Genomic DNA, 144,179 nt, shown 5'->3' with positions numbered 1-144,179 from the left:
GATAGTATCACCATAAGATTTAAGGTAAGTAGGTCAAAGTTCACAGTTGTCAAATTCTGAAATGTTTAGCATAAATACAGTGACAGTATTACTATAGATCCAAAGATGATCCAATTACATTTTGGGGCTAGTAGCTCAAGACCATTGTCAGTTGACATATGATTATAGACTTTTATTTTCATTGTGATATATCATGAATAATTACATTTTTTAATTTGTTGGTATATAATGATCGACCAGCAGCACAAAGCTGAAAGGGACAATTTACAAAAGTACAGTGATGTATATACATGTACAATAGCATAGTAAATAAATCATTAACATAATGACAATGCAAAAGAATTTTATTGCGTTTGTTTATATACATTAAATGAAAGGATGTACTAGTAGGAGATACAAAAGCGCTGGGGAAGATATATAGCTCATGAAAGGGAGAGTGATAGAGCAAAAGGGGTAAAAAAGAGAGAGGATGAGAGAAATGGGGGGGGGGGGTACAATGAGAGAAAGGAAGAGAGAGAGAGAGCAGGGAATGGAAGAACATAGACAATTAACATATTATTCCTTATTAATAAAACTTCACATTGCCTGAATGAACAACCTATACACATAGTCTACATGTAATACATGTAATGCATGTATTGCATGTAAATCATTTCAGCGAGACAACAATAATCACCATACAAGTACATGCAAGAAGAGAGAAAAGGGGAGGTCAAAAGAAAGGGGGGAAAAGGAGAGAAGTTTAAAGAGAGAGGTAAAGAACTGCAAGTAAAAACATGTATAGCAATAACTGACATACAAAGAAAACCATAGACATACCATATAATCAAGGCATGCAGGCTGAAATAATGACATTGATTTATTGAAAATCTGCAAGAAAATGAAACGGGGGGGGGGCTGAGAGTTACTTTAAGATTCTGGTGGATTTACGATACCTTCCAGTACTACATTTATTCAATTGTCGGAAAACCAGTCATGTTGCGCAACTGTCTCGTGCTTTAGACGGACTTGGGCAAGGGTGTCGATTGTATCCGTGGTTTTTTTTTTTTGCGGGGGGGGGATGATAGATGCCAAAATATTTTCGTCAATGGATCAAAGCAACCAAGAGGTAGAAGCGTGTGGCAGGTTGCACCCCCGATTCCTTCCAAGTTATTAACTTTTTCAAGTCACCCTCAATAAAGATAACATTTCAGAGAATATAAGAGTCAGTGGCGGATCCAGGGGGGGGGGCCGAAACGGCCGCGGCCCCCCTATTGGCGGCGCAAAAGGAAGAAAAAAAAGAGGAAGAAAAAAGAGAAAAAGAGAAAGGAGAAGAGGAGGAAAAGAAAGGAGAAGAGAAAAGAAAGAAGAAGAGAAAAGAAAGGAGAAGAGAAAGGAAAAAAAAGAAGAGATAGGAAAAGAGAATAGAAAAGATGAAGAACAAACACCTTAAAACAAAAAGTTTGGCGTATTATTTAGTTGTCTTTATGTTTGAAGTGTTATGTTTTTATAATGGGACGTTGCAAAAAATGTTGAGTTGCAATCGATTGCAAATAACTCATATTTTGCAACTATATCAAACGAAATCTCTACATTAAAACAAAATGGCGATATATTTTCAATAATTAAGTTTAATGTCAGTATAACTTAAATGTCAATATATTTCTAATCATCCTCGGGGCAATTATTCACTGCACAGCCATTAATTTAAATCGTTTAACATGTCTACATGCATATTCGGAATAGGAGTCTGAATTCTTAGACTGGGCGCGCGAAAATGTACGTACGTACGTACGTCCAGGCCATATTTTGTTAAAAAAACACACAAGTTATTAAGCCAGTTTAGTCAAGTACAGGCGCGTACACAGGGGGGGGGGGGGGGGGGGGGGGGGGTTTTAACCCCCTTTTTTGGTAATTTTCTGTGTGTAAACCCCCATAACCCCCCCTAAAACCCCCCCCTTTATTTTTTTATTTTTTATTTTTTATAAAAAAAAAAATATTCCCATGGCTGACCTAAAAAGGTGACCTTACCCCTCCCCCCCCCCCCCAAGGGAGCAAAATGTCAATTTTTCAAATTTCGAGACCCAACAAAAAAAAAAGAACGCATTTCGCCAGTGGACTGATTTCGCCGTGCTATACGCGGCGATATGCGTCCGACCCAAGACACATATCGCCGAAGACGGACGGTATCGCCAACCAATTTCGGCGTTCTGTGTCTTAGGACACAGAACGTCACCCGGTCACTTTGGCCCCTGACACCGGTGAAACACCGAAGCGCCGTGAGCAACTTGTATGGTGGATATGTGCGCTATATAAATATCAAGTTGTATTATTATTAATATTATGTAATGCTATAGGATATGAATAGCAATTTACTCTTTAGGGACTTTTGAAACATGTAGTTGATTTCACAGTTGATTTCACTTTGTTGTTTTCACTGTTGATTTCACATTGTTGTTTTCACTGTCCGCAGTGCCAACGGCTGTGTATTATTATTACATGGCCCTGGGAAGCGGGGTGCTGGGGGTGCTGCAGCACCCCGGATTTTTACAGGGGGGGGGGGGGGCACAGCATCCCTGCAATTTTTTTTCGTATGATATATTAATGTATATCATTATATGCTTCGTTTACAAAATTGTCACACAGCCGTCAGCCACAAATGAAGATTAGAAAGAAAAAAGTTATATTGTTTCTTTCACAAAATCCTATAAAATGTATCCTCGAAGAGAATTTTTTTTTTAAATTAAAAAAAAAAAAAAAAAAAAAAAAAAAATTGTCCTAATTGGGGACCCCAAAATGACAGACCTCCCCCCCCCCAAATACCGATGGACAAAATTTTCAAATTATTCGACACACACAAACAAAAATGCCCCCCCCCCCCCCCCCCCCCCCCCCCCCCCCCCCCCCCCCCCCCCCCCCCCCCCCCCCCCCCCCCCCCCCCCCCCCCCCCCCCCCCCCCCTCTGCTTATTCAGTGGCTGGCTGAGTCGTTGCGAAAATAATTTCGCAGTATATATATCTCAGCGGCCCTGGTGAAAAAATCGTTCCCAGGGCCCTGTATTATTACTCATATCTGTTCATCGCCTCTACAAGGCTATTTGAATAAACAAAAGCTTTAATTGTTAGGCTTCCTGGAATAAGTTTCAATTGATGTTTAGAAATTTCTGTTTGCACCCAGTAGACCCCGCTGGTTCGAGGACAAAAGAAAATTCTGACTTTTTCAATAACAAGATCGAAAACATGATAATAATTTACTGGGTGAAAAGTCAATAATTTTTTTCACAGCAATAAACATCATAGTCGTGGTTAATTTTGTACGTGGCACTACGTGGCAATGACATATCAGATAGTTTCATTAACACCAGGTTTACAATTTTAAAGAAAATTGAATTTAAATCCTTGACCATGATCTCATTCTTTCTCTCTCACTCTATTTCTCTCTATCTTCTCTTTCTCTTTCTCTCTCTCTCTCTCTCTTTCTTACAATACAATTCAGAAAATGCATGTGCCCTTTTGACCCCCCCCCCCCCTCCCCTCGGAGCTTCGTCACTGACTCTTATTCCGGACCGTAAGTCTTACAATTTAACACGTTTAAATGTACAGGTAACCTTGCACAAGTCGAAACCTCTTGGGCCCACATAAATATATTAGACTAATAAGAGGTAAATAACATATGTTTTGCATTATCTGGTTGAAAAAGTTGTATCAATTTATTCAAGGTTAACTACAAAACAGATGTGTAGTATAAATTAGGAATAGGTTAAAGATGACCCCCCCCCCCCCTCTAAAAATAAAAACAAGTGCCGTATGTAGACAAACCCCCCAAAATGTATAGACTCATTATGAAAAAAAAAGTTAGTGTGGAGCCCCGCACATATGCAGGATCCCAAACTATTTTGTTCATATGCGGTCATGATTATAATTCTTTAGGGTTTGTATATGTTGAGGGCCCACGCTCAAATTTCAAAATTGTTGGGTTCAGAGCTCAATGTGGGGGCCATCTGTATGAGAATCTTGTTTTTAGAAGTCTTACATGACACCGGCCGCTTAAAATCTCGAGCCGCGGATTCAAAGTTAAACGTTAAGAACAGCCCCTGCGGTCATCACTCTTTAGTGAGAAATTTGAAAAAGGGCACAATATTTTGGATGTCTTACGGTAGGGCCGCTTCACAACTCTTTAGATCATTCAAACACTTTGATAATAAAGAGTTCAAATTATTATTATCCAAAGCCCATTTGAACCAATCGAATGTTGCTGACGGACCGAATATAAATGTCAACAAATATTTGTATGAATGGAAACGGTTGTTTATGGACATTGTTAATGCTATTGCCCCGAAAAAACAGTTAAGGGTTCGAATAGAATCTGTTTCCTGGATAAATGCTGATCTCCGTGCATTCTCCCAACTCTTAGTAAAATTTTACAGAAATTGGTTCATCGGCAGCTCTATGATCATCTCGTCTCCAATAATGTGCTTTCCAATACACAATTTGGATTTAGACCCGGTCACTCTACCTCCTCAGCACTTGGTGCTCTAACCGATACTTGGGTACGTGCTATTGACAGTGGCAAAATTATTGGTGCTCTTTTTGTAGATTTAAAACGAGCGTTCGATACAGTTGACTCATCTATCATGTTAGCCAAATTACACAAAATTGGATTAAATAATGATACTTTATTATGGTTTCAATCCTACCTTACAAATAGGAAACAACAAGTCTTAATAAGACAAACTTTGTCAAAGGAACGTTCCTATCTATAGGAGTTCCTCAAGGCTCGATACTGGGCCCCCTTCTATTTTTAATTTATATTGACGATATGGTCAATGTCTTTAGGGAAGGTAAAGTCATAATGTATGCAGATGATACCACTTTGTATGTCACTGGAAATTCGATCCGTGAATTGGAAAATAAATTACAACACGAAATGAATGCAATAGGTACATGGATAAGCAACAACAGGTTGCATTTAATACAGGTAAAACAAAGTTTATGATTATAGGGAGTAAACAAAAACTTAGTACCTGTAGTAATAACAGCATCCACATTACTTACGATGGGGTTGAAATCAATCAATGTGCAAGTTTTAAATGTCTCGGGATAATAATAGATAAACATTTATTATGGCATGAACAAGTTGATTTTGTATGTAAAAAAAATATTTGCCGGTCTCGCGATGTTAAAAAAAATTCGACCTTTTGTAGAAAATGATACTCTAAAATTATTATATAATTATATGCCTCATTCAATCACAGATGGATTACTGCTGTGAGATATGGGGAGATCGTTTTAATATACATGTAGATCGGATTACTAAACTACAAAAGAGGGCAGCCCGGCTGATCCTTCGGTGTAATATTTATAGCCCATCTAAGGAAATGTTCTCAAGTCTGAACTGGATACCTTTCAGATATCGCATAACTTATTTCCGTTATATATTATAGTATTAATGACTGCTTTGAGAGAAATAGTTGTTTTTATACGCTCAAGGGAAGGTTAGAATTGTGCTATTACCCGAGGCGTGCCGAGGGCAATAGCCCAATTGTAACCTTCCCGAGAGCGTATAAAAACAACTATTTCTCGAATATTAAAGCAGTCATTAATACTTTTATATGCCAAAAAAAAAAAAAAATAAATAAATAAATAAAATAAAAAAACTTTTGTCGAAGATGGGATTCGATCTCTTGCGTACAAAAGGTGATGTAAATAAAATCATCGCCTTAAACCGCTCGGCTATCGCGCTCTGTTACAATACATAGCAGTTTTTCTTATATATACATTAACATGGATTGAAAACGGCTTCGCGTGGTGGATGCTTCGCGGCTGCTCCATTAAACAGGCCCTTCTTTTACTTTTGCAATGCATATTGGCACGAATTTAGATCAAGATCTATCATCAGAAACTGATGTTGTATTTTTTGTTCTTGGAAGTTTATTTTCGTCTTCATGTCAACAATGCAAGATAAAATTGTCCGTAAGATCGATCGAGATTCAATTGTATTGAAATTACCGACCAATTCTTCGCACACGTACGGTATCCTCGATCTCTCAGACCATTTTTTAACATGTAAACCTATGGGGTAACCATGGAGACTGAACTATTTTCCCAATAACCATGGTTACTGGGATTATAGAACTGTTTTAACCATGGTTACTGGGAATTTTACAGAAATAGTTGAAGTTTATGAATGCAATTTCGACCAATCAGATGGCTGGATTTCTTAAGTGAGGTATATAATTGTTTATAAATGTTGTCAAGGCCTCTCTCCAGATTACTACTCAAATTATTTCCAAGAGTTAAGTAGAAAACATGATCAAAATACGAGGCAAGCCGCCAGACACGATCTTGTCGTTCCCAAATGCCGTACTGAGAACTGCAAACACTCTTTATATTACTTAAGTCCAAATTTGTGGAATAATTTGCCGGTTATCATACGGGAGTTGCCCTCCTTGGTATCTTTCAAATTTATTCTTAAACAGTATCTCAAGTCATTGGATGTATAAGGGATTCCATGGCACCTAGTTACTCACCAATAGTCTGTTTCATATTTGCTTAAATATCTTTATTTTCTGTTACTCGGTATTGTACTTTAAATATTTGATTATTATATATTGCAAACATTCACCTTGATATATTTCAACGTTTTTACATTCTCTTTTTAAACTATTTACTTGGCATTATTGTGTATGTATTTTGAATGATTTTATTTGAACATATTGTGTTGCATTCCTTTATGTATGTTTTTAGGGGCCCCATGGGAGACCAACTGATGTTGAATGGGCTACCCCGTACGAATAAATAAATAAAATAAATAAATAAACTCTTAATTTTGCCCTTCATTTGGATTCAGCTCATACCAAATCGCTTGTGCTTGTATTTGAACTCATGTTGGTAGTAATCATGGACAGGGGCGGTAATCCTTGGCCCGATAGGGGGACACGTCCCCCAGGAAATTTAGAAAGATAGCTAGAAAGAAATATAGCGGAAAAAACGCACATATTGGGCTTAGGGATTTTCTAGAATGCATAATTTCATCATTCAACATTGCAAAATCTCGCTTGGTCGCTACGCCCCGGCCCTCGCCCGATAACACAAAACTATGACGCTCCCGGCCGTGATTTATCCATGGTTGGTGTAAAAGATTTGTTTCCCCTTTCATTTCTACTTACCTAATTGTGTGCTATCACAATCATGATTGTTTCATTTTCCCTTTAACCCTAATAGGGCCGGGCTATTTTAAGTCTTAGTAGGGCCGGGGGGGCCATTATGGCCCCCCTTAAGATCTCGGCCGCGAAGCGGCCGATCGCCGCGAAAATTTGCACGCATGTCAAGTGAAGTGTAAAGAATAATATGATAATTTCAATTTTTTGAAAAATTCACTCATTTGCATATTTATGGTAATTTATGCAAATAAAGTCATAAAAATCACATTTTTACCCATAAATCATATATTATTCATATTTAAGCATTCTTTTTCACTAGATATATTCATTAGACCATTCTTAATAATAATACGACAACAAATTTGGAAGAGCCAGCTTATTTCTTATGTTATCCCTTGTTTTGATAATTTCTTATGTATTTCATTGTTTTTTTAACTTATGTATTTCATTGTTTTTGTTGTTTTATTTCATCTTTTACTACAATTCAACTATTTTAACTCCCAAAACAACCACCTAAACTTTAATCAAGATCCAATAACCCATGTTTGATCTGTTTTTAGGAAAAATGACTTTGCCATACGTTTTGTACACAAATCACGAAAATGAGCGATTTTCAGGCTGACATGCAAGGACAAAAGGTCACGTGACCTTGTAACCGTAGGTCCGATTTTCAAAAAAAATATTTTAAAAGTTGCGCAAGGCTTGAAAGAAAAAAGTCAGCGAGCGGCGGGGCGCCATCCATATGCGTTCCCGAGCAATCAGAAAAATTGTGGAGGGGGGGGGGCCATAATGGCCCCCCGGCCTTATTAGGGTTAAAGTAGGCGCGTAGCTAGGGGCGGTAGGGGCAGTAAGAGGACATAGGACGAAAAAGGAGCAAAGAAACATTTTTGAAAATTCTGACAAGTCGAGAACAGTACCCCGAATCGTCTTCTTTCTCTAATAATTTAATGAAATGTCAAAACTTCCGCGCATCGCTCGGGAGGGGGGCAACTGAATTCAGACAAGGATTGGGAGTCAAGAATGGTAAAACGAATCATCTTCTTTCTCTAATAATTTAAAATGAAACGTCAAAGCTTCCACGCTTCCACGGGGGAAACTGCATTCAAACAAGGATTAAGAGTCACGAATCGTCTTCTTTCTCTAATAATTTAATGAAATGTCAAAGCTTACGCGCTACGCGCGGGCAGGGGGAAACTGAATTCAGACAAGGATTAAGAGTCGAGAATGGTACAAAGAATCGTCTCCTTTCTCTTATAATTTAATGAAACGTCAAAGCTTCCGCGCTTCGCGCGGGAGTAGGGGGGGGGGGCGGGAACTCAATTAAGAGTAGAGAACGGAACAACGAATCATCTTCTTTCTCTAATAATTAAATGAAACGTTAAGCTTACGTGCAAAGCGCAGGAGGGGGCTGAATTCAATCAAGTAATAAGAGTCGAGAATGGTATTCAACGAATCGTCTTCTTTCTCTGATATTTAATGAAACGTCAAAGCTTCCACGCTTCGCGCGACAGGGGGGTGGGGGAAACTGCATTCAAACATGGATTAGGAGTCACGAATCGTCTCCTTTCTCTAATAATTTAATGAAATGTCAAAGCTTCCACGCTTCGCGCGAGAGGGGGGGGGGGAACTGCCTTCAAACAAGGATTAAGAGTCGAGAATGTTATAACGAATCGTCTTCTTTCTCTAATAATTCAATGAAACGTTAAAGCTTCCGCGCTTCGCGCGGAAGGGGGTAAACTGAAATCAGACAAGGAATACGAGTCCAGAATTGTACAACAAATCGTCTTTTTTTTCTCTGATAATTAATGAAAGGTCAAAGCTTCCGCGCTTCGCGCGTAATGGGGGGTGGGGGCGGGGGCGGGGGCGGGACAGCGAGCTGCCCGAATATGAGTTTTGATATCTTTTCTCGTTTATTTTGGTGATAAATAACACTTTCACATTAATAAGCAACGGTTCATGTAGACAGAAAATTCTTTATTTCCTGGTGATAGAAACATATATTTTATGAAAATTGGTGTCTCCAATCAACATTCATCGTGAAAAACCCATTCCAATATTCTGTGTAAGGAGATCCCCAAAAACATAGTTCTCATTAGTAAATGAAAAAAACATATTGCTTTTGGTTCTTCATTTGACTCTCTTCCTTCTTTAATCAACTGAATCCTCTCTGCGGGAAACTCAATTCAATGAAACAGAATATCACTGATGCAAAATTTGGTTCTCAAAATGACAGAGACTTTCCACTCCTGATCTCATACAAACTGTCTGTTTCAGGGGCGGCCGATCGACTTCCAAAGTGGGAGGGGGGGGGAGGGGGGCACCAAGAAAAAAAAGGCACCTACAAAGGAAATCTCAAAGCGAAAGTATGCATTTTTTTTAGACATTGCTATATACCCTTACATTGTGATTACAATATTTGCTTCACTTTATACACCATACAAGATATTGCTTAAGCATCATGCTTTGCAGTTGGGTGTGATGGTCTGAACATTTATTTGCGAGCGAGCGAAGTGAACGAGGAAATTTTTTTAAGATTTGTGAAGTCGCAGTGCGAAAAATACAAAGAGTAATTGTCAGAGGTGAAAATAAGGCACTTCTTACACCCTCAAAAAGAGGCACTCACCAGGAAAAAAAAAATCAGTCATGAGAATAGGGAATGGGCATTTGTCGTAAGAGGACACTTTTTTCTTTCTTTTTTTGGTCTCGATTTGACATTTTGCTCAAAAAAAAAAAATCCAGAGGGGGGGGGGGGGTTAGGGGGGTTATGGGGGTTTACACACACAAAAATACCAAAGGGGGTGTTTAACCCCCCCCCCCCCCCCCCCTGTGTACGGGCCTGGCGGCTTGGGATCACATGATAACCAATCAGTGACGAGCTCTGGACCAATCACATCTCGATATCCGTCTAAGCTATCTAATGTATGTGAATGCTTAATGTGAGAGTACAGACATTTATAAGGGTTTCCACTTTTTTTCCACAGATTCAGAAGTTTTTATGATTTACAACTTGCACCTACATGACGACCAATCATCATCTTGCTGTCTTGGGAAGTTTCTTAGTCTCCTGTCTCATCTGACAGACCTGAGGATTATGTCATGTTCCCTTCATGATGATTTCTACAAAAAGATTGCTGATCAAGCTTCTTCATCTCAGGTAAAAAAAATAAAAGAAAAAAAGAAAAGAAAAAGCAAAAGATGCAAATATTTGTTTTGTGTCTATTTGGAGAAGTGTACAAACTGAAGGGTTTTCTCTTTTATTCACATTTCTGTCTGCATGACCTGGCGGCGTACACCGTATTTGATTGTATTTTCACAAATTCACACATTGATAGTTGAACGCTTGAATAATCAGTATCTCTACCAAAAACAGAAAGAAGATAGACTCTCTCTCTATAAACAGGATGAACAATTAGTATCATGCTGTGTGGAGAAGCTACTCTGTTTCCGGAATAGAGTAATCCAGCCGTATTTTCAATACCCGATTTTTTTTTTGTGCTCATTATCTGGGCCATATATACATAGGCCTACATTTAATATGGAAAATAAAACTAATCAAAATAATAATGAATGCATTTTCCTTATCATTTTTTTTACTGACCCCCCCCCCCTGCCGCCTTTCCAACTGCAGAATTCTGGATCATCTGCTGTGATATTATACAGATATTGACTGAACTGGCAGGGGGTGTAATATGACATTATTTGGACCGCTAAAGGGAGTTATATTTTCCCCAAGTGGTTATATTTTCCCGAATCGCGCAGCGCTGAGGGAAAATATAACCCCCTTCAGGTCCAAAGAATGTTAGATTCCCCCTGGCATTCAATATATGTTATATTAGATAGCCTTGGTTTGAATCCCTTATTTTTTTAATTAATTTTTTTTTTTTTTTGGGGGGGGGGGGGTCCTTTTTGGGGGCCCGAATTTTTCCCATTTTTTTTTCGAGTACAAATAAAATGTGAGAGAAATAAAAATGCGAAAAAAAAAATTACGGGGAAAAAATATTTCGAGATAATTTGAGAAAAAAACATTCAAGATAATTTGAGAAAAAAACATTCGAGACAATTTGAGAAAAAAACATTCAAGATAATTCGAGAAAAAAAATCCTCCCCAAAAAACAATTATTATAAATAAAATAAAAAAAATATTTTGGGAGAAGAAAAAAAAAAGTGGAGAAAATAGTTTTAAGGGAAAAAAGAATTCGAGAAGAAAAAATATTGAAAAAAAGGCCCTCGTTAATGGTGTTTTTTTTTTTTTTTTCAATGAGATTTTATTTTCTCCATTGCTTTTCACAAACAATAACAAAAATTATAATAACAAACAATAACAAAATCAATACATAAAATAATCTGCATGTTAATATTATTATATAGAAAATGATTTTACATTCACAGCTAAATAATACAAAAGAACTTTTACTATTTACATCAAATAAAGCATGAAACATGCATGCATAAAGAAGGCATGAACATAAAAAGGCATTAAAAAAAAATTTTAAAAAAACCCAACCCCCCCCCCCCCCCCCCCCAAAAAAAAACAAACTATTATATACCTATGTAAATCATGTATACACGGTATAAACATTACATACAATATACTACCCAATAACTAAACTAAACTTTTGAGAACTTGTTTTAAACAAAAGATGGCGCTAGACCACATTTGACAAGTTTTTTTTTCTTTTCTTTCTCTCTCTCCAATGATATTTCATTTTCTCCATTGTTTTTCACAAACAATAACAAAATCAATACATAAAGTAATCTGCATGTTAATATTATTATACAAAATATGATTTTACATTCACATCTAAATAATACAATTGAACTTTTGCAATTTACATCAAATAAAGCGTGAAACATGCATGCATGAAGAAGGCATGAACATAAAAAGACATTTAAGAGGGAAAAAAAAGAAAGAAAAAAAAATACTTACATAAACACATACACACACATGCATAGACACCCACACAAACACCCACTTAAAACATGCCTACATTTTGTGGGAATCTCGACCATTATATCAGCTATGTCCATTTCATTGCTTCTATTCGCCTTCCTTATTTTATTTATTCTGCACGAAGTTATTCTAAATTGTCCCACTTTCTAAAATGATATGTGAGTGTACCTCGGTCCCCAGCTAATTTCTTCTCCTCCTTTCTATTTTCTAATAATCTTTTCTTAATCTCCAAATAAGTTGGTGGTTTTTGTCTATTTTTACTATCTATAAATATCATATATTTTATCAAAATTATGATATGATTTAATAACTGTTCCTTCCCTATGTTAAACTCAACTATCCCTACATGGATACCTTTCCAATTTATATTTGTAATCTCTACTAAATTAAATAAATTCCCACACTCTTCCCAAATTGGTTTTACTTTCTCACAAAAACAAAATAAATACTCGTAAGTTTCTTCATATTTACCACAAAAAGAACATAAATTGCTATTAACCATTTTGAATTTAAATAAATGTAATTTAGTATATATAATATTATAAAGCATTTTAAATTGAATGTGTGTATTTGGTGACATACAGGCCTCAAGAGGGCAACATGCATTGATCAAAAATATATTCATTTCACCAGCTCGTTAATATAACACTGAAAAGTGACCGGCCAGGAAAATATAACAATTTTGATCCTCACAATTGATATCACGTGACGAGCTATGGGCCCAATCACATTTCGGTATCTATCTAAGCTATCTAATATATGTGAATGCTTAATGTGAGAGTACAGACTTTTATAAGGGTTTCCACTTTTTCCCCATTTCATGCTTCATGAATATTATGTATTCCATTCATTTGAATTTCCACAGATTCAGAAGTTTATCATGGACAACTTGCACCTACATGACGACCAATCATCATCTGGCTGTCTGGTGAAGTTTCTCAGTCTCCTTTCTCACCTGACCCAATTGGAGATTCACTCATCTTTCCTTCATGAGGATTTCTACAAAGAGATTGCTGATCAAGCTCCTCTATCTCAGGTAAAAAATGTGATTTTGTTAAAGTTGAAGAAAAACAGAAGATGCCAAATATTTGTGTTCAAAAGTTGTTGTGATAGGAATACAAACTAATTGCTGTAAATATTCTTACTTTTCCATGAGTGTAACATCTTTTCATTTACAAATTGGGTGAAGAAAAACAAACAATAGATGGGCTAGTACTAGTAGTACAAGTGATGCATTCAATTGATCGAATCGGATACGTTTTCTGTAGTATGCCTTACACTTAATTGATGAATTTTTAGTTTTATATGAAAGATTCGAAATTAATTTTCCCCCTATACAATGTGCTACTGCGCCAATAACTGTATTTCTTACTCAATGAAACAACAAATGCAATGCAAAACTTAGGAGATGTGAATTATTTGTTAACATATTATTCTTTTTCGTTGTACTGAGATTCCAGGTAAGAAGTACATATACATGTAGGCCTAAATGCAGGGGCGTCTTCAAAGGGGGGGGGGGGGTGGGGATGCGAACCCCCACCTGTCAGGATATTGTCGGTAAAACTGCGCTGCCGTCGGGAAAAAAAAGAAAAGGGGGAAGAAAAAAAGAGAGGGAAAGGGAAAGAAAAGAAAAAAGAAAAGGAAAAGAAAAGAAAGAAAGAAAAAGAAAGGAAAGAAAGGAAAAGAAAGGAAAGAAAAGAAAAGAAAGAAAGAAAAAAGAAAAAGAGGGAGGAAAGGAAAGAAAGGAAAAGAAAGAAAAGAAAGAAAAGGAATAGAGAAAAGAGAAACAAAAGAAACGGGTGATGAAAGAGAGGAGAGAGAGGGGTGGTAATAGGGAATTTTAGAATTGTCGAACGACAACGTGGATTGCTACGATCGACGTACTTGTAATGCACTGCCTTGAATGGACGTCACACGTATCAGTCCACGCAAATCTAAAAGTCCCTAATAGCCTAAGAGAAGGAGTGGGAGTAAAAGAGAGAGGGGGGTTGTTGGGTGGAGTCGTCTCGTCGAGGGAGCAAGAGAGACACGGGTAAATATGTTGTTTTGTCGGTCGGCCGACAACTTTTTATCCGCTGTGTCGACTTCGAGAGTAACTAAAACTACAATTGTATTTTCACGAAGTTCCACTTTCCTATAATATCAGTTAAAGAAATCAGAGGTTTAAAATTTTCGGGGAAACTAAATTCAAACAAGGATTAAGAGTCAACAACGGTACGACGAATCGTCTTCCTTAATCTATAGTTTGATGAAACGCCAAAAATTCTGCGCTTCGCGCGGGAGGGAAAACTTCATTTAGACGCGTCGAGAACGGTACAAGGAATCGTCTTCTCCCTCTAATAATTGAAGGAAAGCTTCCGCGCTTCGCGCGGGAGGGGAGAGAACTGAATTCAGATAAGGATTAAGAGTCGAGAACAGTACAACGAATCGTTTGCTTTCTCTCTTTAAGGAATCGTTAAAGCTTACGCGCTTCGCGCGGGAGGAGGGAAACTGCATTCAGACAAATTCGGGTTAAGAGTCGAGAACGGCACGACGAATTGTCTGCTTTCTCTAATAATTTAAGTGAACGTCAAAGCTTCCGCGCCTTGCGCTAAAGGGGGAAACTGAATTCAGACAATTAGGGCTAATTATAGCTTACCAACAGTAGTGTGGCTAGGAGGGATTAGACCACACAGCGAAGTCACTGACAGGTGGCTATCTCATCAACTCGGCTCTCAAAAAACATAAGAAATAGAGGATCATGGGGGACCAACAAGCACCGATTGAGGAAGTTTTCTATATAGAGGGAGCAAGTAGCTACAAGTAGGACAGTGGGGCTTTAAGAGTCGAGAATAGTACACTGAATTGTCTGCTTTTTCTCATAATTAAATGTAACGTCAAAGCTTTCGCGCTTTGCACGGTAGGGGAGAAACTGAATTCAGGCAAGGATTAAGAGTCGAGCACGGTTCAACGAATCGTCTACTATCTCTAATAATTTAATGAAACGCCAAAACTTCTGCGCTTCGCGCGGGAGGGGGAGAACTGAATTCAGATAAGGATTAAGAGTCGAGAACAGTACACCGAATTGTCTGCTTTTTCTCATGATTAAATGAAACGTCAAAGCTTTCGCGCTTTGCGCGGTAGGGGAGAAACTGAATTCGGACAAAGATTAACAGTCGAGAACGGTACAGCAAATCGTCTTCTTTTCCTTATAATTTAAGGAAACGTCAGCTAAGCTTCTAAGCTTCGTGCGGGAGGCCTATCACCCCACCCCCTAATGAGCGCGCTCTTTAAGTAAATCGCTTCCTCACTACCGCCCCTCCCTAAAATAAGAATCTAGCTCCACGCCTGCATTAAAATATATAGCTATGATGCTGACTAAGTTGACGAAATAATTCTTATATTTATGGCGTCGAGGAAAATGACCATTTGCGCACATGTACTATAGATAGTCCATAGGAAAAACAATTTAGACTTCGGCCCCGTGTTTATAGGGTTAAATTTTAGATTTTCGGGCATTTAATTTTGTCGGTAATTGGTGGCTAGTTTTGTCGGTAATCGTTGGCCTCTACACCCCCCGGCCCCCCCCCCCCCCCCCCCCCCCCCCCCCCCCCCCACTGAAAAAGGTCTAGCGACGCCCCTGCTTAAATGTCATCAATTTTCCGGATACTTTTCCACGGGCTAGGGCTGGGAATTTCAGGTTTATCTTTAATTCGGGAACCCGCTTAAATTTCAAAAAAATATAGATTAAAAAATTTGACTATTTATAGCAGCAAAATACCTTTAAAAGCATATCTTGGTGAATATTCATATCTCATATGAAATTATTTCTTATCCATGTTTGGTGATATTTAGAACCATTATCATGCCTCTGAAAGTAAAATAACTGGGGCAAAAATCGAAAGAGAACATGCGAGCCGCCATTTTGATTCGTGCAGGATGAATGAATCAGGCAAAAACATTAATGTTTGAATAATAAAACGGCTTTCTAAAAAATATTAATTATTCAAAACAAGATAAATATTTTTCTCCTATTCTAAACACGGCATGCTTCTTTTAAGAAGTAATAATTACCTAGTTACCTAGATTCAATACTAATTGCTGGTGTAAGGCAAATTCGGACTAGCCACGGAAAGAATGTGCAGTACACTTCACCACCATAGCTACTTCGATCTTGTTACTGACGTACATGATTATAATACAAGAAATAGACGATTCAACTTTAACTTACCTGAAAGAGTAGGTAGTATTGGAAATTCGTTTTATTACAATGCCATAAAACATTGGAATTCCCTTCCCAATGGTGTAAAAGAAATAGGAAACTATGATCATTTTAAGAAGAAATTAAAGGAATACCTAATACTTGACAGTCAGAGAAGAGAAGTGAATGACATGTTATATGATTGAAATTTTTATTCTTCTGTCGGTTCATACTTTTTCATGTTGTATATACTTATGTTTTCGTACGTTATAGAAATTCTACAAATTCATCATTATTTTCCTCTTCTTCCTTCTCCTCTTTTTCTTCTTCTCCTTCTTCTTTTTCTTCTTGTACTTAATATCATTTCTATCATCAGTTTAATGTTGTTATTATTATTATTATCTTTAATAAGTAGTTCTTTTAATTTTCTTATCTGTCTGTAAATATTACTATTTTAACTTATTAATTTTTTACATGTCTGTAAGGGACCCCACTGGAAATAAGCTCTCGAGCTTTCGTGGGTTATCCTGTTCAAGCTGACTTTTTTGATCTGTTATTATTGTATATTGTTGTATGTTGGAAGCTTGTCGAATAAAAATCAATCAATCAATCAATCAGCTGCATACCGAAACAACAAATATATGTGATCTTACCAAGAAATCATTCAAAACTACGAGAGCACAATTGGAAAGACAACAACTACTCAAAATTACCATACATAACTTGAACAAAGAAAAGAATAGTTATCCAGAAAAAGCCACAGAAATTGTGATATTTGAGGAGTTACTATTAAAGTACATTGTTATCGGAATATATGGGCCCGCTACGCGGTACGTGCACATAATATATTTTGATCACAAAGGCTAGAATCCACTCTCCTGCCCTCTACGGTAAAACGCAGTATAACAATGGATTCGAGCATAGTGTGCAGCACGCCCCTTTCGAAAAAATATACCCAGTAACTCCTCGAAAATCACTATTTCTGTGGCATTTCCTGGACAACTATTGAATTCTTTTTCCAAGTTATGTATCTGTTTTACAGTAATTTTGAGTAGTTGTCATAGTTTTGTGCCCTCGTAGTTTTGAACGATGTTTTGGTACGATCACAAATATTTGTTTGGTTTTGTTTCTTCAAATTTCATGGGCATAACACTTCTTAGCAATCAGGTAAACACGAACAACAAAAACTACAGCATAATGTGCTAGTAAGCCTGGTGAAGTATTTTCTGAGTTGAATTGGGTGCATTTTCAGTGCCTGAGGATACATTGATAATGACACAATTAGTAAAATCCCTGCTTTCTCCAATATGATTGATATTGATATGATATGCTACTGCCCCAATTACCATTTTTTCTCACCTATCTTCTTGCTCATCAGATATCTTTTTCGACCCCCCCCCCCCTTAAAAATTCTGGATCTTCTGCTGCGATAAAATGAATGCTTATTTAAAAATAATCTGGACTTGAAAACACTCATTTCGCTATTAAAACTGTATCTAACCAAACTAGAATATATAACAATGTGCTTTGGCATAATGCATAGTAAATGGCACATGTCCTTGGCTAAGAATTTAATATATACACATGAATATCGTGCAAAAGACAAATATACTGACAGTAATGAAGTATATTCTCTTCTCAAAACTTACTTAAAATGTTGTCTAAGTCAAACAACATAATCATCAATCTCACACACTCGATAATACTTTCCTATCATTTCTACAAGTGATTACTATGTTCATCAATGACATTATCTCTTCCCACATGACATCTCTTTCCACATGGCATTTCTTATATTTCCACCTATAGTCCACATGTCATATAATATAACAAGTCATTGGCAAAGATCAGTAATATCTCTTTTTACACAGTACTACAAGATATGTAAATAGTGAAGCTAATAGTTTAGAAATACACATATTATGACAAACAAGAGTATAACACAATTTAATAATACAAGATTCTTTCTTACCTTTTAAAGGAAGACAAAAAAGAATAGATGTTGACTGAGATGCGTTGCAAAAACAAAGTGAGGAGCCACTCCTGGTATCCCAGCTGGTGTGTTTAGATTAGTTGTGGGTGAGGCCACTCTCGCAGGAGGGGGTACCTAATCAACTAAGAGGAGGGACTGTGGGGGCTAGAAATATACTTGTGTCATACATAATAAGTCAAAGATACACAAACAAATAGGGGGGGGGTATTCTGTGGAGCTCCACATCAACATGATGAACATCATCAATCATCATCAACATCATCATCAACATCATCATTATTATCATCATCAATCATCATCATCAACATTATTATCATCAACATCATCATCAATCATCATCATCATCATCATCATCATCAACATGATGAACATCATCAACATCATCATCATCATCATCATCATCATCATTATTATCATCATCATCAATCACCATCATCAACAATCATCATTATCATCATCATCAATCTTTATCATCAACATCATCAATATCATCATCAATCATCATCAACATTATTATTATCATCATCATCATCATCAATCATCATCAACATGCAACAATCATCATTTTCATCAATCATCAACATCATCAACTTCAATCATCATCAACATTATTATCATCATCAATATCATCATCAATCATTGTCATCATCATCATCATCATCATCCTCAATCATTATCATCATCATCACCATCATCATCATCATCCTCCTCAATCATCATGATCATCATCAACATCATCACCATCATCATCATCCTCATCCTTATCTTCATCCTCACCTCAATCATCATCATCATCAAAGTCAGCAGCATCGTCATCCACGAAGTATACGCGTCGGAACGCTAACGGGAGTCTCAGAGGGCACCCCGCCTAAACCCTGGCGGCGACAATTACGGGTTGCTCCAAACTGTATGGACGTTTTCCGGGAAACAAAGCGCAATTCATGGTGTTCCTTCATCGTTTCTGCTGCCTGTTTTGTATAATATACACACAACCGAAATTTTTGGAGTAGGCCTAGGCGACATCGAATTAGTCTGCAGGCACAGACCCTAATTTGACACTTTAAAAAAATCATTGTGCCTTGAGAGAAGTCTAGCCCAGAGCAGCTACAGTACTTGGCCTATGGTAGTCTTATAGTGCAGACTCACTTTTACGACTGACCAGGGTTTGTGCTTGCAGACTAACATCGAATCGGGTGTTTTCAGTGTGGTGGGAGCGGCCATGTTTACATCATCATACCATTACATAATCGCCGGATGACGATACGAAACAGCTGATCGAAATCGAGCTGCAACGTGCACTGTATGATGTAGTCTGCTAGCACAGACCCTAATTTGACACTTTATCGAAAAATCATTGTGCCTTGAGAGAAGCATATCCCAGCTACCTACTGGTTGTGCCACTGCCAGAGCTAGAAGCTTCGGGAAGAGCCAAAATCGTAGTCTCTTACCCAGAAGGTGCAGCTTTGTCACCTGCCTCTCCTCGAGACCGGAACCATCTTGTTTCATGTTTCGGCTTGCACCTAAAGAGAGAGGCAATATAAGTAATATTATTCTGCATCAAAGATAAAATATTAATCTCCACGTACTGTTGTTGAACTTTCTTTTTTTACAAGGTGCGCCATCGAATCACAACTTAAACCAGGCGCGTACGCAAGGGGGGGGGGGTTAATGGTAATCGGTGACCTAACAAATGTGACCTTACCCCCCCCCCCCCCCCCCCTCTCACAATGGAACGAAATGTTGATCGGTCAAATTTTCAAATTTCGGGGCCAAAAAAAACAACCTCTGACCCCCCTTGCTTATTCAGCGGCTGGCTGAGGCATTGGGGGAGGGGGGGGGGGGGGCAAAACGCATTTCGCCCCCACCCGAGTAAAATTGAGTAAACAGGAATTAAACTTCCTGAATAATCCGCATGCCCTTATATTTATCAATGGAGGATTTGATAATACATGTAGCGATACGCGCATATCATGGAAATATTGTTAACGAATGGGAAAGCGTGTGTTTTTTTATTTTATTATAGGGGTGAGAACACATGGGCCCATGAACACTGGCGTACTGAAGGGGGTTTGGGTCAGTTGCCCCCCCCCCCCCCCCCAGAAAATTCAAACATGGTTTATTTCTAATTCGATACCAGTGTTTTACAAATGTTGCAGAAATGACATGATTTTCCGGGATTTTTTCTCAATTTCTTTGGTAAAATATCCTATTTAATGCGTTTGAAGGAAAATTACAAATTCCCAGTCAGGCAAACAAATATACTTTTTTTAGAAGCCTTAAAGGTAATACAAAGTTTTGGGAATTTTTGAAAATTGGATGGTGGTGATTCTTTTCAATTTTGATATATTTGGATGCTCCTGTGAATGTTATATAAGCACTAGAAATTTGATTCCCTAAAACACTTCTGCTTTCGAGAAAAATTGAATATAAAAATTTACCGGTGCTCCCGGTAAATTCTGATAAATTTCAATTAACGCCGTACGGCCGTACAATGGTAGCTGCGACCATGAAAAATTCAGAATATGTAGTTGTGGTATATAATTTCCAAACGGGAATAGCTAATCGGTAGATTTTAGTCAAGAAACATATTTGTATAGCTTAATTAATATCTTGACCTTGAGAGGGAGCTATACAACATAAAGAGTTTATTATTTATAATTTCATAACTTTAGAATCGATTTCCACCGCGACAACGATCACTGAGTATTGTAGGGTCGCATATGCTTCCAATATGTTAATTTGAACCAAATTAATGACCCCGTACCAAAACTTTGTATTAACTTTAATGTCAGGGCTTGCAGAACGACGGGGTCGGGGGCTCGAGCCTCCCTCACTTTTTTTGGAAAAAGTATGTTAAAGATAAAAAGAAAGAGAGAGAGAAAGAAGTGAGGTATCAAAATATGCTCAATTAAATCCCTAAAACCCCGAGCTTACGAGGGCTCCGCCCCCAGGACCCAACCAAGGGCCCTAAGGCGGGTCCATGGATGCTCATCTGGCCGTAATTAAATGCCTAAAACCCCTGAGCTTCATGGGGCTCAGACCATTGGACCCCCTCAAATTAGTGACCTGCCGGTTTTACAAATAAGGTATCAAAATATGCTTATTTGACCATAATTAAATCCCTTAAACCTCTGAGCTTCCGGGGCTCCGCCCCCTGGACCCCACCAGGGGCCCTAAGACGGGACCCTAAATGCTCATTTGACCATAATTAAATGCCTGGACCGCACGCCAATTATTGACCTGCCAGTGACACAACATGTAAGGTATTTAAATCTGGTTATCTGACCGTTATTTAATGCCTTAAACCCTTGATCTTCCGAGGCTCCGCCCCTGGACCCCACTCCAATTTATGCTCAACTCGCTTCGCTCACTACAATCTACCTGATCGAAGCTCCTCTTTGAAAGACGTTCTGCAGGGCCTACATGTAACGTGTAAAAATGGTGGTGGTGCAGACCTGCATGTAACATGTAAAAGTGATGGTGGTGCAGATTTTTCTTCTCCCCCCCCCCCCCCCACCCAAAAAAGAAGGTTTTGCTCATTACACCACTGCCCCTGAAAGGTGAGCCCCCTGGAATGTCCCCCCTCTCCATCCCAAACTGCTTCCGGCGCACCATCTCCCAGCTATAGACCAAAAAGCATCATAATTATATCCATAATGTAACCTTTCATAAAAATGCATTTAGTATCAATATATACCTGACATTAGGGAAGTCTAATATAATATATAGGAGGGAGATTTTAGTATCGCCTGTCAATAAAAACATGAGAATCACTTTCCAGTTGAACGAATGTCAATAATTAGGAACCAAGCAGGGAAAACCAAAACCATTCACGGGGCTACTACGATTCCATGCACTGTTGAGCAAGCCCTGAATCATAAACAGACAAAAGAACGACGGGAAATGAAACAATCATTTTACATAAAAGCAGGAGCAAATATTTGCACTGTATTACAAAATTCAGTCCGATATGATTAAGAAGGCGCAGATAATTCATTATGTGTTCTGCTGTACAACAAAGATCTATGCATTGCATGTCCATCGTTATCTATCATTTTGAGTGCCCAAAACAAGCCATTATGGAACTTTACAAACGGATAGCTATCGTCGCGATAATATGCACAGGAGTTTGTTTGGCTGTTGATCCAGGTAAATTATTTTACTGATAATTATTTACACCCTGTTGATGCTCATGCAGACATAATTCATAATTTTGTTTGTTGACCTAAATCAGAACTCAAGTTTGTCTTTCAATGAAACCGATGAACCTATATTTGTTTTTACCTATTCAGTGTTTTTGCAACGGTAATGATTAATGTATTCTAAAAAAAAACAAAAAAAAAAAACTTTTGCCTTTATCTCTCCCACTCTTTTATTCATAGTTAGTACAATTACAGTTTGTTTCAATCTAGATATCAATATGACTACAGTCAGGCGCGTACGCAGGATTTTCCAAGGGGGGGGGGGTTAATATTTATAAATCGGGCCCAAAATTTCGCAACGACTCAGCCATCAGCCAGCCGCTGAATAAGCGGGGGGGGGGGGGGGGGGGGGGGGGTAAGAGTACACTTTTTGTTGTTGTTAGGGTCTCGAAATTTGAAAATTTGACATTTTGCTTCGTTGGGGGGGGGGGGGGGGGTAAGGTCAGCTTTTTTAGGTCAGCCATGGGAATATTTTTATGTTATTTTTTTATTTTTTTTAATTAAAAAAGAAAGAAAAAAATCCAAAGGGGGGGATTTAGGGAAATTAGGAGGGGTTTACATACAGAAAAATACCAAAGGGGGTTTAACCCCCCAACCTCCCCCCTCCCCCCCCCCCCCCTGTGTACGCGCCTGACTGTGCCCCCTCTGCCCCCGGGAGGGCCGCCCCTGGTCTGTTTCTTAAAAACATAATTTAAAACTTACCTTCCAACTACCAAACAACAAACTTCCATTATCTCCTTCTTCACCCAGATATACTTATCATACCAGATACGCTCTAAAATATAAGCACAATATTCCCCTATAAGGCCCTGACCAGAGCACTTATTTTTTCTTCAAAAACTATAACCAGTCTTAGAAGGTGCATTATTATTGGAAGGGTGTTATAAACAAAACTTCGAACACTAACCTTCAAAAATACCTTAACTATCTTATGCCCGTTACGTTTGAATACAATGCATATACATCAGTTTTTCAATAAAACAAAATTAAGTTGTGACGTAATAATCTTTCTCCAAAATATCGAACTGGAGTATTCTGTTGTATTGCTTGTTTACGTACATACGAAGAGCTTATTTTCAAGAGGCAATATATCCATGTGTGTAACTTAAGAAAAAAAATCTCTGTTCTTACCCGATTTTGTTCAGGTGTCTATGGAAAATTGTTACTAAAAGATGCATGCGTTCATAATTTCTCCCGTAATTTAGGTTAATAATTTTGTTCAAGGTAAATTGTATATCATTATTTCCATTTGCTACCAATAGATTTTGCTCCTTTCGGAAAATAGCTCTTCAAATGTTTTACATGTAGAGATACAAATAAACAAAGAAATTGATGAAATCAATAAAACAAAATAGATACCGAGTATGAATCAGGCCGGGAACAAACTGAAAGTTTCGTCTCCTACATGCTGCCATTTGGGCAAAACCGTCTTTCTCTTCAATGATATTGAATATATTTTATTGCTTTACTTGCATTATAAAGAAAAAGACGCATCATCAACCCCACATAGCTTTAAAAATCACTTCAGATTGAACTGGCAAAAAGACCTTTAAGAGTTCTTTATATTGAGGAATTGGTGATAATTTTTTCTTGGCAATAATGCCCAAATTAAAAGAGTTAAACAAATACACGACTGTAATTTTTAGCACGTTTTGAAAAATATTTTAGGAAATATCAGGAAATAAAATGAGTGAAAAAACAAAACAAAACGGAAACAACATAACAACTAGTGAACTATCTTATAAGTCATAGCAAAATGTGTATATTGATGGTCATCTTGCGAGTAATAACCATTAACTACTCACATCGGGCTCTCATCATTCATTTTTCACTTCATTTTTTTTTTATGGTTAATTATTGGGGGGGGGGTGATTGTACAGGCCACCCCCACCTGAAATATGTGGAGATATATACCCCCACCCCCCCCCCCCCGGGATCGACACCCGCATGGACTTGGGAGTGCATGGGCAGAACATGAAGGTGTTTGTGGTGATCAAAGTTCGATTCTGAACTTCTAAAAAGTGAATCCCTTCTCGAAGATGGGGAAGTAAGTTTGGTTATGGCAGATTAAGGGCATTCGTCCCGGCATTCGTATAATCAACATTATATCCTACAATTATTTTGAGTGCCGCCGCTTTTGAACAAATTCCTATTTATTAGTCTCGTTGATAGTAATAGAAGTGTAACAAATAGGGGTAGCATATTCGAGAATGGGTCTTATATAAGTTGTGTAGACAGCCACCAGATCAGCCAAACTTGCCTTTGATATAGCGTGTACAAGCTACGCGATGCTTTAGCAACAATTTCTGCAATGTGTAGATTCCATTTCAGATCATTTTGAATTTGAGATTCTTTATATTATTGAGTCGGGTTGATAAGGTGGAAATCAATACGAAGTGTAGAGTTCCTTAAAAATGATATATAGTCATGAGATTACATTTCCTATAGGCCTACTGAATTTAGGGAAAGGCATATGTCCATTGTCTTGTCTTTCTCGGGTTTGATGATATGAGAAGTTTGAATTTTGTCTGTTAAAAACAACAACATTATTTTTATGCGTTGACAGATTTACAAAATGTTGCCATTTAAGTTGAACTTTCTCCACGGTATTTTAATTTTGGCATTAATCCTGTCTAGGACTTACTCAGTGTGAAAAAGACTATTCGTCTACCTTTCATACTCGCTGTTTTTATATTAAACAAGCTTGATTGTGTTAGATATATAATTTTCTAAGAGGTCAAAGGTGTATCCAGCTTTTTTTAGCGATAGCACAGTGTCGTACTGATAAAGGGACACTAAGCGATAAGCGATAGCCTACAAGGACGCCCTCTGATGAAATAAACAATATAGTGATAAGATGTAACACGGGTTGGATATGTTTTTTGTTTTTTTAGCATAGAAGGAGAGGAACAGGGCGAGGAGAGAGGGCGAAAAGAGAGAAAGAAAAACAAGTGAAAAAGAGAGAGAGAGAGAGAGAAAGAAAGAAAAAAAAGGTAAGTGAAGCAGACTTTTAGTAGTCAGAATCGCTCCCGTGCCCAGTGCCCCTATCCACTTTTTAAATACCCCAGAAGACCCTATTAAATTCAGATGAGTGTCCATTTTCTTTCTAATAATTGCCCCTTTTCCTATCTAATTACTTTTCTCGGCCCATCAAGTGCCCGTTTCCCTTCCAATTAAGTGCCACTCCCCTTCCCCTTAAAAAAAAAAATAGGGTGTGTGCAAATAATGATAAGTTCTCCTCGTTACTTTTGATATAATTGCCCCCATTTTTATCCCTGTTAACGAAATGTAACTAATGAATTGTGCCCATTTGCGAATCATCTAATGTGCCTAGTATCAAAGATTTGGAGCAGGTTTGTACGTGTAAACTCACGACTCTTTTTTCTACCACTACGATGGAAGACAGTGGAGTCTGGAGCGGGGCAGGAGGCACAGTGACAGTGCCCCAAATTTCATAAGAACGAAGTGTGCTCCTTTTAGAAATATAAACATGTTCCTTTTTCAGAGCTATCAAACGTCCCTTCTCTAGGCCAAGGTAATAAATTGCCCTTGTTCAAGAATTAAAATGTTTCGACAATGTAGAGTTTTCAAACTCAAGGAAACTGAATTTACATAACCAAATGATAAAAAATTTAAACAGCTATATATTATGACCAAATGCTGTTATCGCCCCTCATCTACAGTCCCCAGAAACAATAAATTCATCATAGCCTCGCTAACACTTGCCCCTAATTTCAAACAATTGAGAGGAGGTATTATTTCTTTTGAACGTCTTTCTGTTCTGTTTGGGGTCCTGCTAATTTGTTGACCAATAAGGACGTTAATCATTCAAAGTGAATATGTAATATATTCAATATATTTTCAGCCATATCACTTTGCAATCACATGGAGGGACCCTGTTTGCATTGCTCCTATGGACTGTGTCTCAGAGCCTGTCTTTCAAGGTATGCTTCCAGGGGAAGGGGATTCCAGCCCACATAAGTCGTTAAATTTTCATAAAAGATAAGATAAGATAAAAGATAAAGTAATTTGTTTTTCACATCTCTTCCATGCACCTAATATTCATGATACGCTGCTGTCTGGAGCATGTGCAAACATGCAATGTGCATAATGCAGGTCGATATCCTCCACAGATCCCATTTTTGAATGAAATCAAAGCACTTTGTCAATAAATATGTTTCCTTTCCTATATATTTTGTAATTCATCAACAATTTGTTTCTTGGGTCTCAAAAATGAGGGGAAAACACTAAAAACTCTATTAATTAGAACAGAAAGTAATAGTGTAATAGTGACACAAGTTGTATCAAAGTTAGGCCTACCTCATACTAGGTTATTACCCATGAATACAACTTCCAATCATATCCTGTTTCACCGAAAATTTGTATCCATTTTGTTTAAATGAAAAAATTATGAAGAAGAATTTTCATAAATGAAAGATGCAGATATCCGCTCCAACGTCATCCAGCGTGAATGATCCTACCCCCCTCCCCCACCCAACAACACAACACGCCACCGGTATAGAAAAAAACTCTTCCTTGGAGTTGGAGCACGCGAAGCAACCAATCCTCATCATCGCGATCTGTGTCGCTTCATTCGATCAAGAGTATCGCGACAGATTAAGTGCGATGAAGCGTGTGCCCCTAGCCCTTTCATGAATTTGGTACTGCACGTTCGCTCGAATAAAAGCCCAGGTCAGCTGGCGATGCGACGTAGTTTTTGGAACATTACGAGAGCTCACGTCTAGCTTGCTAGCGGGAAAATCAAGAACTTGTTCTTATTTTCGTTTTCAGTATTAAGAGCTGGTATTTGAATTTTTGTGAAATATAATATTCCCATCTACGAACTTTTAGACTGAGAACAATAATGGCGTTATCTGTCTGTCGTCTGTTCACCCGCTCACGGCCAGCTCTCGCGATAAGAAGGGTCCTCTCTCCTCAATCGCAAAAGGCTTCAAGTCAGGTAGGCTTACGGATTATTCGTTTCTCTTTGGATTATATTTAAATCGCAAGACATTCCAGCTTATATCTGTTTCTTTGTTGTTCTTTTATGAAAAACTTTTCACGATAAATTGCGTGGCTTTACTGGCTTTTGCTCCTTTGTAAATAACAAACATATACAACGAAAAGAGAATCTATCCTCATTTCTGTTTCTTTTCTTACTCGAATTTTGTCGAAAAATAGAGGTTTCATAGTTCAGTTCAGTTCATATTAAAAAACACCCGACATAACAATCAGGACGAACAAACATGATCCAAATTGGAGCCAGACGATGTTTCAGCGGAACAACCGTTGATATCAGACTGAAGCTTTCAGTCTTCATAAGATGTTGAATGATTGGGAATCGGTAAAAAATCATACATTGGTCTGTATGTCGTTAAAGGAAAGTGGTTCACTGAAACTATGGCTGTGCTGAATCCTTCTAAGAATCCTATATAGGTGCAAAAGCAATGGTAGTGAAGCTAAATGTATTAAGGCAGTACGTATTTGATCACACAGCTTATAATTCTCTGGTTGAATGAGAAAGACACAGAAATGTTCTAGCTTTTATTTTAGGCACACAGGTTATATTAAGGTAGTGCTGAAAATACAAGTAATCTCTTTCACAGTTGTGGTGTTCAAGCTATTTCACAAGGAATAAGGAGTTTGAATAGGCCTATTTATTTTTTGCACTTCGTCAAATTTTCTTGCTTTCTTGATTTGTGCTGGCACATCATGTCTCCAAATTTAGAATGATTAATTTAATTCATGAATTCATGGAGAAAAATAAAATTATATACCATATTCATGGAAGTGGCCTCTAGACCTGCTGAATTGTGTAGAGATCGTGATCAATTAGTTTGATTTGGAGTTTTGTTATAACAATGTAATCAGCGGCATCTAAATTCAGTCAAGCTTACCAGATTATTCTATTCTTCTAATTCTCCTGATTCAATGACTGCTGGCCTGTCCCAGTTATGCCAAGGCTGTCAGAATTGACGCAACTACTATTCTAAGTAGGCCATGCCTACACGTCTTTGTTGGATGTCAACAAGGAATAAAATAATTTTATCACACACAGTCATCACTTACTGGTGCAAAGTTGTACAAAGTTGTACAAAATTGTAGCAAGATAGAAGTTTACCAATGTAACACTTTAAGAACTCCCTTTTGATGTAAGCTCAATATTTGTTATTTGTGGTAGGATATTTCATTGATTTTATTAAGACTACCTGGTAGATAAAATGGATTTTATTTAACAATTAGCTGATTTTAATTTGAAGAAGATTGTGACATGTTTTCGATATAGATGGTTCTTGAAAGCGCAAGTGAAGAGGAAGTGTTCCAGCGTTTAATGTATAGGAGAAATTATAAAGATATATGTTGTATCAACATATCAGTTTAAGCATTTATATTTGATCTACATTTACATTTTTTCTGCAGCTCACTTATCAATGGTTAATATTGTATTTCAGTTCCCCCCTATTGACATATGATGTATGGCACACAATGAAGTTCAAGTTTATTTCCACCCATAAAAAGATAATGAACAAACCTGTCTTTTACCACTCCAAAGATAAGTTTTTAAATTTGCAATATAATCTTTTGCAATTTCTTGTCTTGTCCTTAGATGTTTAAAATGGTTTTGAGTAATTGCTAAACTCCTAATGTAATTTCAACAACCCATTTGTCTAAAACTCTCATTTGAACTCTTTGGTTTTTTGTTTATATATTTTATATTTTATTTTTAATTTATGCAAAACTATGTTCATTGTAATTGATATGTCTTATTTGTAATTTTTGCATGTTTTTATCTGTGAACTGTATCACAATTCAGCTTCATGGCTGCAAAGATATTTTTCAATAAACCTTGAATTGAATTGAATTGATAACAGTAATATAAACATACATAATTATATAAAAAGAAGTTATTATAAACACATACACATAAATGCATACTTGTGCAAAATACAACATAAACAATAAGCGGGGTAGAATGAATTAGATTTAGCATGGAGGAGCAAGCAAAGTCCTGTCATAGCCTAGCTCTATTTTAAGATAAAATATCATTTTTAATACATTAAAAGGTAAAAGTAAGAAAGAAGAAACAATAGAAAATTGTGAATATTTAATACAAGAGTGATAATCCACAGCTTATGATTAATACATTTATTCAGGAATTTTATATGAATCAAGTGTAGGGCAAGCTTTGATATCAGAGGGAATAGTACGTTTGCCAAAGTTTAGGGCCTTATATAACAAGGAATATATACCTCACTTAAGAAATCCAGCCATCTGATTGGTCGAAATTGCATTCATAAACTTTAACTATTTCTGTAAAATTCCCAGTAACCATGGTTAAAACAGTTCTAAAGTCCCAGTAACCATGGTTACCGGGAAAATAGTTCAGTCTCCATGGTTACCCCATAGGTTTACATGTTAAAAAATGGTTTGAGCGATCGAGGATACCGTACGTGTGCGAAGAATTGGTCGGTATTTTCATACAAGACAAGACAATTCCAAACAAGACAAAAATGGCTCAAGAAACTCTCCCAAGATTTCAACTTATCAAATGCAAGACTCGCTGACAGCAAGAACAACAAAAAGGGTACATGAAATTATCCATAAACATGTTCGTTTAGTTGCTGAAAAAGCATAGATGTAGACTCTAGACGAAAATATATCTAGTTGTCAGGGTGTCTGATCGCGCAACCGATGTTGTGTGTTAAAATTCTTCTCATAGAGTTTGCACGCAATGCAGTCGCTATGCAGTCTACGTGCATTGCGCAACCATGCAAAAAAAGTCAATTTTTTTTTTTTCAATTCAAGATTCAAACCTTTATCTGTTGTGATCCTGAAGGTGATACTCAATAAGTGAGGTGTCATATGAAAGCGCAGGTTCTTCTCCATATTACCCACAGGGCCGGCCCACCCCCCAAATTGTAAAAATATCTTGCTTAGACTAGAATCTAGATCTAGTCTACTCTCAAAGATACACTCATAAAAAAACAACTGTGCAGATAAACTAGAGAAAGGCCAAGGTGGTGTCATTAGTTGACTTTTTTGTTTTCGGCATATACAAGTATTAATGACTGCTTTAATATTCAAGAAATAGTTGTTTTTATACGCTCTCGGGAAGGTTACAATTGGGCTATTGCCCTCGGCATGCCTCGGGCAATAGCACAATTCTAACCTTCCCTTGAGCGTATAAAAACAACTATTTCTCTCAAAGCAGTCATTAATACTATAATATAACTTTGGAAGAAATTGATTACCAATATTGCCAGTTAAACATTGAATAATTTTGTCGCAACCTATAACTTTAATATGTAATTTAGCTCTGGGCCTCTAATTCAGTCATTATTAAGTTGATGAATAGATATAACAATACAGACGTACAAGGTAAAAGAAATGGAATTATTTCGATTTTAAGATATATGCCACTTTGAAATATATGTTGGGTTTCATCCTAAGCAAAAATTTGATATCTGAAATTTTTAAGGCATACAATGCATTCTACATTTTGGTGTAGTAGCATCTAATGACTAGTACTGAACTCATTTCGTGACAAGTTGTACTTTTCATGAAAGAACAAATATAAGTATTATGGGAAATGGAGGTGTGAGTAGAATAACCTTCAGGTGTACTTTAGGGAACTCAAAAGAAGCTCCCTGCCATCATCTTTGTGGTGGACGATTAAAAGATGTGTAATGAACCCAACGTGTGAAGGTCAGGCACGAAGCCCGGATCAGGGCCTTGCTTCACTGGACAAATATAAATGGGCACAAGAGTTTAAGGACACATTCACCAGCACCCTCTAGGAAAAGTCCAATAAACCCCTTTTGTTACAAATTTCCTAATTTGTGACAGCTCTCTAGTATTATTATTACTTCATACATCAGCCTGGGCTGTTATCCCTGGGAACATGATTGAATCCTTTCTTTCATCAACATCTCCACTTTATATTCCTGGAGTTTTAGGCTTACTCCAGAAATGTTGTTTGATAATGGTTGATGAATTGATAAGTGGTTGCCATTGAGAGCTAGGATACAAACCAACTGCCAAACAAACCAGCATTACTGTTTTACCTGTTTGATTGGTATTTGTCCCTGAGGGGAAATATGATGAATGAGAAAGGAAGAAAGAAATGGCCTTCAACGCATGGCATTGTTCATGCTTCACTTTGGTGTGGATTATTGTTTATTTGTTTGCAACCATGCAATTTATAAGGATGCATCTTTTCCAAAAGAATTCCTCGGCTCTGTGTTTCACATAGTTCAGTGGATATTTGGATGTTATTACCTTGTAGTTTATGTCAAGTGCATAGTTTCTTACTTAAAGAGTCACGTACTAAAAAACGCACAATAACAAAATACCTTGTGGTATAATTAATTGTGAAGGCCTTTTTTCTATTCAATCTGCCATTTTGCGAGATAGATACCATTGTCTCTGTAAATTGGGTAATGCACTCTTTTGCCTTCATCCAACCAATATTTGGAACTAACGTCTTCCATCATAAAGGAGCTCAAAAGGTACATTGTCATATTGGTTTACCATGAATATTGCACTTTAGTAGCTCTGTGGTATTCATAATGGTTGTATGATTATTGTCATTTCTATCATATTTGCCTTGAAACAGCCAGTTATACAGCTATTCAGTAAAGTAATTCCTGTAATATTTTTACCAAATACCACTGAAGGTTGTGCCAGAGGCATTAAGTTTTTGGTCCTGCTTTCTCATTATCTTGATACATTTATCTCGATATCTCAAGAACCACTTGATGAACTGCAAAATTAGCAGTGATAGAATGATCACCATACAAAGACGATCTGATCAGATATTGGTGTAAGTAGTTCAAAGGTCAAAGGTCATAGAGGTCAATTTACAAAATAACAGGTTTTAGCTTCATTTATTGCGATATGTTGAGAACCACCTGAGGTATGAACTTCAAAACTTGTGCAAGTATGTATTACCATAAATATAGGAAGACAAGCTGATTACATTTTGGGTATGTAGTTGAAATATCAAAGGAAGTACAGTAAATTTCAATAAATTTCAGGGTTTTAGCCCTGTGACTGTGATATCTCATGAACTGCTTGGTGTAAACATGCATCACCATAGTGAGATGAAAAGATAACACTTTGGGATAAGTAGGTCAAAGGTCAAGTGTCACAGAGGTCAATGAACATGAAATGTTCAGAGTTTAAGACTTTATTCATTGGTCTCTTTGCGAAAAGCAAGAGGCCCTAACTTTATTTTTTAAACTTCACATTTGAAGTAGCAGTGAATTTGTTTTACCAAATTCTATCATTGATCAGCTTGGTCAATTCACTCTTAATAAGTTGGAAACCTTGTAGCCAATATACTTCATCCATTTTCAGTAATATTGATTACAACAGGTTTATTTTTGTTGTTCACTTTGCTCCTTCCTGCTGTAGAATTCCTTGGAAAGATGCTTGGCACGTTTCCAGGGTACCTCATCCAAGCTCTACGAATCTCCTACACCAGAGTCCAAGCCAGTTAGTCGCTTCCCTATACCAGAGCGAGAGACACTGCCAGAGGACATTCAGAGAATCATGAAGGAGGTTGAGAAACAGGTAAGAATACAGGAGGTTCATTGAGCTCAGAGGATTTTTCTGCTGTATAGTGATAAGTCTTTACTATGGATTGTTGTATGTATTACTCTTCCCCTTACCAAAAAGAATATAGTGTCAAACTAAAGGTGACCATTTAATGTTTTGACACCATGTTCATACTTTCACTCTGTGAGACTCAGGGTGACAAACTTGTATTGTGACACACTATCACTCCCCTGTGACCACTGATTAAAGTTTGAAATTGTCATAACGTTGATTTACAGTGAAAATTGGAAACAAAATTATAGTATTTTTGGAATCAGCTCTGATTCATACCTTAAACATCTAGCTCTATAAAGGGAAAGGAAATTTGCTACATGAGATGCATCATACAGTAAATAGGCCACATCATTTCGTCCTCTAAAGTTCAATATATACACACACATGCCCAGCTGACACAATATTGAATAAAAAAAACCCATATATAATGCAAGAGCACAGTATGCAGATAGGGAACAGGGAAGGAGAAACCTTTAAAGGAGAAACTATTAAAACAGAGTAGGGAGCATCAGGAAGACTGAGCAAAAATTGTTAATCCGAAACAAAATTTCACACATGTATATATAAATAATTTCACAGGGTGCAGAATCAGATTCATTTATCCTCATTACCAGGTCCCTTGGAGAGGACCTATTAAGCCGTCGGTCCTCTGGTTGCCTACTAACAAGCATTTACGCTTCCTTAGCAGTCAGTACTTGCTATGTGGTATGTTATGAGTAGTCTCTATAGCAGACTCCAGTTGTTTTGTGACTTGATTAAGGCTTGACCACGGTTATATTAATTTGGGTTACAATATTTTGGGTAAATATCTCTCCAAATTCTTTGATTCAGGGTGTAAAGGTGTTGGACTACAATTATACGAGTTCACACACTGCACCATACCTTAGCTTTCAACTGAGCTTAATTAAACAGTGTCATATGCAGTTTTAAATTTCAGAACAATACTGGCAAATGTTTTTTTTTTCTTCACAACGGACGAACGGTATAGCTTTTAATTGGCTGAAAAAAATGGTTTATGAAATGCACATAATTCACCATGTACCGTGCAAGATGCATTCTGTACTTCATCCAATCCCCAGCATTTCATCCCCCTAACCTTGCTGTTCTATTTTTGTGTAGTCTTTATTCAGATGGTACACAATTTTATTTTGTAACTACAACCAGATGGTGAGTGGTGTGTTGACGGTGAGTGTTATGCTATAGCTGGAGGAAAGTTGTCAACAGATTGGTATAGCTTGCAAGTGATCTAGGCTTTAGCTCAGTGATGTGAGAAACATGTTCTCTAGTCCATACAGTTCAGACCCTGTGCATAGAAAGTGAGTTTTATGGATTGAAGGTGCCTTGGAGCAGCCTCTGTTTGAAAAGAGAGCTTTTTCAAAGAGGTCTTTAAACACAGGCTAGGAAGATAATTTTCACATTCATGTATTAACACTAATACCAACTAAATCTTACACAGGTCTATGAGAAAGCAGTGTTTTTATGTCATCATTGCATATTAGCAGATATGACAAATAGATTAATATTAAAGTTTTGGGAAATTTTGAAAATTGGGTGGATAGTGAATCTTTACAATTTTGATATATTTAGATGCCCCTGTGGATGTTTTATAAACACTACAAGAATTAACCCCTAAAACACTTCTGTTTTCGAGAAAAATTGAATATAAAAATTTACTGGTTCTCCCGGTAAATTTCGATAAATTTCAAATAACGCCTACGGCTGTACAATGGTAGCTGCGACTATGAAAATCTCAGAATATGTAGTTGTGACATATAATTTCCAAACGGGAATAGCTAATTGGTTGATTTTAGTCAAGAAACATTGTTTCATTGCTAAATTGATATCTTGACCTTGAGAGGGAGCTATACAACATAAAGAGTTTATTATTTATAATTTCATAACTTTAAACTCGATTTCAACCGGGACAACAATCAATAAATATTGTAGGAACGCATATGCTGCCAATATGTTAATTTGAACCAAATTCATGACCCCATACCAAAACTTTATAATACCTTTAACAACAAATGTGTTTTATGGATGCATGAGGCCAGCTAGGTCAGAACTCAATTGCTCTAAACCTAATTATAAGTCCAAATATCTGTTATTTGTACAATATACTCCATAATTTGTATTACTGGGTTGTAATTGTAATCTTGTCATGTCTAAAATAGTCCAGAGGCATTTCTCTCTACTTTGTTTTCATTCCCCTTGCATGATAGGGATGGCGGAGCGGAACAATCACCTCAGTGATTGAAAATGACTTGTTATATAAAAACAGATATAACAAAAATATCTGTAGGGCAGAAAGCTTGTTAGTCATTTTTAGATAAGAAATTGCCAGCATTCCTGAAATAGCACCAAAGTCCCATGATAAGTAGGCAGAGTTCAAGCCAAGATGTTGGCTTCTATGTGAGCAGGGGTATATATTTACAGCATCTGTCATCATCCCCTGTATGATACAGTGTATAGTGGTCAAGGACAAGTTCTACCAGCTGTGTGCTAGTCTTGCTTTGTAGTCTCTATTGGCATTGCTTTCAAGTTCATCTTGGAAAGCCATGATATATACCAGACAGGTTATAGATAATAGATATACATTTATAAATATATATATAATTTATAGAGGTCGAGAAAATACACAAAAATACAAGAAATAATATGATTCTCGATCCTTACCCAAATATATTGTTTCCCAAATTTTCTCCCTTTAAATAGAGCTTTGTCAATTAAGGATGTTAATTATTTGACTTTGAAATTTTGTATGCATCAATATATGCGCATCGTATCCCAGTAAAATGTGCTAATAAGGCACAAGGAGAGAAGACACAAAGAATTATGTCTCAGAGAAAAAAGAAGGCAGCAAGAGGTATAAAAATACATCATAAAAAACCAAAGAAAGACACAGAAGGAAAGTATATAGGAGAGAGGACGTGAATAATCACATCAGTAAAGGAGGAAGAAAACATATATGACAGGGCAGAGAGAGAGAGAGAGAGAGAGAGAGAGAGAGACAAAGCCAAGATGTAGAAAAAAGTCAAGAAAGGGAAAATGAGTGGAAAGTGACATTGAGACCATACGGCTGTAAGCATCCTTCTCTGTCTTAGTTTCCCAACATATATCTATGAACAATCTCTAGATTAATATAATAATAATAATAATAACTTTTACTTATATAGCGCTTTTCATAAGACATTTATATCAAAGCGCTTTACAATATTGATACAAGTAAAATTAAACAGAGTAATGACAAGAGAACAAATTTAAAGTGAAATTATGAAACATAAGATAACAAGGTAAGGTAACAATTTAAGAACTATAGGTTGAATATGCATTTTCCATTAGGTAGGTTTTTAATTTTGATCTAAACAAAGTAATATCAGAGATGCAACGAATGGAGGCTGGAAGATTAACGGTGCCCTGATAATCACAAGCGTGCACTACAAGTATACTGATGCCCATTGCTTTCTGAACTTCTCTTCTACACAATCACATCCACCTAGCCTGCAAACCGACCTTGCTGCCTGTACAGTGATGAAGACTTTCAAAAACGATCAAAGGAAATGGCTGGTTTCTTCTGCCAAAGAGGCTATATACCAAGATCAGGTGATCAGACAAGCAGCTAATAAAGTTTCTTCCATAAGTCGACAGCAGGCTTTGCAACCCCAAACTAAGCAGCGATCAGATCGTGTTCCACTAGTTCTTACATACTATCCAGCTACTGCTAAATTTGAATCTGCCATATTGGTCGACAACACTTGTATCCTTCAACAAGATGCATCAACTCTAGAACTCTTCAAGCAAGGCTGCCGCTGGTAGCATACAAGAAAGACCCAAGTTTAAGACATCTCCTTGTCTGTTCAGGTTGACACCAGATGCCCCAGATAATAGATACCGGATTGACACTTCAAAATGCAAGAGGGGCTAGAAGATGTGCCACCTGCATGTGCCCATGTCAGTGATGCTACTCATCTCAATGGGCCTATAAGCTCATATGGTACATTAATGACAAGTTCTCATGCACTACTTCCAACATAATCTATGTGATTATCTATACCGCTTGTTCAAAAATAAAGGTTGGGGTGACCATTGACCTAACACAAATGGACTTTTGATGAATGTGTTAGGTCCATTGGGGTAACTAAGAAGAAAGCAGATCAGAAGACTGAGCATTCAAGATCGATCCATTATACAGTGCGTCCCAGAAAAAACGAAACCAAGAATTATCGATGTTTTATCATAACTTAATCACAATTATAATTAATAAATGACATATAGTTTTAAAGCTTAGATCCTTCTCTTTCATTTGATGCAACTCATATGATGCATATTTCATGCATGAGTGATTAAAAACAATTTGAAGAGAGGGTGCCAAAAAGTCTTTCGAATCATCTGAATTTCAAAGTTTAAATCCCTTTTCTAGAAAGTTTGTTTTCTGCCCTTTCATGTGACACCCAGGCTCAATCAGGAAAAATGAGCCAGGATTAACAAAGTTCTGTGTCTGTTTGTTTAAAGTAGTTCTTGCATTTCCACAAAATTGTTTTCACTGGCTGCCTACCATAGCAACAAACAGAGTTGACAAAAGACTTAAATCCATTTCGTTGACGATATCAGCCATGCATCAAGTCTTTCGTCTTCTTTGTGGGTAGACATTAGGTAAAAAAAGAAGTTGGATTGTTTGAATTTTGCATCATTCATACACAAAATACAAAATATATGAAATAAAATGAAAACATGCATTTTTCCACGAGAGTAGTCAGTACTTTCACAAAATACAATCTAAGGCAATTTACCATAGATTGTTTTTAGAAGAAATACCTGTATAATGTTGATGATCTAAGAGCTCACTGAATGTTTCTGAAAATGTTCTGATCATGTTTTTGCGTTTGATCCTTGTTAATAGTATTCCTTTCAATGTGAACTGAAAGTGCTTTGATTTAGAGACCATCTCCTTACTGACGATCTTCATATCTGCCTGATGCCTGTCACCTGGATAGGCAATGCTCCTGGAGATGAGCTCCCTCACATCCGTCTCTCGATCCTCCCAAGCTACAAAGGTTAGAGATGTGCCATAATATGAACCCATGGTCGTGCCCTTGGCTACTGAAAACAGATTTCTGGATGACCTCCTGTGTAGCATAATCAAAGCTCTTTGACGTCACTGCAGTAAAGCTGGCTAGATTGAGTGAAGGAGAAAGAAATGTTTTTGCTTCTCTACAGAAACTTTGTAAAGGAATGAATGAGTGCTTCCATTTGGTCCTTCATGCTAAAAATAAAGGAGTACTTTTGAAAGTGATTATTTACCGTTGGAGGATTACCCTACTAAAAAGTTCATTTCACCTTATTTGCATCTACCATTCAATTTAGAACATCTGTTATTATATAGGGATGATACTATACCTAGAAGAGACCAATGTTGATGTTGATGCCATGGTGTCGCGAAAGTCAATTTATGCTTTTATACAGCTCACTTCTAAATCCTAAAGCAAGAGTTTGCTCTATCGCAGTCACGTGGGATTCATTTATTTAGACTATCAAAATGATAAGACTATAAAAAGATGATGCCATATGGTGTCCAACTTTCTGATATTTAGTGAGATCTAATTGAAACTTTCATCAGTATGCTTCTCTGATTTTTCTGCTTTCGTTTAGAGTAGTTGTCTTTTTGGGTTGGATTTCCCTTTAAAAATTAGAGTCAAATTACTGTCAAATGTAAAAAGTAAGATTTGTTTGGACCTCTTGGACTATGTTGTGCTCTCTATAAAATGATCACGCATTTGCTAAAATGCTGAAATGTTCTCATATTTAATTTCATGTTTACAAAGTTACCCAGTGTAAGTGTGGTAGGCCTTATGCACAGTTATCTGTTCACGCATAACTGGAAAAGCAAATTGGTAATTACATGATTCACTTTTTGACCACTTGACCCCTGTGGCACTGGCAGTACAAGCTCTCTGCCCCTTGTTCTTATATGTACAGGGTGAGTCAAGAAAAACTTGGCACACATCCCATTGAAAGTATGCAGAGTGCTGGCATCTAGTCTACCATGAAGATGTAAGAGAATTAAGAGTCTACAATCTACATTATCATTTTGAAAAACTGCATTTCATTTCTGCATTATGAAGTAATAGAAAACACAGTACATAAATGTGTATATTTTCTAGGTTATATAGTAAGGGGCAGATCCCCTTCCTCCATATTTATCAACTGCTAATTGAAGATATGATGTTACACTCTGAATAGGATGCATGTTTTTATGATATGGTGTATGTAGTTGATGATCCAGTGCAGCCCTGGTTTCATCTTCCATCCATCATTTCCCATCAGTCATCGGTAAAATGGTCCCAGCTAGATGGAGTGGAGGACAGCTAGGGACTGCATCACCGGCATGGCCGAACTCCTCAATTCATCTGCTGAGGCCACGGATTACCCCCAGTAATCTAGCATCAACAAAATAGATGTGATACATTCTTGGCAAACATCCTGGCTATTTTGATGAGCTTGTTTTTAACCTACAAGATGTTTGTTATGTGTGAGGGTTTTCAGGAAGAGATAGGTCGTAGTCAAGGTTGTATTAAATGAAAAATGTGCTGTATTGTTGTCAATTGTCATTGTATGTTTCTGAAACAGTTCTTAAACAGATGTTGATATGGCAGTGTGCAGTATATAACTGGGAAACAACAAAATGTAGACAGTAAGAAGGAAGAAGAACTTTTGACAATATTGTTTATTACAAATAGATCAGAAAAGCGGGAGATTACCGGTATACACTGGAGAACTTCAAACTAAAAGAAAACTAGACAAGGAATTTGTCACAGAGACGAATTAGGCGATCTGCTGCTTTGATCAAGACACAACATAAACTCAATGGGAGATTTGGTCTTTAAAATAAATTCCACCATCCACTCATATAACACGCCTATGTACAAGCTCATTTAGTAATCAAGGATGTAGAAATAGTAGAAATTAATGAGCCGACTATTGTTTGCTAAAACCCTGTTACCATTAAATTAATTATTTGGTTTTTCAGTGAGTCATTGTTTAGTTGAGAGAACATGATGCGAAGGTAGTGACTTCAATGCTAGATGTAAAATTAAAGATATCGGTAATCTGAAAGTTTGAGTGAAAACGGACCATTATTAATGATAATAATTGGGAAAAACTGCTCTGATCGATTCCTTAATTCTCCCAAGTATATCATTACAATTTCATTATATTTTAGGTGAATGTAAATCGTCTCAAAGCAATGAATTTACTCTATAAACCGTTCCAGACATTTGAATGTTGAAAGATTTTAAAAAGCCTTATGTCTTATTTTCATGGAAAACGGTTGGGGAAAATTAAAAAATGGTTTGGAGAATTTGCTGTTAATCACTGTTAGGGGGGTGTTGCACAGTGACGCCTTCAAAGAAAACCATATATATCTTTGTGGTTTGAGAATTTTTTTCAGGATCTTTTGCATGTCAGAGGGTTAGCACAGTAGAAGGAATATAAAAAGTAACTTTTTTTTTTACAAAAACAACTTTTAACAATATGTTACTTTCAGCCTTTTCACACACAGCTAAAATTCATCGTATCTAGTGATGATTAGAATCATCGTAAAATTTTAAACATGTTTATAGACAAAATTTCCCAGTGTGAACATCGTTTATACGATGTTGGGATAGATACGAAGTCGCGATCCATACGCCCCTAAAAGCAGGCTGCAGATACGAAGTTCGTATCTAGAGAGCTTGACATTTTGTGTGTGAAAGGAAATTCTTGTTTAAACGTGTTTAAACTGGATGGAGCGTGCGCTTTGATTGACATGACATGACCTTCAATGCGCAATGGCACTACTGCGCATTTTACGAGCAGTAGTTAATCACGAAACAATTAACGATTGCACCGAAATTTCTGTGTGTGAAAGGCTCGTGATTAGTTTAAACACGTTCGAAACACGTTTATACTAGTCATGTTTATAGAATTTTAGCTGTGTGTGAAAAGGCTGTTTGTCACTTTAAATCTTTGTGGTTTGAGAATTTTTTCAGGAATTTTTGCATGTTAGAGGGTAAGTATAGTAAAAGGAATATAATAAGTAACATTTCATACAAAAATTACAGTTTTTTCATCAATCTTTAACAATGTTACCGAGTCACTTTAAAGATGTATTAACTACAGAAGCTTAATGTCACAGAGCTTTCATATCATATTATACAGGTCATTACTTTATAACCAGCACAATGTCTTTCGTGATAGTTTATTCTGAAGAGCTTTTGAAATTTTGTAATGCAATTTTCAAAACATCCCTAGCATTTCACTTGTCAATCAAAAAGCTCAAAGGAATTTTGGAGATCTAATGCCACAGATGACAATCACCAAAGATTTATGACTATACGATGGATAGCAAAAATAAACATTGGCTAAACAGTGTAGCTGCTGAAGTAAAGGTTTTCAGGAGAGCTTCACCCTCAATCCATCTGGGAAACCTATTGCATAAAAAATTGAATGTGGAGTATTCGTATTTGTCAATCTGATTGGTAACTGAGTGAAGAGTAATACATTGATTTCATAATGATAGCCATGGTGAGGTAAAACCAGGTGTGCATGGCTAGGTGATGTTGATATTGGTTGCCGAGGTCACCTGGAATGACATCTGGGAGCAACATCACTAGTAGCCTGTTCAGACACATAAAAACATTTATCCTGAAACTTGATAAAGAAACCTTGATATTAAAGAATCATCGTATAGCAAACAGGGGGTTCAGATGCAAAAAAAATTATCCAAAAACTCTACTGTGCTTTTCTTTTTTGGTATACTGCTCATCTGCCTTCACTTGAGCAAGCGCTAATTTGGGTGAATTTGTACATCATTTCTAAGTATCAAGTTTCTGAGTTTGTTTTTTCTATTGCGGAGGAGTCCATGCAAATAACCATTGAATCCTAGCTATCACTCCCCCAAACATCATGGAGGCAATTAACTTCTAATACTGTTTTCACACTGGCAATATTTTGCTTAACCCCGTACTATAGGTGGGGTTAAGGGGGGTTCTTAGCCCCACCTATAGTACGGGGTTAAGCCTATTCCACTTTCTGTTCAGACTGGTTTTTACCAAAGTGGGCTAAAGTTGGCTAACCCCACCTATACTACGGGGTTAACTAACCCTGCAAAATAGCAGGGCTAACTCCGCAATTGTGGTGCTAACTCCTGCTAACCCCGCAATTGCGGTGCTAAGCAAATGAATGAGAACAGAAACGACAAATAGTCCGGTACTATGCAATGGAGCGTATCGCAGCTGGCCAGATGCGAAGTATGTCCAATCATAACATACACGATATCCGGGGTTAACGAAATGCAGTGAGAACAGCGGGTGTTTTCTTATTCCGGAATAGGCGCTAGTACGGGACTAAAAACAGCGTGTGTGAAAAGCCCAAAAAATAGTCCGGGGTTAAGGATAGTACGGGGCTAAGCAAAGTACGGGGTTAAGCAAAACCAGTGCGAAAAGAGTATAGGTCTCCTTTCGCGCATGCTCACGTTAAACCCATTCAGTTATACTGTTCTATGGTCGCTATACATTCAGACACAAAATAGATCATGATTCTTTATCAAGTTTTAGTTCAAAATGATTCCCAAAGCCCCGTTTCATTATACAACGTTTTGTTATTCAACGTTTTATTATACATTGTTTTTGTTAGTAAGCATGTTGAAACACACAAAATCGTTTTATAGCTACCGGTATATCATTTTGGAATAACATATTTGTTTGTGTTTGAACGCAGAGAAAGATGCAGTTACCAGGTGTACAGGAAAGGAGGGGGATAACTAGTTATTTGTCACACTGTTTAAGAATAAGTTGAATGTTTTTGATCACATGAGTCAAGGTTTCTGTGTCAATCATGGGTGGGAAATATGACTTACATGGTTAGTCTCTCACTCCAGCCATTCAATTTTCATTCCTATGTCTATTAAGGACAACAGGATCATGTCCTGTCCCTCGTTACAACCCTCAGATAACTTTTCAGAAGGCCCATGAGGAGAGAGACAGAGTGGAGAAAGATTTTGCTCCATGTACATGCCAAAATAAATGCAAAACTAAGAAAATAAAATATTGAACAAAAATACATATAACATTTATAACACACATATCTATGGGGGTGTTGTAAATCATTTTTTAAATGTAAACAAAATGAGTGAGATAAAAAGCGTTTCAAAATGCAGTGTTTTAAATGTGCCAACCCGTTCTTTATGTATGCAAATATTGATTAGTGTAAACTTTTAGTCAACATTTAGTCACACTGCAACAGTCATGAAAAATAATGAACAATATTATATGCTGGTTTTGTTAAAATATTCTGAAGTCATACTGTGTAGCTGATTATACTTGGTAACTGATAGGGCCCTGTTGATGATGTCTTGTTATTGTTGTCATAGCATCTCTGATGTATATAAGATGATCGTTAGACATTGATCAGAGTTGTCAGAAACAGATAGGAGAGAGAGAGAGAGAGATGGAATATTCTGTAACAATTCCTCTCTATTTTAAAAACAAAGACACATCAGAACAACTGGGCATCATGTATTGACAGTTTTTCTTTGCTCCAATCATTACAAATGGGCCAATTTCAGAAATAGACGAATAACTTTGGGTATTACATGGCAACTTTATTCAGGCACGTAGCCAGGGGGGCGGTGGGGGCGGTCGCCCCCCCCCCCAAAAAAAAAAGAGAGAAAAAAAAGAAGAAAGGAAGAGGACGTAGGAAGAAAAAGGATTAAGAGTGGAGAACGGTACAACGAATTGTCTTCTAATAATTTAATGAAACGTCAAAGCTTCCGTGCTTCGCATGGGAGGGGGGGGGAACTGAATTCAGATGAGGATTAAGAGTCTAGAGCGGTACAATGAATCGTCTTCTTTCTCTAATAATTTATGAAACGTCACTGCTTCCGCGCTTCGCGCGGGAGTGGGGGAAACTGAATTCAGACAAGGATTAAAAGTAGTTTGAGAATGGTACAACGAATCGTCTTCTTTCATTAATAATCTAATGAAACGTCAGAGCTTCCGCGCTATGCGCGGTGGAAGGGGAACTCATTTCAAAGAAGGATTAAGAGTCGAGAACGGTCCAACGAATCGTCTTCTTTCTCTAATAATGCAATGAAACGTCAAAGCTTTAGCGCTTTGAGCGGGAGGGGGGAAACTCCCCCTCCCTGCACCCACCCCCCTAGGGAGCGTGCTATGCGCGCTCTGTAAGTGATTCTTACGCCTTGCGTGCTCACTACCGCCCCCCTAAAATGAAATCCTGGCTACGCGCTTGACTTTATTCCATGATTAAAGCATTCAGTGGTTGCTCTAGTGGTTTATATCTCCCTCAGAGACATCTATCAATCATTTGCTCATCTGAACTATTGAGAACAGGAGTTTTGAATACTGTGTTCTTCACTTGGATTGCAAAAAGCATTTTTAAAAAGATGATATTGTGTCATAAAACAGAAACCGAGTGGGGAGGTATCTTGTCTAACCATTCAGCAATTCTGCTAGTTCCCACTATATACAAACATATACCCATTTGAACTATTGGACATAGAACAGAAAATCGTGACTGCCTTTGTTTATTAGCAGTTTCGTTTACAAATCAGCTATAATATTGTTTCATAGAACAGAAACACACAAAAAACATCTTGCTGGACTTTTCCCCTCTTTACGTTTGATCAGTGAGATTATTGGACATTGAACTGAGAATCGTGACAGCAGTGACATCCTTTTTTCTGATCTTTCTTTTACAAGTTTTTCTCTGGTCCTGTGCCAGGGGTCAAAGTCAGTTTCTAATGGTTGATAACATGACTCCCACTGTCCTTGGCATATTTTTCCTCACAGGAGCTCTACGTTTTATTCTCCTTCTCTTCTCTGCTCGTATGAACTGTAATATTATTTGCTTTATTGTCATATAGAATTCAGGAAATGATGTCAATGCCATATGAGGTCATTTTTATCATATTTATAGTGATTATGATTATTGCATTGTTTTTTACACACAAACTGTGGTTCTGTAGTTGTTTCTATAGATAATTTTGTTGTTGTTGTTGAAAATAGTGTTTAGGAAAATAATGCCAAGACCATTTGAACAACGATTGAAATTATTTCATTCAATCTTTGTATAACCATATCTTTCATATTAAATAGAATCTTTGCTTCCCTTCTCTTTTCTGAAAGAAGTTAAAGAACATTGGAAATAATGTCAAAGCCATTCTATTCTATTCTTGTTGACAGTTTTCCAAGGCATATAAAGTGCATTCCAGAAGCTTTGAGACTTCTTAAAGAGATATGTTTATTTATTGTTTTGAAGTACAAAAACCCTAGCTAATATCCAGAGTAGGTAAACAACAACTGCTCAGCCAAATATCAATAACAGATGCTATGGTGTATGCGTCCAAGAGCAAGGTTATATACTTCTGAATAATTGATGTAGGTATACTATCTGATGGAGTTACCTCCTGTGTGAGGCAGGTAAATTATACTCTTTAGTTCACACATATTGTCTGCTGGGAGCCTGAACAACATTCTATCCTATAAACATACTTTTTAAACTTGTCAAAATAACATGGTTGAAAAGAAGTCCAAAAGAGATGGCAAGCGTGGTTGTATCTTCTGTTTGGAGCCAAAAGTGTGTTAACCCATGTCCTTCGGATTCTGAACAGACAATATGATTATTAATAATGCTATAGAATTTCTCTATTTTTGCGGTGATGTCTATGATTTTAGTGTTTGATAATTTTAGTCTTTTTGAAAAATGTAAACATTTATTTTTTCTGTACATGGTTCTAAATGTTCATGATTGTTTTTACTTTTAGAGATGGTCTTTCTTACATTCTAAGTCAGATAATAAATAATTTCAACTCATTTAATGACCATTTCAAAATGTGAAGAATTAGGCCTTCATTCAACATTCTGCTAGTGCCCCATTGTCTCTCATCAGACTACATGTTTTTTAAAAATATATTCAACCAAGCAGTGACTTTGTGAAGAAATACCTAAGATTCAAATATAGGGCAAGTACGGAGGGGGTGGGGCAGATGGATATTCATAAACTTTATGGGTATGAGGAAGTATGACTCGGCAATCTCCTGGTTATTGTACCCTGCTAATCAATTCTTCTTCATCTGCGTGCGAACTCTATAGAGATTATTGCTGAAAATCAAATCAGGTATCTATTGCCCTCGAGCGATGCAATTTGGATATTCCAATTCAACCACAAGGCTACTCATTTTCTATTGCAGACAATAAATGTTGGCCCTAACCTCCTTTCAGGCTCAGACAATATTTTATTTAAAGTTTGATCATACCGGTATGTTCATCCACTTTATATGCTGCTTTAATTCATATCGTCATGACATTTTAAGGGGAAATCCAGTCTGATATTAAGTTGGTTGTAATAGAAGCAGATGAAATAGAGAATCAAGTTGTGATTGATCAAACACAAATTTGCAAATCTGTGAAATATCTATTCCTTCATTAATTACAAAGGAAATGAGAAAGGACCCTGAGAAATATGTTTGACAGTTGGCAATTTGTTGCAAACTTAGAAAATTCATGACTTCCATGGTTTTTTATAAGATTTTGCTCAAACTTTCACTAGTCATTTTAACATTTTTGTGCTGCTTTTTATTAATACCAACTAAATATCGAGTGGATTTCCCTATTAGTAGGGAGTGAGTGAGGATTTGGGAATTATATTATCCATGTATGAATCAATTATTTTAAGGCTTTTAACCGCCAATAAATCTTTTCAATTGCAATATTCAAAATCTTAACAAGTGACAGCAATTGTCTGTTTTTTGACAGAGGTATGAAAACCTGTTGTGAGAAAGCAATGATTTGTAAGTACCTTTCCAAAGTTCTTTTTAAATTCATATTTTTCTCATTGAGCATTCTAGCAGTGGTGATTTTCTTTTCATTGCACCAGTTAATCAGATGTACATATGGAGGGATAGGTCTACGATATTGCACCTTGAGTTTTGAAGGAGACTATTGAGTGTCCTTGAAATAAATCAATATCTCAAAGAGATTTGTCAGTTTTGTTGAATTTTTTAGCCTGCCATCTAGGGGGGATTAACAAACAAAAAGTCCATTACAGTCTGATTTCATAAGTCGGTTGCGAGTTGTGACCATTATATTCCCTTATCAAAAAGATTCTTTTGCAATTCCATCGACAAGATATAGGATGATGAAGCATTCTGCTACCACGTTCCAGATGATAGCATTGTGGATTAGGAAGACAATCCCATGCTCCAGAGCAACCAAATACATGAAGAAGATCCTACAAAGAAAGACTCACACACACAATCAAAAGAAAATTGTCTGTTCATATCATGTCTTTATTTTCATCAGAGAACTTTTATTTTGTCTCATCAAAAGTAATTTTGAGATTTTTGTTATTAGAAAATGAAAATGATTGTTAATTTGTTTTGCTTCAGTTGTGATGGTGGGTATTTTGCCTATGAAAGAGCATTGAAAGGAAAAGGATTGTGATGAATAAAACATGAAAAAGAAGGTAGAAGACGAAACGGGGGGGGGGGGGGGGGGGGTGGGGGTAATAGATAGTGATGAATGATAAAAAGAGAGGAAGGAAATGAAGATATTAAAGGAAAAAATAACAAACATTAAATAAGAAAGAAGGAGAAATGAAAAAGAATGAAGATCAAGAAAATGAAATAAAAAAAAAAGACAGAAAACACTGCACATGGTTGATCATTTAGAAAAAGAGCATTTAGAAAGAGTTATTATGCTATATTAGTATAAGGGACTTTTTACACAACAAAATAAATGTGATGATTAGCATTGTCAAAGCATCTATTCACATGGAGTCGTGTGGAATGAGTAACAGAGTAGCGTGGAAATGATTGGCAGTACGTGCAGCACATACTTTTTATGAAACCCATGAATATGTGGTTTATTCATACTTTTATTCATGTAACTTTATAGGCTGACCAAGAGGTAACTTTTTGTTTAATGTTAGTGAACTTGGTTTATTGCTTATTAAATAAGAGTATTAAGTTCAGGCATTACATTGTTTCATTTCCATAATCAATTAAACTCTTGTTAGAACAGGTAGGTTTCAATGGGACTGAAAGTTATTGTAGATAATCATCTCCCCCCCCCCCTTAATTTGTTTTTTAAACTCTGTGATCTCTGTGCACTGCTGTGAGGTGTTACCTTGGAAAGGGATTATAAAGTTATTATAATATTTTGTAACGAGTTTCCAATGAAAAGCCAACGCACAGTAGAACACATAAAAATGAAAAGCCATCAGGATAAGAAAAGAAAGAAATATAAAGAGAGAGAGAGAGAGAGAGAGCGAAAGGGGAAGGGAGGGAGGGAGGGAGGGAGGGAAGGCGGGAGGGATACATATATTTACCATGTTTACTGAAGGGATTAAGGGAGGGAGGGAGGGAGGGAGGGAGGGAGGGAGGGAGGGAGGGAGGGAGGGAGGGAGGGAGGGAGGGCGGGCGGGAGGGATACATATATTTACCATGTTTACTGAAGGGATTAAGGGAGGGAGGGAGGGAGGGAGGGAGGGATGGATACATATATTTACCATGTTTACTGATGCCATCCATCTCCTTTATCCGGATATGTCACTGCAAGAGGGGTATGCAAATGTAGGTATAGAGCAGGCCTTCTCAACTGGCGGCGCTTGCGGTCAGTCGGAGTGGCGCGCGACTGTTGCAACAACAAAACAAAAAACAGAAAAAAAGAGAATATATATTTTAGAATTAAATACTCAGCTAAATCAAGAAGTTGCAGTCGAATATGAGCCCTTTCTTCCTGTTTTATTAACAAACAGGAAGAAAGGGGGAATTTATCGTTTTTTACCATTTTATACGAATCTAAAAGGTCTGAACAAGAATTAGCTTACGATGAGATATTTCAACATTGCCAATATCTTGAAACATGTCGTTTTTGTTTGTTTAATTTCACTTTATTTTGACATTTCCCGTGTTTATTGCACACAAAAAAACTTCATATAAATATACCTCCAGTGTAATTGTACTCAGGAATTTTACTAATTTTTTCACATCAATATGAAATTATGATTGATTATATTGTGGAATGAAATGGTGCTAAAAATGCCCCATTTGGGCCTTTAGAAAGCCCTAAATCTACCAGCTTCAGGGGGCTCAGCCCCCTGCTACCCCTGTTAGGGCTTTGCCCCTGGACCCCACCCATTTTCGGCTCGGTCACTACGCTCCCTCGCAGCACAGTCGACCTTACAGGGTGGCACTTCAACTACAAATTCTTTTCGTTTTGGCACTTCTAATAAACTAGTTGAGAAGGCCTGGTATAGAGGGTCAAAGATCAAATGATATGTTCAAATCAATTGTTGATTGTTATTAACAGGGCACGTAGGATAAATACATGTACCTGATTTGTAATTTGATCCAATAGATGGCTGAAACATTTTTGCGCAAACCAATTTTTGTGTTATTATTTTTATTCATTCGAGCGATTAGACCACCGCCCATAATGCAGACGTCGTGAAATTATATTTTGGATGATATAGTGTATACTTGTTTTATACGCACTGTAGAGCTGAGAAAAAGTAAAGAGGTAGAGAGAGAGAGAGAGAGAGAGAGAGAGTGAGTGAGTGAAAGAGCTAATTAGAGAAAGGGGTGAGGGAGAAAGAGAGAGAGAGGGGGTCAGGGGAAGAGAGAGAGAGGGGAAGATAGATAGAGAGAGAGAGAGAGAGAGAGAGAGAGAGAGAGAGAGAGAGAGAGATGCTGGGGAGAAAGAGAGATGGGGGAGAGACAGAGAGACAGATAGAGAGAAAGAAACAACAAGAATGAGAGAATAGAAATTTAATAGTTCAGTTCATACTGTAATTACTCTGAAAGAGTTCAAATACATTGCAATAGATTGAAAAATATTTTGGGTTTTTCATTATATTACAGCTTGAGCTTGCATTTGAAATATGACCCAATGAAATAAGAGATTTTGAACTCTAATTCATGAATTCTTTAGAATATGTATTTGAAAGTGCCAATGTCATGCTCAGTTAATTTTTCAAGAAAAGGTCAGCCTTTATGCCCTTTATCAATGCAGTAATCTAAATTTAGTATCAAACACAGCAAATTATTTTTTGTATGTAAATGAGTTTATACATTCCCTAATTAAGCAGTTAATCATTCTAGCCTTAATGGCTAGTACTGATACAAATTGTTCATTGAAGAGATACAGACATAATGGAGGTCAATTATCAAGTTCTATTTTAGTTTTCATTTTCATTTGTCTTGAAATGAGTTAATTCAGGTTCATAAATTGGTGTCGGGTAATGGAGGGCAGCGCTCTTTACAAAAGGAGAAATAATGATGGAGGTTTAAATTATATGTTAATGACTGTATGTTATCTCATACTATTTAAAGGGCAAGTCCACTCCAAAAATAACTTACTTCAATAGAAGCAGAAAAATCGAGAAACCAATCAAAAAAAAGTTTGAGCAAAATCGGAAAACAAATAACTAAGTGATTACAAGACAAATTGGCAACTCACTCATGAGTCTGTGACGTCATTGCCTCACTATCCACAAATTATTGTCAAAGGAATATTAGCATCATAAGTAAGAAAGAAACCTTGATTTTGATCTTGAGGGGGGTTGTGTATGGAGATCTTTTGGGAAGTCTTCTGTCCTCATATAGTTTCTTTATCTTGAGATTTTGCCAAGGCTTTAGTGGAAGTAGCTGTGTGATTAATATCCTGCAGATGACAGCTTGGCCAGGACACTTGCAAATCTGTATTAAAAAATAACAGCCACTGCTCAATCCGAGACAAAAGGAAGTTGCAACAATGCACCGTGGGCGTGACTTGAGGGGTGGGAAATCAGAATTTGATCGCCTGTCAAGCTGATTGATGTCAGACTCTTATAAATTGTTAACATATCTCTTTTACCCATCATAACCAAGCACTTTATAGGTTTTGATAGAGGTAATTCTTGAAATGAAATTGATTTGATTTATCTTGGAGGGTAAATACAAGTATGCATGGTTTTGTTTCATTTGACTTTAACCCCCAAATACATGCACATAATATGCTTTTGACCTTCATGTACTCTGTATTTAGGAAGTAGAAAGTTAATGCATAGCAAACAGTTGAGCCTATTCCACATTTACTGTTTGATGCCATATCCTTCAAGATTGATAACACTACACAACACAGTGGATTCAGTTATAATGTCACTTTGATTTCATTGTGATTGGCAGTGTCTCTATGGCCATCCTGTGAATAATTCATTTTATAGAATGAGTTTTGATATACATGTTTAGGCTACCAAGGTCTTTTGCAGATCAAATGCATACATAACAAGAAATGGTCAAGTTCAGAGAGAATTTTAAAATCCATCCCTCGCATTCCAGATCAATCTGCTCAGTATTTGCCATTGCTGTTTTTAGAATTGTAGTTGTGATTCAGTTTGCTTGAAATCTGTTTCATCGCTGTGTCATCCAGTATGAACACAAGATACTAAAGATGACTTCTGATGTATATATTCTTGAGTGTATATAGTTGCCTATGCTTCTTGCATGTTTTAGTGTTAAGCACACCAAGGACATTCACATTTTTGATTGATTATTTATAAAATTGTAGCATACAATGTAAGTATACAGCAAAGTGTACTGATCTGAAAACAGTCTGACATGTTATGTTAAATTTAATAAAGGGTAACGAAATATGAGTTTCAGGACAGACTTCATGATTTAATTTGCAAATCTATTTTACAATGGCCTTTACCATTTCTGAATCCCTGGAGAGCTTTACACATGGCCCTAGTTTACAGTGAGAGTTGCGGTTTGAATTATTTTTGATGATTTTTTAAAATCCCATCCTTCTCCCTTCAACTCAAATTTCCTCTCAAAACACCAGATGTATGAATGTGAATCATTATACAATGATGCATCAACATGATTTAGTTAATTCCAATGGTGGGCTGCTGTTTGGTGAATCTCTCTCTCTTTCTCTCTATCTCTGTCTTTGTCTGTGTCTGCCTGCCTGTCTGTCTTTTTCTGTCTGTCTGTCTCTCTTTCTGTATGTTGCTCTGTCTGTCTGTCTCTCCTTCCCTTTCTTTCTTTCGCAGTCTCTCTCTCCTCAAGTCCCTTTCTTTCTTTCTTTCTCATTCTCTCTCTCCTTCCCACTCTTTCTCTGTCTCATCCTCTCAACCTTATTATGTCAATCTTAGTTGTTTCTTTAACTCTTTTGACAGCTTTTTTATATAGCTTATCCGGGTTACCTAAACATTGCACTAAAAGATATATTTTTTTCAACCGTAAGAAATATGTAGAAAATTGCAGGGAAAATATATAAGTCATTGACATGGTTATTTCAGGAGAAGAAAATTAAATAAGTTACATTATAATACCCATGTCCTTAACTGACAAGAGGAAGGGTCACAAATACAGAAACAAATTGTTATTGATATATTTTAGTATGATATTCACCTACTTATGTTATTGCTTCATTTTCTTCTTAAAATTGCTATATATTGTAGTCTGTTCTTTCTCTCATTTTTCGTTTATGTGTTTTGTTTTATACATAGTATGTGAATATATAAATAACAAGTAATTTCCTCTGTCTGCTATTTTTCTGTTGCCTATTGTCTCACTTCTATGCTACATTGACATTACTCGATTTCACATACTGATTCTCACATATATCTTTCCACTTATTATCTTAGCTCTAATGGAATGACTTGTTTGTAAGTTGAAGAAATTATTTTATACTTTACTTTCATTTTTCATGTCATTTTAAGTGAGAGGAAAAAAGAAAGAAATTAGATTCTATTTAGAACATGAAAGATTTAATTTATCAATTACTTGTATCTTCCTGTTTTTCACAGAGTGGCTTCCTTCCCAACATCTTCAAGATAATGTCATATGACCCTACCTCGTTTAAGTACTTCTTTGGCTACTACGACCACCTTATATCGGACCGAGGCAATCTGACGAAGGAGGACAAATCATTTATCAGCCTGGCCGTCAGTACAGAAAACAAGTGTATCTACTGCACAGTTTCTCATAGAATGGTCTTTAGGCTCAACACCAATGATCCAGTACTAACTGATCAGGTTTGTCTCTCATTTTTTTTTCTTTTCTTTCCACTCTTTAACTGTGAAATTAGGTTTCAGTCATTAAAAAAAGAAGTAATATTTAATGATAGAGTTAGCTGGTTACATACATCTGAGATTAAATTCTGCAGTAAATGTCCATATTCTGAAATCCTTAGAACAATTGTGTTATCTTCATGAGACCAATGATATGGATCAGACTTGATTTAACACTTTTGTTATTTTCCGGTTCTACATTTCATGCCAGATATTTAAGTACAACCGTATTGTAACAACTTGTTATTTGATATTAGTACTAAAGAACCTCAAACCCCAACAAACCAAAATGATAGTAAATCTCATTATATATATATATATATATATATATTATTGTGTAAATTTGTAGTCTATTGCATATTTTAAAAAGATTGCTACAAGATGGCAATCCACAGATTTGAACCAACATGATCTATTTTTAAATTTTCATTTTGATACTGCCAGATGACGGTGAATTGGGAAACAGCTGACGTGACTGACAGACAGAGAGCCATTCTAGAAATGGCCATGGCAGTCACCAAGAACGAACCAATCACAGATGAACATTTTACTAACCTGGAGCGGCACGGTCTTGACCAACGTGATGCCTTTGACATTGGCCATTATGCTGCTTTCTTTGCTCTGGCCAACAGGCTCGCTATCTTCACTAAACTAAGACCAAATGATGAGTTCTCAGGTGAATACAAATGTTCTCTTTCATGTAATTTCATTGAAATTTCTTAACCCCCAAAAAACAGTTCTGTTTACAACCCATCTTTAAGTAGAACGAACCTTGATTATGATAACAGTGTTGCGGGTAGTACAAAACCCTTTTATACTCATCCCTTCTCTCCTCTCATATGGGGATAGGCAGAGTTAAATCACTAAAAACACATTTCTTCAATTTTAGGGGACAAGTCCTCCAATTATGTTTTGTAAATGGTAATCAGATCTTCTTAATCTAAAGTTAGCATTTAATAGTTGTACTCTTATTGTTGCAACTGCAAATTCCTTTGAACATTTCATCATGCTATTATTTAGCTTGTCTCTCTTCTTTTCACCTATGCCCTGCTACATATATGTAGTTTGATACTCACTAGTGAGCTTAAAGACACAGGAGTGCTCTCTACAGTACAGGAGATATATCTATCTGTAATGAGGTACCAGAATAATCCTCACAGGAATCCAGGACCAAATTGCACCCGTCTTTTATCAATATTTTCCTTTCTCTATCATTTTTCTGAAATAGTTATACTAAATGCACATATATGCCTGTACATTTCAGCATTACAGACAATTTTTCTGTTTTGTTTGTGCCTCTATCCTACAGAATAGTAATGTGTAACCCAAGACTCAGCAGTGATCACTAAGGAACAGGAGATACATATCTGTAACGTGATACCAGACCAGGTACTCTTAGGAATCCAGGACCAAATTGCCTTCTGGGCTCCATGTCTTACAACGGGGCTGCAACAAGATATCCAAGCTACATGTACTGCCATATGATGTTGAATACGGTGTTAAAGAGGTTGATAGACTCCTGATTGCCTATATTAGCCATAATATACAATCTGTTGAAATGAGAATTTCTTGTAGGAGGGGGGATAAAATAACTAAGCTAGATGTAATGTGTTAGCTGCTGAATGCTCTGTTTTAACTCAGAATTACAAACTGCCTTCTGAAATGAATGATTTATTAAAAGAAAGGATATATACATAGTTTAACAATATAAATTGCCATTATTGATTGTACCTTACAAGAAGTATGAAATTTGGTAGTCAATAGAAAAGTACAACAGCTCTGTAAATCAAATAGTATTCTTTAAATACCCTCACGGTAGATAAAGTCAGTTCATTCATACAAATGACCTTGGTTAGTTACATAATAATTATCTTCAGATATGACTGTAAAACCACAAGACCTCAGGTTCTATTTTATGGCTTCTTAAATTTCCTTGTTCGTTTTAAACCAATTTTTGTCTTAATGAACATAAAATTTAGGTTGATAACGGTGGATAATGGTTGATAAAATTCAACAGATTGAAAGTAAACCGTTGCCATTATATTTCTTACTCTATTCTGAATTCCTGGTAAGTGATTATTTGGATGCAATGTTGTGTGAAAACTAAAATTTGGTACCATTTGACTTGAGCTTGACCCTTATGCAATCTCCACAACCCCCTTAACATTAGATTAAAATTGTATATAGGAATGCATAAAGGAATGTATTGTGGCAGAGGGAAGCCCTGTTGAATAATCATTCTAAACAGGCAGAAAAATTATACTGTAGGGGGAGGAGACATAAATTTGGAGTGTGTATGCATCTGTTTAGTTGTTATTGAATGGAGAAATGTTTAATATAAGGCACAGTATTGTACAAATATTGCATACCATACAGTTCTCTACAACTTAGTATATGAACCAACAGAATCTGAATTTGGGGGAGAATATATAACTTTTTGGTTAAAGGGATAGTTGAGTTCGGTTTTCAGACCGCAAATGCCTTCAAAGTACATGGTTATTGCTCTTATTCTTATCTATGACATTTCTAGTGCCCTTTTAGGACCTAAAATTGCTATGAAGGTAATTTTAGACCCCAAAATGTGTGAAATTTAGCCAATACGAACATACCAATTCAGCTCCACTTTGAAAAAATACAGTGACCGTTAATTAATTAATTAATTAAAAAATAACAATACATGGGCCGGCTGGTTGTGTGTAATATAACCAACACGAAAAAGAACTAATACCCAACTTGAGTCAATAATACAGATTTTGTTGTTGTTGTAAGAGAATGATATATTTATTAATTTGAATATCCATTGGAATAAAGCAGTGTAGAAATATATTAAAAACTCATTATACAGATAGCTATTTTTCACAAGTTTTGTAGATACAGTGTGATCTCGATCTTTCTATCTTTTAAACTTAGATATATACCATTTCCATTCAAAATGCGAAAGCGCCCATAATATTATAAAAAATTGATTCAAAAAAACTTTCTATGGTGGTTTTTGTTTAAAAAGGTTTGTAAAGGAAAAAAAGCAGTGACTTGTGGGAAAGGATGTAATGCTGCAGGGAGAGGAATTCACATGGAAGGCTGCTGCAAAACTTCAAGTTAACAAAAAAGAAGAACTGAAATAGATACTTTATCAAATGTGAAGTTGCTGCACCTAGGTGAAATATATGCAATTTCTTGTTCTCTTATTATACCATGTATTGTCATTGAGTAATATTGTGCTCTACTAGATTATTTTGAAAAGAAGCCAGAAAAACAACTGAATTAAAAGAGTAAATTTAATTCCTTCCTGTATATAGTACTATATAATTTTATATATCTAGTCATGTTTTATGTGATGACTGACAGAATGTAATATGTGGGTAAAATAGGGAGTATTATAATCAATGTACATAGTACTTTTGAATGAAAACATGTGTCTTTTACAAGTTTCATAATCAAGTTGTATTCATGTGTGGGTACCTACTCAGGTTAATATATTTTGAAATTATTTTCAGGATGACATTAATATATAACTCTTTTATTATATGTAGAATGCATTGGTTTTTGTGTGTATGCTGCTTGTAATTATTGATTATTTGCAAAAGATTATTTTGGTATCAGGGAAAGAATGGAATAATTGCTGTTGGATTGCAGATATTATTATTGCATATTTTATAACTGCAAAGTAGATTAAGGTTTGAAAATGTTCCGTTTCTCTTTTGTATGAATTCATTTTATTGTTTGTGTGACAAAGTATATTCATGAAATACTGCTGCTTGTAATTCTGGTATATTGAATTAAGGAGCACTATGTCAACCCACCTAAACAGAATAGCTAGATGCTTCTGTTTTCTTCAATATGCTAACTTGTAGTTGTAATTTTTGTCTGAGGTTATTAAAGAAGATGTAAAATAGTTGTTTTGCCATTTGTAAATTGCAATAATTTTACACAGTAAAAAATAATCCAGCATAAGCAATACAAAGACTGATTTACCTTCATGAAAACATACAAGTAATGAAAGAATCTTCAACAAACAGAGCATTTGACTTTTTGTAACTTTATTATTTCAAACCTGAATATATTTCTCATTTACAGAATGTGTGTTGTCAACAGCAAAATAACATTATTTGTGTAAAACTTCTACAGAGAATTTAAGGCAAAAATTCAATAGGCATTTGAAGAAACAATAATCAGTTGCTGGCACTCTACATAAAAACATCATTTACAACAATCCATATTTACATAAGTACAGGAAGAAATAGAATTTTTTTGCCTGAATGACCACTGCTAAATTGACCAGCAATTTAAATAGTACAATTCAAAATCATTTGGAGATGCTATTGTATGTATTCATTGGTAAGAAATGCTGCACATTATGTCATATCTGAAATATATATATGTAACGTTAGGCTGGATTAATACAATGTTATAACTCAAATTAGTGTCTCTATTGGTTCATAAACAGAGTTATTTTTCAAAACATGTACCACCGATTCTTTATTGTATTTACCATGCTATATTTTTACAAGACTCTTTGTCTGTTTATGTTTTCATATCATAGTTTGATGTGAACTGTGATTTTTTAGTATTGTATAACATGTATTACTCTTAAGCCTGAAAATAGAGTTTAGTACTGCTTTGTAATTTGAATTCTTACATTAACAGCCTAGAAATTAATATGAAAGTTTGATTGTGTATTACATGATAATAATTGTATGGATTTGAATCGTAAACATGAGAACAATTTCACTCAACTGTAGCATTTAAAAGATTGGTCCAAAGTTTTAAACTATTTCTAGTTACATTTGGAATTCATATGACATTACAAACAATCCTTGGCATGTGTCAGTTCTAGTATGATATTCTTCTGCACAAAAATAAAAGATTAGAAAGTTTACAGAACTCAGCTTCCTCTTAAATCTTTTGTAAAAATTTCTGGACATTTATCACATGGACTATCCTCACAATTTTTCTGCCCCCCTCTGCCATTATTTTCAAATATTGTATATAAAACCCTCATGTAAAATTAGTTCCTAAAGCACAACATGTGACATACAGTACAGAATGCTTGTACCATGGGTGAATATTGTGGAATGGCAAAACCAATATACTCCTTTTAAAGAAATCTAGGAGAAGTAAATTGAAGTTGTAAAACATACTAATTTTGAATGTCTGCTTAAAAAAATGTACTACCATTTAGTGAAAGATATAGTCATGTTTACAATACAACTTATAGTTTCCTTCAAGAGATTAATGTAGCATTTTGAGTATGTAAAATAAAGCAAATTTAGGTACTCTTTTTATTGATGGAAAATCATGGAATGTTTCAATGAATACCTTTTATCATGCATCATTTTGTGTGTTTTTAGTGCTGTGTACATGAAGTCAGGTATGAATATTTGGGACAGCAGTAAGAAATGAAAACAAAACTTAACATAAATTACAATAATTCAGGAAAATAGAACATTTCTAAAATGATGTATGCAATGTATGCAATATTTGGATGTACAAATAAAGTGCTGAACTATAGCTGAAATTTCATTTAAAATGCATACAAATTATCAGTGGAAAACATATAAACTTTATTAGTCAGCAAAACAAATACAAAAATATCATTATTTTATATTTTGTTAATTCATCATGAGCTCAATAAATGAAAGAGGAATGCATTGACCAGTTCCACATCCAAAATTGCAGATATTCTATGCAAATTATGATTTAAGTTTTATTTTTTATTTTATCACTTTGACAGGTCAAGATACAGAACCGAGATATAATACTGACTTCTTTGCACTTATTTGCATATATATCTGCCCCTCAGACAACATGTATAGAGAGCCAACATTCAAATGAAGTTGAATATGCATATTACATGAAGTGTGCCCAGAAAACTCATAAAATTAGAATTGTTAAAAACAATCTTGACACCCTGTATGATGGTCTTAGTTTGTTCTTAGATTAGATGTGCACCAAATTAAATTACAATTTTGGAATAGTGTGTTGTTTTAATCAATATCTCTTAAAGACCGTCATTACTACTGGGCCTGAAGGGATTAGACCACACAGCGAGGTCACTGACAGGGGGCTATCTCATTAACTCAGCTCTCAACTAACATAAGAAAAAGAGGATCATGGGGGATCAACAGGCACTGATTGGGGAAGTTTTCTATATAGAGGGAGCAAGTAGCTACAAGTAGGACAGAGGGGCTTTAATTACCACATCCTAATAATTAAAGCTTATAAATATATAAAGGATATTTCAAAAAATAAAAAGTTACATATTGAATGAAATAAGATTGGCCTATCATTTGAAGACAGGAAATTATAGGGAAAAGATTATCAAATATGTTATAACATAGGCAGTAGCAGGAGTAGCATTATATTTGCATGAATTGTCTCAATCTCACAACCTTTTAAAACTTCCAATGCATCGTTTTCCATGAAAATAAGTGGATTATCAGTTAACCTTCTTTGACACAAACTAGCACTGAAAATGTCAAATATCAAGAAAAGTTTGTCTCTTACATAATTGTTACGAGTAAAACAATTTTTCAAAAATCATAGGTTGTGGCCAGCAGTACATATTGCCTATACAACACAATTTCATGTTGTAGTTGAAGCATATTAGATTGTCCCATGGAAATCTAGAGATTTTGTATGAAGTAATCTGACTCTTAGTCAACATGAATTTAGAGGTTGGAGGGGCCATGTACATAATTTTGTCTTTGTTTTAACTTGAAAGGCTGTGCTCTTTCCATATTAACAATTTTAGCAATCATCCACATTAAAAAAAGTTTAGTATGTGACAATCTGCACTGCAGTTGTCAAGTATTTAGTCAGAAGTACAGGGAGAGGAAGAGTGTTATTATTAGGGAATATAAAGGGTGCCTGTGAAGAATGGAATGAAAAGATAATGGAGACAGAGAGGGCTTTAAGAAGAAGAAGACAACATCATTAAGACATGTTGAGCGATTGAGAGATACAGAGGGAAGATAGAGAGAAGGAGAGAAGAGGAACACATTAAACAAAAATCATAAAACAATTCTGTGAATCTCTTGTACAAGTTCTCACAACTTCTGGACCTTGTTCAGCAAGTTCACAAAACATTGAACAAATACATTTCTTCTCCCAAAAGTCAGCAACCAGCCAACATACGACACATCTTTTGACCCCTGAAAGATGTTTGCATATGCTGTTAGGAGGTAAAGTTCTTTAAAATTATCACACAGCTTCGGGTCGAAGAATGATCCATCTTGGAGGCCGGCTGACTCTGTGGAAGGCTGACATTAAGACATAGCACTACTGCTTCCTGGTGATCAAGCAGATTGTTGAAGTGTCTGTAGATGTTCACCATAGTTGGACTGTCCATGACTACACACAGGAAGAGATCTGGACGCATCACCATAAGTATGACCGAATCGGTAACGGATTTCTGTCAAAGAAAAGAAAATCGTAAGTATTTAATGTATCACCCAGTAGAATGCAATTTTTTTCTTAAAATAATTGATTCCAATTTATTTTTGTGTTAGTTATTTGATATTTACATAATCATTACTATGTATCGATTTGCATAATGATGATAATGATGATGACAATGATGATAATGACAATGATACTACCACCACTGCTACTATTACTTTTTGTTATCACATACTTTATTAAGTTTATTTATTGAATATAATAACAGAAAGCATTTAAAATTAAATACATATAGTAATACAAGGCGTAAAAATGATAAATATCAACATGTACATTTAAAAAAGAACAGGATGAACATGTAATGGAAAAATACAGTGAACATGTCGTGGAATAGCTACATAAGTATGGGCACTTGGTACATTGGTTTGTTTATGCTGTTCTACAATATTGTACAAGTAGCATAAAGAGTGACTACAGGATGCAGTTGTTTGAGTTGGTGTGGGGAACCTAAGAAGCAATCATCCTAGAATCCTCTGTAGGAATACTTACGTGGAAGGTATCCTGTGTACTTGGGTACCATGCCAATATCTTTGTAGAGTCTCCTCTGCATCAAGGTACTCTTATCATCTTTTGTCAGCTGCAAACTGGCCTTACCAGCAAATTTAGGGACAGTAGTCCTAAAATGAAGAAAAAAAACATGATGTCAAGGATATGAAATAAATGTAGTTTGAGATGAGAATATTTGCACTGACAGCCTAGGGAAAAGCCCTTGTGACGCATTTTAGCCTAAATCCTCAATTTTCAATTTAATTTATTGAATAAAACTGAGAAAATTTAAGCTTTTCGTTTGGATACTTAAGATAATATAGCTAAAATTCCTCTAAGATTAATGATAAATTTTTGACACTAAACTAAATAATAAAAAAAAACTTCACTTAAAATCTATCTCAGTAAAAGGTACTGCAGTGAAGGCACATCAAAATTGTCTTTACACAGCAAACTGATGTTCTATGAGTGAAAGTCAATCTATTCATATGAGAAACAAATTCTACAGCGAGCTACTTTTAGAAAATTTCTACCAGGTTGTTGCCATAGCAACTACAATGTTCTGGCATAGAAAATATTACAATTTTAAGCATGAAATGGATACATGTATTTTTAATGTTTTTCTCATTAGAAATTTATGTTAACTACTGAAATTATACAAGTTACCATTGCAACAGCCATATTCTAGCATAACCATGACCTTGGATGACTGAGATTTTGATGGAAATGAAAAGGGTAGCTCAAATAGACAGATTTAGTCATTTACATGATATTTCTTTGCTGTACAACTAAAATTTCCATTTTTTTTCTTCTTCTAAAAAATGTATGACTTGGGAGGAAAGAGGACCTATGATAATATGCTTCCATAATATATTTTGACTACTGCCCCCAAGGGAGAAGGCACGTAGAAGAAAAGTTAAGATGTTTTTGTACACAACAAACAGGAGAGATATCTGTTATACTTCACAATCTACTTTAATACCAAACTGTCAATTTGAGATTCGCATAGACAAATTGATCTCATATTCCAAACATTCATAACTTTCTTATTATCTAGCTGTTTGATTTATTCAAACTTTCGTCATTCTGTTTTTATCGTATTTTTCTGCTTTCATACAGAAAAACTAATTCCAGGGGTTGGGTTGCCCTTTAAGTACACTATGAAAATGTGACAAGGTGTCATGTAATAATATTAGAAAGTTTGAAAATTTTACAATTACAGTGCATCCTGATGATTGACATGAACAGAACAAGATACAGTTATTACAAGCAAAGAAAGAGTCAAACTGAAGTGTACTTACTTTGGAACATACCCCGGCTTGGAGATGATTGCATGCCTGTCTGTCTCATCGTAGAATACATTGAGTGATTTGTCACACATCTCATTATACCTTGCTCCTAGACCTAGCTCAGTCACACCTTGTCTTGGTATAAAGCCTTTGTAACCTGGAATGGGAGCTTCCCTCGATTCTCTCTTGTCGTCTATTTATATAATTAAACACAGAAATAACACAAAATGTGACGAAATGAGAATATGATTCATGGAAATATCAACCTGGGTGAAAGCATGAATAACAATTTGGCACCCATCTTCAAGAAATTTCTGTTGGTAAAATCAGTGATGTACAGTAGATTACAAGAATGATTACATCCATGATGATACGGGTAACTATTTTAAACTGTTGAAAATATTTTGAAGCATTATATGCATTCATGCATGTTCTTGGATTCTAAGTGAGTGTTTTGTTTCTATTTCTTGACTAATTTGGCACATTATATTATTGTTAATATTATTATACTGTATTATCATATTAACACAGTGGGGTAATATTTCTATTTCCATGATATGATAGTAAGTGAAATAGCATAAAAGTAATTTGGAGTACATACATGTAGCCAGATTTTATGAAGCATTGGCTTTGAACTCACAAGAGTTCTTTGTTATAAAATGGTATGGAGCAAAATGAAACAAGACAATATAAAATTCTTACCTAATAAAACCTTTCCAGGGTTTTGATCTCGGTAGAAGTTTAGAGCCTTAATGACCACCTTCTCATCCCTCTTGGGTTGGAGAGGTCTTGACTGGACCACTGTCTGTTTCAGGGTCTTGATCTTGGTGTCGTGTTCTTTGGTAGTGTGGAGGAAATCATCAATACAGACATCACAGTCCTCCTTGTAGGTATTTCCAAACTTGAAAGGCATCCTGGGGATGTAGCCTGTCAAAGCGTGGAGAGAGGTAATAAATATGTAAATATATCTTTTTCCTCATACCCTTTTCTTTCACAATATTTTCTCCATTCCTATTCCATTTTTGTCTCGCCTGCGTAGCAAAAAGCGAGATATAGGCGCCGCTTTTCCAGTGACGGCGACGGCAGCGTCAACATCAAAAACTTAACCTAAGGTTTAGTTTTTAAATTTTTAATATAATTTTGAAATTATAAGTTCTCATTCAATGAAACTTGGACTAAAGGGTCATCAAGTATTCCCAATTGTGTGAGCAGAATTTCAGGTCACAAAATCAAGGTCAAAAGACTTAGACTATGTTGCGGCATCATTATCGAAAACTTAACCTCAGGTTAAGTTTTTGAATTTTTAATATAATTTTGAAAGTACATGTATAAGTTCTTATTCAATGAAAAAAAATTGACTAAAGGGTTATCAAGTATTCCCAATCATGTGAGTAGAATTTCAGGTCACTAAATTAAGGTCAAAGGTCATTTCAGGTCAACATACTTAGACTCTTTTGTGGCATCAACATCAAGATTTTGAAATTTAAGCATAATTTCAAAAGTGTTTGTTCAAATTCCATGAAACTTGTACACAAGGGTTATCAAGTATCACAAATCTTATGACGCAAATTCCAGGTCACAAAGTCAAGGTCAAAGGTCATTTTAGGTCAGTATGTGAGGATTTAAAAAAAAAAAAAAAAATTTGTTATTTTTTTATGTTCCGTTAAAGTTATTAATCTTGGTACAAATTATAGTACATAATTCTTCCAATGACCTTGGTCAATATTCACTTCAAAATGCTGATTATATTTAGAGGATTTCATTGGGGGGGGGGGGGGGGCCTGCTAATGGGCCACCCTGCCTATGAATAACGTCCCAACCTCAATTTTTCATCATATTGAATTGCGTAATGCAGGCGAGACCGCCGAGAGCATTTCCCTTGTTCTTTCTCTTTGTCTCTTTAGCATTTTCGCTTATAAATCTCTTATTTTTTCATTCTTCCCCTCTTTTCCATTGTAAATAATAATAATAATATTAATAATAATGATAATAACAATATTAATGATAATAATATTAATAATAATAATAATTTCGGTAGTAATAATAATAAAAATGATGATAATAATAATACAAATAATAATAACAATAATGTTAATAATAATAATGATAATACTACTACTACTAATAATAATAATACTAATACTACTACTACTACTGATAACAACAATAAATGTAATACTATCAACAATATTTATAAGAACAACAACACGATCATTATTAATAAAGACAATAATAATAATAATAACAATATTTTCTAGGAGGCCGGCAGAACGTGATCTCTTTTGGCTGAACATAAAAGGAGTAAAATCTAACATTTCTCTGAGGTTATCGCATCACAAATGGGCATGTCTTAGTAAAATAAATCCTTGCGATAAGGCCAAATAACAAAACTAACTGGACTTTAAAAAAAAAGGAGGAGGCAGGGCATTACTATTTACTATTTTGCAATTTGTTATAGCTAGCCAAGCCTACCAGTATTTATTCACAGATATTGTGCTATGTGAGTATACTGATGCAATGTTTGACAAAAACAAACGATTTGTATCACTTAAGGCTTTTTTTTGGGGGGGGGGGCTGTTTTTCTTCTGAATAGTAAATAGTAAAAAAAGGTGGCGGGCGGGGATGAGAAAAACTTAATTTTTGTTATTTGGCCTAATGATTCTCAGAATACTGATATAAGAAAGATTTTAAGGGTACTTTATATCACTGAGATAATTTGAATCTCAGAATACCACTCCAGGGGGGGTGTTTCACAAAGATTCTAAGTCGAACTTAACTCTAAGTTGGACTTAAATATTATGGATAGCCATTTGTAGCCTTATAATGAAATATATTCAAAAGCAAAATTTCAAGTATTTTAGACTTTTCATAAATTCCACATCAAGAACATGACATGTTCCATGATAATAGAAAATATGAATGATTTGAATCACCATTTTATGCCTTTTAAAATAACTTTTACAAAATATTTTCATAGATGCAAATGGCTTTCCATAAATGTTAAGTCCAACTTAGTGTTAAGTTCTACTTAGGAACTTTGTGAAACACCCCCCCTGGTCTTTATATAAAGATGGTTGTTATACCTGTGTAGCCTGGCACCATCTTCTCTGTGAGTTTGTTGTCTCCGTTAGATCTTGGTAACTGTATAGGCCTTCTCTCCCCACTTAGCGTGGTGGCAGCAGTCAGCCCAGTCCCAACATGTTTGCTGGAGGCATCAAAGTAGTTGTTTGGCCATGATGATATAATGGGATGACGGTTTGCACGTCTCTGGACACAAACAACAAAAGAAAATTTGATCATTTAGGGAATAGAATATCAACTGGAGTTTTGTCATTTTTTTTACCATTTCAATTTTTCAGAGACTTTTTTGTCTAAGTCATGACCTACTATGTGGTAACTTTTTTCCTTGTCAATTTGTCTTCTTCTTCAGAATCATCCCCATCCCCCCCTCCCCAACTTTTCGCTTTCACAAAACATGATCTGCCTGCTATGGATGGCATAAATATGGGCACCTACATTGTAATCATCTATAGTTCAAATAATGATGGATATATCTGTTTCCAGAGTGATATTAAACATCAAATACCAAATAGAAATTAACTAAACATGAAGAAAAGAATGAAACATGAATTCAAATAATTTTATATTTCTCTCACATTCTCCAGTCTGTTGGTTGCATTTCCATATGTATCTCCAACATGGTACTTGTACTGCTCGATGTATCCGCAGTAGCTGTAAAGGCAACAAGATTAAAGAAATTAATATAATATATATATTCCATTAAGTTGTATTGTAGTTGTTGAAATTGCAGAGATAGTGCTCAATTGGGAGGGGCTACCCCACTTTTTCAAGTACCCCTAAAATCTCCCTTTCTACTTTGAAAAATTGCCCCCGTGTACTCCTAATAAATGACTCTTTTTTTCTTCTTAATAAGCAATCATATCCCCCATCTTATAAGTGCCCCTTTTCACTTCTGATACGTGACCATATTTAAATCTTATGAGAGACCTTTTTTACTTTGAAGAGTGCCCATGTTACCCATTCCTTTCTAATAAGTGCTTCTTGCCCTTCTTTTAAAGGTAAATGAAATCCAATAATCTTTAGCTGATAGCCTTAATAGAGCTTATGAGCCAGTTAAAAAAATCTTAAAGTTAGTCTCATTTGATTATTTAGCAAGTAAAGCAATTTTGCAGCTTCCTTGCTCACTATTCTCCCAGTGGAGCTGCCATTATACATTATGTCAGAGTAGTACAGCTTGTGTGTTACCCAGGCGCGTAGCCAGAGTTCGACGTTTGGGGGCACATACATGTAATCGATAGAGGTAAAAAAAAAGGGGTCTAAAAAGTTAAACCGATCTTGGAAATTTTAGGGGGGCACGTGCCCCCCCCCCCCCCCCCCCCCCCCCCCCCCGTGGCTACGCGCCTGCACCTGGTGATACCCACTGACCTGTATTTCATTAAAATGCAGAATTTGATGTGAAATGCATGTTTAACATGCTACTTTGTCACAATGCCACCTCACTAATCTTACAGTTTTTGCATTGCTCACAAATAGATCTTCAGACCATCATCAATGTATGATGCTAAAGAAGTACATGTATCTTGAGTGTAAAAACTCCAAAATTGTGAAAAAAGGGCCTTCCTTAAAAAAAAATGACCCTTAAAAATGGGAAGGGTTTCAAGGCTTGAGCAGCACACCCCCATCCAAACTAAATCTGAGTACCCCCCTCCCCCGGGGTGAGGTTGCCCCTTGTAGCTAGGTGCTCTTGTTTTCCAGAAGTATCATTTTTGTTATTGGTGCCCGGCCTCCCCCCACTTTGAAAGTTGCTTTACAGCCCCTGCTAAAATGTGATGAATGAATGTAAACATAAACATGAACATGTTTTTGAAGGAAAAAGAGTAAATACATACAGATCAATATCCATGTCTTACATTTTTACTACAATAATTTATTGGGGTCACAACTGCAATTCTGGAGTTCCAACACATAATACTTTTATACTTGGGCAAACCGTTTTGTTTTGCTGTTGATAAATGCAGCATGAAATTTTCAGACAAACATTATCATGATTATAACACAATCTATTCACAATCACAGTGAAATATCCCATAACGAATAGTTATATATATGTATAACGTCACTAAAACATAAATACACTTTAGAACATGTTGTTACTCATAATCAGTATATAATTAATATTGTTATTGCATCATGTCAGTTAGCACAATGGAACATACAATGTATGACATACTCATTAATATCTCCAAATGAGAATATACATGTTCATGTACTAAGCTTATCTGTACCGCATATAGCTACTTGACAAGACACTAGTATAATTTTCTTACCCGGGTACTTGTGTGCCTTCTTTGAGTTCTGCAAAGTCTCTCCTACGATTTATATTCCACGTCGTGGAGTTTGACATAGTTGTGTTCATCATATTGACAAGATTTCCAGTAGGTACACCTTCAAGAAAACAAAATATCTATAATTTAAGCGATTTTAATATAGTAATAATAGAGCGAAATCGGCGTCCGCTACCAAAACATTCTATCTCTGACTATGTATACGCGTGGCGTGTGTACGGGACAGGCGTTGCTATCCACAGGCTTGTTGCTAGCTGATTATGCCGTTGTCAAGCCCCCTTTGACCAGCCAGGGGTCCTCTGTGTTCACTTTACATCTATTCAATCAGCGGGGTGTACGCTGTACGCTGCGCAAGAGCGAATCTTCTCAGACTGACTTTACCGGGATCGCTCCATGCTCATATGGTATACAAGTCGTCGCTTTCAAACACCGAACAAACCATTACCAGTGCATTCATTGTACATCAATTCATTCAGGTGAGGCATTGTACACATACCGACCGGGCCGTCTCATCTGTTGAAGGTAGTGGAACAGGTAATTCGCGATATTAATTCTACAGGATCTGACCAAAGAGATATTACAACCACTGAGTTAACTACGCTGATACAAGAGGTGAGAATTATTAAAAGAATACCATACGTGTGAAGGCCGACATGACGAGTGAGAAATAACGTGTATTATTATTATGCCAAAATTACTTTCAGTAGTTTCAAATATACACGGTAGACACTGCACAGTACTTTCAGTTTCAGATTGATTTTAGTAAAGCTAAAGCATAAACCTAATCAGGTCTGTCTTCAACATTAATATTTTACATTTGTATCTGTGTATATTAATATGATTTTTAGGTAAGCCTACCAATAATTCTTTTTTTACATTTATGAACTGAGTATAATCCATATATTATCAATCTTACACATGCTGTATCTGTGCATCCAAATTAATACCTTGAATACCTTGAATACCAAAACCGTCTTCACTCCAGCTATGTTTTTTTATGATATGTAAATACTATATTTAATAGTATTATCATCATTATTATCATTATCATATATTGTTATTATTATTATAACTATTATTATCATTATGATTCTTGATATTGTAATTGTTTTTGTTATGTTATTAGGCCTAATATTATTATTACTACTATTATCATTTTTCAATATCTAATATCATTATTATTTTTTAATATTGTCATCATAATTATCATTATTGTATTAATTTCTTCTCATCAATATTGTCATCAATATTTTCATCCTTTATTTTTATTCTTCACTTTTCCTTCAAAAAAATACTTATTTTAATTTAGTTTTCATTCTTTTACCTCTTGTTGTTTCATCTTGTTTTTTCTATTACTTCATCTTCCACTTCTTTATGTCCTCCTTTTATGTTCTTGTTCCTTCTTTTTTTTTTTTGTTGTTTTTACTCATCATCATCATCATCATCATCACCTCCTCCTCCTCCTCCTTCTTCTTCTTCTTCTCCTCCTCCTCCTTCTTCTTCTTCTTCTCCTCCTCCTCCTCCTCCTCCTCCTCCTCCTCCTTCTTCTTCTTCCTCTTCTTCCTCTTCTTCTTCTTGTTCTTCTTGTTCTTCTTGTTCTTCTTCTTGTTCTTCTTGTTCTTCTATATGATCATCATTATCTTCTTTTTCTTCTTCTTCATTATCATCATCATCTTTTTCTTCTTCTTCTCCTTCTTTTCTTCATCTTTTTTTCCATTTTGAAGTCATATTAAAGACTTTATAAAAGAAGCATTCATTTTCTTGTTTTGGGTCATGAAATTTCTAGGCTTTAGAAATCTTGGATTTTTGCACTAAAGATTTTGAAAATCTTTGTTAGTCTTATTCCAAATATTTAACTTATATACACGTATAGTTATTTGATGCATGCATTTTTTTGAATACGATATATATTCCTCCCAGTTTTTAAATCAATATGAATTGATAAATTATCAAGCCCCTCTATTGAGTTTTAGTTTTATTAACAATAAGAACAAGTAAAACATAATGTATCAATCGTGATCACATAAAATAAAAAAATATAACTCAAGATAAATAACATTATACATAAACATTATTTTACATATAGTGAAAGAAAAGAGTATCAGCGTGTCCACACACAAAATTTGTTATCCCGAAACTCTATAACGAAACGTTGTATAAAGAATCATCGTATAAATTCCAGGGCGTCCACACACACGAGAAAGTTATCCCGAAACTCTATAACGAAACATCGTATAGGTGCCCAGTTTGCTACTGTCTTTGGTGAGCGCCAAAAAATACCCAGGTCCCAATTTCGCTTTTCTCCATTTTTTATAGATATACCTGCAAAGTGATCTTGCAAAGTGAGTTTAATTATAATAACATATTTTTTTTATTCTGTTTTATATCAAGTTTATTTCTTGAAATCACTCTCTGATACATGTCTCTGTTGCGGTGGGTCCCCGCCCAGTTATACTAGTTACGTCCACAGTCAAAACTTTCTGTGATTAGCATGATTAAGCGTGATTCTTTATTGAGTTCTAGTTCGAAACGATGCCCAAACCCACGTTTCGTTATACGACGTATCGTTAGTAAGCGTCCACACATGCAATTTCATCGTATAACTTTCCCGAAACAGTATAACTATCCCGCAACGATATAACTAATCATCCCTAATCACGGAAAGTGTTGTGTCTGGACATGGGGTATGTGTACATTTTTGTTGTTAAATGGGGTACCAGAAGTTAGCACAAGTGCTAGTCGAGTCTGGGTATATATACCGGTATGTAACATAAACTAATCTATATAGTGAAAGTAAACAAGGAATAGAATAGTCATTTAGAAATATTCCTTACTGAATATATACATGTAACTGTATTTCCTTGTAATCTATTTACAGCTGAAAATTACCTCTGAAGGGAAGGCTGAAGGCTGGTAAAAAGCACAGTAATATTAGCAACCTTTGCATTCTGTATTTTCTGAGTTGGACAATTTGGACTTAAGCAGCATCTTATTCGATAGTGATGCATTGAGAAGGAGGAAAGGATGGGAGCAAGGAAAACAAAGCTTGCAACTGATGATAATGATGGAAACCGGAAGCAGGTTGATGATAATAGTCAGGACAGCTTCCAACTGTACTCACTGGTAAACTTGAAAGGAGGAGGGGAACTTGTTGAACTCACCAGGGAGGGTATTAAGACAAAGGACTGGAAACCACTAGAGGACAAACTCAGAAGTGAATCGGTAAGCATCTTGTGCAATTATGTTATTATTATTTTTGTGGAGTGCTATCAGCTACACAAATGTGCCTTATGGGTTTTATGGCATGCAAGTACATGTACTTGTCTAGGGTTATAGTCCGCAGTTTCTATGTGCAGTAAGTCAAAAGTCACTTGCACCCAATTTTATAGGAATACATTAGTGGGTGTACAAATCTAGCTCACAGCAAATTGGATGTAGGCCATATAGCCAGTAGATCAAGCTAGTAGATCAATACTAATGATTCTTACACTTACATATATCTTCAAGATACATGTACACTGTCTGTATGTATAATTGTTACTCAGTTGACTGTTATAAACTATATTAAATGTTAAAGGTAAATACCAGTTCTGGTCATGCAATTGGATTGTGAAAGAAACGTTGTGGAATCGATCAAAAAAGGTTGATCATCTAGCATATACATGTAAGCATTGGTGTGTACTGCAAGATTCTGGAATCATCAAAATTATAAGAATTTTGGCCCAGTCTTGGTAAAGTTACAAGCACTGTATACAGAAAGATGAATATGAGACTATGCAACTCGTGGGCGATATATCTGTCCGGAAATATATAATAATTTTCCAAATATATCAATTAGTAGGCGGTTTGTATCAAAATTTGTATCATTACGTATTAGTCAAAACATATTCTCTCACATGATTGGTAATAAGACCTTCCATTTCATTTTTTGAGAGGGGGGTGGGGGGGGGGGGGGAGGGGCGTTTCCAAAACTGGTCTATACCTTTAATTTTTGCTTGCAGTGGCCATTCGATACAAAAAATGCTCACATTTTTTTCTATTTTCAAGGACTATCTTTATCATATAGTTTACTTTTGTTATTGAAAATATTCTTGATAGCTGTTGTTATTAATCGTCACAACAAAATTGTGGGTAATGTTGTGCATACTTTGATGAAAGCTACCCAAATAATTTTCACCAGGATAGCATGCAGTATTCATGGTAGTTAAAAGATAACCAGTATTTTCATGAAGAAAGCTAAGGTGTATTTCCTACCGAGTGTTAGCTGAAATTATATTTGGTTCTAGTGTAACTTCTAGATCAGTTTAAGTAACTATAAAGCAAAGATCAGTAGATTTTATTTGTAATATTATACTTTGGCTTTTCGATTCATCATTTGACTACCATGTGATTGTCATAAACATCGTTGTCTTAATTATGGCGCTGTACTGCTGTGTGTCTAGTTTTGTGACTACAAAATGTAGACAGTTTTTAATGGAAGTTGGCTTGAAGTATTAGACTAGTACTTCATTTGCCTATCATGTTCGGTCATCTGACATGGCCTACCCAATCATGGACCAATAAACCAATCAAGTCTGAGGTTTAAAGAGGAAGTACAGCCTGATAGTAAGTTGGTTTTGATAAAAGCAGAAAACAACAAAAACAAATAAGTGAAAGTTAGAGCAATATCCGATAAACACAAATTACATGTACTAGCAACACTGAGACGCAATTAGCGAGTATCTCTCTCCAATTTGCTCTGTACAAAACATTTCATAAACTTTCATTTTCTTAGTTATTGATGATGGAATAGATTTGTTTCATACAGGGGTTGTATAAAAGCATATATTTGTAATTATTATATTTATGGTGATTGAAAGATTGAACATTTTCTTAACAGAAAAAAAAAAAAATTATAAACAGAGCAAAAATCAACAAATGGGAGGGCAGTGGGCACCTATCAAGAGTGTTATTTGTATGTCACAGAGTTGCAAATTTGCGTTTGATTGATCTTATCTTTGAACATTCATAACTTTTTTATATATTTTTAATCGATTTTCGCTCAAACATTCACTGAGTTATTTTGTCTTCATTTTTTCAATTTCTATTAAAGAGACTTGGTAACATTGTTCAGATGAGAGATAGTGGTGCTAAGGTAGTGACTTCAATGCTAGATGTACAATTAAAGATAATCTGAAAATTTGAGTGAAAACGGACTGTTATTCATGGTACAAATTGGGAAAAACTGATCTGATCGATTCCTTAATTCTCCCAACTATATTATTTCAATTTAATTACATTTTAGGTGAATGGAAATCTCACAAACCAATAAAATGGCTCTACATTCCATTCCAGACATTTAAGTGTTCACAGATTTTTTATAGCCAGTTTTATGTCTTTTTTTCATGGAAAAACAGTTTGGAAAATTCAAAAATGGTTGGGAGAATTTACTGTTAATCAGTGTTAGAGGGTGTCGTACATCGATGCCTTCAAAGAAAACCATGTATATCTTTGTGGTTTCAGAATTTGTTCAATATTTTTTGCATGTCAGAGGGTTAGTACAGTAGAAGGAATATAGTAAGTAACATTTAATATAAATACTAAGCAATTTTTTCATCAACCTTCAACAATGTTACCAAGTCACTTTAAAACCATTTTAATATCAGGGCGGACTTCCCCTTTAAGGACCTTCTCCTAATTGAGAAGCTCTTTATCAGATCATGTAAACAAAGCCAGTCAAGCAGGGGACTGTATACAGTTGTATAAAGTGCTTTGACCCTGATACCCTGACCTATAGTTGTAGATGGACTTCCAGGGCTATGGTACTTAACAGGTGCATATCTTCTGTTTAGAACCAGAAGGATGTAAAATCAAAAGAGATAACTCCCTTTGGTTTCTAGCATAAAATGTAATGATAGGTTGTAGATAGGGTAAATTTAGTTCTTCCGTTGACATTCATTTGTAGTTTATAAAGGAAATGTCACAAGTTGATAGATATAACTCAAATACTGTTGACAAAAAATAGGCACTCTTTAATTGTAACTAATTTTTTTATATCACCTTTATTGTGCGAAAGCAAATGGAAATTTATTTTCTTGCAAGGTAGACTACACATAAGGACATCATGTAGATACATACATGTAGATATAAACATGTACCAGGGTAGAGAGTGGCAACTGTTTACAAAAAGGCTTGTCAAGGGAAAAGCAAGAACAAAAATGAACTATAAGCAACCCTTCTATCAAATGTTTGGACTTTACGTACCGGTAATCACATTTCTCCATCTTACCACCAATATTTCTATATTTGATTACCGTTAAGTTTCTTTTACTACTAAATATATTGACTGGTTTGTATCATGTAATAACGTCTAGCTAACACCCACTGCTTCTTTAACACAGCTAGCATGCACTGCATGTGGAGCCTAAGAAATTGGTCTCCTGTGAAAGCCTGTCATTGCTTTAATATACAGGCGCAGCATCCTATTTAACTAATTGCTTTTAAACCCAATCTAGCATCAAACTGGAAAGGTATATGCCAAATTATTAACACACCAATTTACATGTACTAGTAGATTATCCATGCTCTATAGAAGTCATGCTCCATTAATCATACATGATGTAGGATGAATTGAGAAACATGTTCAGAAAAAACATAATTGGTGGATATATTTTAATACAACCACTGCATGTAATTAATATGTTTCTATCAAAGTATTTAACCACAGTGATACCAATGTAGGATTCTTACAATTTTGGGCTATTTTCTGTACATTTGTATAGTATATCCTAAAAAACTAAAAAACATATTTTTAGGCTAAGCATTTGGAACAAAAGATAGATGAAAAATATATTCAGTTTTGAAGATAGTAAAAGAACAAAAACAAATATTTTCTGTGCTGCTTTTTATCACTATTTTTTTTCTAGATTTATATTTTTTTATTTCATTTTGACTATAGGGGAGAAACTCGAATGGTAGAGTAATACCAAACACCAAGCTGGACATAGCTGCACAAAATGGCGCCACAGCTTAACAACTACAAATAAATGACGCTCTGTTAAAGTATAGGACATATATTCAGGTTAAGAGATTTCTACACAAACACTTAGATGGCTAGAATATCTTCATCTCGAAACTGACTCTTGTCATGCATGTGTGTGATTTCTAGTCCCACTCTGAGCAGTAAAAAATGCATTCATAAATGATTGTCGCTGCATAGTGTGTAAGCGTGTCCCTCTTCCATTCTCGATGCAAGCTCGGGTTCAGGGTGAAAACACTCTGTTCCTCAAACAGAACGGGGTAACTGTGGGCCAGTGTGAAGGAGAGTCACAACCTATGCATGTTGTTAATATGCTACACTTCTCGCAAAGAGTATAAATCTAGGTGGAATTTTACTTTTAACTAGGTGTTCAGTGTGCCTACATAATATACAACTGGTAATCTACATACAGATCTTTTTGATAGGCTGCATATCCTTTTGAAGATAAACAGTAGAAGAAGAAAGAAGAAAAAAAAAATTGGTCAACAGAAAGTAATCTAGGATAAAATTTGTATGGAATAGAATATTAAACCCTGAGCTGCCAAAATTATGTCCACTCTTTCACTTAGAAATACCAAATATGTGTACATGCACAGCACTCATCCACTGTAGCTTTGCCAAAACCTTGTAAACTCTCATTGGTAGCATGATAGTACGTACAGTAATGGATGCACTAAATTGCTGATTGTATTGTGCAGATCAGAGTGTGTTGCACACATAACTGATTTTATTATTCTATAGTCCATTTTCGGTTCTTGTTTTAGCTCTTCATTTGATACACGAGTGATATAGGCAGTTTGGGAGAGATTGTAGATTTACCTTACTTTCTATTTTGTAGTGTAGAGCTATATTTGAACAGGACATTGTTCTGTAGAATATGTATGAAATCTATTGATATTCATGTACCTCCTTTTATTTACAAGCTCTGTTATTTGCATATTTATTAGTTACAGTTGTCGTACAGTGTACATAGAAATCCATGTAGATATATGCAAATAAACCCTCGGGTTGCAAGCATGCAATATCCCACCGCTGCCACCATGTGTGTAATTGGGTTTTTACAGACGTGTGTCAATCAGAAATGATTATTTACGTCTGGGGACCGACTTTTAACGTCACCATCCGAAAGATGTGACTCAGTTTCGAACCTGCGTCCTCGACTGAATCAGTTAGTAACTTCCACTGTTAGCTGGATTACAGGCGCACGCCTCAACACCACAACGCCACAACGCACGCCGCTGCCACCAGTTTGTAGCGTGGCCTATACGGCTAAGGCATGGCGAAGGCACGGCAATTCCCCACATGCAAGCATGGAGTGAAGATGTGTGTGTTTGTTGTTCTCTGTAAGTTAGAGACCCGCCTTGCCTTCACCATGCCTTAGCCGTATAGGCCACCCTACAGTAGTTTTGCTGGCACTGAGCTTATAAGGGTTAATATATATTATTGACTGTACATTCTATCATTCTTCTATTACAGGTGAAGAGATTCCTGTACAATCATGGACAAGGCAAAGATATCTCAATCAAGGAACTGGTTAACCGTAGGAACCAGAGCAGAACGGAGAAGGTTGAAATCATTGGAGCAGCGTCAAGGCAGCACAGTGCCAACACCATCAGTCCTGTGAAAGCTGGTAAGATGCAGCCTGCATGCATGTAATTATGTTAAAAAAAGATATTAAAAGGGCAAATGATAATCAACCTTAATCTACAGTGTAATAATGTTATTGCAGTAAATTTAAAATTGTTTGGAAATGTATACATACCTGTAACAGGATAACTGGCAATATATGTTAATGGAACTAGCCATCGTAATGTTCAACTAATGCCTAGGTCACATATAAACCGGATCCCGTATGATTTCCCCTACACGGCGGCTTACCATGGATTTAGAGACCGTACGGGAACCTTCCGATTTTCATTTCTACGGCATGTGGGGTCACATATTCTGTGGCGCCCGGTGAAAATTGGTGACGGCAGGGTGCCGACCGAGTGCGGCCGGTAAGCTAATGGGCTCCGTCCGATGAGCAGGTACACCCATGGCTCCGAGAAGGTGCTCTGCCAGGGCCCGGAGGGGTCCTCAAGGCGCCCAGCTGGGTGCCGGGCAGTGCACTGAACTATGTATCCTCTGGCATCCGCACCTCCTGTATTTAAAGCTGCGTTGTACATTTTGAGATGCGTCCGTGAGGGACACGCACAGGCAATATTCATTTCAAATGGCCCCCGGACGGCAGACGCCTGTTGTTGTGCATATCACCCGGGGCTCTTGCGGGGCCCGTGAGGGAGCCGTAAGGCACACATCAGAACCCTTGAGCACTGCAAGGCGCCCATAAAAGTATTTCATGAGAATTGACCAAAAAAAAATTGTAAAGGGCCTTTCCGGGCACCGTCCGGAGCCCGCACGGGGCCCTTAAGGTGCCCTATGGGCCCTTTACGGGCTTTCTAATTCTATGGCCTAACGGTCAGATAAAAGTGCCAGGAGAATTGGGAACAGCCAACTCAGCACCAGGCTTGGCGCCCGTACGGCTTAAAAAACTGTCCCGGCGTCCGTACGAACTTTACGGCAGCCGGCGGGTAACTGGCCGAAAATACTAAAAATGTCTGTTTTTACTCGCCGTACGGGCCCCGGGGTGTATATGTGAAAGCCCCATAAGTAGGCCTATCGAAGTGCAGATAATGAACTGGAAAATATATTTTTTTGTATTATGATGATGATTATTTCAAATTGGATAATTTGTAAATATTCCTGTTTGTCATGTTTTAATACCCGGGCATATATTTTTTTCTCAAATCCATTCTCTATTAATATCACAGAAATACAGGTGTTATATTGTTTAAAACCATGGGTCTTTGCTGTCGTATATGCAAATTCTTTGACAGCCCAAATCATTTTATCATCTGATTCATTCTGTGTATAATATGTTTAAACATTGTTTCTCTTTCACTGCTGGGCCTGCTGCACATGGGCTGTACCAATCGGCAATTGCTACGCTACAAACGAATAAAATGTGAAAAACGCACTTAAATAGATAGTACAGGTTCTGAGGGTAATTTGCTGCCAAATTGTTAAAGGAGTTTCTGTTAACAAATGAGTCGTGATCCTTGCAAATATAAAGCACAGCTTAGTTTGGCTATAAAGAAGCCCCACCAATTATAAGAACATTTTATTATCTTGCCTGGAAATTTCACTATTTTGCAGGCGCAATACGGAAAGTTTGCTGGGACCTAGACCAGCGAGGAGCTGTTGGAGAGACCATCCTCCATCTCTGTTTCCTTAATGCTACTGAGCTTCATAGTGAGCTTGCTAAGAGAATCATCAAAGAATATCCTCTCCTTGTTAATGACATCTTTCACACAGACCTCTACCAAGGTAATACTTGTTATTTCCCTTATATTACGGGCCACCTATATTACAGGTCTTGCATTGGTTGCCTATCCGATCACGAATTGAGTTTAAAGGCATCGTTTAACAATGTTTAATCTAAGATGCTTGGCCCTACGTGCTACTAGTGTCTGCGGTATGGTGTAATATTGAAGCCCTAAAAAAAAATGTGCTTCAAAATGATCAAGAAGTGCCTCAAAAAAGTAAAAATCTTGGAGTGACCGGTTTTACCATACATGTACTCGTTTCCCCAATAGACTGTAGTGTTATGAAATCGTTTGGCAAACGCAAAATTTGGTTTCGATTTCCAATCATAAATTTGTTGATAATCAGACAGGCGATCGGCTTGTAAAAGTCATGGAGTTCCTGACTGACCTAAAGGTTTATAATTATCATTGCAGCATGAGCTAAATCCAGGATTTTGTTTCAGATTCTGAGACAAAGTTACCGGATCCCTTTAAGATCTTGTTACTTGTGTATCAGTGTTTTCGTGAAATAGCTCCAACAAATCTCTCAGACCTCCTTGCAAAATACCGGTCAGTGAGAAGTCTGAGGTCAGCACAGAAGAACTTGTATGTAGTACCTCACATTTCAACTATCCTATGCATTAACCTGTGGAGAGGCCAGTACCCCTGCATTTCATAATCAGATATACCCAGATGAAAGCACTGATTGTCATAGTAATACACGTACTTTACCCCTCCCTGGTAAATAATTATGCTTCAAGATTAAATACAGGTGATAGGATTGATTGACAGTGAACTTAGTGCAAACATGTAGGCCTCTGTATGAAGATAACTGAGTTGTTATTTAAATTGAAATGCTTTCTTGTGATAGGTGAGAGCTGTCTTCACTTTGCCATCGTCAATGAAGACTTTACCATGGTCAAGTTCCTGGTTGAGAATGGTGCCAACATTGATGAGAGGGCTTGTGGCACTTTCTTTCTGCCTGATGATCAAAAGAACACCAGGAAGGACACCTATGACCATGAAGTTATTGTCGTGGATAACAAAACAAACTATCATGGGTATGAATTATACAACAGGATTTTTGCAATGTACCATGTATAACATCTTAATTCAGTATTACTTGTATTATAGAATTTACACTCACTGATACAACAGGCCCTATGTTTTATTGTATCTGATAAGCCAATACAGTCTACCTTACACAAATCAAATCTTTTTTGACTCATAGAAATACATAATATTTAGATTATTTCAAAAGTCAAATCTTGATTTACTGTAGGGACAGTAAGCAAAGACAAAAGAAGAAAACAGGCACAATTTGAACTATATATTGACTTCACCATTCATCAATTACTATTTGGTGATTGGCTATTTGCTCATGTTAAAAAATGTTTTATGTATGAAATCATGCACACAACATTTTTTAACATATTGATCTGTCCACAAAAATGGAAATTAGCCTGTATGAACTGTGCGAAGTAGACCTAGAGGGAGGGAGACCTAGAGGGAAACTCAGAATCAACTGGGAAGAGAATGTCAAGAACTGGAGTGGACTAAAACTGGAAGAGTACGCCAGAATGGCAGATGATAGAGTGAAATGGAGAGATGTTGCAATCAACCTCCGAACCGGGAGAAGATACTCAGATAGATAGATAGATAGAACTGTGCGACTTTTAATATTTTTGGGCCGCAGGTATCTGCTGTCTCTTATTAACTTTAAATAAAAATATCCCAACATTACCAACACACTAGCTGTTACCTAATTCTTCTCTCCTGTTGATTCCCTAGACACACCTATTTTGGTGAGTATCCTCTGAGCTTTGCAGCATGTTTGGAGCAAGAAGACATCTTACGTTACCTTTGGAGCAAGGGAGCTGATGTGAATGCACAGGACTGCAATGGAAACACTATCCTTCATATGACAATACTTCACAAGAAGAGGGTAAAACAAAGAGCCAAAAAAAGAACATCATTCATTACCACTTCCATTTTTGTGGGACTTGTCTTCCTTTCAATGTCTTTTTACATTCAGTATATAGTTCTGTGTACATTGTGTAAATATACACACTTGGATGTTCTCCCGCATTTCATTTACATGTAATAGTCTCAGATGATTTATAGATTGATAAATAGGTCTAAATACCGGTAGATTGATTGTTGATTGGTCAACTTATCAGTCATATATATTTACATGCATTCCTATTTGTACATACAGACAAAACAAGAATATCTCTACTTTCATAGGGGGATAAAATGCTAGATAATTTGTTAAAGAAAGTCTAGTCGAATATGAGGAGGCCGTTATATAAGCCAAAGACCTCATCTCAAACATCTACGTTATTTCACCTCCACTTTCATACAAATGTAGTTTTCATCTGACAAAGGAGACAATTAAATATTAGGTGAAATAAAGAATCGCACATTGAAGAACTTGTGTTTTTATGAAAGAAATGAACCGCAATGAAAATAAAGATCACTAATTCTACTCCTGTCAGCTTTTTTGGTCTAAAATTGGTTGCTTTATCTTTATAAATTGAGGCTTTGAAAGGCTAAAATCAGGTTTAATATATATATTGTATATAAGTTGCAAAATTTGAACAGTACGTTGCATCACCAAACATTCTATGGAATCTGCTGAAACGGCTGACTCTTACTGAGATCTCTGGTGGGTCACACAAGTGGTTCACTGCATATATCTTGGAGTAATTAAATGAGTTCAAATCAGGCAGTACAATAGAACAGTAGGTATAAAATTATGATTAAAAAAAAACAAACAATTACTTGTATATTGAGATGCAAAGCTTGTCACTTCAATGTGATGATATGATAAATCCTTAATTTAAGGTTATCCCCATTAAGGTACATGTATCCTTGATATTACTATTTCACTATTCCAATGATATATATGCACCTATCATCATGCTTGCCTTTATTTACAGGCTCAGTTCACCCAGGCCTTTGAGCTAGGGGCAAGTTGCAGCATCACCAATTACCAGGGGTACACTCCTCTCTGTTTGGCAGCAGAGCTGGCAGATATTGAATTCTTTGAGAGCATCATTCATCTAGAGCGCCAAGTTTCATGGAAATATGGTGATGTAACTTGCGCCCTCTATCCTCTCTACAACCTGGACAGTATCGGAGTTGATGGGAGCGTCAATGAGAAGTCAGCTCTATTCACTATCGTCAATCAGGTAGAATCATCTAATAACATGCTTTTATATCATGCTTTAACCCTAAAAAGGCGGGACTATTTGAGGTCTTGATACGGCCGGGGGGGGGGGGGCATTATGGCTCACCCCTAAGATCTCGGCCTTGAAACGGCTGATTGCCGCGAAAAATTTGCACGCATGTCAAGTGAAGTGAATAGAATACAGGGAGTCCTGTACCAAAAATGGTGCTTTTATCCGGCAAGTAACGATAATTTCATAAGCCACCTGACTATAATAACATGCTTTTATATCATGCTTTAACCCTAAAAAGGCCGGGCTATTTGAGGTCTTGGGAGGGGGGCATTATGGCTCCCCCCTAAGATCTCGGCCGTGAAACGGGTGATTGCCGCGAAAATTTGCAGGCATGTTAAGCGAAGTTTATAGAATACTATGGTAATTTAATTTTTTGAAAAATTCACTTATTTGCATATTTATGGTAATTTATGCAAATAAGGTAATAACATTCACCTTTTTACCCATAAATCAAATATTCTTTATATTTCAGCATTCTTTTTCTCAACATGTATTCGTTAGACCATTTGAAACAATAATAAGACACAAAATTTGGAAGAGTTAGGTTATTCCTTATGTTATCTATTGTTTTGATAATTTCTTATGTATTTCATTGTTTTTTCAACTTTTGTATTTTATTGTTTTGTTCTTCTTTTTTTCCTTCTAACTACTATTCAACTGTTTTGACTCCCAAAATAAACATCTAAACTTTAAACAAGATCCAATAACCAATGTTTTTTCTCTTTTTAGGAAAAATGACATTTCCATATGTTTTGTACACAAATCAAAATGAGCGATTTTCGGGCTGACATGCAAAGACTAAAGGTCATGTGACTTTGTAACTATAACCCCCGATGCGCAAGACTCAAAAGAAAAAAGTCAGCGAGCAGCGGGGCGCCATCCGGCATCCATATGCGTTCCCAAACAATCAGAAAAATTGCGGAGGGGGGGGGGGGCCATAACGGCCCCCTGGCCATATGAGGGTTAAGTAAGTTGAAATCAAACTACACCCCATTTTCTACATTTGCTGTAGAACTCAAGTGGTCGATCTAGCGGATATGTCACTTAACTGTGTGGATTAGATATGGTTTGTGCCCCATTAAGTATTGCATTCTCACGTACATCAAGAGATGCAGGCAAGACAACGTTTAGCGATTGTCTTGTTTTCATATTGAAATGGCGAGCAGGCTTTCTCCATTTTATCCTTTAATAAAGGCCTTGCAAATTTCATCAATTAGCAAATTATTTGAACAAGTGTCTATAACCCCTTCAAAAATAGAACCCCATAGAAATATTCACTTACCATCATTACACTTTAAAATTGTGAAAGACTCGTAAGTATGCACATATCAATGAAATGAAATCATTCCATGTCTCTCATTCCTAGTCGGACATTGATCATCTGGGCTTAATGAAGGGTCTGATGACTAAACTGCTTCACGAAAAATGGAAGACATTTGGACGGTTTCAATTCTACCTGCGCATGGGGCTCTTTATATTCTACTTGATACTGCTGACAACAGCATTCTATCTGCGCCCTGGAAAGGTATGTGTAATTTGGGAATGTCTATAACAAGAACACTTTCAGTTATGTATGCTTGTGTTGTTTATGAGTATTTAGAGATGAGGAAGTTAGCTTTATAGCTGTCCAAATCATATTTGTTTTAATATTAATATATTAATAATTATCATCAGTAACAAATGAGTAAGACAGTTCATGTACATGAAGTTGTACTAGAAATATAGAGAAAAAAAAAGCTTAGGTCATGTCTCTGGAGGGTCTGTTTTCTTTAGAGGACCTATTATAATATGATATACATAATATATTTTCAGTATATTCAGATATTTTTTTATACAACAAACTGGAGAAATATCCAAGTCTACATCACAATCCAGTGACCAAACAGCCGATTTGAGATAGACTTGGTGATCTCATATTAAAAAGAATTGATTTGATTTGATTTGATTTGATTTATAACTTTCTTATTATTGGTCTGATTTATTTCAAACTTTCACCATTCCGTTTGTCTTACTTTTGTGTGCTAATAACGTACCATACAAATGAACTCATTACATGGGTTTGATTGCCCTTCATTCCTCAAACTTGGTGCATCATCATCATAGTGAGATGAAGTGATTAGATTATGGGATAAGGACAAAGGTCAAGGTCATAGAATATGTGTGTATCAGCAAGTAAACATTAAAGATATGGGGACAAATGTGTAGTTAAAAGTTATAAGGTGATATTAAACTCCCAATCTTCCCTCCTCCCCCCAAATAAAAAGGAAAAAAAGAATGATTGATAGAAAGATGAAAAATATGATAAAAGATGAAAATTACATTCCTGTTCAAGAAATGGGAAATTGGTGTGATGAGTTTGAGAATGTATGTATAAACCAAGCTATACCTTTCATTGTATTATGCCAGGACCGTAATGCTAGAGATATCAATGTCACTGATTCGTTTGGAAACACTACGGTTGTGCATAAGTGGAATAGGTGTTATCTGCTCTATTCAGACACAACCCAAGACAAGGTAAGTCTTAAAGATCATACTTACATACAATCTGACATCAGAAGAAGATTCCATTTATCATGCATGTGATAAACCAATAAAATATATCCTACATGATGCACCAATGCATTCATATTAAAAAGACAATACCTACGTGCTATAATGATAATAATAATATGGATATTCATATAGCGCTGGTATCTGCCAGGCTCATGACGCTGTATATATTTTATTACCCTGGTTGTAGCCAAGCTGCTAAAGAAAGAACCACTCAAGCATATCAGGTACCCATTAATTTACACCTGGGTGGAGAGTAGCAAATGTAGATTAACGTCTTGCCCAAGGACATTACTTATTAGTGCCACGGCGGGACTCGAGCCCGTACCTTGTGATCTGCAGTCGGGCGACTTATCCACTAGACTACAACACCTCTACAAGATGTTGTTATCACCCCTCATCTCCCCCAAAACAATAGATTTCTCATAGCCTAGCTCCCTAATAATATGCCCCTAATTTATAGCGACTGAGAGCAATCTTTCTCAAATTTCCTCGAAAACCCCATCAAAATCGGTAATTTCATGTAATGAGAACTATTTGGTCGCAATGTGACCTCAAAAATCTTTAAATTTTTGCTGGCTCGCTTTGCTAATGTTGGGACATCGAACCATTCACATACAGATTGAAATATTTGTTGGTGATTGGTGTCACTCTAATTTGCAGTTGAGGGAGCAGAAATGTGATATCATGACTATAACCTATCCCTTTATAAAATGTAATTATTTTTTAGACGTATGAAATAATAATTGTAATCATTGAAGCTTAGTAGAAACATGTACTACATTTGAGCGAGAAGGAAGTATACAGACTCAACTGTCTGATTTATTTATCTTTCAGTGTCGTCTAGCATTTGAGTGCATGACTGTCTTTGGAGCTATCATGTTCCTTTACTTTGCAGCTAGAGAGCTCCATCATCTTAAAAAGCTCTATTGGAATGTACTGGTGAGGTTCTCTTATTTTTATTCTCACGTAGTAACAAGCAAGAATTCTTTAGAGTCCTTTTCCTTGCCCAGATGTACAAGTATAAACAGATGAAGGAGTATTTTATTTTCTCAATATTTCCTCAAACTTTTGAAAGAGTAAAATAATTAACATTCAGTTCTTTCATCATACATCAAAATTTGAATCACTCAAAGGCTATGGTGAGAGTGATTATTTCTGTAATAATACCACAGTTTTTCAATAAATGAGATAGTATGGAATACAATAATGCCAGTTATCTGCAAAGTAAAATGTATTCTTGTAAAACTGTCCTCTGTAGGGATATTGTTGATTGAAAAGTAAATAAAGTTGAATTACCAAGAGATCTGCTATTTAATCAAAATCACAGAAATCTGTTATGATTATTGTGCCTAATATCCTTATACATTTACATTTTTTTCTTCACCATTACATATAATTATGGTAGGCCTATTCTATTGATTCTATCACATATGTAGGATTAAAAGATAAGAGGAGTCTCAGAGATATTGAGTACATCGCTTGATCACAGAATTTACTATGTAATTGTTAAAATAACCTGGCTTGTAAATTCTTCCTTTTTCATGAGGAATTCATGTTGCTTCATTTATAATTATTATTATTGATGGATTGTTTTTTTTTTACAGCGTAATGCCCCAGCCAAGGCCATGTTCCTCTTATCTTGCTTCTTTGTGATCCTGGCATGCTTTGGGCGGATTCCTCCCTGTGCTCCCTACTATGAAGATGTTCTTATCATCCTGTGTGTGCTTACAGCATGCCCTTACTTCCTCTTCTTCTTGAGGTATGTGTCTAAACTCTCAAAGTGAGACCAGATTTACGCTTCACAGCAACTCTTTACATCGGGCCGATGGCCCATTGGTCTATTGAAACAACCCTTAAAGAGAAAGTCCTGCCCATTTGAAAGTTTACTTGAATAAATAGAGAAAAATAAAAATCATCAAAATCGGACGAAAAATAAGAAAGGTATGGAATTTTAAAGTTTTTCATAAATTTCATGAAACAGTGATATGGATCATATAGACTGTATGCAAATTAGCGATTTGATGATGTCATCCCCCTACTTCTATCCATTTTATACATACATTTTACCAAAATTTCACTTTTCTGCTCTGGGAATATAAAACATGGATTAAATCCTCACTGAATATGTGCAAAATCACCATTACTGTAACTTATTGTAATAGGAAGGATAAAATGTATACAGGTGTGTATATAAAAAATAATAAAAAAATAGAAATTTCATAAACAAAATGTATGGGGAAAAGTGAGGAGATGACATCATCAACTTGCTAATCTGTACACAACCTATGTATCAATGTTTCGCTAAAGGATGCTAAATGTTAAATTTTTGTATTTTTCATCCGATTTTCATGAAAATTTTACTGTTTATGAAAAATAATTGTTCTCTTTTTAAAAATTAAACTTGCACATGTGTAAGAATTGCCCTTTAAGAAATAGGATCAGTCAGATGTGTGAAAACTAACTCTGAAAACTCTAACTTTCACCACAATAGGATATACATACAGACTGTAGAGAAATTCTCATTCAATTTCAAGAGAGAAAGAGAGATCAGATCATAAAGATACCATTTTATCAAGTATGTTTGGTTTTAAAGTAAACTGGAAGAGTTGAATTTGCCCATAATGAATGAAAGTATAAATTGCAATCTTCTGTCTTTTGCCTTCCTGTCAGGGACTGAAACTTGTATATAATGATGCAATGTGGTGCAAAACAAAAAGAAAGAAAAGGAAGGATGCCTTATGAATTTCCATTTGGAAATAGAGTTCACTATTTGTGATCAACAGTTGTTCATCAAGGTTTTCACGATGCTTATGTTTCCTGTTGTAGTTATTAGACATGCACTTCGATAGGATGGGCTATAGTCTTATAATGGAGACCGAGGCCGAGACTGAGGCATAATCTTCCAAGCTGAAGACCTTGTTAGGTGCCTTGAGCATCTCTTGGAGTGGATATGTGCGCATTATAAATGTTGTTGTTATTATTATTATTATTATTAAGACAAACCCTTGAGACTGAAACCTCTGAAATACCAGACTGACACTTCAATTATTTTTTTTACAACAGAGTATATGCCCTTGTAGGTCCATTCATCTTCATGATCTACAAGATGATTCAAGGAGATCTGCTTAAGTTTCTTCTTCTCTATCTCATCTTCTTCATTGGTTTCTCACAAGGTAAGTTCCGAAAATTGTTATCTGTCCTTTTTCCCCCTCATATCTAGGCAATGTTGTTTGATCATGGCCATTTTTGTCATCTCTTGAAGTTATATTGATGTTAAGTTTATTCAAACATCTTAGAAGAGTAATTTTGCTTGTCATGAGATTATCATTGCATGTATTCAAAGAGTGTCTTATTGTCTTTTGGTATACATTGCTTCGTTTAATAAAATATGACATAAAATGTGGCATAATTTTTTACAAATAATTATTCAAAAAATATGTTGTTGGAAACTGCTGCCCAGAATGATTTGGATCGATTTTGATTTTGTAATTGTCAATGATAAACGGTACTTGAAAGCTATCTCTTTATCTTTTTGTTTATAGCAATGCACATTGTATTTCTATCCTCTGTGGGTGCTGAAACTAATTTCATCGACTCTGCAGTCAACATGTTTGTCATGTCTCTAGGAGAGTTTGGAGACGTGTATGAAAAGTTTGATGAAACTCGGTACCCGCACATGGCAAAGGTAGGCTAAAAGCCCTATTTACCTCTTTAACAAGTAATTTAGATCTGATTGCTGATTATAATGATTTATACAACACCTACGTGGATCCTTGTCATTTGATTCGAGGATTGTTGGTCACATGATATTCAATAGATGTTCTATTGCACGGGCATGCACTTTTGGTTATATTCGCTGTGCATTTTTGGTTATATGCAGACTGCGTACCTCTCTGCCGTGCGCGTATCCCTGCGTGTATCTGACGCAAAGGCAATCTGAATGTTATCGAGAAGGATTGACTCCAACTTTAATTTATCTTTAATATAAGGAGTAAAGCATAGTTTGTTGATTAACATTCTATTAGATCTTCTTTGATGTACCGTAGTATAAAACAAATAATGAATGTTTTTCATTCGTTCAATATAGTGCGAATGTTTACATTCGTTGAAAGATTAACGTTAATTCTATTCAACTTGGCTGACGCCTCGTTGAATAGAATGTTCGCACTATTGAACTCATAACCATTCATTATTTGTATAATATTGCTACAATTTATATTTTGCTCATACCCTTTTCAGGGATGCTCAAGGCGCCTTCAAAGTAGTTATTAGTATCATGGCTTTAACCCAGCTGCCATAAGGCACTAAAATCATTAAAAGCATCAAGAAATTACTTTCTACCAGGTACCCATACGAAACCTAGATGGAGAGTGGAAAATGTATACCTTCATTATATCAATTGTTTAGTAAAGTAAAAATGGTTACTTTTCAGGTGTTTCATTACTCAGGGATGCTTGTTTTGTTTTCAGACTCTACGGTAGATATCTGTAGTATTTCCTACACAATGCGCGCCTGGTATACTTTGCAGGCATTGCTCAGCATTTTCATTGAAATACATTTCTTTGCTTAATTGTGACGTCTCTGCTACGTATTCAAACTTAACACCAATATATTTGTAATGTTACCTAGGCTTTGCACCTAGTAATTTTACAGGTGCTTCTCAACATTTTTAGTAAAGCACATTTTCTTTACTTAATTGCTCAAACTTTTCACCAAGATATTCCTCTGAGCTTGTAAAGCGTTTCCAAGGTAAAATGCCTGGTTACTTACTTGTATTAAAGGTAAAGACCAGTTATGGTCATGCGATTGCATTGTGAAAGAAACGTTGTGGAATCGATCAGAAAAGGTTGATCATCTAGCATCTAGCATCTGCAAGGTTCTGGAATCATCAAAATGATAAGAAATTTGGCCCATTCTTCGTAAAGTTACAAGCACTATACACAGAAAGATGTATATGGGACTACCCTATATCTCTCACAGACCATGAGAGAAACAAATTTACCAAATATATGAATTAGTAGGCGGTTTCCCTGCAAATTTTTTATCATCATGTATTAGTCAAGACATATTCTTTCACATGATTGGTAATGAGAGCTTCCATTTCATTTTTTGAAATTGGGGCGTTTCCAATACTGGTCTTTACCTTTAACACTATTTGTGCGTTGCCTTAGAAAAGCTAAAATTATTGTTCATGATATTTGTCATCATAAATTGATAAAAACTTGAAGCATGAAACTTGTCTTCTTCATCATTGATATATATATATATATATATATATGAAAATGTCTCTATTACATCACATTAATTTTACAATTCAAACAAATTACACAAATCTAACAAAGAAATGATGATTTCTCTGTGTCTCTCATTATCCAGTTCTTGTTCTTTGTGTACATGGTGCTTGTGACACTGCTTCTGGTTAACATGCTGATTGCCATGATGGGGAACACATTCAGTACCATAGCTAATGCAGACTATGAGTGGCAGAGACAGGTAATTGCCTAACTATGAAGCTTGTGTTATTATCTAGAGGTAAATGAGGGAAAATAAAGAGGGAAAAAACAAAACAAAAACAACAACACAGTAGTATAGTTCGAGTCAAGAAAAGGATGGTAAACAGAGTCCAATTGCGGTGAGATTTTCATAACTATGTTCATTTTGCCTCAAATCAATATCAAATTAGTTTACCGGTAGGCCTACTTTAATTCTTAAATGGAAATCATGGTGAAGGAATCTGTTCTTCTTTTTCTAAATATATCTTAGAAATTTGACAGTTTTAGAAGCTTGAATTTTAGATCTGTTTTGCAAAAGTATCCAGGATGTGGTAGGATATATCAATGATCTTATTGTGTAGACACCAATACTACCACAATTGTTATTTCTTAGTAAACTTTCATTAAAGAAACTCTTTCCTGTTGCCCTTTTCAAATTATTTCTTTCATTGCTGTTTTGTTCTTAGTTTAGTAAATATATTTCCTTCTATTAAACTTGTTAAGATATTTATTTCTTTGTCTTTAGTGGGCGAAAGTGGTCCTGGTTCTGGAGCAATCCTTATCCCCTGAAGTGCGGCATAGCATGCAACTTATGTACTCTCAACCTGTATGGGAAGGCCTTCCTGGCAGAGCCATGGTACAGCAAACAGAGAGAGAGGTAAGGTCATCAACAGAGGTCAGGCTCAATCAATGTAGTCATGAAGGTCACGCAGTCATAATATATAAATTGATCTTCAATATATGTATTTTGAAGACATGATGTACTCTTAATCTGCATTGTTACATAAAAACTGTAAATCTTGAATCCTTCTTTTTATAAGAAATGTTTAAAAAGTGTTTTGTCAATAGTCCACAACCTTTGGCTTTTCCCTCATTTTAAAATTCTAATTACATCCATTTTCATAGAGGAGACAATTTTTCAGTTTTAAAGGTCATACTCAAAGTTTTGGCACTACTTTTTTTGTCATTCTTAATTAGACCCATGATGACAGAGAAGTGCAGAAGTCCCGTCAGCGCAACAGCCGTAACACCAAGATGAAGTACATTGATGGGGAATGGGTGCCACCTCCTATGAATGACCGTCCCCGTGACAGTGTCTTAGGGGCACATCAGCAGGGTGACTCAAAACCTCCCATGACCCTTGTTGTACCAGAAACAAAGATCATTCCGCCGGATGGGGACTATGTGTGATTATGTATTCCACCATTACCATCAATGTATGTTGTGTTGATAAACCACTATTGAAAGAAACTTTACATTCAAGCTACAGTCAAACCAGTCTTCATGGCCGCCTGTCTACATTCTCGGGCTCTTTTTCTTTATCCCTTGGATGGCTTTTATGGACATGTTTGACAGTATTGAAGAGGCAAGTTTGCAGATAATATAGTACTTTCATCATATACATCTTATAAAGCCTGTGCCTGAGTAGGCACATCACAGGCATATCACGGTAACTGGAATATTCACATACTTCAATGTTTGAAGATTGTCTTCTATATTAGGTTGAAAGGCATGTGATATTGGTTTTTCCCCTTATCATTGAAAATGGGATGATTATAAATTCAATTTTTCAACGCTCCAATGTTAGATATTAGGTCATTTTTTTAGAAGTAGTTAAATGTCATTAGACAAGTAGACCTACTGCTATATGGGTTAATATGCTCGTAGCAATAGACCTGATGATGTAATCAAGTACATTTTAGATAAATAAACTCATTATTAACTTGTGTGAATCCCATTATTCTCTTTATGTTCCATGGCAAGTAATATGTAACCTATGTACTGTACATAATATTTATTGAGTATATCATATTAATCATAAAACAGTTGGACACTCAGAAGTAAAAGTTTATGCTTTATAGCAAGTATTTACTATTTACTAGTGATTATATTTATTGATTATATTATACTAAGCATATAATAGTTTGAGACTCAGAAGTTAACAGTGTCAATTAAGCACTGTGAGAAATCTGGGTGTATGGCACAATTCTTGTTTAAACATAGGGAGCCACATATCCAACACGTGTTAATCTGTTTTTTGTTGTTGTATATGTTATACAATCTTCCCCACATGTATAGATACCAGAAAAAACACTTACAGCCTTGTCCATGCATGTATAATTAGTAAGCTTGATTAGACTTATTCTTTACATGTAAACATGCATGTAAATTTGAAATCCACTTGCATCAAAGTGTAATCTGACACATGCTTGGGTGACATGTGCTCAATTCAAATCTTTATTTCATCAAAGACATTGGGTTTAGGGTTCGGTGTGATTGTAATTTGGTTGGAATTTAGGGAATTTTCTAATAGAAATTGACTGTCGAAGCATTTGTCACTGGAGCAACGGTAATAGAACTATCATTAGCCCTCTTTTTACAATCAATTTTTTTTCGCATTCTCGATGTGATTCTGTTACTTATTTTTTAGGAATTCATCTAAGCTCATTATACAGCATGGTCGACATGTTTTATGTTTAGTTTTATCGCACCTTGCTGCATATGCTGCTGCATGTTTATGAAATTCATGTTATTGTCGCAATGGCATTAGAAAATTGTACAAGTTACATGTACCAACTGCCAATGAAGCGGATGACATAATAATTACCTGGAAGAATATGCATTTGCATACAGCTCAATGATCAACAAAGCAACATTTAAAAAAAATATTACAGTATCTCCAGCCTTACATAAATGTAGTTAAAGGTTGCTATCATCAGTCAAGGTACTAGTAGCATGTTTGTAATTTATATTGTAGAATGATTAAGCAGGTGTTGATGAATTATCTTCAGTACTTTCATTGAAGCTATATTTAGTGCTTTGCATGTATTTTTTTTTACTTGTTAGAGGTTTGTACATTTGTGTGGACCAAACTTTTATGCCAATAACCTTTATTATGAAACATGAAACTATATTTGTATGACATTCTGCCCAAATTATCATAGTTAAGCGAGAGATTCAGAGCTAGGAAATAAATCATTAGATACATTTTTAAAGATTTTTTTCATTTGTTTTTGGAAACATCATCCCAAAGGATAAGTGTTGGTATACTGAAAGATGACCTTTATTCATGCCTATTGATCTACGATATTCCATCTGAAAATGTACAAGGAATATATTAAAGAGTATATTTTTGGCATGATGTATCATATTTTAGCATGACATAGGCGCTGCCTTTCTATAACGTGACACACCAGGCGAACTTGTACATGTATCAAACACAAGCTGTAGTTATAGAGACATTTTAATTCATTAACAAAACCTATCATTTTCAATGAGGGAAAATCATAGCAGAGGCGGTAAAAATAATATTTGGAAAAAAATAAATAATAGGAACAAAGTTACTATACAGTGCGTCCCAGAAAAAACGAAACCGAGAACTATCGATGTTTTATCATAACTTAATCACAATTATAATTAATAAATGAAACAAATTGGGAAAGCTTAGATCCTCCTCTTTCATTCGATGCATTTCACATGATGCATATTTCACGCATGAGTGATTAAAAGCAATTTGAAGAGAGGAAACCAAAAAGTCATTTGGCGGACGGTATCTGAATTTTAAAGGGTAAATCACATTTCTAGAAAGTTCAATTTCTACCCTTTCATATGACACCTGTTATTCCTGTTATTCCTGGTTCATTTTTCCTGATGGAGGTGTCATATGAAAGGGCAGAAATTGAACTTTCTAGAAATGTGATTTTCCCTTTAAAGACCGTCACCACTACTGGGCAAGAAGGGATTAGACCACACAGCGAGCCAGCGAGGTCGATGTGACAGGTGGTTATCTCATTAACTCAGCTCTCATTTAACATAAGAAAAAGAGGATAATGGGGGACCAACAGGCACCGATTGGGGAATTTTCTATATAGAGGGAGCAAGTAGCTACAAGTATGGCAGTGTGCCTTTAAAATTCAGATACTGCCCGCCAAATGACTTTTTGGTTTCCTCTCTTCAAATTGCTTTTAATCACTCATGCGTGAAATATGCACCATAGGAGTTGCATCAAATGAAAGAGGAGGATGTAAGCTTTCCAAATATGTGTCATTTATTAATTTTAAGTGTGATTAAGTTATGATAAAACATTGATAGTTCTCGGTTTCGTTTTTTCTGGGACGCACTGTACAATCTATTAAAATATAGCAGTTCAAAAATCTTTTTAATTCATGTGAAACTGTCATCCCAAGAAAGCAACAACTTAATCATGCAATTTGCGTTCTGACAATTGTACAAAAGATAAGAGCAGGCCAATGAAATATTTCATCACTGAACCCATGTGAGAAGGAAGTATCCATAAATTTGAATACATTTACTTGATAACCGACTTTGTTTAGTACGTCACGTTGTCAAGAAAATGGAGATGCACATGTCGAGCGGAGAAACTCTCCATTGCCCTAAGAATATTTTGCTTCAGACATTTCTCATAACTTTGCTGGAGAATATTGTAAATTAATAGGCAGAATGCAATAAATCTCAGAATAACTAAAGTACTTTTTTGGGGTTAGGTTTCATTGTAGGTAATCTGATTATGCAAATGTCCTATGGTAATCAGAAAACTGTTGGAGCAATGTTTTAGGCAAGCTACGTATTGTTGGATTTAATGCAAGTTCCAGTTATTGTTCCGTGATATGGTTTTTTTTTTGCTTCTAATTTGCAGAAATGGTTATCAAGATTGAATAATAGTGTGGCAGAATATATGGACTAGCTCCCAAGTGAAGGAAAATGTTCATATTTTATAATAATGATAATAATGAGATTTATACAGTGTCAAATATGATTGAAATCAAATGCTCAAGGCGCTCTTGTGCAAAAAACACAAAAAATCACATTAAACCATCTGCATTATAAACAAAGTAACAGGAGTCGTTAAGATAGAACATGAAATTATAGAGAACATTTGATTATATGCTGAATCAAACAGATATGTTAAAAGATTATTTTGTTACTGATCTGACCTTCATTCATTATTGTTCTCATCAATCTAAATTTGAAAGAGATTATATGGCAAACTTTTAGCAATAAATCATTCTACATTGTTGAAGAGATGTAAATTTTTTATTTATAAAATATGAATTGCATATTGGTTGAGCTTGTGCACTGCATTGTTAAAACTAATATTTGTTGATTATATTTCAAATATTCTTTGGCTATAACTTGATGATTATGCATTGTAAGCTGACAAAAGTGCAATATAATTATGCAAACATGTATTCATGATATTTTAGCTTGTAAAATGATAAATATGTAAACTACATTCGGTGTCTTTATTATATATTTTGCATTGAACTGTGTAAGTGATGTACTTTCACAGAAATCTCAGGATATAATTTAACTTTTCTCTTTTGTCTTTCATTTCATGTGCTGAAATGTATATTAATAATGCATATACCTTTTTGTTTTCAAATGAGCTACCGGTAAATATTTTGAAATTATGAATTGGGATTCCTTCATGTATGTCAATAGTCACAAGGTGGAGACATGGATATATACTAGACAATGATGCAGTTACAATTTCACATATCTTCTTGATATTAATGCTATATGTACAGTCACTTTGTTATTATCACTTTAAACAAATGCTGGAGCAAATGCTGGATATAACTCAATTTGGAGTAAAAAGGAGGGAGATAGAATCCAAACATGAGGGTATCATCAAGCATAAAAGCATTCATGTTCATCAAATTTATTAAATTATATTACATGTAATTGCAATATATCAAATCATGAAATATATGATTAACGTCTGCTCAAATTCACATAGTATTTACAGTCAAACCTGTCTCAGTGACATCCTGTCTATAAAGGCCAGCTGTCTAGTGGCCATGCAGTTTGTCTCTCCTGATCGAGAGAGGAATGTGTGTTGTAGAACCTGTCTAGAAAGACCAACTGTCTACAGGGGCCACTTAATAGTCAGGTTTGACTGTAATTGCAAAATCTATAAAGTATTTAATAAAAGTGTCATTCCCTAATTCAATGAATTCAATTCTTTTTGCTGTGATTATCCTCACAGTGGAAATAAGTTGCTGAATGAAAGAGGCTTTGAGTATTAAACCAGGGAGGTGAGACAAATCACTTCCCTGAGTAAACCAAATGCCATAAGTGAGTGTGTTGTGTATGTGTGGGTGCGTGTGTGTGTGTACAAAAAATACTTCTGTTAGGTTCTACTTTTACATGTACATGTAAGTCCATTTTGTGAGTCCTCTGTTGTCTGCATCGATTATTATCATAACATACAATTTCTGTACTGCTTAATGTCAATACAAGAAATTCTCCAAAAAACACATCAGTGCATGTCGTGCCCAAGGCTTCGCTCATTTTTGGCTTTCATCAAGTTGGGACATAAACTTCCGGTTGTGGTTCTGCTTTGTATAGTTTGGCTTTCCGATCTGTAATGTGAACAAAAATTGACCTACTGAGGATGGGAAATACACTTGAAAACTGATAATTCAACTGAAAATGATAGTACCAAAAAAAAATGAAGTACTTTCTTAACAAATAGAAAGGTTCCCTGAAACAGGAAAAGAAAACTTGAGTTTGAGTAACACTTCGGGCTAAACTACTATCATAGGAGCGATGACCTAGCTCGACGTGATGGAGCCCTGCATGTAAACCGCATGTAGAATGTCATAAAGAAGAATTGGAATGCCAAATTTAAACGGGGCATAACAAGTTATAAGGAGGAAATCTCGGCCGTTTCATGGTGTGAAGGAATGTAGGTATCAGCTTGGATGGCCGTTAGCCCGAGTCCATAATCATATTTTTTCCCCAACTTTCAATTTGCCAAAATTAGTATAGGTGTTCCAACTTTGTGGGCTGAAATATTACATTGGACACATACTACTCCATGAGAAATATAAGTTATGCGCGAATGCGCGATAGGGAGAAGTAGGATCTCTAAAGTATACTTTTTTCTTCATTTCATGTGTCCCCCCCCCCCCCCCACCTGTGACTGAATGATTGTGAATGCATGAATTTTTTATTGAGAATACTGAACATGGCAGCCCGTTGGCTGAATTACTTTCAGTTTACAATAAAAACAAATAATTTTAGGTACAAATCGATTTCGGAATAATTGCCAGTTATGTAACAACAAAACTATACATGTGTGTGTACCTGTCACCTACAAAAATAATTTCAATACAGTTAGAAAAGCTTTACTCTATATATATATATATATATATATATATATATATATATATCTATCACATTCCGAAACTTCCTGTCTGGGTACGTCTTATTGTTTCAGATTGACCTGCAATATTTTTAGCTTTAAAAAGGTGTAGGTCATTAATATTAGTTAAATGTCATCTGATACATGTAGAATCAAAAGCCTTCAAATTTGAAAACGCATTTTCACCATATTTAATACTGTACTGTGCGGATAAACCACCTTATAGCCAATTTGTGCCCTAACTTCAATGAGAGTACAAAGCAAAATTTCAGCTTTAAAATAGTGTAGCTCATTATTTAATTTAAAATACCAAACAATGATTTCAAAAGCCTTCAAATTTAAAACTCTTTCCGCCATATTTTTACGCGCATTGTGCCGATAAACCCCCGAATTGCCGGTTTAATTGAGCTTCAAATTTAGTCTAAAACAATAAAACCAAAACAAGAAGTTTCGGTATGTGACATATAATATGAGAGTACAGAGCAAAATTTCAGCTTTAAAATGATGTAGGTCCTTATGTCCACTGGCGTACTGGTGGGGGTGCTTGGGGGGGCTTCAGCCCCCCCAAATAAAATTGAACCACGACTTTTTTTCACAAGTGATGTATATGTTCGTGATATCACATGATTTTCAACAAAATGCTAGTTTTTTCCATTAATTCTTGCAAACTGACCCATTCCCCAAAAAAGCCAGGAAGAGCTTATGTTTTTATTGTCACTAAGGGCCTTATAGTGGCCACCAACAGTAACACTGGTAAAAAAAATCCTTTCCAGAAGCTTTGTGCAAAGCACTGCCGGGAGGCGTCTTATTTTTTCGTACCACGGCGAGCCCGGATTCCTGTTTTAGCATGAATATTCATTAGGCAGGGCCGGGGAAAGTCTCGATTCTCTTGAATATTCATGTATGATCGAGGCATGCGCAGCATCGAATATCGTGTGTAACAAGTACGCTGAATCAATGGCAGGCCTATAATATGACATAGAAAAGCAATGTCATGGTCATTTAGATAATACAGTCATAAATGCTGTGTTGAATTACTAGTAAATGCCAAAATGTCAGTACCGGTAGACAAGATATATAGCATATATTTCAAGTAAGAGTCTTGATAGGCAATTTGTGAGTAGCCTAGGCTTACTTTTCTGAGATTAATGGGAGTCTAGTTCTTTTCATGAATTGGTAAATAATCAGTTCTAGGTTTGCTTTTTAAATATTACAAGCAGAGGTTGCATTATGGTATTGAATATGTGATACAGTATTATAAACTGTATAAAATAGATAACAAGAATAGGCCTACATACAGACATTTATCAAAAATAAAATACTTGTGTATTGCACTTAAATTATTTCTATGATCTATGCTCACTTAACTGCATAAGGAAGAAAAGGAAGAAAGAAAAATGGGATTAGAAAGAAGAATAACAAAGTTAAAAAGTAAAATATATATAAATAATAAATGAATGGAAGAAATAAAGAATACGGAATAGATACCAAGGAAGAAAGAAATAAATTGCAAGAAAATTGAAATGAAAAGAAGACAAAAGAAAAAGGGAAAGGAGCAAGATAATATCGATACCATATCTTCAATCTTGTTTTCTTTTATCTTGCCTCTTGTTTTTGTTTAGGCCTAGCTACCATTTTTTCCTTTCCTTTCTCTTTTTCTCTTAAAAGTTCTCTTTGGTTTCTTTCTAAAATAATGAGGGAAGGGGGGGGGGGGGTGGGGGACTCGATGATAATTCATCATTTGAAGGTTTACAATGTGAAGTCCACGAGTTATATGCACCCACTGAAGAAAATCCATGTACAGGGTTGCTGCAGGAACCCCAGCACCCACAGATCCCACGCATGATGAGACAAACTCGAGAGAAAACTACACATTCTTTCACATACATTGAAGAAAAAAAAGAAGAAAAAAAAATCCAAGATCGGTTGAACTCTTTTTGACCCCTCCCCAGGACGTCGATCAATTACATGTATATGCCCCCCCCCCAAACTCTGGCTACGGCCCTGGCGGTAATTAACCACTATTCAAATCTGACAGGTGCCCCTTTTTCTTCAACAAATGCCCCTTTAACTTCATAATAAGTGCCACTGTTCCATTTTCATAAGTGCCCCTTGTGATATCTGATAAAAGCCCTTTCATTTTTTTTAACTTTGACACGCGTCCCCTTAAACTTTCTAACAAGTGCCCTTTTACCTTTTGATATGTGCCCCTTTCCCTGTTTAATAGGAGCCCCAACCCCAACCCTTTCTCATAAATGCCCCTTTGACACATGCCCCCTTTTCCTTTTTTTATAATTCCCCTTTTCTCTCTTTCTCTGTCTTTCAAAAACTATCTTCTGCAAGGTTCGTTCTCTTGACTGAGCAACCTGTTGCAATTCCTTTCTGTCTCACTTTCAGTCGTACTTGTTGCCACTCATTTGCATTCACTCGTTATCAACTACCATCAACCATTCCATATTCACTCCATTACTGTCCACATTTCAATTTCATTCTCTTCACTCTCCCTTTTTGCAGCCTTTCCAGGAGCTTTGCTAGAAGTAGAACATTTTTAATGTAGAGGCCAGAGAAACCGGAAAGTATGTTAATCATTTTATTCAAATACCTAACTTGAAAAAAAGGAAAGTGAAACATTGTTTAATTACAATATATTGACATAATTTTGTTAAAGAAAAAATTTGAATTTAACACTGGAAATTTGTAATTGGTTTGCCAGCCCCCCCCCCCCTCCAAAAAAAAAAACACACTCAAAACACAACAGTGGTACCAGGGTTTTTGTTAGGAGGCCCATGTACTGTATAATTTTTATTATTAAGAATAGTTTTCTCTTTTTTATTAATTTGACATTGGCATACCGTAAATTTCACCAGGAACCCCCCCCCCCTCCCGACACTGCCATTACTTCTACCAACAGTAATGCTATAATTCAAAATTTCACTTTCTAAATCCTTCTAATATAAACATATAATCATATTTGTACAGAGGATAAGATAAGAGGATAGCAAGCCCCCCCCCCCCACTCCCTGTTTTCTTTAGTTGGGAAGCATCGAAACATGATTCTATGAAAGCTACCAGTTTGGATACGAAAGGCAATGAGGATTAGCAGTTTCCATATTTAATGCATTTAGAGTGTTGTCTTTCAAACCTTCTTACATACAATACTTGAAGTAGCAATAATTTCATAATCTACAAAACTTCCCATACAGAAGTCCATAGAGGTAAATGAATTTTAACATGTATAATTATAATCAAAATATCATTGATTAATTCAATCTTTGATATAGACTGATAGACCTTTATCAATCAAATTTTAAAGAGAATCTTTCTGCCCAGTCCTCAGTTTCATCCTATAAGATGGTAGTTGACATTGTTAGAATTTTAATGTTTATTCGTTGAGGATTAGTTATCTTTAATTATTTGAAAGTCGACAAGATGATAAACTTCATTAGCTTTATTGAATGTAGTATTCTACAAACATATAATACAAATAACAAATAAATATCATGTAAATATTCCAGTTTAAACCCATCTCTATTGTCCTCTTTCATTATATGAGGGTGGCATCTTTAAGACGTAGTCTCGTGTAGATACCTTCTGCATCCATCACTAAAGTTGTAGCCTAGTTTTCAGAAAAAAATATAACCCAAGTCTGTTGAATGGAAAAATGAAATAAGATATAACAAAATCAACAATGACTAATAACATACACCCTGATACCTGCTCAGAAAAAGGAAGGACTGAAATTCACTTGGGGTTCTAGTGGGCAAACCTAAACTATTTTTTGTACAAGACTAGTTTAAATACTGACCGCATCTTAAATTATTACTGATGATCCCATTAAGACGATAGGCCTGCTGGAGCTCGGATCAGACAAGGTATGAAATAAGTAATACAATGTAATACAACTCGTGCTCATACCGGTAATTGAATAATACTCGGTTAAGTATGGGACATAAAATGACCAAACAACTTTGACCAGCGAATGTACTGGAAATAATGCTACTGAAACATACGTAATGTAGACTTATATTTTATCTATATTGACATTTAATTTTTAATCTAAATTACAATTGTGATATTAAGTCAATTATTCTTTTACAAGTCAACTGACAATGAAAAATATCTGTTTCAGATCTATAATTTTCTCCATGACATTTGTTCCACAAAAATTTATTGGGGGTACCTTCATGTATATTAGCACACTTGCTCGTATGAAGTGTAGTAGGCCCGCATCTCTAGATAGGATCCCGTCAACATCTGTTCTTTGTTCCTCTCCTGAGTTTGCAAACCAGAATGCCTTCATCATCCACTGTAGAGAGGCATCATCCTACATGAGAGAAAACAAAGTAGGTACATGTACTTCAATTAAAAACTGATACTGATGGATACATATCAACCATAATACATCCTATAAACAGACTTTTATCAATCTTATTTTGTGTTCTTCTTCATCTTCATTGCTCAAGAAGTGAAAGTACCCCTTACAAAAAAAAAAATGAGGGGTCCTGTGTATACCCTACATGTAGTGCTTACAATGTGCATTTGATATGGCTCTTCTAAACACAGGACCTCCTGTAAATAAGGACAAATTTTCCTTTGTAAACATAGAAAGAAAAGACATCAATATTTGTATACTAGGTGCAGAACTAGAATAAAATATACCCTCCACTATATATGCTTGCAATGTCAACTTAGTTCCATTTCCTTTTGAGTGAATTAATAGGTGGTCGTTTAATATGTGTGTGCTAAATAACCTGATAACTGTACCTGCATGGGACTTTCTGCTTCATCTTGCAAATATAAGAGATGTTGTAATGTCCTCCTTCCAGCTCTTCAGTTTCAATCTTTTGGAACAAAAAGAAGAAGAAAATCAATACGACAATCAAGGCATCCCTTTTTTTTGTCATGGTTGGCCTTAATTTTAATATGGTGTGGAAATCAACATTCCTATTTAATGAACCACAGTACAAAGTAAAACTAAATGGAAGATTTAACTTGTGCATCAAACAGTGGTTTCTATGGCCTATGAACACGAAGCAGTACTAAGTAGAATTAGTTTATTATAACAAGAAGAGGTGGACTACATACCATATAAGCAGAGGCGGCGCTCCGAGAGGGGGGGGGGGGGGCAGAGTGCCCTCCCATTTGGTCAAGTACCCTAAAAGTGTCCCTGTTTTCATAGGAAAAGTGCCCCTTTTTACATAGGAAAGTGCCCCTTTTACTCTGACAAGTGCCCCTATTAAGTTTTTAAAGTGCCCCTTCCCCTTTTAATAACTACCCCTTTTAACTTGGATAAGCGCACCTTATACCTTCACATGTGCTCCCTTTCATTTTTAATAAGTGCCCCTTTTTCTTATAAGTGCCCCCATTTAAAAATAGGCCCTTTCCCTTCTCATAAATGCCCCTTTTCATCTGTGAAAATAGTTCCTTTTCATTCTCTTAAGTGCCCCTTTTCATCTCTTGTAAATGACCCTATTCACTTCTGAGAGATACTTGTTTTAATTTGACAAGCACCCCTTCCCCTCCTAGTCAGTACTCTTTTCATCTCTTATAAATGCCCCTTTTATTTTGACATGTCCTCCTTTTCCTTCCTATATAATGCCTTTTTTCCTTATAAGCACCCTTACCCCTTATCATAATTACCGGTACCACTTTTCGTCTTTGATAAGTGCCCCGTTTATTTAAACATGTGCCACTTTTTCTTTTTAATAAGAGCCACTTCCCCTTCTCATTACCCTTTTAACAATGATATGTACCCTATTTCCTTTCTTGTAAAGAACCTATCCCTTTTTCATAAATGCCCCTTTTCACTGCTTATAAATGCCCCCTATCAAAATCTGATGGGTGCCTCTTTTCCGTCGACAAATGCCCATGTTCTTATCATCCCTGGTGCATGCCTCTTTGTTTAGGTGTAAGAAGTGCCCCATTTTCACCTCTGATAATTAGCCTTTGTACTTTGACACATGCTTCTTTTCTTTTCTGATAAGTGTCTTAACCCTTTCGATAAGTGTCCCCTTTTCCTCTCATCATTAAACGTGTCCCTAATTTCAAGCGACTAAAAGCAATTTCCCACAAAGCTCGCTCGCTACGCTTGCCCATCGTTATAGATGTTATAATTATGTAACTTATCACAGATCTATTCAGTCTTCCGTTATGAGATTGTGCTTATATAACCCCATCAGGATTGGGTTTTCCTCTTTATAAGATGTAATTTTTCGCACTGCAAGCCAAAAACTGCAAAGTATGATACTTAAGCAATATCTTAAATGCTGTATTAAGAGAAACAAATATTGAAATCATCCCTGATAATGTAATCACAAAATAGGGGTATATACCAATGTCAAAAAAATGGTATATTTTCCCTCTGAAGGTGCCCTTTTTTCAAGAAAGTGCCCTTTTTGTTGGTGCCCCCCCCCCCCACTTTGGAAGTTGCTCCGCCCAAAGGCTCCACCGCCTCTGCGTATAAGTAAACATAATTGTCGACTACCCTAGGGTTCTTCTCTTATACAACGTCCAACAAAAAATAGATTTATCAAATGAACTGCACACTTTGGAGAAGAAAAAATCTTTAATATAGGTCTAGATCTAGAAAAGTTATGACAACTTGACAAGCACACTGGACACACACAACATCTGAACATTAAATAAATGAATCCTAGGTCTAGTTTGTTTGTTTTTGAATATTTTTATTAATAAGTTCCAGGTTTACGTCTAAATGAAATATGGTTTGGAGCCGTTTGATTATCCATGGTCACAAACAATTTTGGTCTAAAAGTTGACACGCACCAATGATGCAACTGAGCGAACGGATAGCACTTAGTCTTAGTAATACTAGTATAGCCAATAGAGTCGACATCTACTAAAGATATAAACAAGAATTAACCCTCTTGGATTATTAAAGAAATCATACTTCATAGATTATTTTAAGGTGTAACATTAAATCTAGATTTAAATTCAATGGATGATTGGTGAATTATATTCACGATGACGATCAAATTTGGAATAAAACCTGATCAGAAAGTTTTATCTTGATGCAGATCCCGATGCAGATGAGCACCGAAATTCCCCAACGTGGGCCTGCCGGAACCCCGGGGCTCTAAAGGGTGACATGAAGGCAAAGCGCAGTCAAACTACTTCACGACGATGAAAATCAAAGTGCAATTTCAAGAGAAATATTTTCCTAGCCTTTTCCTCACAAATCTGTTGAGAACAGTCTCAAAATGTAAAGAAATTACAGTAGATCACGAATTACAGCTTTTTCAAATTAATGACTAAATTCTCTTAATCTACTGATATTTCAATCAATTACTCACCCATATGCATTCTCCGTGAACTAAATCTTCTCACTTTGTGCGAGTATAGCGCGCGTCGTGCATGATCCCACCTCGATATGAATATTTAAGAGAATCGAGACTTTCCCCGACCCTGCCTAATGAATATTCATGATAAAACAGGAATCCGGCCTCGCCGTGGTACGAAAAAATAAGACGCTGCCGGGAGATAACATGCTACCTACCACTCGGGCTGAGCGTGCACAGATTTGCGAACGAGCGTTCCATACTTACATCATGTAACACTGCACATATAGTGGGGGAAATTGAATTCAGACAAGATTACGAATCGTCTTCCGCGCTTTGCACGGGAGGGGGGGGGGGGGGGGGGGGGGGGAATTGAATTCAGACTAGGATTAAGAGTCGAGAACGGTTTTGATGAAACGCGAAAATGATTTCAGACAAGGATTAAGAGTAATAATTAAATAAAACGACAAAGCTTCCGCGCTTCGCGTGGGAGGGGGACAACTGAATTCAGACAAATACACGATAAAATGAATCGTCTTCTTTCTCTATAAATTTAATGAAACGTGATAGCTTCCGCGCTTCGCGCAGGATGGGCGAAAATGAATTCAGACAAGGGTTAAGAGTAATAATTTATTGAAAGACAAAGTTTCCGCATTTCGCGCGGGAGGGGGACTGATTTCAGACAAGGATTAAGAGTCGAGACCGGTACAACGGATCGTCTTCTTGCTCTAATAATTAAATGAAACGTGAAAGCTTCAGTGCTTCGCGCGGGATAGACGAAAATGAATTCAGACAAGGATTAAGAGTAATAATTTATTGAAACGTCAAAGCTTATGCGCTTCGCGCGGGAGGGGGGGGGGACTGAATTCAGACAAGGATTAAGAGTCGGGGTTGGAACAATGAATCGTCTTCTTTCTCTAATTATTAAATGAAACGTCATAGCTTCCACGCTTTGCGCAGGAGGGGCGAACCATGAATTAAGAGTCAAGAACGGTACAACGGATCGTCTTCCATCTCTAATAATATAATGAAGTGTCAAAGCTTCCGCGCTTCGCGCGGGAGGGGGGGGGGGGAACTGAAAAAATTAATTAGTTCCTGGCCCCGGGTTTATGGGGTTAAAATTGTAGGCATTTGGACATTGGCATTTTTATATTTGTTGGTAATTGGTGGCTCGTTTTGTCGGTAATCGGTGGCCTCTACACCCTTCCCCCCTCCCCCACTGAAAAAGATCTAGCCGCGCCCCCGATAACGACACAGTTTATACACTCGAGATAATTTTTGCAAGTACTACAGTCAAGTACCGGCATCAAAGCATAATCTATACAACGTCTCACGACGTGTCAGATCACTTTTCTCTAACTTCTAACGAATCCCCTCCCGCGCAAAGCGCGGAAGCTTTGCCGTTTCATTAAATTATTAAAGAAAGAAGACGATTCGTTGTACCGGTCTCTACTCTTAATCTTGTCTGAATTCAAGAAGGCCTCTTTTTTTCCAGGAAGTGCCGGTGGACATTAATGCGCCAAATGTGGTTCTCAAATTGCAAAAGATCCCTACTCTTGGAAGGGGTAGGAGAAAGCAATTTTACGTCATATTATATTACTCCAGGAAGCAGGGGCGTCGCCAAGGGGGGGGGGGGGGTGAGGGGGTGCGACACCCCCCCCCCACCTGTCAGGATATTGTCGGTAAAATTGCGCTGCCGTCGGAAAAAAGAGAAAAGGGGGAGGGTAAAAAAGAGAGGGGAAAAAAAGAGAGGGAAAAAAGAGAGGGAAAGGGGAAAGAAAAGAAGAAAAAAAAGAAAAGAGAAGAAAGAAAGAGAAAAAAGAAGAAAAAAGAGTGAAAGGGAAACAAACGAAACGGGAGATGAAAGAGAGGAGAGAGAAGGGAGGTAAGAGTCTGAGAGAGGAGGAGCGGGAGTAAAAGAGAGAAGGGAGTTGTTGGGTGGAGTCGTCTCGTCGAGGGAGCAAGAAAGAAACGGGTAAATATGTTGCTGTGTTGGGTCAGCTGTGTCGGTATTCTTGATCGATCCTCGTGTACTATATCAATGCAGAAGTTTGAAGTCGGTGAGATGTATATTGTCGGTCGGCCGACAAGTTTTTTTCCCTACGAACTGTGTCTTCTTATCCGCTGTGACGACTTCGAGAGTGACTACAACTACAATACTTGTTTTTTCTCGAAGTTTCACTTTTCTATAATATCAGCTAAAGAAATCAGAGGTTTAAAATTTTCGGGAAAACTAATTTCAAACAAGGTTTAAGAGTCAACAACGGTACGACGAACCGTCTTCCTTTCTATATATTGTGATGAAACGCCAAAATTCCGTGCTTCGCGCGGAAGGGAAACTTCATTTAGTCGAGTCGAGAACGGTACAACGAATCGTCTTCTTTCTCTAATAATTTAAGGAAACGTCAAAGCTTCCGCGCTTCGCGCAAGAGGGAAAACTGAGTTCAGACAAAATTAATAGGGCTTATTTAGAGTCAAAAACGGTACAACGAATCGTGTTCTTTCTCTAATGATATGAGGAAACGTCAAAGCTCTCGCACTTTGCGCGAGAGGGGGGAAACTGAATACAGAAGAATAGGGCTTATTAAGAGTCGAAAACGGTACGACGAATCGTCTTCTTTCTCTAATAATTTTAATGAAACGTCAAAACTTCCGCGCTTCGCGCGGGAGGGGGAAGCTTCATTTAGATAAGGATTAAGAGTCGAGAACAGTACACCGAATCGTCTGCTTTTTCTCATAATTTAATGAAACGTGAAAGAGGGGGGTGGGGGATGGGAGGGGGGGGGGGAACTTCATTCAGCCAAGGATTACTAGTCGAAAACGGTACAATTAATCGTCTTCTTTTCCTTATAATTAAAGGAAACGTCTAAGCTTCCGCGATTCGCGCAGGAGGCCCATCACCCACACCCCCTAATGAGCGCGCTTTTAAGTGATTCTCTTGCTCACTACCGCCCCTCCCTAAAATAAGATCCTAGCTCCGCGCCTGCATTAAAATATATAGCTATGATGCTGACTAAATTGAAGAAATAATACGTATATTTATGTCTTCGAGGAAAATGACCATTTCGCGCATATGCAAGTACTATAGATAGTCCATATGAATTTTTTTTTTAGCTTCGGCCCCGGGTTTATAGGGTTATTTGTAGATATTGAACATTTAATTTTGTCGGTAATTGGTGGCTAATTTTGTCGGTAATCGGTGGCCTCTACACCCCCCCCCCCCCACTAAAAAAGGAATGCCAGGAATTGCCTGAAAATACGTCTAATTTGGTTTTAAAATTGCAAACGCTTCTTACTCTGGGAGGGGGCCTGAACCCCCTCCCAGACCCACCCCCTGCTTGGTCACTCCACTCCCTCGCCGTTAAAGCCTCGTTCTGTCGCTTCATCGTTTTACATTTCAACCCTTGCCATTTTGTGCCCCCCCCCCCCCCGTAAGAAATTCCTGGATCCGCCACTGATGCCCATACCCCTTGAGCTTAGGGGCTCCGCCCTCGGACCCCCGCCGGGCTTTGCCACTAGACCCAATTTCGAGAAACGTTCAGCAGGGACTGCATGTTAGAGTGGGGGTGATTTGGATTTTTTTTGTCAGCCCCCCCAAACGTTTTTGCTCATTACGCCACTGCTTATGTCCTTATGTCATGTGATAATTTAAAAAAAAAACATACACATTAAGATAGTCGCCGTCACCCGAGACGTGCAAAATTGTCCTTTTCCTTTTAGATTGAACGATTTGAAGACACTACAACCCTTTATACAACAAACCTTTTGGATATAGAATACAAAGCAAGCTGGGAAAACGTATAGAAACGATAACCTACTCCCCATTTCCACCATGGTTATTCTACCCTCCGGCAGTGTCAACGGAATTAAGTACTCGAATAAAGAAAACAGATCATCCTACACAACAAAAACAAAGCAGCCTGGAAATCATACATACTAAATGGGCGACTCAATTACATATATACACCGATGGATCAAAAGTACCTGAAAGAGGGACCTCTGCAGCTGCTTTTTACGCCCCTTACTATTCTGTACATCGGAGCAAAAGGTTAGCAAATTTCACCTCTTCGTACAGGGCTGAATTGGCTGCCATCATTCTTGCTCTCAGATGGGTAGATGAATTAGACATTTATGTGGGGGTTGTTATTTTTAGTGATTCACTGAGTGCACTTATTGCATTACAACAACAGAAGGACGAATCTTTTATTCTGGAAATTCTCACCATGACTACTCACTTAAAGAATAAAGGAGTTGATATATATGTAGAGTGGATACCTGGACATTGTGGAATAAAAGGGAACGAGATGGCGGATTTCCACGCAAAGGCCGCATTAGTAAAGAAAATAGAAGTCAATAATAACCTAAATATGTCAGAAATGAAAAGCTTAATTACTACAAGTTCCAAACTCCTTTGGCAAGAAAGGTGGAACAAAACCAACTCGTATTTGAAAACATATCAAAAAGATGTTAATAAACCATATATATGCTCATTAGAGAGACAACATTCAACAATAATACATCGACTCCGCTTTGGAGTCCTTGGACTTAACCAGGATCTCCTCAGATTGGGAATTCATGCTACTGGTTTCTGTAATAGATGCCCCAGTGAAATAGAGACTGTAAAACATTTTTTAGTACATTGCCCTAACTATATTATAGAAAGGGCTATGTTTCTAACAGAAATTAACGAATCCCAACCTGAAAAAATTATGGAATACTTAAAAAAGAGTGAGTCCAGTATACAAAAAGCTATTGTACGGTTCTTTCTCAGAACGAAACGGTTCCCTATCAGGAAGTAATACCTCCCTTGATGAACAGTAAAATATAATACAATATTATAAATATGCTAAATTACACTCAGTACATTAAAAATATAATAACATAATGTAATAAGAAAATAAAAAAAAGAACAGTAAAACATAATACAATATTATAAATATGTTAAACTACACTCAGTACATTAAAAATATAATAACATAATGTAATAAGAAAATAAAATAAGAATAGTAAAACATTATACAATATTATAATATGCTAAATTACACTCAGTACATTAAAAATATAATAACAATCATAATGTAATAAGAAAATAAAATAAGAACAGTAAAACATAATACGATATTATAAATATGTTAAATTACACTCAGTACATTAAAAATATAATAACATAATGTATTAAGAAAATAAAATAAGAAAAAGTAACAACAAGGAAAAAAGGTATGATAAGATTACTGAATATAGAAGCTTGTGTAGGTGCTATCTTATATACATATTTATGTATGGTGTGTATGTGATATAACAAATAATCTGCACGTACTGTTAAGAAACACTAACAAAGCCCATGAATGTTTTGCTTACGATATTATTTTACGATACTATCTTAAAAGATAGATAAATATAAAACGAAATAAATGTATTTTTAAAAAAATCCAAAATTGAGAGATATAACACGTGCCGTAAAGTAATTTGGCGACAATAGTCAAATCACTGACTAATCGCCAATAACTCAAAACACAACAACAACAACAACAACAACATTGGTTTCTGGCCTACTCCTTATTGGTCGCAGTCATCATCTCTATGGCAGGCATTTATAGAGATATGGTCGCAGGCTTGTTACATATTAGTCGCTAGGTTCATGGGAGCGCGCAGGTTTTGACTTACGTTTTAGCGATTTACCCTCAGCACTAGCTGGTTGATGATTTTCCTGGGAGACTAAAGAACTTGAAAAGGTATGAACATTTCATGTTTTAGAGAAAGAAAACTATATTTGGATGAGATATGAAAGTGTATAGATCTAAGGTTACACACTTTATAAGGATAGACCTAATGTTACTGTATTCTAGGCCTAATAAATACAAGAACATAAACTAGATCTCTAGGAATGATTGTAAACATCTGATTGTGCACCCAGACTCCAAAGACGTAACTCCAGGAAGCTCCGACGCCTACGCCGAAGGCGTCTTTGGCGTCGGTGTCGGACTCGTCGGAGTTTCCTGGAGCTGGAGTTACCATAGACCGAATTTTCCGTCTCTTTCGTTCGTTAGCCTCTTATTGGGGTAGGGTCGGCTCTCTCTTTAGAGACGGAAACCGTCTATACACATTCCCTTGATAACGCCACGGCCATTTCAGGTCGTAGCGTTTTGCCCCCAAAATCCCCCAAAATGTCATTTTACCTCGTGCATGTTATAGACTATAGACTCTATTGTAAATTAGGCCTAGGCTATAATAAATCAGTTCCACTTACCAACTTTACTAAAATAATCAGTTTAATAGTCCCTTTTTTAGGAATTTATGGGTCAAAAATCGAAATCCATGTTGAAAAAGATTATCAAAATGGATTTCGATTTTTGACCCATAAATTCCTAAAAAGGGACTAGGTCTAGACCTCTAGGTCTAGATTCTATTAAACTGATTATTTTAGTAAAGACTAAAGTTGGTAGACTCTAAGTGGAACTGATTTATTATAGCCTAGGCCTAATTTACAATATAACATGCACGAGGTAAAATGACATTTTGGGGGATTTTTGGGGGCAAAACGCTACGACCTGAAATGGCCGTGGCGTTATCAAGGGAATGTGTAGACCTATAGACGGTTTCCGTCTCTAAAGAGAGAGCCGGCCGACCCTACCCCAATAAGAGGCTAACGAACGAAAGAGACGGAAAATTCGGTCTAGAGTTACCAGAGACGGTGCTGGATCTGCATATAGATCTAGCCTAGACCTATCTCGACCGGTGGTCGGTCCTAGACAGAAAATTTGGGCCGAAAATTTATGTCTCTTTCGTTCGTTAGCCTCTAGCCTAGTCTTAAGACTTAAAGTGACTGAAAGAGTCTTAGGCCTAGACTCTAGGCCTATCTGGGTAGGGTTAGCTGCACTCGAATAATATAGGATCTAGATCTAGACCGAAATTTCTGTCTCTTTCATTTGTTATGCTTGCTAGATCTGTTTACACTAGACCCTAGATGTTCCTGGTGGCCACGGCAGCCCCGTTTGCCTGAAACGTAGTGCGCATTAACTAACAGCAGGCCTAGACCGAAAGCTTCAGTCTCTATACCGTCGGTTGTTCCACTGAGACTACGTCTGGCTCCACTAGACCTCCGGTTATAGAGACAGAACGATCGCCTATGCCAGCCTATGTTGAAGATATCACGGCTAGATTTTAGCCGTTAGGCCCCTCCCACAAACATGAACAAACTTGCCACGGCCGTATTGTTATGCCCCCAAAATCCCCCAAAATGTCATTTTACCTCGTGCATATCCAATTTTACATTAGGCCTAGGCTATAATACATCGGTTCCACTTACTAACTTGATTGAAATAATCCGTTTAATGGTCCCTTTTAAGGAAATTATGGGTCAAAATCGACATCCATGTTGAAAATCTTGCAAGCCGTGTTAAACTCTCGCTGCCGTCAATCTCATCCCTTCTAGTCTACGCCGAAGGCAAAAATGATTATGAAGGAAAAACTGTGATAACGCCATTACGAACATGTAGATGGCGCACAGTTTTTCCTTCATAATCATTTTGCCTTTGGCGTAGACTAGAAGGGATGAGATTGACGGCAGCGAGAGTTTAACACGGCTTGCAAGATTTTCAACATGGATGTCGATTTTGACCCATAATTTCCTTAAAAGGGACCATTAAACGGATTATTTCAATCAAGTTAGTAAGTGGAACCGATGTATTATAGCCTAGGCCTAATGTAAAATTGGATATGCACGAGGTAAAATGACATTTTGGGGGATTTTGGGGGCATAACAATACGGCCGTGGCAAGTTTGTTCATGTTTGTGGGAGGGGCCTAACGGCTAAAATCTAGCCGTGATATCTTCAACATAGGCTGGCATAGGCGATCGTTCAGTCTCTATAACCGAAGGTCTAGTGGAGCCAGACGTAGTCTCAGTGGAACAACCGACGGTATAGAGACTGAAGCTTTCGGTCTACAGCAGGCCTAACAGTTTAAAATGAGGGTGCAAGAATTTCAACAATTTAATTTTGACGATGAAAGCAAATCCGGCGCTAGACAGAAATAACCGTCTGATTTGGTCATTTCTTTTAAAAAACTGACCTTTGTTGACAACCCAGGGATCTCGTACCGTGGGGGTGGCTAGAGCCACCGATGTACATCTTTTCGTTCAAAACATTTTCTCCCCGATTTTCTTTATTTAGATCTTATTTTCTGATTTCTAAATCAGATGTAAATTAGGTCGGTATATATACCTCCTAATTACAGTTTTCAAAATTTGCTAACCTATTATAGAATGTGAAATTTACGGACTTACTTATTATGAGTTATCCATACCGATGGTGGGTTGCCGGCGGGCGCGCGCCTGTGTGAAGTTATCTACCGTAATGAGGATCTGAGACATTACGGTAGATAACTTTACACAGGCGCACGGCCGCCCGCAACCCACCATTGGATGCACTTGTATTGTGCAGCGGTTTGCCGTGAAACCTGTGAAAAAGTGTATACTAATATAAACGTTTATCCGAAAAATACTCCAAAAGTAACAAGAAAATTGACACGCGAACAGGTAATAAACATAACGACTTTTAACTCATGATCTTTATTTGGACATTTAATGAATATTTACTTTATTTTGAGTACCGTTATGTTTTAGTATGGTATCTTCACGCCGGAGTTACTTGTCAAATTTTGGATAGGCTTCTGAACAAGTGCCGAAAATCCTTTAAAAGATCATTCCAACACAGCATACAGTCAAGCTGGTAATTGGCACAAATAGGTGCATTACTATCCCGGCTGTGTAAGTTTTGGGTTATTATGATGCATTGCGTTTTAAAACACTTGCACTAAAGGACTAGTTTTGTACCACAAACACACCATATGCATGTAAAGTTCATAAGGTTGGTATTTTCAGTTTGAATGCAAAGCAATTGAAATTATATTATTATTTCCATAGTGATTGTATGCATACCTGCCAACCACCCCGATTTAGGCGGAGTTCCTCCGCTTTTTACATACCAACTCCGAATTCCGAGTGCATGCCTCAAAACTCCGATTTTTTTTTAATAATTTTTTTTTTTTTTTTTTTTTTTTTTTTTTTTTTTAGAGTGTAATGCACTTGGAGAGTATATAACTATTATGTTTGTATTTTGAAATGTAAAGCGCCTTGAGCATGTTCATGTAAAGGCGCTCAATAAATACCAATATGTATGTATGTATTTATGTATAAGACTAAAGCATAACACAGCACTGATAACCAGATCACGCCGACATCCGCGCTCGCGCTCATAGAAGATGTACACAGCGCAGCCCGAACGTGATCGTTAGTTCCGCAGTCACCCCCTGTGTACCCCCCCCCCCAATCTACGGGCTACTACCCCAATCCTTCGGTGGTTCGTGACCTCGTAGTCCATCCAGAAAAATTTACTCCTAATTTCTCTTGTCTCAGGTTGGCAGGTATGTGTATGGTATGAAACAAAATGAAATATGGTATGTCCTCGATTTTGATATCTTGTTTTCATTACTTATAATTTTACTTGACACAGATATAGCAGCCATGGCAAAAAATACCACCTTGTTGCTTCAGAAGTTACGTGGCTTTATGCAAAGCTCTCAGTATGGCGGTCCAATACAAGCCTATATCATTCCGTCATGTGATTCTCATCAAGTGAGTTCATGTTAGGTAGATATCGTACAAGCCTATCTCATTCCATAATGTTATTCCCATCAGTTGAATTCCATGTCAGGCTGATCTCATACCAGCTTATACATTCCATTATGATATTCACATGAGGTAATGTAGATCTCGTATAAGCCTGAATGTTTCCATCATGTTAGAGAGCTCACATACTGTGGTAGAAATACCGGTAATGCTAATGTCATTGATGTATTAATGATAATAAGAATAACTAAAATATATTACAGTACCACTGTCAGCAATTATGTTATCTTGCTTCCTATCACTTTACACATCACAACATATACCACATTGATATTATACCTTTGAATAAACTGTACATTTTGAGGTTTTTGAGCTATCACCTTTTAGAGGGGTTAATAAAGTTGAAATATTAACTGTTGTGTGCTTTGTGAACTCCATTTACCAACAATGTTGAGATAGTAGTTCATGTTTATTTGTTATTTGTTATTCTTCTTCAGAATGAGTACATAGCCGAGTGTGACTGCAGGCGGCCATTTATAACCGGCTTCACTGGATCCAGCGGTAAGAATGTAATGTCCTGGTGTATTTTTTTTTAAATATTTGGGACACTTAAATCAATGAAGTTTAAATTATTCATTTTTACACCTCTATATGTTTGGAAAGCTAAAGCAAATAATAGTGATGCTCTGTTTATATTTTTCAGTACTCATGGAGTTTAGCTGGTATAGCATGGTATACTTATTTTGTTTACTGTATACCTCACTTGTGTTGTCCTTTTTAAAAAAGACACTATGCATTATAAACTGAGTTTGCTAGTTATGTTGAGATTTATACTGTGTATTTAACATTTTGAATGTTTTTCTTTTGATATCAAATTGTGAGTTGTAATACATATGGAAGTTTAAGTGCTATATATATATATATATATTTTTTTCCCCCTCTATTTTTTTACCATAGGAATGTTGCTTTCTTTTCAGTGAAAGAGTTGTAGTTATTTCAAAATTAAGTTTTTATAGAAATATTTAATTAATTTTCAATTAATAATCCTCTATAGAATGCATTGCTATATTTAGAATTAAAATCTCAAAATTTGCTTGATAAATGTTTGGAGGAACATTACCATACATGTTCAGATCTTGACATCTTTAGGACAAGGAATAAAGAATATTGAGCTTACGGAAAATCAAGCTCAATAAATATTTAGTTCAGGCGGAAATGGCGGAATAGCTAGGGCAAGAAATATTTAGTTTAAGAAATACTGAGTGCAAGCAATATATAGCTCAATATAATGAATTCATTGATTAGACAGCCTGTGTATCAATACAGTTTTGTATTAAGACTATAGAATATACCTTGTGTTCATTCTAACATTTAATTTCCTTCTACTGTAGGCACCGCTATTGTGACAGAAATGAAAGCAGCAATGTGGACTGATGGAAGATATTTCCTCCAGGCGGCCAAACAAATGGATCAAAACTGGACACTCATGAAAATGGGTAATGCTGAAATCATCTTTATTATTTGTAATTAATGATTAGCTATTAAATCTCTTGAGTCTGGACTGACTCTACTCATGTAATCGTCTTGCGATCTGCGGCCTGATGCATAGTTGTGACTGAAATACACCGTCAACAAATCAGACAAAAAAAGAAGAAATATCAGACTTTGATACAGCATGCCATCATAATTGTTTGCCAATCAAGACACATTTTAGCTTTGCCAAGAAAATATTCTACCTTTTTGCTTTCAACCATGGATAGTATTGTGAAGGCAATAAGGAAACAATATGTGATTGCCGATTTGCCATTTTCCTATATGCATGTATATGGAAGGCTTAGCACCTGTTTAGCTAGGTAGGATCTTTAAATGGCTTTAACTAAAAATTATACCATGACAGAATGACGAGCAGTATTTTGTTTTGCTGTTGACTGCATTTAATCTGTTGGTGGTTCTGCCATTGTGTTAAAAAAGTGGAGTTGGAAAAAGAAATGAGCAGTGTACATGTTTTGAATACTCCCTTGTGATACCAGGGCCGTGTCTTATTAAGAGTTTATATTAATCTCAACATCTTTGCCATTGAAATCAATCACAACGATGTACATAAGAGATATGGTACTGCAAACCTGTGAGTTATCAAGCGCATCTCTTTTTAAGACGGGGCCCAGTTAACAAGGGTACTAATAACTTTCCAAGACCCTCAGACCATATTCTTTCTACAAATGTCATGATGGTTTTTGTACCTCTCCTTTACAGGTATGCCCAAGACCCCAACTCAGGAAGAATGGCTGACAGAGGTAAGTACTTACATTAAATGAAAACACCTATACCCAAGTGACTCTTTTCTGCTTTGGTTCACTAGTAGAACTTGCAATAGACCAGTCTAGTTTACTCTTATCACTTGTTCAGTATGAGGTGTCATGCCTTCATATTGGGATTTAAGCAATTTTAATTTGTTCTTGAGTTTTTTTTGGTGGCATGTAGGTATCCTTTTTATAGTTTCAAATTGTTTGCATGGAGCTTAAAGTAGATATTCATTGATTTTAAAAACTAACTTTATTTTCATTATTGCAAAGTTGAAACTTTGCTTCGACAAGTTTATCAAAATTCAATGCTTGGAAACATTCAAAGTAATGATTATTATAAATTACAAAACACTTAAAGGTGAAATTCAAAGAAGATCACAAATATGTCAACTAATGTAACACTAGAAACTGGTAAGCTAACAGATGGCGATCGTACAAGTTTTAGGTCAACTACATATCGGGTGATTTATAAAAATACAAATACAACCACCTCCATAGCAGCTGAGATATACGAGAGATTCGCCGGAAAAAATAACGATGTTTTAATGACGTCATTATATGGACCAACACTGCCCAAGCAGACGACATCCCATAGAGAATGAACATAATTGCAAAGCTATTATTTCTCAATTTATAATGAGTTTAGTGTATATAAATGTAATGGCACGTCAAACCATTCAAAAGGGGATATGACCCGATTCTGATAACTAAAATCTTTTGCTTGTAAATACACAGGATAGGGGTTAATTAACAATCAAAGAAACCAGATTTTCAAATTGAAAAGCCCCCGGAATGATATTAAGGACGGCATTTGTTCCCTCTTGAAACGCCGAACATACCCCGGTGTGTGCAGCTGAATATACAATGGCGTCTTATTTTGTTTACAAGCGACAAATTCCTTTATTTTTGTATCGCTGCATTTGTCATCGAAATAAAACCATGCGCGGGGTTTAGAGTGAGGCAATAGATTATACATTTAGCCTGACAATAGTGAAGTAAGAGAAAGAACTCAGGAGAAGATGAAAACACAGGCACTGAAAATGTGTGAGATGTCGTGGGACATCGTCTGCTTGTGCAAGTCATGTCCATACTGTGATCTCACACATCTCAGCAGCGTTCGGAGAGCTCTTCAGGTGCTATGCCGGGGCTGTATATAAGCGTTTTGTAATTTATAATAATCATTACTTCGAATGTTTCCAAGCATCGAATTTTGATAACCTTGTCGAATCAAAGTTTCAGCTTTGCAATAGTGATAATAAAGTTAATTTTTAAAATCAATGAATATCTACTTTAAATACAGCCCCGGCATAGCACCTGAAGAGGTCTCCGAACGCTGCTGAGATGTGTGAGATCACAGTATGGACATGATTTGCACAAGCAGACGATGTCCCATGACATCTCACACATTTTCAGTGCCTGTGTTTTAATCTTCTCTTAAGTTCTTTCTCTTACTTCACTACCGTCAGGCTAAATGTATAGTCTATTGCCTCACTCTAAACCCCATGCAATGAATTTATTTTGATGACAAATGCAGCGATACAAAAATAAAGGAATCTGTCGCTTGTAAACAAAATAAGACGCCATTGTATATTCAGCTGGACACACCGCGGTATGTTCGGCGTTTCAAGAGGGAACAAATGCCGTCCTTAATATCATTCCGGGGGGTTTTCAATTTGAAAGTCTGGTTTCTTTGATTGTAAATTAACCCCTATCCTGTGTATTTACAAGCAAAAGATTAATTTTAGTTATCAGAATCGGGTCATATCCCCTTTTGAATGGTTTGACATGCCATTACATTTATATACACTAAACTCATTATAATTTGACAAATAATAGTTTTGCAATTATGTTCATTCTTTATGGGATGTCGTCTGCTTGGTCAGTATTGGTCCATATAGTGACGTCATTAAAACATTGTTATTTTTCCGGCGAATCTCTCGTATATCCTAGCTGCTATGGAGGTGGTTGTATTTGTATTTTTTATAAATCACCCGATATGTAGTTGACCTAAAACTTGTACGATGGCCATCTGTTAGCTTACCAGTTTCTAGTGATACATTAGTTGACATAATTGTGATTTTCTTTGAATTTCACCTTTAAGCATTGTGTGTTTTTTGTGATAGTATAATGAACAGGAATTTTAGAATAGTTTTGTTGAAAATGTTCTAGTGTGTATTTTCTGTTAGATACATGATAGATAATACATATTAAGCAGACAGGGATTTTTGTCTCGCCTGCATGGCAAAAGCGAGACAAAGGCGCCGCTTTTCCGGTGATGGCGGCAGGGTCAACATCAAAAACTAAACCTAAGGTTAAAGGTAATACAAAGTTTTGGGAGATTTTGAAAATTGGCTGGATAAAGATTCTTTACAATCTTGTAATATTTGGATGCCCCTGTGGATGTATTATAAGCACTAAAAAAAAAATTGAAAAAATTTACCGGTGCTCCCGGTAAATTTCTATAATTTTCAAATCGCGCCTATGGCCATAAAATGATAGCTGCAACAATGAAAATCTCAGAATGTGTAGTTCTGGGGGTTGATTCACTAACTGGGAACGATATCATTCCTATAAAGAGCAATTTGGGGGATTGATTTCAATCCCAGCTTAAAACGATTCTACCTGACTGGTTCACTAAATCGCTTTTAGGCTGGGATCAATCCCAGCGTGAATAATCATGTTCGCGATCAATCCAGCCAATCATCAGGCTCAAATTTTGGTCACTGGGCATCAATCAATCGCGAGATTGACGATAATTAGCTAGCTAGCTATCGTTACTTAACATTTGTTAATGACGTTCATTTCTATGTTGATTTTTTTTCTAAAATTAGAAAACTGAGTTAAATTTCGCATAAGACTGAAACAAAATCATTCATGCCGTTTTCATGTAGCAGTGTGAGGATGAACACGGTTTTATGTGGGTATAGTTTGTCTATCTTTCTACGCTTGTTTCCAGTAAAATGCCGGATTTAACGTACGTAATGTACGTAAGTTAGACCTAGGTCTATAGGCCTACAATCCCCAGTTTGACAGAAAGTGTTGCTAATGATGTAATGAGTAGCATAATGGTTACACACAAAAGGCAATGCTAAGAGCAATACGGATCACTCTCAGCCTTAATAGCGATTTTACTCCTAGTATTAATCCCAAATGCCTTAGTGGACCAGTCCTTAAAAGCGATATTGCTCTTAGGAGTGATATTGAGCCTAAGAGCAATATAATCTCATTTATGATCGATTTTAGCTGTTAGTTAATCACCCCCCTGATATATAATTTCCAAACGAGAATAGCCAATCGGTCAATTTTACTCAAGAAACATTATTTTTATAGCTAAATTAATATCTTGACCTTGAGAGGGAGCTATACAACTAAAAGAGTTTATTATTTACAATTTCATCACTGTAGACTCGATTTCAACTGCGACAACGATCACTGAATATTGTAGGATCGAATATATGTTTCCAATACGTTCATTTGAACCAAATTCATGACCCCAACCAAAAACTTTGTAATACCTTTAAGTTTTTTAATTTTTAATATAATTTTGAAAGTACATGTAAGTTCTTTTTCAATGAAACTTGGACAAGTATCCCCAATCATATGAGTAGAATTTCAGGTCATAATGTCAAGGTCAAAGGTCATTTCGGGTCAACAAACTTAGACTACTGTATGTTGTGGCATCAACATCAAAACTAACCAAAGGTTAAGATTTTGAATTTTTATCATAATTTGGAAAGTATACATTTCTGTTCCATGAAACTTGAACACAGGGGTTATCAAGTATCACCAATCATGTGATTAGTCTTTTAGGTGACAAAGTCAAGGTCGAATGTCATTTCAGTTCTGCAAACTTACTCTTTGTTGCGGCATCAACACCAAGATTTTGATTTTTTTTTTTGTTAGCATAATTTCAAAAGAGCAAATTCCATGAAACTTGTACCCAAGGGTTATCAAGTATCACAAATCATATGGCACAACTTTCAGGTCACAAAGTCAAGGTCAAAGGTCATTTTAGGTCAGTAGATTTGGATTAGGTTTTCACAACTTAGTATGACAATTAATAAATCAATTTTTGTTATTTGTATCATATTTCATGAAAGTTATCAATCTTGGTACAAATTATAGTAAATAATTCTTCTGATGATTCTTACCGGTAGTCAATATTCACTTCAAAATTATGATTATTTTTTGAGGATGTCATATTTGGGGGCCTGTTAATGGGCCACCCTGCCTAGTATTCACTTCAAAATTATGATTATTTTTTGAGGATTTCATATTTGGGGGCCTGTTAATGGGCCACCCTGCCTATAAATAATGTCCCAACCTCAATTTTTCATCATATCGAATAGCGTAATGCAGGTGAGACCGCCAAGAGTGTTTCCCTTGTTTTTAAATGAAAATGTTACCTAGTGATATTAACAAAGTTAGCATTGCACTCATTCTAACTGATAAATTAAATTAAATGTTTTGAGTGCCATCATGATCCTGACTATAATTTTTAAGCAATGGACCCTTTTGATGATGTATTCAATAATGCAGTATAAAGCAATTCTTTCCAAAGTGAAAAGCTTCTTTTAGCTTAAAATTGACATATGTTGATAAATATTACATTCAGGAAAATCTGTGCTAGAAATCATATTTTGGGGAAATGAAGGGGACAATTTCTTTTGCTTTGGAGTTGCATTAATCACACATCGGTAGGTATCAACAAAACAATTCTGCTTTAGAATTGGAATTATATTGAAATAATTACATGTACATGTAGGTATTGTAAGGTTTTAAGTTTACTGATTCAAATGGTTACTTGTTTATGCTTTCCACTCTGTTATGCTTCAGTGCACTCCTGATCTGACCTACATTCATTATCTGATGTATGTTAAGCTCTTGGCTTCTATTGTTCTGTCCCTATTTATTCATCCTCATTCAACATTACCTGCCATAGCACTACAAACAGACATACATACACACACACACACACACACTCTTTCTATCTCTTGGCTGGACACATGGCACTCTATCTTTCCTTAGGCTTTCTATTGGTTACTTCATGTACAACCTTGTGATTGGCTGTTATTGTCTATGGACTGCATGTCAGCCATTTTGGCAGCCATTTTAAAGATGTAGTAAATATAGCAGTGCAGCTCAAGTCATGTCAGACTAGTTTTGTCTTGTGTGAGTCTTACAACTTGTGGCAGCAGTGGTTTTTCTGCACTCAACTGTAATTGCAGCCTTCCTTCATGTAGAAATTCATGCAGATTTTACAAGTGGTAAGTTGCAGAACTGTGAATGTAAATGTTTGAGAGCATGAAATCATCCTTCTCACTGATTAACCTCCCTTCATTTTTACCTGAGGCAGTTAGCGTCGGTGTGAGTTCACCCTCCTTCATTTATTACTAAAGTTTTTGAGCCTTGATTCCTTCCTACATCAATAATTTTGTGAATTTCTGCATTCATCAGTGAGTGAGATTGTGTAACCTTCTTCATACTGAAGCTGTATTTTTGTGAATTCTGGCATTCATCCTCATCGGTGAGGGAGGTTTTTTTCACCCTTCATACAGAACTTTTTCTTTTCTTTCAGCAACTTATCACAGTCAGATTGCATGTATAGTCTCCCTTTGGCAACCAAACATTACTGCATTCTGCCGTATAAACCTGTATATTCTACATAGTTTTGGTGAGGCAACATAACCAGTTGCACCTCATTCCTTTATAGCTACTCAACAAAGATATTTGAACTGTCGAGTTTGCATTTTCTTTCATCTGCACTCAGAGTGACCCCTCCCCCTTCATTCACAAGTTTTGCTGTATTGATACCCTATTGCTGATCATCAGGACGTGGCCATGATGGTAGAAACATGGGACGTCGCAGTTCTCCATCACCAACCTGTGACTACCGGAGGTACGGATCTCCAGATCAATATGCAAGACACAGATCTCCAGATCAATATGCAAGACAGATCTCCAGATCAATATGCAAGACACAGATCTCCAGATCAATATGCAAGACACAGATCTCCAGATCAATATGCAAGACACGGATCTCCAGATCAATATGCAAGACACAGATCTCCAGATCGATATGCAAGGCGCAGATCTCCAAGCCCTAATCGGAACTACACACACCAATCTAGGACTTCGCCCTCTAGAAGGCCGTATTAATCATCTAGCAGCCAAAATCAGCAGCTTCATCCCTTCATTACAGGTTATCAAGTTGACTCCATAGACAGGCTCCCTATCGTCAAGTTCGCTTCAAAGACCAGCAGCCGGGAAATTCTGGTAGTTGAGGAAGAAGACCGTTTATCCAAATAACATCTATTTCGCCAACGAAATCACCCTACATCCCTATCGTTGTCTCGAATGTCTATGTATTGGCACTTGTAGATAGTGGATCATTCATATTTCTGTTAAATTGTAGGTGAACGGCACGCCCAGTCAGATGCTCTTTTTTATTGTATGTATGTAGGTTAGGGCTTATTGTAGTTAATTTTTGGCTGGGAGATGGTGACCTGTGAATGATGAGCCTACAGGGCCTGCCCCTTAAATTGTAGATGAACGGCATGTTTAGTCAGATGCTCTTTTTTATTGTATGTACAGTGTATGTAGGTTAGGGCTTATTCATGTTAATACCTAGTTGGGAGATTGTGGCTTGTGAATGAAGAGCCAACCAGGCCCAGACAACCGTTTTATTTCTTAATTTTTAAATGTTTGTACCTGTATGTAAATAAGGGCTTATTGTAGTTAATTTTTGGCTGGGAGATGGTGACCTGTGAATGATGAGACTAACTAACTGGCCTGCCCCTTAAATTGTAGGTGAACGGCACGCCCAGTCAAATGCTCTTTTTTTATTATTTGTATGAATGTATTTAGGTTAGGGCCTACATGTATTGTAGTTAATTTTTGGCTGGGAGATGGTGACCTGTGAATGATGAGCCTACCGGGCCTGCCCCTTAAATTGTAGGTGAACGGCACACCCAGTTAGATGCTCTTTTTTTATTGTTTGTATGTAGTTTAGGGCTTATTTTAGTTAATTTTTGGCTGGGAGATGGTGACCTGTGAATGACGAGCCTACCGGGCCTGCCCCTTAAATTGTAGGTGAACGGCACGTCCAGTCAGATGCTCTTTTTATTGTATGTATGTAGGTTAGGGCTTATTTTAGTTAATTTTTGGCTGGGAGATGGTGACCTGTGAATGATGAGCCTACCGGGCCTGCCCCTTAAATTGTAGGTGAACGGCACACCCAGTCAGATGCTCTTTTTTATTGTATGTATGTAGTTTAGGGCTTATTTTAGTTAATTTTTGGCTGGGAGATGGTGACCTGTGAATGACGAGCCTACCGGGCCTGCCCCTTACATTGTAGGTGAACGGCACGCCCAGTCAAATGCTCTTTTTTTTTATAGTATGTATGAATGTATTTAGGTTAGGGCCTATTGTAGTTAATTTTTGGCTGGGAGATGGTGACCTGTGAATGATGAGCCTACCGGGCCTGCCCCTTAAATTGTAGGTGAACGGCACGTCCAGTCAAATGCTCCTTTTTTTATAGTATGTATGAATGTATTTAGGTTAGGGCCTATTGTAGTTAATTTTTGGCTGTGAGATGGTGACCTATAATTATGATGAGCCTACCGGGCCGTGCCCCTTAAACTGTAGGTGAACGGCATGTTTAGTCAGATGCTCTTTTTTATTGTATGTACAGTGTATGTAGGTAAGGGCTTATTCATGTTAATACCAAGTTGGGAGATTGTGGCTTGTGAACGAAGAGCCAACCAGGCCCAGACAACCATTTTATTTCTTAATTTTTAAATGTTTGTACCTGTATGTAAATAAGGGCTTATTGTAGTTAATGTTTGGCTGGGAGATGGTGACCTGTGAATGATGAGCCTACCCGGCCTGCCCCTTAAATTGTAGGTGAACGGCACGTCCAGTCAGATGCTCTTTTTTATTGTATGTATGTAGGTTAGGGCTTATTTTAGTTAATTTTTGGCTGGGAGATGGTGACCTGTGAATGATGAGACTAACGGGCCTGCCCCTTAAGTTGTAGGTGAATGGCACGCCCAGTCAAATGCTCTTTTTTTATAGTATGTATGAATGTATTTAAGTTAGGACCTACATGTACATGTATTGTAGTTAATTTTTGGCTGGGAGATGGTGACCTGTGAATGATGAGCCTACCGGGCCTGCCCCTTAAATTGTAGGTGAGCGGCACACCCAGTTAGATGCTCTTTTTTTATTGTATGTATGTAGTTTAGGGCTTACTTTAGTTAATTTTTGGCTGGGAGATGGTGACCTGTGAATGATGAGCCTACCGGGCCTGCCCCTTACATTGTAGGTGAACGGCACGCCCAGTCAAATGCTCTTTTTTTTTATAGTATGTATGAATGTATTTAGGTTAGGGCCTATTGTAGTTAATTTTTGGCTGTGAGATGGTAACCTGTAATTATGATGAGCCTACCGGGCCGGGCCCCTTAAACCGTAGGTGAACGGCATGTTTAGTCAAATGCTCTTTTTTATTGTATGTATGTAGTTTAGGGCTTATTTTAGTTAATCTTGGCTGGGAGATGGTGACCTGTGAATGATGAGTCTACCGGGCCTGCCCCTTAAATTGTAGGTGAACGGCACGCCCAGTCAAATGCTCTTTTTTATTGTATGTATGAATGTATTTAGGTTAGGGCCTACATGTACATGTATTGTAGTTAATTTTTGGCTGGGAGATGGTGACCTGTGAATGATGAGCCTACCGGGCCTGCCCCTTAAATTGTAGGTGAACGGCACCCAGTTAGATGCTCTTTTTTTATTGTATGTATGTAGGTTAGGGCTTATTGTAGTTAATTTTTGGCTGGGAGATGGTGACCTGTGAATGATGAGCCTACCGGGCCTGCCCCTTAAATTGTAGGTGAACGGCACGCCCAGTCAAATGCTCTTTTTTATAGTATGTATGAATGTATTTAGGTTAGGGCTAGCCTATAATCTAGGCGGAGTGCCGAGCTTTTTTCTTTGCTGCTAGACTAACCCTAAGCAGAACGTCTGATACGACGAGACTACGAACTGTGAGTCGCGAAGCGGCTCACCGCCTATAATCACTGGTCTAGCTTTAGTCGTTGTTTTTTTTATTATCGACCATGAATCATGAGGTTTTTTCGTACGAAAAACTGCAACGGATTCATGGTCGATAATAAAAAAACAACGACTAAAGCTAGACCAGTGATTATAGGCGGTGCGCGGCTCACGGTTCGTAGTCTCGCCGTATCAGACGTTCTGCTTAGGGTTAGTCTAGCAGCAAAGCAAAAAGCTCGGCACTCCGCCTAGATTATAGGCTAGGTTAGGGCCTACATGTACATGTATTGCAGTTAATTTTTGGCTGGGAGATGGTGACCTGTGAGTAGGGACTTTTAGATTTGCACGTCAACAGCTTTGACTGCAACGTGTGAAGTCATTTTAAGGCACTGCGCATGCGTTACGTCGTCTCAGTCGGCGATCGAGAATGCGTCAACCTTCATTTCCCTAAATCTAGTACATACATACATACATATTGATATTTATAAAGCGCCTTTACACGCTCAAGGTACTAGTATGCCGCGTGTGCATAGAATATACAGTTCCTCAGGTAGACAAAGGAACATCCTTTCACTGCTATTATGTAAAAAAAGGGAGAACAGGTGTCACATGCATATTCACCTGTTCTACACATTTTTACATAATAGCAGTGAAGGGATGTTCTTTTGTTGAGGGTAGAATGAGGAACTGTATATTTTGTCCTCTTTCTTTGTCCGTGATGTTCACAGTGTTACTTCCTGCATGCATGTATATCGTCGAGTGCAATCTAAAAGATTTCTTATTGTAGTCAACATGGGCAGTTAAGTACGTTGGCACGCATGATCAGTCGGCGTTCGTCGTGTTCTAGTCCACTCAATCTAAAAGTCCCTAATGATGAGCCTACCGGGCCTGCCCCTTAAATTGTAGGTGAACGGCACACCCAGTTAGATGCTCTTTTTTATAGTATGTATGAATGTATTTAGGTTAGGGCCTACATGTACATGTATTGTAGTTAATTTTTGGCTGGGAGATAGTGACCTGTGAATGATGAGCCTACCGGGCCTGCCCCTTAAATTGTAGGTGAACGGCACACCCAGTTAGATGCTCTTTTTTTATTGTATGTATGTAGTTTAGGGCTTATTTTAGTTAATTTTTGGCTGGGAGATGATGACCTGTGAATGATGAGCCTACCGGGCCTGCCCCTTAAATTGTAGGTGAACGGCACACCCAGTTAGATGCTCTTTTTTTATTGTATGTATGTAGTTTAGGGCTTATTTTAGTTAATTTTTGGCTAGGAGATGGTGACCTGTGAATGATGAGCCTACCGGGCCTGCCCCTTAAATTGTAGGCACGCCCAGTCAAATGCTCTTTTTTTTTATAGTATGTATGAATGTATTTAGGTTAGGGCCTATTGTAGTTAATTTTTGGCTGTGAGATGGTGACCTGTAATTATGATGAGCCTACCCGGCTGTGCCCCTTAAACCGTAGGTGAACGGCATGTTTAGTCAGATGCTCTTTTTTATTGTATGTACAGTGTATGTAGGTTAGGGCTTATTCATGTTAATACCTAGTTGGGAGATTGTGGCTTGTGAATGAAGAGCCAACCAGGCCCAGACAACCGTTTTATTTCTTAATTTTTAAATGTTTGTACCTGTATGTAAATAAGGGCTTATTGTAGTTAATGTTTGGCTGGGAGATGGTGACCTGTGAATGATGAGCCTACCCGGCCTGCCCCTTAAATTGTAGGTGAACGGCACGTCCAGTCAGATGCTCTTTTTTATTGTATGTATGTAGGTTAGGGCTTATTTTAGTTAGTTAAATGCTCTTTTTTATAGTATGTATGAATGTATTTAGGTTAGGGCCTACATGTACATGTATTGTAGTTAATTTTTGGCTGGGAGATGGTGACCTGTGAATGAGAGCCTACCGGGCCTGCCCCTTAAATTGTCGGTGAACGGCACACCCAGTTAGATGCTCTTTTTTATAGTATGTATGAATGTATTTAGGTTAGGGCCTACATGTACATGTATTGTAGTTAATTTTTGGCTGGGAGATGGTGACCTGTGAATGATGAGCCTACCGGGCCTGCCCCTTAAATTGTAGGTGAACGGCACGCCCAGTTAGATGCTCTCTTTTTATTGTATGTATGTAGTTTAGGGCTTATTTTATTGTAGGTGAATGGCACGCCCAGTCAAATGCTCTTTTTTATTGTATGTATGTAGGTTAGGGCTTATTTTAGTTAGTTTTTGGCTAGGAAATGGTGACCTGTGAATGATGAGCCTACCGGGCCTGCCCCTTAAATTGTAGGTGAACGGCACGCCCAGTCAAATGCTCTTTTTTATTGTATGTATGAATGTATTTAGGTTAGGGCCTACATGTACATGTATTGTAGTTAATTTTTGGCTGGGAGATGGTGACCTGTGAATGATGAGCCTACCGGGCCTGCCCCTTAAATTGTCGGTGAACGGCACACCCAGTCAGATGCTCTTTTTTATAGTATGTATGAATGTATTTAGGTTAGGGCCTTTTGTAGTTAATTTTTGGCTAGGAGATGGTGACCTGTGAATGATGAGCCTACCGGGCCTGCCCTTTAAATTGTAGGTGAACGGCACGCCCAGTCAAATGCTCTTTTTTATTGTATGTATGAATGTATTTAGGTTAGGGCCTACATGTACATGTATTGTAGTTAATTTTTGGCTGGGAGATGGTGACCTGTGAATGATGAGCCTACCGGGCCTGCCCCTTAAATTGTAGGTGAACGGCACACCCAGTTAGATGCTCTTTTTTTATTGTATGTATGTAGTTTAGGGCTTATTTTATTGTAGGTGAATGGCACGCCCAGTCAAATGCTCTTTTTTATTGTATGTATGTAGGTTAGGGCTTATTTTAGTTAGTTTTTGGCTAGGAAATGGTGACCTGTGAATGATGAGCCTACCGGGCCTGCCCCTTAAATTGTAGGTGAACGGCACGCCCAGTCAAATGCTCTTTTTTATTGTATGTATGAATGTATTTAGGTTAGGGCCTACATGTACATGTATTGTAGTTAATTTTTGGCTGGGAGATGGTGACCTGTGAATGATGAGCCTACCGGGCCTGCCCCTTAAATTGTAGGTGAACGGCACGTCCAGTCAAATGCTCCTTTTTTTATAGTATGTATGAATGTATTTAGGTTAGGGCCTATTGTAGTTAATTTTTGGCTGTGAGATGGTGACCTATAATTATGATGAGCCTACCGGGCCGTGCCCCTTAAACTGTAGGTGAACGGCATGTTTAGTCAGATGCTCTTTTTTATTGTATGTACAGTGTATGTAGGTAAGGGCTTATTCATGTTAATACCAAGTTGGGAGATTGTGGCTTGTGAACGAAGAGCCAACCAGGCCCAGACAACCATTTTATTTCTTAATTTTTAAATGTTTGTACCTGTATGTAAATAAGGGCTTATTGTAGTTAATGTTTGGCTGGGAGATGGTGACCTGTGAATGATGAGCCTACCCGGCCTGCCCCTTAAATTGTAGGTGAACGGCACGTCCAGTCAGATGCTCTTTTTTATTGTATGTATGTAGGTTAGGGCTTATTTTAGTTAATTTTTGGCTGGGAGATGGTGACCTGTGAATGATGAGACTAACGGGCCTGCCCCTTAAGTTGTAGGTGAATGGCACGCCCAGTCAAATGCTCTTTTTTTATAGTATGTATGAATGTATTTAAGTTAGGACCTACATGTACATGTATTGTAGTTAATTTTTGGCTGGGAGATGGTGACCTGTGAATGATGAGCCTACCGGGCCTGCCCCTTAAATTGTAGGTGAGCGGCACACCCAGTTAGATGCTCTTTTTTTATTGTATGTATGTAGTTTAGGGCTTACTTTAGTTAATTTTTGGCTGGGAGATGGTGACCTGTGAATGATGAGCCTACCGGGCCTGCCCCTTACATTGTAGGTGAACGGCACGCCCAGTCAAATGCTCTTTTTTTTTATAGTATGTATGAATGTATTTAGGTTAGGGCCTATTGTAGTTAATTTTTGGCTGTGAGATGGTAACCTGTAATTATGATGAGCCTACCGGGCCGGGCCCCTTAAACCGTAGGTGAACGGCATGTTTAGTCAAATGCTCTTTTTATTGTATGTATGTAGTTTAGGGCTTATTTTAGTTAATCTTGGCTGGGAGATGGTGACCTGTGAATGATGAGTCTACCGGGCCTGCCCCTTAAATTGTAGGTGAACGGCACGCCCAGTCAAATGCTCTTTTTTATTGTATGTATGAATGTATTTAGGTTAGGGCCTACATGTACATGTATTGTAGTTAATTTTTGGCTGGGAGATGGTGACCTGTGAATGATGAGCCTACCGGGCCTGCCCCTTAAATTGTCGGTGAACGGCACACCCAGTCAGATGCTCTTTTTTATAGTATGTATGAATGTATTTAGGTTAGGGCCTTTTGTAGTTAATTTTTGGCTAGGAGATGGTGACCTGTGAATGATGAGCCTACCGGGCCTGCCCTTTAAATTGTAGGTGAACGGCACGCCCAGTCAAATGCTCTTTTTTATTGTATGTATGAATGTATTTAGGTTAGGGCCTACATGTACATGTATTGTAGTTAATTTTTGGCTGGGAGATGGTGACCTGTGAATGATGAGCCTACCGGGCCTGCCCCTTAAATTGTAGGTGAACGGCACGCCCAGTCAAATGCTCTTTTTTATAGTATGTATGAATGTATTTAGGTTAGGGCTAGCCTATAATCTAGGCGGAGTGCCGAGCTTTTTTCTTTGCTGCTAGACTAACCCTAAGCAGAACGTCTGATACGACGAGACTACGAACTGTGAGTCGCGAAGCGGCTCACCGCCTATAATCACTGGTCTAGCTTTAGTCGTTGTTTTTTTTATTATCGACCATGAATCATGAGGTTTTTTCGTACGAAAAACTGCAACGGATTCATGGTCGATAATAAAAAAACAACGACTAAAGCTAGACCAGTGATTATAGGCGGTGCGCGGCTCACGGTTCGTAGTCTCGCCGTATCAGACGTTCTGCTTAGGGTTAGTCTAGCAGCAAAGCAAAAAGCTCGGCACTCCGCCTAGATTATAGGCTAGGTTAGGGCCTACATGTACATGTATTGCAGTTAATTTTTGGCTGGGAGATGGTGACCTGTGAGTAGGGACTTTTAGATTTGCACGTCAACAGCTTTGACTGCAACGTGTGAAGTCATTTTAAGGCACTGCGCATGCGTTACGTCGTCTCAGTCGGCGATCGAGAATGCGTCAACCTTCATTTCCCTAAATCTAGTACATACATACATACATATTGATATTTATAAAGCGCCTTTACACGCTCAAGGTACTAGTATGCCGCGTGTGCATAGAATATACAGTTCCTCAGGTAGACAAAGGAACATCCTTTCACTGCTATTATGTAAAAAAAGGGAGAACAGGTGTCACATGCATATTCACCTGTTCTACACATTTTTACATAATAGCAGTGAAGGGATGTTCTTTTGTTGAGGGTAGAATGAGGAACTGTATATTTTGTCCTCTTTCTTTGTCCGTGATGTTCACAGTGTTACTTCCTGCATGCATGTATATCGTCGAGTGCAATCTAAAAGATTTCTTATTGTAGTCAACATGGGCAGTTAAGTACGTTGGCACGCATGATCAGTCGGCGTTCGTCGTGTTCTAGTCCACTCAATCTAAAAGTCCCTAATGATGAGCCTACCGGGCCTGCCCCTTAAATTGTAGGTGAACGGCACACCCAGTTAGATGCTCTTTTTTATAGTATGTATGAATGTATTTAGGTTAGGGCCTACATGTACATGTATTGTAGTTAATTTTTGGCTGGGAGATAGTGACCTGTGAATGATGAGCCTACCGGGCCTGCCCCTTAAATTGTAGGTGAACGGCACACCCAGTTAGATGCTCTTTTTTTATTGTATGTATGTAGTTTAGGGCTTATTTTAGTTAATTTTTGGCTGGGAGATGATGACCTGTGAATGATGAGCCTACCGGGCCTGCCCCTTAAATTGTAGGTGAACGGCACACCCAGTTAAATGCTCTTTTTTTATTGTATGTATGTAGTTTAGGGCTTATTTTAGTTAATTTTTGGCTAGGAGATGGTGACCTGTGAATGATGAGCCTACCGGGCCTGCCCCTTAAATTGTAGGCACGCCCAGTCAAATGCTCTTTTTTTTTATAGTATGTATGAATGTATTTAGGTTAGGGCGTATTGTAGTTAATTTTTGGCTGTGAGATGGTGACCTGTAATTATGATGAGCCTACCCGGCTGTGCCCCTTAAACCGTAGGTGAACGGCATGTTTAGTCAGATGCTCTTTTTTATTGTATGTACAGTGTATGTAGGTTAGGGCTTATTCATGTTAATACCTAGTTGGGAGATTGTGGCTTGTGAATGAAGAGCCAACCAGGCCCAGACAACCGTTTTATTTCTTAATTTTTAAATGTTTGTACCTGTATGTAAATAAGGGCTTATTGTAGTTAATGTTTGGCTGGGAGATGGTGACCTGTGAATGATGAGCCTACCCGGCCTGCCCCTTAAATTGTAGGTGAACGGCACGTCCAGTCAGATGCTCTTTTTTATTGTATGTATGTAGGTTAGGGCTTATTTTAGTTAGTTAAATGCTCTTTTTTATAGTATGTATGAATGTATTTAGGTTAGGGCCTACATGTACATGTATTGTAGTTAATTTTTGGCTGGGAGATGGTGACCTGTGAATGAGAGCCTACCGGGCCTGCCCCTTAAATTGTCGGTGAACGGCACACCCAGTTAGATGCTCTTTTTTATAGTATGTATGAATGTATTTAGGTTAGGGCCTACATGTACATGTATTGTAGTTAATTTTTGGCTGGGAGATGGTGACCTGTGAATGATGAGCCTACCGGGCCTGCCCCTTAAATTGTAGGTGAACGGCACGCCCAGTTAGATGCTCTCTTTTTATTGTATGTATGTAGTTTAGGGCTTATTTTATTGTAGGTGAATGGCACGCCCAGTCAAATGCTCTTTTTTATTGTATGTATGTAGGTTAGGGCTTATTTTAGTTAGTTTTTGGCTAGGAAATGGTGACCTGTGAATGATGAGCCTACCGGGCCTGCCCCTTAAATTGTAGGTGAACGGCACGCCCAGTCAAATGCTCTTTTTTATTGTATGTATGAATGTATTTAGGTTAGGGCCTACATGTACATGTATTGTAGTTAATTTTTGGCTGGGAGATGGTGACCTGTGAATGATGAGCCTACCGGGCCTGCCCCTTAAATTGTCGGTGAACGGCACACCCAGTCAGATGCTCTTTTTTATAGTATGTATGAATGTATTTAGGTTAGGGCCTTTTGTAGTTAATTTTTGGCTAGGAGATGGTGACCTGTGAATGATGAGCCTACCGGGCCTGCCCTTTAAATTGTAGGTGAACGGCACGCCCAGTCAAATGCTCTTTTTTATTGTATGTATGAATGTATTTAGGTTAGGGCCTACATGTACATGTATTGTAGTTAATTTTTGGCTGGGAGATGGTGACCTGTGAATGATGAGCCTACCGGGCCTGCCCCTTAAATTGTAGGTGAACGGCACACCCAGTTAGATGCTCTTTTTTTATTGTATGTATGTAGTTTAGGGCTTATTTTAGTTAGTTTTTGGCTTGGAGATGGTGACCTGTGAATGATGAGCCTACCGGGCCTGCCCCTTAAATTGTCGGTGAACGGCACACCCAGTTAGATGCTCTTTTTATAGTATGTATGAATGTATTTAGGTTAGGGCCTTTTGTAGTTAATTTTTGGCTGGGAGATGGTGACCTGTGAATGATGAGCCTACCGGGCCTGCCCCTTAAATTGTAGGTGAACGGCACGTCCAGTCAGATGCTCTTTTTTATTGTATGTATGTAGGTTAGGGCTTATTTTAGTCAATTTTTGGCTGGGAGATGGTGACCTGTGAATGATGAGCCTACCGGGCCTGCCCCTAATGCTCTTTTTTATTGTATGTATGAATGTATTTAGGTTAGGGCCTATTGTAGTTAATTTTTGGCTGGGAGATAGTGACCTGTGAATGATGAGCCTACCGGGCCTGCCCCTTAAATTGTAGGTGAACGGCACGCCCAGCCAGATGCTCTTTTTTATTGTATGTATGTAGGTTAGGACTTATTGTAGTTATCGTAGTTATTGTACTGTGACTGCAAGAATCCAAAGTGCTTGGAAAAAGTTTTGTGAACTCTTTCCTTTCCTCACCTCAAGGGCGACCCCGTTAAGAGTGAAAGGGAAGGTGTATGATGCCTGTGTTAGAAAATGCATGACGTATGGGAGCGAAACATGGGCAATGAAATCATCCAGTGAACAGCGAATGGAGAAAGCTGAGATGAGGATGGTGAGGTGGATGCGCAGGGTATCACTTCACGGGAGAAAGAAGAACAAAGTCCTCCTCCAATCAATGGGATTGATGGGGGTGGCACAGGTTATTAGGATGAATAGACTTAGATGGTTTGGGCATGTGGCAAGAAGAAAGGCAACACACTGGCTCCAGAGGGCTCTAAACTTCCCGGTCACCGGAAGAAGACCTCGTGGGAGACCCAGGAACACTTGGAGGGAAGCCATCGAAGAGGATGCCAAAACATCGGGTGTCGGTCGTGTGGATCCCACAGACAGGAAAGCTTGGAAGGCGGCCATTAAAGAAATAAAATGTCCAACCACACAAAGTGGGACAAATGGACTCTAAACGATGATGATGATGATGATGTAGTTGAGTTTTGGTTGGGAGATGGTGACCTGTGAATGATAAGCCTACCAGGCCGTGCCCCTTAAACCGCAGGTGAACGGCACGCCCAGTCAAATGCTCTTTTTTATTGTATGTACACATGTATGTACTGTAGACTAGGGCTTATTGTAGTTAATTATGGCTGGGAGATGGTGACCTGTAAATGATGAGCCTACCGGGTCCCACCCCTTAAACTGTAGGTGAACGGCATGTTTAGTCAGATGCTCTTTTTTTGTTGTATGTACAGTGTATGTAGGTTAGGGCTTATTGATGTTAATTCCTAGTTGGGAGATTGTGGCTTGTGAGTGAAGAGCCAACCAGGCCCAGACAACCGTTTTATTTCTTAATTTTTAAATGTTTGTACCTGTATGTAGATTAGGGCTTATTTTAGTTAATTTTTGGCTGGAAGATGCTCTTTTTCATTGTATGTATGTAGGTTAGGGCTTATTGTAGTTACTTTTTGGCTGGGAGATGGTGACTTGTGAATGATCAGCATACCTGGCCCTATCCCTTAAACTGTAGATAAACGGCACGTTCAGCCAGATGTTTTTTTTATTTTATGTATGAATGTATTTAGGTTAGGGCTTATTGTAGTTAATTTTTGGCTGGGATATGGTGACCTGATAATGATGAGCCTACCTGGCCAAATTTGTGCCAAATTTGTGTCATCTTACCCAGCATCTCAAAGGAGCCGTTGGATAAGTTAACATCCATAGCATCTACTATCACAGGTAAGCTGGTAGACAACATTGAGACAATCTTACCATTAATGCACTTAGGGAACAAGGCTACGCAACACAAGTTCTTTGTTGCACGCAACATCACAAGTTCAGTGGTCCTTGGAATGGACTTTGACACTGACAGCCACAATGCCTCCATATCGTCAACATCATTCAACATGCCTGGAACTATTAATCCTTTCAATGATCGTCAGCAATACCAAGCCCCGCTGAAACGAAAAAAGAAAATGTTCAGATTCCCCCTAGCTGCGTAGATCGCCTTCGCCACAGTTAGACATCATGCCAAGAGACTACGATGGCTACTTTGAACCAACATTGCAAGATCACATTCTTGTTATTGGTGCCAGGTCTCTGTTCATGCCTCATTAATCCCTCTGACGATGCAGTTGATGTACCTGCAGACACCTGCCTTGTCAATTCTTCTCCATTACTGGGGATACTGAAGAGGAATACAAGATCATGAGCGTAACCACTGACGCTAATCCACAAGCGACGGACAAGTCGCCAGTTGCCGGTGTTCTCCCTTCTTCAGAACTCACGAGAACAGAGTACGAGAAAGCAGAACAACTTCCTCAGACCTACAGTGATATTTTCACCATGACATCTCAATATATTGGGCAGACTGACATTATTCATCACCACATTGACACCACCACAGATGCTCCGATACGACAGAGGGCTTACCTAACTTCACCAGCAATGAGAGTGGAAATTCAGGAGCAAGTGGACGAACTCCTGCAAAGAGGCATCATTGAAGTGGGCTACAGCCCATGGGCGAGCCCAATCGTCATGGTGAAGAAGAAAGACAACACATACCGATTTTGCATGGATTACAGAAAACTCAATGCAGTAACTGTTTTAGACTCTCACCCTATTCCACGCCAACATGATTCAATTGACTCCCTTTCTTCGTCAGCATATTTCAGCATCATGAACTTATCAAGTGGATATTGGCAGGTCAAGCATGACCACCAAGATACAGAGAAGACTGCTTTTACCACAGGCACAGAGCTTTACCAGTTCACTGTCCTGGCATGCGGACTAGTCATTGCAAGAACCTCCAAGAAGTATTGCAACGATTCAGAGACGCTGGTCTCAAACTCAAACCTTCAGGCCCGAATTCACAAAGGAGGTTGGTCGACAAACCTTGGTTTTCGTGCCTCTATTGATGTGTTTTGACGCGTTTTTACAAACCAGGTTTGTAAAAAACTCGTCAAAACGCCTCATATGATGTACATAAACCTCGGTTTGTCGACAAACCTCCTTTGTGAATTCGGGCCTCAAAGTGTGGCTTTTTCCGGAAAGAAGTCACATATCTTGGCCACATAATCAACACTGAAGGAGTTAAACAGGACCCAAACAACGTAGAAAAAGCTGAGGACACCAATTGATGTCTGATCCTTCCTTGACCTGGCATCGTTCTACCAATTTTTCCAAGATTGCAACTCCTTTGACGACCCTTGCACAAAAAGGTCAACAGTTTGTATGGAAAGCAGAGTGTGAAATGGCCTTTCAACATCTGAAAGAATCTTTAACCAATCCCCCTCTACTCGCCTATTCAGACTTGGGAAAGGAATTCATCCTATCTACGGATGCTTCCCTTCATGCAGTTGGTGCTGTCCTCTAACAGACTCAGGATGGCAAGGAACGTGTAATCTCCTACTTCAGCCAATCTCTCAGCACTACGCAGAAGAAATGGTCTACCTAGGATCAAGATTTCTAGGCAGTTGTTACAGTTGTTTCGCCATTTTCGTCATTATCTAAGACACAAACACTTCACTTTCCTGACGGACCACAAACCTCTTCCGGCTCTCAAGAAGTTCCCAATTAAAGGGATAGTTGAGTTCTGTTGCAGAGGGCGGTACACAAAATATTATTTTGTGAGATAATGAAAAACTGAGTGTCAAATTTGAAAGAACAATATTTAAATGACAAAATCATCCTTGTTTGATCAAAATCTTCAGAGACGGCTGAAATATAACGATTTCTTAAGCAGGGCTCCCACTTAGCCGAGTTGGAGCCTCGAGTTGTGGGCAAGCAGTTTTATCATTAAAACATGTTTCTTGATATCAACAATTCAATTCTTGATATCACGAAATCAAATTCCTGAAATCACGAAATTGAATTCTTGATATCAAGAATCACCATTGCTTTACAACGTTGAATTATTTCTTGATATCAAGAATTGATTTCTTGATATCAATTAATAACAAAACGGCTTTCCATAAGATCGCGCCAGCTCGCCACAACTCGAGGTTCCAACTCGGCTAAGTGAGAGCCCTGCTTAATACTTGTGTACCACCACAAATATTAGATATTTTGAAAAATTTGAAAAAAAAAACGAAATAACGCCTTTTACGTCGTATTTCAGCCAATGCCGATGTTGGCTTTTTTGTTGGCATTTTCGTGTTGCTTATATTACGCACAACCAGCCGGTCCATGTATTGTTATTTTTAATTAAATAATCAATTAATGGTCACCATATTTTTTTGAAAGTGGAGCTGTATTGGTATGATCGTATTGGCCAAATTTCACACATTTTGGGGTCTAAAATTCCCTTCATAGCAGTTTTAGGTTCTAAAAGGGCACTAGAAATGTCATAGATAACAATAAGGGCAATAACCATGCACTCTGAAGGCATTTGCGGTCTGAAAACAGAACTCAACTATCCCTTTAAAGACGATGCAACTAGTAAGAGAACACTATTGATATTGGAGCTCAGTTCCTACATGTTGAGCCTTAAATGGGTACCTGGTAGGATGGGAAAGTTAATGTGATTGGATTAGCAAGTGGCGCTTATAAAATGGCGACTGGCTGGAATGCTCCCTAGCGAGTGGAAAATGTGGTTGCATTGTGTTGCGGGTAAGCCTGAATCCGATGACCGGGGTATTAATAGAAACAAAGTATTAGGCGCTAAGGCTACGATGAGTACTCAAATACTCGCACTGTTGCCGTTTTTTTTTTCTTTTTCTCCTCCACCTGGCACTGTGCCAGCCGGTCGAAGCTCACCCATGTCCGGAAAAGCACCGGCAGGGTACCGTGGGTAAAAAAATTTCCCAGCTCAATCATACACGGGTGTGTCACAGTCAACTCACCACTCAGAAACTAGGACCAAACTAGCTGCCAATGTCCAATTTTGTCTGTCATCTTTAGTTTTAAAAACAACATTGTTACTATTATTTGTGAAAAGTTAACAAGCACATATATCGGCGCCTTCAATTGCAACTCTTAGTAAAGTAGCGTGGGTTTTCGTAGCCGGACTATGGGGTGTTTCCTACAGCGTCGGCAAAAAAAAATATTAAAAAAATAATAAAAATAAATAAATAAAATACAAAATTTAAAACAAATTATTTTTAAAAAATATTAAAAAATATGGCTGCTGAGTATTCGAGTCTTCGCCTGTAAGTCTGGGTGTGTACTTGAGTACCTCATTACATGGTTATGCACAGTCTTACTAGCAGGGCTCAAATTAATTTTTGGTCCACGGGAGCTCTTCCAAAAAAAAAAGAGCCCCCGTGAGCCTTCTTACGGGGCTCTTTTAGTGCTGACGGGGGCTCTTATTTTAATTCAAATTTCCATTGAATTGGTACCCATGAAACTCCTAAATTCCTCGGTATTTTATCATTATCATTATTAAGTCGGCATTTTCCCTCTTAGAAATTTACTTGTTACATATAGCTGTTATTGACTTTTATCCCCGTGATGACAGTCTCTCCATTTCTTCCCGTTCTGCACATAATGTCCTCCTCATTATTCGGAGCAACCTTATTTACATTCTTTCTTTACTTTTAGTCCTTACCGTATCCTTCCAAAACACAGAGGCGGATTTAGCTTTTTGCTAGGGGGGTACGGGGGTAACCCAAATACGATGTGGAGCATCGTCCACGAGCCGCGTAGCGGCGAGGCGATTTTTTTGTTGTTGCTTTTTTGAACCCCGTAAGTGATGTTTTCCTGGCATCTACTAACACGCGAAGCATCGTCCACGAGCCGCAAAGCGGCGAGGCGATTTTTTTTTGGTGCTGTTTTAAACCCCCGTTATCCTGGCATCTACTGACATCTACTAATACTGTGTAGGTCTGGACACATGATAGCATTTTTCTATGCACATCACATTTTCACTTGGCAGCCCAAGGGGGGAGGGGGGGGGGGTTAAACCCCCTAAACCGCCTAGATCCGCCCCTGCAAAATCTTTGGTGATCTTCTTCTCAATATTTATTTACAGGTCGAGTTACATTATTTGCTGGTCTTTTAGAATAACCAGATTTCAGAGGATTCACACTTTTCACAACGAAAAACTTCTACATGTTTCAGTCCTTGTGCGATCGTCTCCAGCTCCAGCAGATATTGGGCGTCAGCGTGCACACCGGTACTACCGGTGCAGTGTATCTTCTGCTGACGGCCGCACTGCAAGCTTCCGTTGTTTGTATCGGTAATACTCATAGATATGAAAGAGCAATTAGCGCCATTTAAGTTCCATTTCATTGGTTTAAGGTTTGAAAATTGATACCCAATATTGTGTTAAAGTTATATCAGAAAAGATAATCTTTATTTTATAATTCCACGGGGGCGATTTTGAATTTTGCAATCGCCCCCGTGAGCAACCTGATGGGGACGATTATGGAGCTCACGGGGGCGAATCGCCCACCGCCCCTGTGTATTTTGAGCGCTGCTTACTAGGTGCATTATAGATGTGAGCTATTATTATTATTATACAGTAGGCTTGCGGTTGCACCGTGTGACTAGGAGGAGGATTGGAGAGTCTTGAAGAAGACTGTTGGTTATCTTTCTTAGCTTATAGTTCTAAGGAGAATTATACAACTCACTCCTAGATCTAAATCAAATGATTGGCCATGCGCATTCACGTGTGATTCATTTACTGAGACTATTGAACGTTATTTCATGAAAAAGCGTGCAATAATTTCCAGTACTTAGAGCACTTAATACTGTGTGTGCATGGGCCTATTCTTGCGCAGCAATATGCGTAAATGGGTGGTGAAGTGTGACGTCATAAAAAAAAAAATCCATTTTTAGAATTTCTCAATTTTTTCTTCATTTTCCGAAAGAGCATTAAAAATACTGTCCAAATTTCAAAAACCAATTGAAAATGTTACGTATTGGCTGAGAGATGACCATCTGAATAAAAAGATCAGTGTTATATTGCTCTGGCTCCTAATGTAATGAACCAGAGCAATATAACACTGAGCTCCTATAGGAAATTCTTTTCATTCAGATAGTCATATCTCAGCCAATACATTTTCAACTGGTTTTCGACGTTTGGACATTATTTTTGATGCTTTTTCAGAAAATGAAGAAAAAATTGAGAAAATCCAAGAATAGATTTTTATGATGTCACAGCTTCGGTACTCTATAGAGGTAAGTACACTTACTATATCTATGTGTGCGCACTAAATTAAGCCTTTTTAAACTTGAGATTTATACGTCAGCCATACTGTCACAAAACAATCTTGAATGAATTCTTTTTACATCAAATAACAAGGATCTAGGAGACTCTAAATGTATAAAACAAATGATGCACGTTTCCAACAGGTTGACTATCCGTCGTCAGGAGTATTATTACTCACAAGAAAGGACAATCACAGAGAATTGCGGATGCATTATCTAGATGTCCAGTAGAAATCAAGTAGAATCACCTACTCAAGCACACAGTAACCCAACCACTGCATTGCAGTCGAAACTCTCATCAAAATCACGACCATCAACAAACAAATCTACTCCTGATGATTCAACAAGGCAGTTTGCACCAAAAGTCCCTCATCCTTAACGTGGTGCAATCCTTGATAGTGATGTAGATGTACAACATGAACAGCAACGAGAAATTGAATTCATCGTTGGAACGAATTAGGTGGTCTGTTATTAAATCAAGTGGACGTTGATCTAATTAAGAATTGTCCCAGCTACAGCATATCAACATTTGAAAAAAAAATTGATCAATATTTACAGAGATACAATCAATTTTCTATAAATATGCCAACATCAAAATATGCAAATTTGTATTTTGAGTTCCAAGGCCATTATGATGTCATGATATACTTCATGGCCAAATGAGACATGAAATCATATTTCTGTCTGATCCTCTATTCAAATATTTTAAAAAATGGGGGGTCTCTGAGCATCCTAAAGAGCTATAATGGATTTGTTATAGGCATGCCTTTGCCTATATATGATATGTATAATACAAGAGTTCGCGCGCACTGACATTTATCTTGAACAGATGCTCATTACATTATTAATGGTCATCAAGGGATAAACATGGTATCAAATTGTTTGGAAAAAATGGGGAATATCACGAAAGAAAAGAAAAAGTGATTCTATGTTGCGTACGGCCATGACGTCTGCGCGTGTGCGATTTTAAATATTTTTATAGAAATGCTCAAAATGGCCTGAAACGTATGCTGAGACGATATAGAGCATTTAAAAATCTTTCACATGATTGGTAATAATAACTTCCATTTCATTTTTGAAATGGAGGGGTTTCCAAAACTGGTCTTTACATGTACCTTTAGCTTTAAGCCTATCACCATAAAAAGAGATTAAGCTGTAGTTTCAGGGTTACAAACTATACAGACTTTGGAGAACTAATGTTTGCAAAATTGATAGATAATTGAAAGACATGCTGATTTGAACATTTCTCCATTTTACCTTGCATCGCCACATTGGTTGTGACAATATTTTATTGAGGGAATTCTTGATTTGTGAAAGATTTATGGTATAATGAAACTTTTGGACATTTCATAGAATTTGTCAGTAAAGATCAGAAATTGTTGTCAGTTTAAAAAAAAATGTTTAGACAGAAAAAGAAAGAAGAACATTTTTCGACCATTTTGTCATGTAGTTTTCCATCAAATTTATTAGTTGCATGTCAATAGACCAGTTCATAGATACAATCACTTGTACCAAATTGTAAAATCCACTGAGACTAATACTGGATACATGCCCACGAAAGTTAGTATGTAATCATCATGCACTTGTGATACATGCTATTAAACACAGGTAATCTTTTAAAGAGTTCAAACAAGAATTATTCCAAAAGGCACAAAGTGGGATTTATCTACCCTGTATGTTAAAAATATCTGTGGATATTTGGGGTCATCTGAACTATATGCTAACTACGAACGGGTCTATTGTGTGAACTAATTAGTGCACCTATTTATTATTTTGATTTGCACTTGTTGCTTCACATGAAAAAGGACAGAAAAAGACTAAAATTTCAAAATTTGCAATCGTGTTGAATTTTAAGATAAAAATAAGAAAAGAATGTAAGATTCAGATTGTATTGATCATGGGGTTGATCTTAATTATTTTACAAAGAGGACTATAAATGTGTCAAAAGAACTGATGTGATTATTCAACTTTTTTGTATGTGTACATTTTTCTCTTAAAGGGAAAGTCCACCCCCAAAATAAGTTTGTTTCGATAGAGGCAGAATAATAAGAAAATCAGGTGAGTGAAATTTTGAGCAAATTCTGAATGAAAATAAGAAAGTTATGAATTATTGAAGTTGTGATCAATCAAATACAAATTGGCAACTCTGTGACTTATTATACGAGCTCTCCTTCATTTGCTTTGTGCATAATATTCCATAAAATCATGTTTTTTTTCGTTATTGATGACGGAATATATTTTTGTTCCTTGCAGGGGGAGTATAGAAACATATTTGCAATTATTATATTTAGGGTGCATGTATGGTTGAAATTTTTCTTGAGGGAAAATGAAAATTTTAGATTTTTTTAGTACTGAGCAAATGGAAGTTGAGCTCGCATGATACGTCATAGAGTTGCCAATTTGTGTTTGATTGATCACAACTTCAAAAATCCTAACTTCCTTATTTTTAATCGGAATTTGCTAAAACTTTCACCGACTTGTTTCTCTCATTTTTCTACTCCTATTAAAACTAACTTAATTTCAGGGTGGACTTCCCCTTTAACATTATTTCAAGTCATTTGACCCATATTGATGTGTTTTTTTTAGATATTTGGATTTAACACAGATTCTCAATGTATGAATTCATAGGTTATTTTTTTTCTTCTCCTTTTAAAACATTTATCGTTTGTCGTCAAATTGTGTCAACCATAGACACTGTATTTTTATAATGTCTCCTTAAATCTAAAACAGTTTTGAGAGATTTATGTCAGAATGCATATTCTCTGTGTACATTGTATTTAAATATTGATTTGGTAAACTTATTCCAAAATTTTCTAACAGTGATTCATGAAACAGTGATATTTATTTATTTTTTTAGGGGAAGACATTGCTACATGTATGTATTTTCGTTATGGAAAATTTCCAAATTGGGTATGAAATATTTGATATTTTGTCACTTTGAAGAAAAAAAAGAAAGAAAAAAAGTGCAGCTCAAGTCAACAATCATGTCAGACTATTTTTTTCTTGTGTGAGTCTTTCAGTATCATAAGATGTGCAATACTCTCTAGAGTTATTTGTTTCACAAAAATATCTTGGACAATTAAAATGTTGGAGCTTCTGCCCCCATTGGCCCTTTGAACCAATGACCCAACAATTGGTCTGGGCTTTATTTCATCCATTAGTGAACAAATGTTCTAATTATAAAAAGAGTTCCAGACTTCCATGGATAACCAAACCAATTTTAAGATTAATCAATCGAAAAAACAACTTATATTACGCAAGCAAAATTCAGCATTCTGAAAAGTCTCACCGTAAATATAGCACTTTCAAAAATATTCTCACTAAAATATTACGTATTGAAAAACGAAAATATTTTACAAATCAGTTGATTCTATTCAAATATGATATTAGTAAAACATGGAAAATCATAAATAGTGCCATAATTAAGCATAACCATAAATCGCGTATAGAAAAAATAACATAACAACGTAGATTCACGATTCAGTGCAGATAGCCGACACCTTTAATCAATATTTCTCTCAAATAGGACATAGCCTTGCAGAGGAAATTTCTCCAACGCAAAAGAAATTTTTAGACTTTATAGACCAGCCAAATCCCAATTCACTATTTTTTGTCCCCGTACAAAGAAATGAATTAATAGATATAGTTCAAAACTTGAAAAATAAAAAGAGTACTGGACAAGATGGCATTGAAAACGTCATAAACTACATTGTCGATCCGCTGGCGCATATATTCAATATATCTTTGACTAGCGGTGTTGTTCCCGATTGTATGAAGATTTCTAAGGTTATACCGGTTTACAAAAAAGGAGAAAGGGATAATATATGTAATTTTAGACCAATTTCTCTCTTGCCTGCTCTTTCAAAAATTCTGGAAAGAATAATATATACAAGACTTCTAAATTTTCTGAATAAAAACAGCATAATTTCTCATTTTCAGTTTGGCTTTCGCCAAAAACATAGTACATCCCATGCTTTACTTACCCTTGTTGAAAAAGTTACAGAAACTATTGAAAAATACAAGCATACTGTGGGTGTTTTCCTGAACCTCTCCAAGGCCTTTGATACCATCGATCTTAAAATACTTCTTTACAAATTGAACAATTACGGAATTTGTGGTAGGGCCTTGGAGTGGTTCAGAGACTACCTAACGAACCGCAAGCAATTTGTGTGTATTAACGACCAATTTTCTTCTATGCAAGATGTAGATTGTGGTGTTCCACAGGACAGTCTACTTGGCCCACTTTTATTTATTACCTATATAAACGATATCCGAAATTCCTCTAATATCCTTTCCTTCCTCTTATTTGCAGATGATTCGAATGTGCTCTTCTCACATAGATCCTGATATTTTGGTCAATACACTAAATATTGAATTAGACAAATTGTTACAATGGATAAGAGCTAATAAGTTGTCATTAAATTT

The 144,179-nt window shown here is 36.9% G+C and overlaps 4 protein-coding genes and 1 long non-coding RNA gene across 7 annotated transcripts in view; 3 read left to right on the top strand and 2 right to left on the bottom strand.

Moving 5' to 3' along the window:
- Positions 1–27,093: 27,093 nt before the first annotated feature.
- Positions 27,094–55,733, top strand: LOC581446. The gene is made up of 5 exons (XM_781442.5): positions 27,094–27,426; positions 32,883–33,041; positions 52,932–53,159; positions 53,640–53,871; positions 54,505–55,733. Exons 1-5 carry the CDS (start codon positions 27,331–27,333, stop codon positions 54,507–54,509), a joined length of 720 nt encoding a protein of 239 aa, XP_786535.1. The 5' UTR covers positions 27,094–27,330; the 3' UTR covers positions 54,510–55,733.
- A 3,002-nt stretch (positions 55,734–58,735) lies between these two features.
- On the bottom strand, positions 58,736–68,023 carry LOC581387 (protein FAM166B). Of its 2 annotated transcripts, none has more exons than XM_781391.5 (7): positions 67,777–68,023; positions 66,085–66,160; positions 65,512–65,695; positions 63,131–63,355; positions 62,441–62,621; positions 61,143–61,270; positions 58,736–60,606 (listed from the first exon to the last, which is right to left on the bottom strand). In XM_781391.5, the coding sequence occupies exons 1-7, from the start codon at positions 67,866–67,868 to the stop codon at positions 60,491–60,493; spliced, it is 1,002 nt and encodes a 333-aa protein (XP_786484.4). In that variant the 5' UTR covers positions 67,869–68,023; the 3' UTR covers positions 58,736–60,490. The 2 variants fall into 2 exon arrangements, with proteins under 2 accessions (XP_786484.4, XP_030841525.1); XM_030985665.1 differs by having other exon boundaries at positions 62,453–62,621.
- A 173-nt stretch (positions 68,024–68,196) lies between these two features.
- On the top strand, positions 68,197–92,778 carry LOC581331 (transient receptor potential cation channel subfamily V member 5). The gene is made up of 16 exons (XM_781337.4): positions 68,197–68,406; positions 70,673–71,016; positions 76,289–76,442; positions 78,008–78,178; positions 79,028–79,217; positions 79,948–80,101; positions 81,099–81,350; positions 82,768–82,926; positions 83,808–83,915; positions 84,789–84,893; positions 85,559–85,713; positions 87,018–87,127; positions 87,497–87,639; positions 89,331–89,447; positions 89,973–90,104; positions 90,425–92,778. Exons 2-16 carry the CDS (start codon positions 70,819–70,821, stop codon positions 90,635–90,637), a joined length of 2,361 nt encoding a protein of 786 aa, XP_786430.2. The 5' UTR covers positions 68,197–68,406; positions 70,673–70,818; the 3' UTR covers positions 90,638–92,778.
- Positions 92,779–100,122: 7,344 nt separating this feature from the next.
- On the bottom strand, positions 100,123–103,990 carry LOC115924053. Of its 2 annotated transcripts, XR_004064145.1 has the most exons (4): positions 103,928–103,990; positions 101,382–101,458; positions 100,798–100,941; positions 100,123–100,263 (listed from the first exon to the last, which is right to left on the bottom strand). It is a non-coding gene; the product is annotated as an uncharacterized LOC115924053 (long non-coding RNA). The 2 variants fall into 2 exon arrangements; XR_004064144.1 differs by lacking the exon at positions 100,123–100,263 and having other exon boundaries at positions 100,302–100,941.
- Positions 103,991–109,497: 5,507 nt separating this feature from the next.
- The window catches only part of LOC115924143 (xaa-Pro aminopeptidase 1-like), a 48,276-nt gene continuing 13,594 nt past the window's right edge, over positions 109,498–144,179 (top strand). The window contains exons 1-5 of the mRNA XM_030985968.1: positions 109,498–109,644; positions 113,424–113,545; positions 114,037–114,100; positions 114,931–115,035; positions 115,793–115,833. Coding sequence (XP_030841828.1) covers positions 113,435–113,545; positions 114,037–114,100; positions 114,931–115,035; positions 115,793–115,833 — 321 coding nt within the window. The 5' untranslated portion in view covers positions 109,498–109,644; positions 113,424–113,434. The remainder of the gene's footprint in view (positions 109,645–113,423; positions 113,546–114,036; positions 114,101–114,930; positions 115,036–115,792; positions 115,834–144,179) is intronic.

The sequence above is a fragment of the Strongylocentrotus purpuratus genome, unplaced genomic scaffold (genome assembly GCF_000002235.5).
Source record: "Strongylocentrotus purpuratus isolate Spur 01 unplaced genomic scaffold, Spur_5.0 spur5_scaffold_15, whole genome shotgun sequence".
NCBI lineage: Eukaryota > Metazoa > Echinodermata > Echinoidea > Camarodonta > Strongylocentrotidae > Strongylocentrotus > Strongylocentrotus purpuratus.
The sequence above is the reverse complement of the archived record's forward strand: the minus strand, read 5'-3'. Positions and strand labels throughout refer to the sequence as shown.

Coding starts and splice junctions, on each gene's coding strand:
- LOC581446 (XM_781442.5), top strand. CDS start 27,331: ATGGCGTTATCTGTCTGTCGTCTGTTCACCCGCTCACGGCCAGCTCTC. Junction 27,427..32,882: donor CGCAAAAGGCTTCAAGTCAG/GTAGGCTTACGG, acceptor TTCCTGCTGTAG/AATTCCTTGGAAAGATGCTT. Junction 33,042..52,931: donor TGAAGGAGGTTGAGAAACAG/GTAAGAATACAG, acceptor TGTTTTTCACAG/AGTGGCTTCCTTCCCAACAT.
- LOC581387 (XM_781391.5), bottom strand. CDS start 67,868: ATGATGAACACAACTATGTCAAACTCCACGACGTGGAATATAAATCGT. Junction 66,161..67,776: donor GAAGGCACACAAGTACCCGG/GTAAGAAAATTA, acceptor TTGCCTTTACAG/CTACTGCGGATACATCGAGC. Junction 62,622..63,130: donor CCCTGGAAAGGTTTTATTAG/GTAAGAATTTTA, acceptor TTATATAAATAG/ACGACAAGAGAGAATCGAGG.
- LOC581331 (XM_781337.4), top strand. CDS start 70,819: ATGGGAGCAAGGAAAACAAAGCTTGCAACTGATGATAATGATGGAAAC. Junction 81,351..82,767: donor TATTCACTATCGTCAATCAG/GTAGAATCATCT, acceptor TCTCATTCCTAG/TCGGACATTGATCATCTGGG. Junction 84,894..85,558: donor AGCTCTATTGGAATGTACTG/GTGAGGTTCTCT, acceptor TTTTTTTTACAG/CGTAATGCCCCAGCCAAGGC.